Genomic DNA, 143,745 nt, shown 5'->3' with positions numbered 1-143,745 from the left:
TTCTATTGATTTCCCACATTCTTTGTTGATATTTAACATTGTTTACAATTTAATAATATTTAATTTATAAATACATGCACATTTTGTGTTTACTTGAAATTATTTATGTTTGTATTTACGGCTTACCGTAATTTGGCAAATGACACATTCTCACGTGCCGCAACATTTCTTTCCCTAATTAATTATTGTCTCGCACCAATGATTTGGACGTCGACGCGCCCCGCCAAGATCACTTAACTTTAGGACTGCCATACTTCGTGCGAGGTTCTCGCTTGGGCCTCGTGTTTTTGGCAGTGCTCTGAGTGCGCTTGGAAAACGTGGTGGCTTTGTGTTCAGTTGTGTTGTATTGGAACCTTGAAAGTCCCACTGTCGTAATCCAACGTTATTGTCTTTGCATATTTTATTAAACATGTTTTAGTTAAGGCCCTCTTCGGTGTGACCATCTCAACTTTGGCTTTAGCGTCAAGCCGTTAGTGCAGGGTGACCTGGTATATACCAAGTTAGGGGCGTTGATCCCGCTATAATAGTGGTTAGGGTTGGGCAAGCTTACTATATTTAATAAAAGATAACCTCCTTTCCCAAAAATCTTAGGCCATTTTCGGGATCACCCAACTAATTTCGGTTACAAAAGTAGTAACTAAATAATCTTATTTACGATGCCAACTTTTTGACCGAAAAAAGACCGAAACCTAATCGAACATTCGACTTGGGCGGTTTCTCTATCCGTCCAATTGACAGAAATAACAAATAATTTTCGCGACAGCTTTGTAGTTTCCTGATTTCGCCGCTGCCATCTAGCTTACTCAGCAAAACTGCAGCTGCAAGATAAGCGATAAGCGTCAGGTAATCGACATCGTTGCTTAAAACACCGGGAACAGATTCTGAAGGACTGAAGTTGCACAATGTCAATAATGCACTAAAGTTGGTAACTGTAGAAGGCATAAATTCAATGAACATCGATCTAATGTTCGTGACGAACTATTACGTGTTTGGCGGGTCGAAACAATACAACATTAAACGTTTTTATCCATTTTTTACTCATTTTACATTTTTAAAATGCAAAACAGGTTTATACGTTGCATTTAGTGCAGTTAACCACCAGCGTCCCAGTCGGAATGTAACTTTCCGATTGTTAGCGCATAAAACTCCAATCCTTGTTACGTCACAATTGGCGAATACAGGGATTAAAACCTCGCGGCTTTGAGATAACGACTCCCTGTTATTATGTAGCGGTAAACTAAACGATTTGGGCCTATTTAATTTACGCACAACCTTTTGAAAAGGGGGGTCCGGACCCCCCAAAATAAGGCTTTTATTGCTCTTAACGATGTTTGGCGAGGCGCAAGCGAGAGTAAATGTTTTACGATATTTCAATCTGAAACTTCAACTTTACCGTTTTAGCAAATATTGGCCGACCTAAGTTGCTACCATAAACCTCCAAAGAAGTGGTTGCTGGTAACAAAGAATCTTAGCAAATCCTGGAAGTTAGTGTGAAGGTCGACCGAGCTTAACAGTAAAGAAAATAATCCGAGCTAAACAGCAAGAAATATTATTATGCTAAATCCGAAGAAGATCTGCCCTAATGCTTGTCTTTATTTTGTCCCTGGATTGGGAGGAAACAATCCAGATGATTTTATAGAGCCTTTTAAAAGAATAAGAGACAACATTTTTGGCGTGAGCTTCAAATCAAGTAAGGCACAGATATTGAAAAATCGCTGCCAATATGGAATATACACAGACGTGGAATTGACGACTGAGATTAAAACACTTACAAAGGTTCACCCGCACTGTGGAAAGTACGTTAGTCTGGTGTGGTTTTGCCATAGTTACGGGGCGACTATGGTTTGTCAAGCTTACAAGGAACTAAAAGATGATTTAAACCCCGAAGAGTATCTTCCAATCTTCAACAAATCAGCAATTATTTGCATTGGTGGGGCTTCATGTGCAGCGGAATCACTGGCAACGGTAAGAGTCAATTGCGTTTTGCAGCTAAACTACGGTTACCAGACGTCAGGAAATTCAAGGATATGTTCGTAAAATCTGTATTCGGAAATATTTTTCTAAAACCCTTTTAGCATTTTCCTGTGGGACACTAACGGTTTTAATTTTAATTGTTTTCTGTACGGTTTTGATGCACGATGTTGCCTACATGTATTTATATGCATAAAAGCGAAACAACTGACCAGCTTGAATTGAAAGGCAATTAGGTGAATTTTTGCATCTTGAAAGCCAACAAAACCCTGTTAAAGAGACCGATTCGTCCTAATACTGTCAATCACTATAAAATTGTCAAAGATTTTTATTCAAACCGTCAGGAAAACTAGGGAAAACGATGGATTAATTTTCATTCATGTTGATCTACACATGCAACTTAATCATGCTCACAAGTAAACTAAACCCACAACGTTTTGATTATCATGTCGATGTGACTCGACTAAGTGTTTCGATTTTATTTAACCGTCCGAGTGTTTTTTTTTAAGGTTGTCTTAAACGTTGAATTTGAGAACGATGACGTCGCCCGGACTGGGAGAGTTTTATACGGGAGTGAAAAGGGTAGGTTACAACAAATTGGTCCACTAAAGGATGGAATTTGTACGTGCTGCAGCGGAAGTAAACGGACACCGAAATATACAAGAAGTAGGGGTATTTCATCTGGAGTTTCGTCTACTTCTTCTTCGATGCCTTCTTCCTCTGCTTTATCTGGCTCTGCAGTTGATGGTCCAGTCTTTTCTGCAACTGGAAACAACTTTTCTTTGTTTGCTTGTTGCACAAATTTTAACTTTTGTGGCGAATTGTACTGTTGTACGTGTTGTCCGAAAATCACTTGCTGTCCTTGTTGTCAGGAAAGATGCTGCCGCTGTTGTTGTAAATCAAATTGTGGATCGGTTGATAGATCCACGGTTTACGAGGCGAGGTTTACTACAGTAACAGCAGAACCACAAAGCGTTTTACATCGGGTAGCTACCGTTGTATCGACTGCGAGCACTTTTTTTGTTCCTCGGGATAACGAAAGTACTGCTCATTATATTGACGAATACATTTTATGCGACAACTGGAAAACGGTTGTTAAGTCGCTTTTGCCGCGACCGAAAAGTAAAACATGCAAAACTCACTTTAAATGATCTTTTGTTTCACACTGTAAAAGCCCAATGGACAACTTGTTTTTCTACACTGTAGGCTTTTAAGTCGCGGTTTCTATAACAGATGTATATTTTAGTGATTTCTTGTTAGTGCTTTTGTGAATTTTAGGACTTCGGGGATAACATCACTGTTCGTATACCTTCCTTCTGTTTATGCATTGTTGTTCATCAGTAGAAATCGCTTATTGGTAATTATTGTGTAAAGGTTTTAATGCTGGCATTATATTACATGTAATCAGTTGCCGCGCGTGTCTAATATATTTTATTTATTTAAATTGATCAATTATTAAATTATTTACTTTGTTTAAGTAGTTAAAACTCTTGCTTTTGTAACGAAAGTTGGCAATAGCTGTATACAGAAGCAATTTTTAACTACCGTCAGAGCATTTTTACGTAGCATTGTCTTCGCTAAAAGTCTGCCGGTTATTTTTATTCCAGTACCAAGTAGTTTTACACGCTGCAAAATCCAAAACACCAAGGGGCAGTAAAGAGCTGCACTGGTTACTTTAACCAAGACAATTACTACGGATCAAAGTGATATTTTTCCAAGTAATTTAGGACCTCTGCTACCGACTAAAAGTGCAATTCACAAAATCAAGGTTGTTTATCCAAGTGGCTTTTAATGAATACACTTCAAGCGGTTTACAATAAATTTTGAGTCGATTTATTTAACTATTGCTCAAAAACAATTTAAGTTGTCAAACGGCTGCACAAATGTGTTTTCAAATATGACAGCATCACTACAAACTGCAAGAACCGGTAAATTATGTACAACATGATACAATACACCAGATGGGAGATTTTTACGGCATCTGTTACGTATACATTTCTTTGTTTATATTTCGCCCCAATGCGTGTTAAAGTTACCCTCGTTAAGAAACTCCGCTGCAGACATTGAGTTTTTGTAAAGCTATACTAAGAATGTGTTTCGCAGACGCTTTGACTCAGTGGAAGGAGTCCTTTTAGTTTGATACGCCACTTTTTGCATGCCATATACTCTTGGATCAAATGTGCCTTTTCGTTTTTGAAACTTGAAGATGAAATATGTTTGGAGCTGGCAGATAACCCACAAGAAAGGCCAGTGCTGACCTCCTTTTCGGCTCCTTTCATTTCAGGTGACCGTGAACCACCGCAACATTCGCACAATTTGTTTTTGTACGGACCGATTCCGAACACGTCTGCGTTATTTCTGTTGCCGACCAGGTGAGAGGAAGCTTGCGCAAAATCATCGTTTTTATACTCGACGTTAAAGACAACCTAAGACAAAAAGAGTGTTTACAGGAGGGTTAACTTGATACACGGCCAAAAAAATCTCTAGTTTTATTTATCTGCCGTGTTTAATACCCTAAAACACTGCTGTAAGCGGGCCCGAAATTAGAGCCAGGGGAGGGCAAATCACATCGCCGTTCGATAAACGGTATTTCAGAACAAAAATCATCTGACTGTCCTACTCATTCTTGCCAATCCCAAAGTAACATAAAAATACAATAAACACAATATTAACTATTACTGAAATATGTGGTATGTTGGCAAACGATTTATAACGGAAATGGGATTTACATAAACAAACCTTATCAGATGTAACAACAGATACAGTGAAGATATTACATAATGACTTTTTGACACATCCACCAATGACGTAATAATAGGTGCGTTTAACGGGTTGGATACCAACGACGTCTTTAATTTATGTGCCATGAATAAGTTAGTTTCTGTATAACACTGTGTGAATGTTTATCGTTTTTTATTTTGAGTTGCGGATTTTCCGACCTTATGCGTTTTTCTTTTTTCCAAGCGGGGTCACGTGCCCCCGCTTGCCCACCTCTGCGGACACCCATTGCCGAAACTATAAGCCCGAAGCTCGTTTTTAAGAAGCCGTTTAGGCCCGAAAGTTTGTTTGACAGGCCTATAGCAAGCAGACATACGCAATGGACAATAATAGACAATGGCCTAAACAAGTTAAGGCTGTTGGGAATTAGGTAATGTTCAGCAAATAGCTACTTAGCTAGGAAGTTTATATTAAAAAAAAAAACTGACACAGAATGCAAATTTAGGCCCGATTTAAGCCCGTTTGTTAAAAAGAAACAAAGCCCGAACCCGAATCGAAAAGACTTACAACTCTACCCTAAAAACCTGACAGTTTATAATAGCGAATTAAAATTTGTTTAAAGAAAAATACATAAACTTAAATAGTAAATTGTTATTACCTTTGCCAAATCCTTTTCTGCCAACGAAACTCCGCCAATGCAAATGATGGCAGAACTCTTACAAATCCGATCGAAGTGTTGTGTACCTTGTAGCTCCACATAGGCATTACGGACCATCTCAGCTCCATGACTGTGGCAGAACCAAACCATACTGATATGTTTACAATGATGATGATCCAAAGCGGTCTTTATGATGTTTGGTGTCAAATTTTTGTCTTGAGACAAAAGCCAGCTATTGTTGGCAAAAATTCTGGATTTAGGCTCAAACTGAAGAGTAAATATGGATTCGTTGAGTTGCTTCAAAACGTTTTCGTACAGAAAAGCACTGACCCCTCCCAAGCCAGCCACGTAAAACACACTGGCATTTTTACACAGTTCCGACATACTGCTGCTGTACAAGCACTGTAACAAAAACAGAATTGAAGTCAACACTCATTGGAAGTTTAAACTGCATTATTGTAGTTTATGACAATTTCGTGACTTAGAATACTTTTTAACTCGTTAAAATATTCTAGTTTTAACCTCAAATTTGAAGCCCAAGTACAGTATCGTTCATTGAATTTGTTCCATTTCTTTTCTATTTTTGAAGCCATTTCCTTTGGATGTCATTTTGTTACCGCTCAAAATACGCTTGCACATTTTGGCTCAATTTTGTTTGCTCAAGTATCAATAACTTAGCCTAGTTTGATCGCTACATCGACTGCTAGAATACGAAACTGCAAGCACCTGTTACTCTATAATCAATTCCACTTCGTTTTATTTTTATTTACTCAAAGTTTTATTTCTGTAAAAATCTACAGTGACTCTAGCCTAGTAAGCCATGCTTGTGTGTATCACTCACATCATGGCAGTTCAACAAATACTTAGACTCGGTGTACTAACCAGCGACGTTGACTTTGTCGTAGAGTTTTTTTTTTTTTCAGCGACCAAAGTCGTAACGTCTTTTTTCTGACGCAACCAAGTGAACCGATGTGTTGATTCGTGATCGTAACATGTTAGAAACACTCAACCGGGAGCAGGTGAATAACTTCATGTTTTCTCATTTGCGCAGTGAAGCTGTTATTGCTGATAGAGAAGAAATGTTTAGTCAGACTGAAGTCAAAAAAACGAAAGCGACAACAACAAGAGTAATTGAACCTTTTAAACGACACAAAAATTCCTAACAAAATTGTTTTCACTAAACTATATCTATTTGTATTTTTCAGCTTAATGTCTTTGGCATTTTGAACCTCGTGTAAAAAGATTTTTGTTGTACAGTTCTTTATTAACCTGTTGATAGCTAATTGGATCTAATTAGGCTCGCGAAAGAACGTGTTTGGTGTGCACCAACATATTTGTACTGCCGATGTTCGGAACATGTCCAAGCATCTATGTCCAAACGCGAGTATATATTTTGTTCCTGGATTGGGCGGAACTGACTCTTCTTTTTTCAGTCCTCATTTTACCCACATCGTCGACACGATATTTGGTCTGGAGTTTAAACCGACTGTAATGGCAATTTTAAACAACAACTGCCGTTTTGGATTAAAGTCAGACAATTCGCTAAAGAATGAGATAAAGGCAATTTGCAATGTTCACAAAACCTGTCCTATTCGAGTGAGCTTGGTATGGTTTTGTCATAGCCATGGCGCCAAAATGGTTTGTGAAGCATATGCGGAGATTGATAGAGCTTCCACAAATTTCGAAATATTGAGAGTCAGTTCGGCGATTATATGCATTGGAGGAGTTTTTACTGCAACTGAATCTTTGGCCCAGGTAATATCAATTTTTGGACGATTTATAAGCAAAGATGTTTTTACATAAGCAGGTCAGAGTTGTAAACGGGCCTAAAATTGGAGCCCGAACCCAGCCCGAACCCGAAAGTGCCTAGCCTCAGAAAATACCAAGACAACAAACACAATATACAATTGGTCTCGAACAAGGCGTTTTAGGGCTGTTTGACATTAGGTTAGGCCCAGTAACTGGCTATTTAGCTAGTTAATTTTTTTTTTAAAGTACTGACACAAAGCGTAAAGTCAGGCCCGAATCAAGCCCGTTTTTTAGAAAAAAAACTTAAGCCCGAAACCGGCCCAAAAGCCCGGCCCGACTTACAACTCTGAAGTAGGTAGTCAAGTAATTGGTAAATAGATAAATTGATTACTTTAGGTTTGCCTCAACATGGAATATCAAAACGATACGTATGCGAGAGGTGCCTCGTATATGATTGGAGAGCGTGAAGGCAACATTTTCCACATCGGTCCAATCGAAAACGGGTATTGTCTGTGTTGCAATAACAAGTCCATGAAACCAGAGCAACGAAACGAATCGTACGGAGAAACTGCTCAAGGATTTTCAGTTGGTTTCAAAAGCGCATTTGGATCCAAAAACCATAGATCAACCGACCAGTCTGCTGGGAAGGCCCATTATATATGGGAGTATCTTGCATGCAAAAATTGGCGAAAAAAGTACAAGAACTGCTGCCACTTTCGAAGACAAGAATATGCGACATCCATTACCGCGAACCTTGTTTTTTTCCGTCGCCAAAACACGTTGGATCATCGAACTTTTATGTTTAAATTTTGCATGTCGTAATGTAATATAACTGAGCGTTTATAAAGTGGGGGCCACGAAGCAAAACGGAACCAAGAGCGCCATTCTAAAACTAGCATCATTGTTGTACGTTCTCGCCTGTGGTCCAACCGTCCTATTTTTCCGGCTGCAATTCCCTTTTGTGGTTTGCTCCTGGTGGCGACGATTCGCACCAATGCGAAACACAGCGTAACAGTCAAGCTGAAGAAACCCGTTTCTTTTTGCAGAAAATCTCGTGGGTCAAGTGACGACCCAAAACTTGCTTTGTATCCCGATGTTTGTGCCGCGGTGAACTCGCAGGAGCAGGAACTAAGCCGCAGTATTTTGTTGCGAAGCAACGATGTGAATAACGAGAGCCGATGCGTTAAGCTGAATGATATTTCTGCGTCAACGCTCAATGTTAGGAGCGCTGTGTAGCAAATAAAAAGTGGCAGGTCATAATGTGTTTTTGCAAATTTGTACTAATTGTCATCATGTGCTTGTAAGTGCTTGTGGATTTGGGGGTTAATCTCTGAGTGGTTCGATACCAAGGCAAGTCTATCGTTCGTTAAGTTTTACAGGATGACTGCCAGTAAGTTGTGTAAGAATTTTAAAACCGTCGTAATTTTGGGACTTGGTGGATATGAAGAAATTGACGCAAGACCTGATGCACGAAGATTGCGAGAAACTATTTTTGGATTAGATTACGAATCGAATCAGCTTCAAATTGTAACAAACAAGAGTAACTTGGTTGGTGCGTTTCGGGGAACTTCTGCTGATGAAGACCTTAGCACATCTATTAAATCACTGATTAAAACGCTATTGGATCAGACTTGCGACAAAATTAGTTTGGTATTTTTTGCTCACAGTCATGGGGCAAAAATGCTTGTAGAAAACATCAATGAGATTAACAAGGACATTTCACAAGAAGACGCAGAGAAAATCCGAAACAAAATGGCGGTCGTCACTTTAGGTGGAGTGACGTTCGCTGAACCTAATCTTGCAAAGGTAAAAGCAAATCCATCTGTCACGCTCATTTATTAAACCCCTTTTCGTGTTCGGATTAAACTATAGTTTTGATAAAATAAGCCTGTTTGATTCTCCAAGTTTCTTACCATCACTCTACAGTACTTTTTATTATTTAGGTCGTGCTGAATGTGGATTGTGAAAACGACCTTCGATCCAAAACAGTAGCCACGATTGGTATGGGGACACACAATGAACAATGTCTCAAAATTGGACCGGTCAAAAATAGGCAATGTGAATGTTGTAAAAGACATGATGAAAATATTGAAGAATATATTGTTGAACCTCAATCAATAGGATATACTTTGGTGAAAATTTTTCGAAAAATTCCTCGTGCTTTTGGCATGTTCTCTGCATCAGCCAAACTCGAAGGACATTTTATCAACGAATATCTCGCCTGTCGAAAATGGAGAATAATGTTAAGACGAGAACTAGATGTTGGTTTGGGTAATAATTGCTCGTGTATAAGGGAAGATATTTATAATGACTTTAAAGTTATGACCAGAGGAGGTTTTAATGAAGTGAACGTGATCATGTTTAAAGTAGTGATGCACCGAAGTTTTTGGCCGAATATGCCGTTTTGTCGATGTTTCAATTTCGGCCCAAACATTTAAAAAATCGGCCGAAACAGACTTCTTTGGCGCATAAATTTAATGCCTCAACTTTTAATGCCGCTAAATTAAAACACTAAAAATTAACATAATGTAATTTAATTATGTATGGTTGCCTATTTGTTGTTATGTTTTTATTGATTTTTTTAACGTTTGTGTGTGGTTGCAGGTTTGTTTAACATGTTTCTGTAAAAACAAATGTTATTTTATACAAGAGTACAAAGTTCATAAGTTAATCTTAGAAACATGTCAACTTGCCCAAATGCTCATGTGTATTTTGTGCCAGGATTTGGGGGTAGCAACCCTTCACACATCAGGGACACCCTTAATATTATAAGGGAAACGGTCGTTTCTCTGGACTTTGAACCGGGCATTGAAGAAATACTCCCAAATAACTGCATTTATGGATTAAAAACTGACATGAAATTAAAAGAAAAAATTAAAGGCGTGGCACGTAACCACATACAATGTGGCAAAATCAGTTTAATCTGGTTTTCCCACAGTTATGGTGCAAAGATGATTTGCGATACGTACACAGAGCTCAAACAAAATCTTGCAGCAGAACGTTTCAAAATTATTAGAAACTGTTCAGCTATTATTTGCTTAGGTGGTGCTTCACTGGCAAATAACGATTTGGCACAAGTACGTTGTTTATTGATAGAAAGATATAGTCCGTCAAGGTTTGAAATAACAAAACTACATTTCATTTTAGGTTGCGTTGAATGCTGAATGACAACGTGGCCAGGGGAGGGTCAACTTTAATAGGAAAAAGAGACGAACAGACCCTCCTAGAAATTGGGCCATACAAAAATGGCGCTTGTCAATGCTGTAACCGTAAACGAGTTGACGTGGAGCCTGAAATGAAAACAGCAAGCAGAAATGCAAAAGATATCTTATCTGGCTTAGCCCTCCCATTCCTGAGTAGCCCAAGATCATTTCTTTTTATGTCCACCTCGTTGGGAGAAAGGGAGGAAGAAGAAGCTCATTTAATGAAAGATTATCTTTCGTGTCGGAGTTGGAGATTTGAATTAAAGAAGAAACTAGGAATGGAGAGTTCAAATTCCTGCAAAACACATTCTCAATAAGTTTTGGTTAGGTTGAACATTTGGTTTTTGAAAATTTACTGTTTTCTCGCACTTGCAATGACCTTGCCACATCGTCATTATAAAACAAATCTATCAATTTTCGGTTATGCATTGTAATTATGGTTCACTTTTGATATGCCTTGCTTCACTTTTTTATTCCTGTGCTACCTATAATGACTATTTAAGTCTTAAAGTAACCTGCCTGTTTTGGTGATGACTCACAGAACCTGAACATATTCATCGATCATCGATTTTTTCCAACGACCATGCCAACATTTTTTGAAACAACCAGAAACATAAACCAACTTATACGCGTCTATTTGCTAAAATCGAAAGTTCTAAACAAAATATACTTTTTTCTTACTTTTGATAGCCTATGTATATTAGTAGCGTCGGCATAGGAAAGATGTGCATATAACTTTTACATCAATAAGATGGTATTGCTATCATGAAATTTTGTATTATAAATTTGAACGTAATTAATATTTTTGACTAATGTGTTATAAATGTGTTGCGAGGAATCTAACTTTTAATTACCACACTGTTTTATCACTCTTTGTTGTCACGATATGCTATTGAATTCTTTTTCTTTTCACTTTTTTGTTTCTGCGGTTTTCCCTTCTGTCATGCGCTTGTTGGTTTCCATTACCAACACTTTTATTTTATTGTTTTGGTTACTCGTTTCTGTTTCGAATGCAATTTCACTGCGCTGGCTTGGCATTTCTTGATTATGCAGACCAACACCTTTTCCTTCGGCACCTTTCGCAATCAACCTTGCGTAATTGATTTTCCCGATTTTTTAACAAAAGAGCTGGGTCATTGTAGGCGAGCAGTAGTGTTTGATCGATGCTTGAGTGACGTGGTCTGTTTGCGCAAATGTAACTTTGGGTGTGTCGTTTTTATCGATTTATCAAGTGTAACTTTCGCCTAATATTTTAACTTGTGTCTCAACTTCGAGCTTGCTTTAACCAATAGTACAAAAGTTTAGAAGTGCCTTCCTGCCTCTGATTTATGAAAACCGTACGGGTAGAAAGCGTTTTTTTATCGATTATAACTGCTAGCCGTTGGAGCAGCTGCCTTAACCTTATAACAGCGCTGGAATGCTTTAGTCAGTTAAAATATTGCGTGTGTGCGATAAAAACGTAACTAAAAAGGACTTGAATAAAAGAAAAGGCAGTTTATTTGGACGTTTATTCTTTTTGGACACTTACAATAATTTAGGAGTGATATTAAAAATTTGTTTTTTATTCACGCACCACAAAATGTCCATCCAGATTTGACAGTGGTTGCGTGTCTTTTGGTCCGAGTTACAGTTTTTTTGAAATTTAACCTTTTACTTGTGATAAAACGCAGTGTTTGGTGTGTCGTACCATTTCTCTTCGTTTGCTGCAGATGACAAGTATATTTTTAGTTTTTAAAATGAATATAACATTAAAGAATTTTATGAGCAACTTATTGCAAAACTTTTAAAGTGGTCCTCGGAAAAAAACACATAACACATTAGCGGCGCATTTTGTTTACATAAAAATCTCGCTAGTGGGCAGTAATGTACGAATTTTCGTTTACAGTTCTCAATGTGGCCACCGTTTTTGCCAAATCGTTGTTGTAATTTCCTCTCACTTGTTGATGGCTATTAGTGTAACCAATTCGAACCAATTCGACTATTCTATTGTGTTATATATTTGAATACAGATATTGGCCTGTTGTAAGGTTATGAATGTTCACGTGTGTTAGATCGTAGTGCAAAGTTGTCTGTTTTCTTCTCAGTTTCCCGTTTTTCCACAACGTGAAATTGCATTGCTACTAGACAAGAGAAAAAAAGTGTAATGAGCGCGTACGCACATCGTTATTTGCTTTGTTTTATTGCACAACATCACTCTTGTTTATTTAGTTTCCTTTTTATTGTTTAAATCTATTTTGTCTTATTTGTGCACTTGCAATAGTTAATGTTTAGTTTGGTTCGTTACTTTATCTTCACTGTCGTGTTTCTATTGATTTCCCACATTCTTTGTTGATGTTTTACATTGTTTTCACCTAGTAATATTCAATTTATTATTACATGCACTTTTTATCTTTACTTAAAATTATGTAAGTTTGTATTTGCGCTACATTTCCTTTCCTAATCAATTATTGTCTCGCATTAATGATTTGGACGTCGACGTGTCGCGCTTGCACATTGTAATTGGCCGCCAAGATCACGTGAATTTAGGACTCCAATGCTTCGTGCGAGATTTGTGACAGTTCTCGCTTGGGCCTCGGGTTGTTTGCAGTGTTCTGAGTGCGGTTGAAAAACGTGGTAGCGTTGTGTACGGTTGTGTTGTATTGGAACCTTGAAAATCGCTCTGTCGTAATCCAACGACATTGTCTTTGCATATTTTATTAAACGCGTTTTAGTTGAAGCCCTCTTCGGTGTGACCATCTCAACTTTGGCTTTAGCGGAAAGCCGTTAGTGCAGGGTGACCTGATATCTACCAAGTTAGGGGCTTTGATTCCGCTATAAGAGTGGGTAGGATTGGGTAAGCTTACTTTATTTAGTAAAAGATAACCATCTCAACTTTCCCAACAATCCTAGGCCATATTTAATTTGGTTACAAAAGTGGTAACTAAATAATTTCATTTACGATGCCAACTTTTAGTCGACCGTTTAAATACCGTTTTTAGTCGACCGTTTAAATACCGAATAGTCGACCGTTTAAATACCGTTTTTGTACTCTGTTCGCGTTAATGAATCAAAACGACGGTCTTGGGTTTTGTGTGATTGGGCTCGAAGCACCGTAACATGCCTGAAACCTTGGTATCCCTTACTATACGCACAACAAAATGTGGACGACACAAGTATTGACCATCCTCTATTGCTACCATAAATCCTTTTGAGACAATTGATGCGTAGCAAAATATTTTACAGTGATGAGCAAAGTGTACCCTAAAATATTTTCTGCCATTGTTTTGAATATTTTTAAGACAACTCTTATAAAAGAAAAGTACTTCTACTGTGCGAGACAACACAGTAACAAATTTGCTTTCTGTACACTCTATACAAGTACAATAATTACGACCTGAACATTGACTGTACATTACGGTTTGTAAATTTTGGTTTGCAATGTCTATGCTTGCTTTCATGCAAACCATGAAATAAGCATTTTGTCTAATGATTTCTAACTGCATAATCAATGATATAGAAAACCTCAAAGCGTATTACTTTGTATTTTGTATTGGTCCATAAACTAGACGCAGATTATTTTCCTGACAGTGTTGTTTAAATCTAAAACACCAAACAGCGGTAAAGAGCTACATTGGTTACTGTCACAAATATGACATCAGTGCAGACAAGGTTTTGCCACCTACCATGTTTTGCGTAATTACTACACCATGGCCGTCTACAAGTGCAATTCAATAAATAAACAACATTGTTTAAATCGTTGTATTGGGAATATACGTGTTTGCGATAGAACGAAAGGAAATACAAACAGAAGCAAAACGACACATTATCAGGCAAAGAATTTATGCATATATAACCGTCTACACCGGCACAATACCACAGATTGCAAGAGCCAGCATACCATATACATCATGATACAATACATCAGATATTCCCGAAAGAAACAATAGCCCATACGTTTTGGAATCAAACTAAACAATTATAACGGGTCCATGAACAAAGTCGAAACAAAAAACAACTTTTTTTGTCTAAAGAAAAATGATAAAGGCTATCTTATACATCTTATACTTCACTTTTTGTAGAACTAATCAGATTTCGATTTGCATACGCTTTGGCTCAGCGGGAGAAGCTTATTTACCATAATACGCCACTTTTTGCATGCCATATATTCTTTGATCACATGCGCCTTTTCGTAGTCGAAACTTGATGCTGAACTCTGCTTGGAGCTGGCAGACAATCCACAAAAAAGCCCAGTGCTGATTTGCGTTTCGGCTTCTTCCATTTCAGGGGATCGTGAACCATCGCAACATCCACACACTTTGTTTTTGTACGGACCGATTTTAAACACTTCAGCCTTATTTCTTTTACCGACCAGATGGGAGCCAGCTTGTGAGTAATCATCATTCTTATACTCGACGTTAAAGACAACCTAAATACGAATTGAGGCTTTAAATAAGAGAAGTGCAAACTTAACGAAGTCCACATTAAAAAAAATAATTCTATTTAACTGCAGTATACCCTCCAAGACATTTCAAATAAGCTTAAAAAAGTTGTTTAAAAAATATTTATGTAATATTTTTTAATGTTTTTTAAAGGAAAATTAAGTTTCAATACGCTTGAGACATTATTACCCCAAATTGTACTTTAATAAAATAAGTTTTCTTAAAAATTTCTTGTTGTATGTTCAATCAATGTTAAGTAGTCAATTGCTATAACCTTTGCCAAATCCTTTTTTGCCAACGATACTCCGCCAATGCAAATGATGGCAGAACTGTTCCAAATCCGGTCAAATTGTTCTGTTTCTTTGAGTTCCTTGTAAGCATCGCAGACCATCTTTGCTCCATGACTGTGGCAGAACCAAACCATGCTGATATGTTTACAATGATGATGATCCAAAGCCGTCTTGATAATGTTTGGTGTCAAATTTTTGTCTTGAGACAAAAGCCAGCTATTGTTGGCAAATATTTTGGTCTTTGGTTCAAAATATAACCCAAATATAGATTCGATGAGATCCTTTAAAACTCTTTGGTAATCAGAAGCACTAATCCCCCCTAAGCCAGCCACGTAAAACACACTGGCATTTTTACACAGTTCCGACATACTAATGCTGTGCCAACAACAGTGCTTAGCGGTACCTTAAAAGTAGCCTATAAAAAAATGTCTAAAAACTAGTGGTTAAAAAACGCATTTTTTTATAACCAAACCTTAACTTTTAGACACGGTCCACGTGACTTTCTTACAAACTTTTAAAACACTACAAACACTAGCAAATTGCGGAAGAGCAATTATCTATGGCTTTGCACAACGAAAACTTGTCATTGTAAAGCAAGAGGCTTTTTTACGTCACGGACACCGTTCTGTTTCATTTTAGTAGTCATATCCACTACACGTAGGCTGGGTTTTCAATTAACTTTCAGAGTATTAAACGTAAAATCAACGAACGGACTTGCTGATGTTCAATTCGTGATCATTTTAACATAAAAATACGTTTTTTGTGTGCTTATTTTTGTTTAAAGTAAGTTAGTTTAACTGATTAATAAGTTCCTTCCAGGTGTATATTAACGTTTATTGTTCACCCAATAGTCTCCGGTATTGTTAAAACATGTCCACGTCTATCTGCCTAAATGCCAGCATCTATTTTGTACCTGGACTGGGAGGAACTGACCCATCGTTTTTTACTCCTTATTTTACTCAAATCGTGGAAACTATATTTGGCCTGGAGTATAAACCCGCTGTAATGAAAATTTTGAAGAACAAATGCCGTTACGGATTAAAGTCGGACAACTTGCTAAAGAATGAGATAAAAGCAATTTGTACAAATCACAAGTCTTGTGTTAATCAAGTGAATTTGGTATGGTTTTGCCATAGCTATGGCGCAAAAATACTTCGTGAAGCTTATGAGGAGCTGAAAGCCACATCAATGGACTACGAAATTTTAAGGGTTAGTACGGCAACAATTTGCATTGGAGGTGTTTCCATGACAACTGAATCTTTTGCCCAGGTAAATCATAGCAGATTTATAAAATTTCTTCAGTTATTTAACTGCGATTGGTAAATCAACTTGAAATAACCTCTATTTTAAAATAATAGGAATTTAAAAACATATTATTGTTGGTATTATTAGCTTGTTAATCTTATTTTAGAGTACAGTTTTAAATCCAAACTACTTTACTACAAAATCGACGTACCAACAAAAACAACTCAATGCTTTAGGTTTGTCTAAACGTGGAGTACAAAAACGACCAGATTGCTCGAGGTGGCTCAGTTGTGCTCGGTAAACGAGAAGAAAATGTTTTTAGAATCGGTCCACTTCGTAACGGATTATGTCTATGTTGCAAAAACGACGACATAACACCTGAGCAGCGAAACACTAAAATATCCATGGATGCAAAAGCTGTAGGGTTTTCAAGTGGTTTGTTTAAATCCACAGGCTCTATGTCGACTAAACTCCCAACCTCTCGTAAACACCAAGATATTGAAAATTCACATTATATTACGGGGTATCTTGAATGTAAAAAGTGGCGAAAAAAAGTACAAGAGCTGCTACCACTCTCCAATAATGCAGTTTGTAAAATACTTCATGGGGAACTTTTAGAAAAACCCGTCGGATTTTCCATCTTTTATGCATGACGGTTGTGTAAAAGTTTTTTCGAGAAATTCTTGTTGTAACCCAGAACGGCAATGTTAATCAAATCGTGTTTTAAATCAGACTTACCCCGTGTTTCCTTTTGCTATTTTGTCATGACTCCTACACAAAAACTGACTTCCATTGCAAGTGGGTGCAAACTGTCAGGCTTCCTAAAATGATAAACTGCAGCTGTGTAGGCGCTTGTGGTAATAGCGTAATGTGGTGTTACTGTTAAAACAATGCCATCTTTTTTTGGCGTCTGTTTTTAAAGTTATGATTTATAAAAACAAAAATGGGTCTTGGGAATTATGTGCTTACACATGCAAGTTAGTTATTCTAAAGTACACATACGTATATCAACATCACCAGGAATACAACTTGGAACTTACTTTTCACCTGGTAATTTTTTTAATTTGTTTACCCACCTCATCTCTTTTTGCGGTTAATGTTAAATCCCCACGACCAGAAAATGGCAGAACATCTAATGCTATGCTTCTATTCTTGTTACAAAATGTATTTTTTGCTCTTTCGCCATTTTTAAACTTTTATACTGTAGATCCTAATACTCTTAGGCCGTTTTGTCTTGTAATTTGCATGGCATACGCAAAAAGCATTGTGACGAATATGTATACAAACAACAACGTTATTAACAGAATGTCAACCTTACTGGAATAATTGTATTTCAACGTTTGTGTATCAGCGGTTCTTGACCTTTTTTTGTCCACGCACCCCTAAGGTGTTTGTCGGGCACTTCACGCCCCCCTGAAACAGGCAAAAAACGACAGTTTTTTTGAACACATGCAGTAATGGAACTACCAGAAGTTTGTTGTAAACCAGGGATCACCTAGTTACGGCCCGGGGGCGTTAAAGATTGTGCAAACATTCATAATACATTTTAGTAATAATTTTACCTGGCACAAGATTACAAGGCATAAGTACATCCAAATACAGTTCGTTACGTCACAGGCAAAAGCAAAGAATAGTAATTGTGTGCGAACAATTGCCTGTGTAGTTCTTTGTGGTAGAATAAACGTGCATTAGTTGGTATGTGACACTTCTATATTTTTCATAATTTTACAATTCAAGCGGCACAATCTGAATACAAATAAGATTGTGGGAAGACATGAACCATTTGCGGTCTGCGGCTCTCGAGCGTGATTGTTAAACTTATCAGGCCTGTAGTTAAAAAAATTGGTGAACCCTGTTTTAAGCTGACAAACTAAAAACTTTGCCACGTATGTCATTACTCAAAATTTGTGTTACGCCATAAGGTATTGCATCATCAATACACTACACTTGCAAAATTAACGTTAATTTAACTTTTGGCTCACGCCCCCCTAGAGGGACGTGCCCCCCTGGTTAAGAACCACTGGTCTATAGGCTTATGTCAACATGTGTCTGGCTTCGTGTTGACTTTGGCAAATATAGATTTTTTTTTCCACGCTTATTAATAATTACTCAAGTGTTATGTTACCTGATATCCGGAGTGTAGTTTGCTTGCATCTGTTACGTCGCAACCTGTGTGTCATGAAAGTTGCAGTTATATTTACTTTGGTGGTTAAGTTGTACAAAATGACTGCTAATAAGTTGTGCAGAAATTTTAAAACCGTCGTAATTTTGGGACTTGGTGGATATGATGAGATTGACGCAAGACCTGATGCCCGAAGATTGCGAGAAACTATTTTTGGATTGGATTACGAATCGAATCAGCTTCAAATTTTAAAAAACAACAGCAGTTTGTTTGCTGCGTTTGGAGGAACTTCAGCTGATGAAGACCTAAGCAAGTCTATTAGGTCATTGATTACTTCGCTTATCAGTCAACACTGCGACAAAATCAGTCTGATATTTTTCGCTCACAGTCATGGAGCTAAAATGCTCGTAGAAAACATCGCAAAAATTAAAACGAACTTTTCTGAAGAAGACGCCGAGAAAATCCAAAACAAGATGGCGGTCGTCACACTTGGGGGGTTAGCGTTTGCCGATCCTGATATGGCAAAGGTAAAATGCAGTTACTGAGTTGCTTCGTTTTTTACCTATCAAATCCAAAATATTTCACTACACAACAAATATGCACTAACCTTAGACTGATATAGCCCCCTATAGAAACGTACTTGTTTGCTGTAATCATCACTGGTATTGTAGTAATATGCAGCAAGTACTCCCCCGTCACCAGTGTTGTGCTAAACATCATGTAGTAAGTAGTGATGTACCGAATCGGCTAAATTTCGATTCGGCCGAAACCGAATATTCGGCGGTTTTGCCGAATAAATTCGGCCGAATCAACCGAATCATTTATGACGTCACGCGAAGTCGTACGCTACGGGTTTGACATGAAAAAATGTTTATCTACCAGGCAATTAGTGCAGAATAGTTCTGTTTCGTCCTCATTTAAGTTCTGTGAGGTTCACAATTGCCTCAAGAATGATTGGCAACCTGCCAATGAATTACTAATTTTTTTGACTACAGTGGGAAAAACGACAATGTGTTGAAAAAGGTAAAAATCGACGCGATTTTCGTTATGTTTGGGCTTGTGAAAGATTGCGTGGAGCTTAATAAGCCGCAAAGACACTCTTTACGCTTCAAATTTGTGTTCGTAAAAGATTCGGTTTCGGCCGGATCGCAACAAATAATTCGGCCGAAACCGAATCTTTGCACAAATGAGCGATTCGGCCGAATAAATTCGGCAAACCGAATATTCGGTACATCTCTACTAGTAAGTATTATATTTCTTGTTACTTAGGTTGTCCTCAATATTGATTGCAAAAATGACTATCGATCAAAAACAAGGAATATTATTGGAATGGAGGGTGATAACAAACCCTTCAAAATTGGTCCGATCGAAAACGGCCAATGTAAGTGTTGTAATATACAGAATGTAGAAATGGGAATCTCACAAGAATTGACACGTGAAGCAAAATGGTGGGAAAATATACCAAGAAAGTTCGTTGCAGTTTTCCACAACTGTTTTGAAGGACATTTTCTTTGTGACTATCTCGTCTGTCGAAGTTGGAGGTTAAAACTGAGACAAGAGCTAGGTGTCGGATTAACTGAAACTTGTACGTGTAGTAGTGTAAAGACAAATGCTTGATGTCATTAATATTTGTTGTTTTGTCACAAACTTAGGTATACATTTTCTTGGTTGGTAGAATTTTATATTGGCGTTGATGTATAATTTTTGCCGTGTGTTGTAACATTAAACAAGCATTTAACTATTGGAGAGGATTAACAAAATTTCAACGAAATACGTAAACATAGACAAAACATATTAACAGAATTTTTAGCTCTTCCGGCAGTACTGCCGGAAGAGCTAAAAATTCTGTTAATACGTTATGCCTGGCAGCAACAGTGTATTCATAGACAAAACATAACACAGTAGATGCAATAAAAACAATCTACTGTTTCTGTTTTGTATCGAATTTCACAGTATATTACATCATGGCTAAATTTCGCAAAAAAATTGCAAAGTTTTTTTCAAACTGTTGCACAATCATTTTTACAAAGATAAAGAAGTTCTCCAAATTTTGATTCGTAATTGCCTACATGTCATGTATTTTTGCTGTTTGCACCTAATTGTAATCTGCATAGCGGAAAATACAAACGAAATACATGTGCTCGTTCTAGTGTCGTTCGCTTGAGGGAATTCGGAGCCAAGACAACAATCGCACTGTTTTTGTTGGGGACCAATAATAACCACCGCTTTCCAATTCCCTTTCATCAACAATGTATCTGCCAGTTCGTAGACGTATCGTTTTGATATTCGCAGTTTAACGCAATCTAAAATAGCAAATGTGTGTTTAAATGCTGTTGTAGCAAGCATTTTCAAAAGAAAACGTACCCTTGCAAACCTGTTTTCTGCCAACCTAATGCATACAATACGCACAATATCAGAACCATTGTTTTGGGTTTAAAATTGGATAAAAATGGTTTCCTTTAGTTTCCTCAAAAAAATTATTGTAAAGAGAATCACTTAGTGCCCCAAACCCGACCACGCAAAACACACTGCCACTTTTACACAGTTTGGGCTTGTTTTACTTGTAGATAGTTATCCGTATTGCAGAAAAATCATCGTGCACAACACACTTAGATTTTCCGATCCTATAAAGAATGAACATAAGCATCAGAGCTGAACTAGAAAAATATTCGCGGCACTGCCTAACATCCTTTTGCGTCTCGGGCACGAAAAGTCGTTTCCTCTATACACGTAGGCTATTCCATTTATGTTACTCATTATAGAGCGTAAAATCAAAAGCTGGGATACTTTTAAGTTTTAGTTTAAAAAGAAGAATTCATATTCTCCGATCCTTGAAATATCAATGTAAAATTACACTCCAAGGATTGAAATAATGCGTTAATGATATGTAGTAGATTCGTGAGGATGTTGTTGTGGCGGATAATTTTTGACGTTGCTGGCCCTGAGTGTTTACAAAAGGTCGTTAAGTTGTGGTTGCCACAACCACTGAGTCTTGATACGAAAGCGTTATTTCAAAGCAGACTTTACTGCCTCGTGTTTTTCATAGGCATTTCATTATGGCTCCTACATACAACGGATACCCAATAAATGTGGGTGTAAACTGCCAGGCTCCCTAAAATATATCAGGGAAATAATAAACTGTGCAGTCGCTTGTTTACGACTAATGTAAAATTCATTACAAACGGCTCTGTGCGAGCAATCAATTTTAATGTAAACCAAGTTTAATTGGGGAAACAATTTACAAGACAAGTTAATTTGTCCAAAGTGTGTGTTTTTAAACCTAGAAAGTGCGTAAACGTCAGTGTGTACGTGATAGTGACAAACACTCATTTCGGGTTTGTGAGCGTGGATTTGTTTTAATAATTTAACTCGCTTTTTCAAAATTGAATTAAGTTTACGTGTGTTTCCCCTACCTCTTTTAAACTATTAGTATGCATAAACTGATCGTCAATAAATCCTTTGCAATACGTGATTTTGGTTTCAAAATAAAACAAACTTTAAGTATTTGGTTATCAGGCCACGAATGTTATTGCGATTTGCACCAATCGTTTGATGTTATTGTCGCTGTATGTAAAACTGCGTGACATCTTAAAAGCGCTTTTGCTTTACTTATTGGATCCTGTTCCATCTCTCTATTAAGTCAGCGCTCTCGAGCGCTACCACCTGTCCGTTTATTAAAACAAACATTTTTCTTGGCTTTGTAAATTTTGTACAGTCTACTCACTGAATGAAAACAGCCGGATACAAAGTTCTAAAATTATTTTCAATTATAACTTAATGTTTTCAGCAGCTAAACCTTATGTCAGTTGGTGTTATGTATTTATATCTTTCTTCGATATTCATTTACTTTAACAGAAAACAGTTACTTTGTTGCTAACACACAAATACTGGTCATCCTCATTTAGGCATCATTGGTGTAATGAGCGAGTACGCACATTGCTATTCTCTTGGTTTCATTGTACACCATCACTGTTTTCTATTTTGTTTCCCCTCTTTTTTTGTATGTTTCCACCTATTACAGACCAAACCTATTTTGTTTTATTTCTGCACTTAAAATAGTTAATGTTTCGTAAGGTGCGTTACTTTATTTTAGCGTATGTATTTCTATTGATTTTCTTCCTACTCTTTGTTTATGTTGTTTAGTTCGTTATTACACGCACACTTTGTCCACAATTAACAATAATTATGTTTATATTTGCGTTTCACCTTTTTTTTATAATGATACTCTCAAACCCACCGCTACGTTTGCTTCCCTAATTATTTACTGTATCAAAACTTGTTTAGCACCTTGTTCGGTGTGACCATCTCACCTTCGGCTCTAGCTAGAAGAGTCAGCAGGGAAATTTTAGGGTTGGATAAACTTACAATATTCATTCACCGTTAACCACTTTGCCTTTCCCAATAATCCTAGACCCATTTCGGGATCACCTAACTAATTTACGTTAGTTCAGTGAGTTGTCACTATACGTTATTAAATTCATTTTCTTTTCAGTTTCTGTGTTACTTTCGGTTTCCTTTCTGCCTTGCACTTGTTGATTACCACTATTTTGTTGTTTTTATTTACTTCTGTTTCGCACGCAACCACTGAGTCTGCTTGGCATTCCACCCCGTTGTCTTGACTGTTCAGAACAACACCTTTTCCTTCGGCACCTTTTGCAATCAACCTTACGAAATTGATTTTCTCTTTTCCTTCCGGCGATCTCCTAACAAGAGAGCTGGGTCATTTGGCGAACACTTGTGTCGCTCAGTACTTGAGTAGCGTGGTGTGTTAATTTGTCTTCAGTTCTTTAAAAATTTATTAAATGCAACTTGTGCCTAGTTTTGTGACTCATATCTTACCTTTTTTGCTTTTACTTGCAGTACAAAAGTTTAGAATTGCTTATTACCCTCTGAATTTGTAAAAACAGTAAGGGTAGAGCATGATGTATTCATTGTTTTTTAACTTCCGGCTGTTGAAGCAGCTCCCTAAACCGTAGGTTCATAATTAGCAGCGCCAAAAGTGCATCGGTGAGATAAAATACTTACTAACTTAATGAACTTGAGAGACACAAACTTAACTAAAATGAACTAAAATGAAAAAGAAAGAAAAGCAGTGTATTTGGGCGTTTATTTTTTAGTGTTGAAAGACAAATACTTGACATTTGAAATTCGAAACTAGCCTACGGTTTTCTTGTTTATGCAACATAGCAATACAAAAAACATCTATACCGATTTAGCAATGGTTACGTGTCTTATTTTTTTTTTGTATTACTTTAGAATTTTTATTTATTTAATTCTTCACGTCTACAAGAACGTTTCTTTTCTTTTGGTTAAAAATACCATTTTTTGCTCAGTTTGCTGCAAATTTATTTTTTATTTTTAGTCATCAAAATGATTTAAAACTGTAAAATACTAATCGAAAAATGAAACTAAAGCATTCGCTAGTGGACAGTAAAGTGCCGCAATTTCTTTACAGTTTTGCAAACGGTCATTTTGTACAGTTTTACGGTTTTGTACAGTTTGGAAAGTTCTAAAAGGGTTGACTGGCCATGCAATTGTTATTGTTCTTTTCCCTGACTTCCTAATAAATATCAGTGTTATTAATATAGTCATATATCTTTTGATTCGGTATAACGCCTTCAATAGGCTATGTCTTTTTACTATGATGTCTTTTTTGTAATAGCCAAATCGACCACTTCACTCTGTTCCAAGTTTTTTATTTGTTTGTTTGGCCGGTGTAGCCTAAAGTTGTGAATTTTTCTGTGTGTTTGACCGTAACCGGTTTATACTTGTGGAGTTGTGTGCTTTGATTTAACCACAGTTTTCCGTGTTTTCAGAACAAGAAATTCAAATGGCATTGCTACAAGACAATTAAAACAAAATATGTTAGTTTTTGAACATTCGAAACGAATTAAATACACCCTAGCGGAATAGCTGCAGGTTTGGCAGCCGATTAGGAATTGACAAAAGTATGCCGTTGACAACACACCTAAAAACAAAACCCCAGTTGACGCTTAATTTGTCGTCGATATGTACTTGTGATAAAACTTAACATGTTTTTTTGACCTTTGACTACCTTTGTCAATTTCAATCAACTTTTTTGGAAATTAGTCCACTTTTTCCTTAATTGATTAAATGTTGCCCAACAAATTGCGCAGACATGTCTTGCTGTGTGAACGATCCTGCGAATTTAATACAACCGTGGGCAAACAAAGCACGAATCTTTTCATGAACATTTCTGCGTTGACCTTTCACTTTTGTGTTTATACTCTCTTCGCGTTAATGAATCAAACGACGGTGTTGGGTTTTGTGTGATTGGGCTCGAAACACCGTAACATGCTTTGCGGAAAATGAGGAACCTGAGTATCCAATTACTTAAATTCAAGTATTCAAGTAGAATTCATGGGTAGTAGAGTATTCTGCAGTTGGGAGCAAAAGCTGACCGTCAGTTTAAACCGAAACGAATATGTCAATGCCAACACCCAATAAGATATGTCCGAATGCTTGTCTTTATTATGTCCCAGGATTGGGAGGAAACAATCCAGATGATTTTGCACAGCCGTTCAAAAGTATAAGAGACCACATTTTCGGTGTTGACTTTAAATCAAGTAAGACAAAAGTATTGAAAAATCGCTGTAAGTTTGGACTAAATACAGAAGTTGAATTGAAGGCTGAGATTAAAACACTTACTGAAGTGCATCCGAACTGTGAAAAGTACGTCAGTCTGGTTTGGTTTTGTCATAGTCACGGGCAAGCATGGTGTGCCAAGCGTACGAGGAACTAAAAGATGAGTTACATCCCGAAAATTTTCTTTTAATCTTTAATAAATCTGCAATTATTTGCATCGGCGGATCTTCGCTTGCTAAAGAATTGATCGCTAAGGTAAATGAAGCAAGTGCTAATTAATCCATTTAAATGGTTGAAAAAAGGTGTCACAATCACTGGAATGCATTTTACCTTCGTGAACATAATTTCACAACACAAATATATGCAAAGGAAATTATATGAACTTGATTTAGATTACGTGTTTTGTGATTCTGCATAGTTGCATTTTTGTGTTTTAGGTCGTTTTGAATGTTAAGTTCGAAAACGATTACGTGGCGGAGGCCGCATCTCATGTTTATGGTGCCCGCGAAGGAAAGTTACAACTGATTGGTCCTCTAAATGATGGATCGTGCATGTGTTGCGACGGAAGAAAAACAGCAATGAAAAGCCAAACGAGTGGTGTCTCAAATATTGCTCATTTTTCTTCAATTTCTTCTTCTTCGGAGAGTGGCCTTTCTCGCTCTTCAGTAAATGGTCAGAATGGAAAGAATTTTTCAGTGCTCACTTGTTGCGGAACTTGCTCCCTCTGTGGAGAACTGAACTGTTGTGCGTGTAAATGCTGCGAATGTTGCCAAAGAATTAAATGCCGTGGGAAACCCTGTTGTGGGTCAAGTGATAAACCTGAGAACCCCGAATTAAATTTAACAACAATAACAGAGCAGCCCCAAAGTGTTACCACGAGGACGACAACTGGGATAAAAGAAGGGGCGAAATATTACTTAGATAAAAATCACGCCCATTATATCTGCGATTACATTTTATGTAACAACTGGAAAATTGTTGTTAGGTCACTTTTACCACGACCAAAACGACAAACATGTAAAATGCACTGTAAATGACTTTGCTCTTTTTTGTATTTGACATGACAATAGGAGATATATGAAAAGCATCAATTCTAGCGCTGAAATTTGGCCACAAGTATGTTTTCAACATGTGGTTTTCATTTTTCTCAGCGTCAATTTAAAAAATCATCATTTTATCGATTTTGTACAAAAATAACTTCGGCAGCATTTAAGTGCCAACTATATGTTTTACTGGGGGAAAGTAGGACTTTGCTTTGACCTGTTGTTGAGTTACAAATTTGCCGATGCGTTCTATTACAATCACGTTGTATCGCATGTTTATCTCTTCCAACCTCAGGATATAGCTATGGTTTCTGACGCTTTTCGAATTAACAAAAGGAAACTTAACCTCTCAAACGTAATGAAGCATGATGTTGAGCAGGCGGTGTCTAGGTTTGGCAGATTACAAATAAGATTACTTTTTACAACAACTTTGGCTAGGTTTGGCAGATTACAAATGGGATTACTTTCTAGGTTTGGCAGATTACAAATAAGATTACTTTTTACAACAACTTTGGCTAGGTTTGGCAGATTACAAATGGGATGTTTCTAAAATTTTATTTTTTAAATAATGTGCCAAATCATGACAGGTTGTTATAAGTGGGATGTAATAGAGGCCCATACCGAAAATACTAGCTCATTCCAAAACTGATTAACAAAACCCCGAATGTTTGATTTACCACAAAAATAGGCCTGAGGATGCTGGAATCCGGCATAAACCCGAACTCGACCCGACTGACAACTCTAGTTTAAACTTATCACCAACGCAAAACTTTATATTTGATTGTATACTCCTCAATTCACGCACTTCTGAAATATCCATGCAGACCGTTCGCCCCGGTTTTGGAAACCGCTGCTTTATACTGGTTTTGATAGGTTGGTGGTTTTGTTGTGCCTGTTTTGCCTTATACGCAGTCGCAACACATGTTTTTATTTCCCCAATTGACCACTCTCAATCGTCACTACATGCCCATTCGGCCTTCCTAAAAATCAAACATAAATACGCTTTTTGCTTTTTCATTACATAATATTCGTATACTATCCAATGAAAAGATAAAATGCTGTTTTTTACTACATTGAAAAAAAAAACGCGACGAGCCGCCAATACCAATAACACAACGGCCCCGCCAATGTAAAATGGACCGAAGGTAAAAGCAGTAAATCTAACACATCTGAGTACGACCAGATCAGTTGTCTGTTTGTTGATGATAGAAAACTTGGGGTGGCTACATGGGGTTTTCAAAAAATAATTTCTCAATTATAAAACCTCGGCTTCCAACTTCCGCATTGGATCACTCGTTCAACCCTGTAAACATGTGGATTAATAAATCTCCCGCATATCAAGTTACGTAACCGCCAGTACAGGCCCTTTGCAAAGAGAAGGTTTTGTTTTGTTATGCCGTGACAATCCACGCGGGATTTTGCCTAAATGTGATCACCATTATTTACACAAGTGTCCATGATTAAGTGCAAATTTAAATGCACTGTAGCAGTTTTTACAATTTTGTACCTAATAAAAACTCATTTTTTGGACCTTCGTCATTTGTTCATAATTAAATTCATTTGATTTGATATGTCTGATGCCCCACTAAACGATGCCTTCAATACCAGTGGATTGTTTCAAATACCTTATTTTTCCTAGCAAAGAAAATATTAATATAATGTAAATACCTAAATATCAAATAATGTGCTTTGCATTAATATTTGCAGAACTGCTTAATTACCCATTTTTAGATCTGCATCTTGACATATAAAATAGTTGTGCACCAAGTAAGGGTTCAACGACAAATCACCAAAAAGAACATCGTCCGGCAGAAAACATTTTCGTGACAAAATGTTTATTGTTTATCAGTAAAAGGCAAGCAAAATAAAAAGTAACATGGTTAAAACATGTTTACGATTAATACTCAGACATTCGAATTAAAAATACCCCAACCGACCCCTGTGGGAAGAATAGTAAACAATAGGCGAAAATTAAATTCGAGAAAAGTAAAACTAAGTTTAGATGTAAAACATGATGGTATCCTTACATGAATGAAAAACCCTATACCCTCGTCTGATTTCCACCGTTGATCGGAAGCAGAAATTGAGAGTCAGGCCAACGCGGAAACAAGTAACAAAATACACGTTTATTTGTTTCCATAACGGTCCTCGTATTGAGTTTCCTGGCATCGTTCTCACGGCAACAAATTTTAACTTTACTTTTAATAAAATTCGTCACTGTGAGAACCATGGGTGAAAAAAACCACATCTGCGTTACAGTACCTATTAGTGACACAAAAGGGTGGATCATTTTGATTCTTGTTTGCATGGGACGAAAACTCACTTTTTTCTTGATTACTAATGAATGAGACAACAGAGATGTTTGTTATTTTTTAATGAGAGGGGCGAAGCTTTGTGACAAAATTAAAAGGTTCGAACTAATGTTACTTAGTCCATAATAAAACCGTACACAGGCGAGACTTGGTCCATCAAACTACGGATCGCGGAAATGTTGCTCTATGTGCTGCAAGTTGCCTGACCAAGTTTTGTTTTAAGGTCAGGAAAGTTAAAAGGCACTTAAGACCCAATTTAAATAAGTTATACAGTATGACTGCTAGTAAGTTGTGTAGAAATTTTAAAACTGTTGTAATTTTGGGACTTGGTGGATATGAAGAGATAGACGCAAGACCTGATGCCCGGAGATTGCGAGAAACTATTTTTGGATTAGATTACGAATCTGATCGCCTTCACATTTTACAAAACAACAGCAGTTTGGTTGGTGCGTTTAGAGGAACTTCAGCTGATGAAGAACTTAGCAAATCTATCAAATCACTGATTAAAACGCTATTGAACCAGCCCTGCGACAAAATTGGTTTGGTGTTCTTTGCTCACAGTCATGGGGCTATAATGCTCGTGGAAAGCATTCATGATATTAAAAAGAACATTTCTGAGGAAGACGCAGAAAAAATCCGAGACAAAATGGCGGTCGTCACTTTGGGTGGAGTGACCTTTGCCGAGACCAATATTGCAAAGGTAAAAAAGTTTTGGTACGATGTCTATATTTTGAAACATGTTTTTCATGTATCGAATTTTAAACCTATAGTGTAGATACGTAATGGAGATGCACTTGTTTATAACTGTTTTCTGTACCACGACTGTACAATACTTTTTAGTTTTTTAGGTCGTACTTAATGTGGATTGTGAAAACGAATTCCAATCAAAAACAGCAGCCTCAATCGGCATAGGGACACACAATAAACAATGTTACAAAATAGGACCGATTAAACACGGCCACTGTGAATGTTGTAGCAGCTGCAACATGTACATAGAATAACCGATAGTTGAAGCAGGATCAATAAGAAAAGTTTTGCAGATGAAGTGTTTTAGATGTTTTAATACGTCCGCGGATTTACCGAAGCTCCCGAAGAAGCTCCCGAAGCTCGCTAAAAAATGTTTAACTCTACTGAAATGAATCTAACAGCTAAATCATTTGTTTAATCTGATTAGCAGAAAGTCATGTCTCGTATAACCTTTGAATAAATACAGACCGGCGTTTTACAAAATAAAACTGTAGTTGGTTTGCTTGTGTTTTCATTATTAAACAAGAACAAAAAATATTACTCACATTTTATCAGTTGTATTTATTTTATTCGCACACCACTATCAACTAAAATTTACAGTGCATACACATCAGATTACAATACAAGCAAATACCAACACAACGTACGACGCAGTAAACATACTTCTTGAATATCAACTACACAATATCACTAGAAAATATTTACAAGAATCCTACAACATTAACATTAAAATTCATCCACTAAACAAAGAGAGGAAGTTTTTAATAAAATTCGCGACGGTCGCGGTTCAACTTTAGGTTACCTATTAAACAGATTCAGCACAGAAAGCAATTGTTAACCATTTACTCTACCACGACCAACCACATTCAACGTTACAAACCTACCCAATAAATGTGGGTAGAGCTGCTAATACAAAAACTCACAGCACCACATTTTCTAATTTCCGGTAGGTGGGGGAAATATTTTGAATGCACTTTGTGTAAAAAATCCTGACGTTTGGGGCTATTAAGGTTAATCTGAGGTTTCATAAGAATAGTTGCAATAAAATTAATCTAAAAACCCAGTCCTTCATGTTAAATTTAGTTCCCAACCCTATCCCAGTAGTACTACTTTTTAATAACTGCGCTTTTAACGCTATCTATTGGTATTTAGCGAGCAACGTGTGCTGTGAGTTCCTGCGTCAGTAGCTTTACCATGAACGTGACAAGGACGAAACAAGTGATTGGCAAATTCTAGTAAAAAAAAGTTTCCTGGTCCAGTTTGTTTTGCCGCTTTTACGAGTTACTTCTCAATTTGAAATAACATTCTACTACAACTAAACATTATCACGCGCTATAAACAGCTAATTGTGCACAGGAGGCCTCATCAATTTTAATGGAATTTTACGAATCTATTTGGAACGAATTTAACAATCAACTTCACATATTGGAAGAAGCTCATATACCTTTTCACGCCAATTCCTGCATGTCAGGTATTCGTCGATAAAATGAGCCCTTTCGTTTCTGAACGAAGGAGACGAGAAGTGCTTTAAAGCGGCAGCTGGAACACAAGACATATTAGCCGTTTCGTTTTCTTTTGTTTCGTTCAGCAGCTGAGGTTTATTGTCGCCATCGCAACATTTGCACTCTTTGTTACTGTAGGGACCAATTGAAAACATCGGTTTTACATTTTTCGTTTTTCCATCTTCTTTTTCAGTAACGTAATATCTGCCGCTTTTCGAAAAATCGTCGTTTTTATATTCCACATTTAACACAACCTGAAAATACAAATTAAAACTAAAAATGATTATGCATAAGTTATAATTTTTGTTAATTACCTTAGCCAAACTCTCATCTGCTAACATAAGACCGCCAATCGTAATAATGGCCGAACTGTTGCGAATCCGGTCAAAATCCTGGGTCTCTTCACTCCCTTGCAACTCTTTGTAAACATCGCAGACCATCTTTGCTCCATTACTGTGGCAGAACCAAACCATGCTGATGTGTTTACAATGCTTATGATCCCTTACGGTGTTTATAATTTCTGCTAACAACTCTTTATCTTTTTTAGTCAAACTGCCACGGTTGGGAAATACTTTAGGTTTATTTTTGGGTTTAAATTTAAATCCAAAGATCTCGACCAGTTGTCTTAAAGCATCTTTGTAATCAGCAGGATTTGAACCCCCTATTCCGGCCACATAAAACACACTGGCATTTTTACACAGTTTCGACATACTATATTGCTGCACGGGAAAAAGGAAAAAAAGGTAAAAAACATCTTACGAAGTCGTTTTCTATGGTCATTTTTTCTACCACATGAAATACACTTGCACATTTCAAGATATTTATGTTTACCCAAGTCTTCATAAGCCAACCTACTTTGGTAGACAAATTAACTGCTAAAAAACTAAGCTAGGACTGTTATCAAACAATTTATTTTTACATACACTATGCACGGTTTTAAATAATCTGAGCAAAACAGTCCGAACCAATGTTTGTGTATGAAACATGCAGAATATTTATTTGGTTGTTTGAAGTTTAAAATTAATCAAAAAATCATCAAAGAATTTTGGCACACATTTTTATGAAATAAAGATCAAAAAAGGGCTGTGTCATGTGTTTCCAACCTTACAGACCCATTTCCCAAAATGTTGGAAAAAACATCACAACTTATTGTAGATTCCAAAATGCGTTATGCCCAATTATAATAAAGGGTCAAGCAAGTGATAAAAATGTTTGGCCAGCATTCAAGTATTGAACATTAGGCTATGAAAATAAAGTAAAAACAAACATTAGCCCTAGATTAAACTACAAGCACAGGTTTTTCCAATGCTATTGTTCAGTTCTGTCTCTTTTCATTTTCTTAGCCACGGATTTCTCTTTTTTCACAAATGCAGCCCAACAAATACACGACTAATGAAAACTAGGGTTGTCGACACGTCTTTACAATTGAACCATTAAACCAGTATGATAAAAACAATAGATTGTGAAATGCATGAACCGGCCCCAAATTAACTCCATATCCAGTCCCAACTGTCTTATTCGCTTTCTATTAAATGTTTCAAACATAAAACCGCTGCTTGTTGCGCGGGTTAGTTACAGCGTACCAGACGGGCCGTAAAACCATTTGTCGTTTTTGTAAGCTTTACTTCAATGGGAAAAATGACACACCCAAAACCTTGGAACAAAAGGCAACGCGAAGATAAAGGGAGAAAGTCATAGTATTTTGTTGGGAGACAACGCGGTGAATAAACCGTGAACCAAAGTATAAAGCGCATTGATTTTCCCAGTAAACATGAGTGTTAGAAGCCAGTGCCGTAGGCAGATGAAAGGTTTGGAAGGGGCAAAAATAAACTGGTGGCCAACAATACTGTTGTCTGAAAGTTTTTCTACCAAACATCGTTTAATTTACTTTTACTTAAGCTTTCTTTTTCTTTTTTTATGTCTGCATGAATGTAAATATATGTACAGATCTAGGCTTACAACTTGGTGTCACTAGCAATTTTGTGTATTTTTTATGTTCCTTTGAACGTTTAGTCATGATACAAATTGGTCTAATTTTTAGTAATTAGTGAAAATATTCTATTGCTCTTTGGTTATAATTGTAATTGTGCTATATACCTTGCTTCACTTTTCGATATCTGTGCTACCTAAAACGACTGTTTAAATGTTATAGTAAGCTGCTTGTTGTGGGTGTTGACTCACAGAACCGGAACATATTCAATGATCATATTTTTTTCCAACGACTTTGTGGACAACTTTTACAATATTGAGATGGAATTGTTATCATGAACTTTTGTATAAATTTTAACCAAGTTATAGTTTGACAATTGTAGCGACAAATGTGTTGCAAGGAATTTAACTTTGATTTACTACACTGTTTTTATTACTCTTTACGATATTTCATTGAGCTCCGTTTCTTTCCACTTTTTTTGTTTCTGTGGTTTCCCTTCTGAAATGCGATTGCTGTTTTACTTTGCCACCATTTTAATTTTATTGTTTTGTTTACTCGCTTCTGTTTCGAATGCAGCCACTGCGCCGGCTTGGCATTCCTTGATTATACAGCCCAACACCTTTTCCTACGGCACCTTTTCTACCTAGCGTAATTGATTTTCTCGCAAATTTCCCCAAGGGAACTTCCTAACAAAAGAGTTGGGTCATTGTGGGCCAGCAGGAGTGTTGGTCAGTGCTTGAGTAACGTTGTTGTCTGTTTGTGCTTCTTATGTACTTTTGGGAGTCTCGTTTTTATCGATTTATCAAGTGTAACTTTTGCCCAGTATTTTACCGTGTGTGTCAACTTTCAGCTTGCTTTTACGGATAGTACAAAAGTTTAGAATTGCTTTTGTGACTCTGAATTATGAAAAACGTAAGGGTAAAATGCGTCTCTTCATTGATTTTAAGTGCTAGCCGTTGGAGCGGTTGCCTTAACCATATAACAGTGCTGAAATGCTTTAGTCAGATAAAATATTGCGTGTATGCGACAAAAACTTAACTAAAAAGAACTTGAAATTTAACCTTTTGAAAGGACTTTTAATTTAACCTTTTACCTGTCATAAAGCACAGTTTTTGGTGTGTCGTACCATTGTCGTACCTTAGTTTGCTGCAGATAACAATATTTTAGTCATTGAAATAAGAATTTTATGAGCAACGTTTTACAAAACTTGCAAAGTGGTCATTAAAAAACGCTTAGCGGCGCACATAAAAGACACTAGCGGCGCATTTTGTTTAACTAAAAAACTCGCTAGTGGGCAGCAAAGTACGACAAATTGTTTACAGTCCTCTATGTGGCCACGGTTTTTAGAGGGTTAATTGAAATATGTTGTTGTACTTTCATCTAATTTGTTGATGACTATCAGTGTTACCAGTTGGAACCAATTCGACTACTCCAATCTGTTCTTATTGGCCTGTTGTCAGGTTATGAATTTTCACGTGAGTTGGATCGTAGTGCAAAGCTATACGTTTTGATTTCCGCTCAGTTTTCCGTGGGGGAAGTAAAATGGCAATGCTACTAGACAAGAGTAACAAAGTGCAATGAGCGCGTACGCACATTTTTATTTTTTTGTCGTATTGCACAACATCACTGTTGTTGATTCAGTTCCCTTTTTTATTGGGTAATCCTATTTTGTCTTAATTGTGCATCTGTAATAGGTAATGCTTACTTTGGTTTGGTACTTTTTCTTCACTCGTGTGTTTCTATTGATTTCCCACATTCTTTGTTGATATTTAACATTGTTATTACCTAGTAGTATTTAATTTATTAATGCATGCACAATTTGTCTTTACTTAAAATTATGTATGTTGGTATTGGCGGTTCATCTTACTTCGGTAAATGACACATTCTTACGTACTGCTACATATCTTTTCCTAATCAATGATTGTCTCGCATTAGCGATTTGGACGTCAACGCGTCGCGCGTGCTAATTGGAATTGGCGCCAAGATCACGTGACAGGACTGCCATGCTGCGTGCGAGGTTTGTGGCGGTCCTCGCTTGGCTCTCGTTGTTTGCAGTGCTCTGAATGCGGATGAAAAACGTGGTAGCGTTGTGTTCGGTTGTGTTGTGTTGGAACCTTGAAAGTCGCTCTGTCGTAGTCCAACGTTATTGTCTTTGCATATTTTATTAAACGTGTTTTAGCTGAGACCTTCTTCGGTGTGACCGTCTTAACTTTGACTTTAGCGGTAAGCCGTTAGTGCTGGGCGACCTGGTATCTTCCAAGTTAGGGGCTTTGATTTCGCTATAATTGTGGACAGGGTTGGGTAAGCCTACTGTATTTAGTAAAAGATAACCGCCTTTCCCAAAAATCTTAGGCTATTTTCGGGATCACCCAACTAATTTCGGTTACAAAAGTAGTAACTAAATATTCTTATTTACGATGCCAACTTTTTGAGTAACCTACCGTTTAAATACCGTTAAACGTTTTTACTCTATTGTAACTTATTTGTAATAAGTCTTTTTTCTTAGTTGAATAAAGATTGTTCAACTACCTACACGGATATTTTAATAAACATTTCTGCGTTGACCTTTTACTTTTATTATTCTACTCCATTGAGTTTTGTATGAAGAGGCCCGAAGTACAGCGCACGCCTTGTGGAATATGAGGAACCTGTGTATCCAAATACAAAACGCATAACAAAATATGGGCGATTTTGTCATGAAGTATTGGCCATCCTCTCTTGCTACCATAAACATTTTCAGGACAATTGATGGGTAACAGAGTATTCTACAGTAGGGAGCATAGTGTACCCTAGAATATTCTCTGCCATTGTTTTGGATTTTTTTTCTGAATATTTTTATTTTTATGAACTTTTAAAAGAAAAGTTCTAAAGCGTGCGACTTTTTTTCGCGAGGTAGCACGGAAATAAATTTGCTTTCTGTACACCAAGTACAATAATTACTCTACGAACATTATTACGGTTTTAATTTTTTTTGGGGGGCAATGTTTATCATTGCGTTAAAGCAAACTAGGAAAATAGTATTTTGTCTAATGATCTCTAACTGCACAATCAATAGTATCGAAAACCTCGAAGCGTATTACTTTGTATTTTTTATTGGTCCATAAACTAGACGCAGATTATTTTCTAGACAGTGTTGCTTAAATCTAAAACACCAAACGGCGGTAAAGAACTGCACTGGTTACTGTCTTAAATACGACATCAGTGCAGACAAGGCTTTGCCACCTAACAATTTTCGCGAAATTACTAGACCGTGGCCGTCTACAAGTGCAATTCAATAAATTAAAAACATTGTTTAAAATTTTGTATCAGGAATGTACGTGTTTGCGATAGAACAAAAGCATATACAAGCAGAAGCAAACTATACAGCGGCACAAAAGCAGACAAAAATCGTATCTGGTCCATATGTAAACGCACACACGTACTGACTGTCACCACTACATTAAAAACATTTGCAAGGGATGTTTATAACTTTATAAGCTTAAATACATTGCCACCTAACTATTTCGCGTACTAGACCGTGGCCGTGTACAAGCGAAATTTAAAGCATAAACAAAATTGTCAACTCGTTTTGTCAGGATATAAATGTTTGCGATAGAACGAATGCAAAGGTAAGCAGAAGCAAACATACAATGCGGCACAAAAGCAAACAAAAATCGTATTTGGTCCATATGTATGCGCATACACGTACTGACAACAATACCACAAATTGCGAGAGCCAGCAAACTATATACAACATGATAAAATACACAAGAGATTTTCAGGATAAACAATATAGTCAATACATTTTTGTTACCAAAGTAATCCACCAAAATTGAACACAGTCAACACAAAAGCTATTGGTATAAAGTAAACCATTTTAGTGTCTAAGGAAATTTATGAATGCTTGCTTCGATACACAAGAATTAAGACTTGAGTTTTCGAAAAACTAAGCGGTTTCACAGCTTTGACTCAGCGGGAGAAGCATATTTACCATAATACGCCACTTTTTGCATGCCATATAAGTTATTCTTTAATCACATGTGCCTTTTCGTTTCCGAATCTTGAAGCTGAAATATGTTTAGAACTTGCAATAAGCCCACTAGAAATGCCAAGCACGACGTTTGTTTCGGCTTTTTTTATTTGGGGGATTTGTGAACCTTTGCAACATTTGCACGCCTTGTTTTCGTACGGACCGATGTTTAACACCTCTGCGTCATCTCTGTTGCCTACCAGATGAGAGCTAGCTTTAGAAAATTCATCGTTTTGATACTCGACGTTAAGGGTAACCTAAATACAAAAAATCCATTTAAATGTGTCGCATTTAAAAATATACAATTTTTTTTGGCTGCATATGGATTTTAAATGACCGTATAAACTTAAAATAGTTAATATTTCAAATGGACGACAAAAATGTTTTTTCAACAACAAAAAAACATATTTTTGTGGAAATTCCGTGTTCTGTGAACGATTTACCAGAAGCGCATTTATTTACAAGATAAACATCTCAGTTTTAGCTTCAACAACAATAAATCATGCAAAACATAGTAATAGACTACATGCACAACAAGTTCTGTTCTTCTAAGCCAGGGGTTCTTAACCTGGGGTGCACGCACCCCCAAGGGGTGCGAGAACTGTTCCTAGGGGGTGCGGGGATGCTGAATCATTAAGGTTGGTTAGGTCTATTCTATTTAAGCATTTACAGAAGGGGGAGCGAAAATTGGTTATTGGTTTGAAACGGGGTGCGAAAATTGGTTGGTGATTTGAAAGGGGTGCAGCAAGGAAAAAAGGTTAAGAACCATAAGCTTTATCGCCGGTTTGTTTGTTACCTTTGCCAATGTTTTCACCGCCAACGAAACGCCGCCGATACAAAATGATGGCGAAACTTTTGTAAATCCTGTCAAATCCCTGTGTGCCTTGTAGCTCTTTGTATGCATCGCAGACCATTTTTGCTCCATGACTGTGACAGAACCAAACTATGCTGATATGTTGGCAATGACGATGATCCAGAGCGATTTTTTTAATTTTTGCAATCAAAGCCTTATCGCTGGGCGTAACATGACAGCTATTGTTTGGAAGTACTTTTGTTTTAGGTTCAAAATGTAGAACAAATATGGATTCGGTGAGATGCTTTAATATGTGCGTGTAATCAGAAGCACTGCTCCCTCCTAAGCCAGCCACGAACAACACAATGGCTTTTTTACACAGTTCCGGTATACTTCTACTGTGCTAAGGCAAGACAATAATATAACAAATCTTGTTGCTTACAAAAAATACATTTGCTGCAAAACAAATTGGGTCAGTTAATCAACCTGCAACGAAGCGAAATGCCTAAATTAAAGTGGTACGCGGTACCAGGGAAGGCGTCATGGTATAAGCCAATATTTAATGTTCAAAGTGCTAGGTGGCTGAATAAATAGTTTTCGTGCATGTTGCTGTTTTTTTTTTTGTTGTTGTTTTTTGTGACAAGACCGAAACTGGGTAAAGTATACTATTTGGTTAAGTCAGGGGTGCACAACCTTTTTGCTAAGACGACCGCATCGCAGATTCTTATTTCACCAACGGCCGCCAATTACCTGCTTGTTTTTGTTTTTAAATTTATCATGTGAAAATAGGCTTGTCCCACACATACATAAACCATTTAATGGCGTTCAAAAAGCCCGGATAATTTACAACTTGATCCACAGATTGAGCTAAACAGTCTGACGACCAGTCTGAGTTATTTATGACGTCATAATCTATATTGTGACGCAAGAGGTGACTGCTTATTTGCATTGTTTGCACACAATAGGCGTATATAAAGTGTGATGCACAGGGTCACTAGGCTGGTAATATTCTTTACAGTCTTACAAAATCTATTTAATGCAGTTTGAAAGTCAAAATATTTAGCAAAAGAGGTTTTTACGTCACGGCCGCCAGTGCATATATTTTAATAAACATGTTCACGGCCGTACAAAATCGTCTACTCGGCCGCATGCGGCCGTACGGCCGCAGGTTGTGCACCCCTGGGTTAAGTAATATAATACAAAATGGCCAGCGAAATGTGCGAGAATTCAATCCACTAAAATATCTAAAAGTGAGATTTTTAAGTGTGTCTCGAAACGTAGCTTTCATTTATTGTTTCAGGAAGGCTTGCTGTCGAGGCGCGGTCGTGATTACTATCATACATTACAGCTTCCAAAATGGCCGAGCGGTTAGCGCAATCTCCTTGCGTTTACTAGTTGTAATCCTGTCTCCACCACTTGTGTCATCCGAAGCAAGTCAAAAACATAAACAGAAAATGGTTCAGCGGACTTGCAAAGTAACCAGACAGCTCAACGGCGAACTCATTGTGGCCATAACATATTCATGCGTTGCCAATACCATCCAGTTTGGTGACGGTTACCGACTCTCGATCTATAGAACCTGGGTAACTTTGTGCACTGGTATCAGTTGAGTCCTTTATTGTAAAATTAGGAATATTGGGAACTCAGAATGTAAGTTGAATACGCATCAGTGTAATTCACGCGAAACTAGATAATTCTGTGAAATTCCACGCCCTTATCTTGGGTGAGCTTTGCCCTCAAGTCAAGTGACAAACCTACATCGAACCTATAATGCTTACGCCTTTTCCCCCCGGGTGCACGCGGTACTGGGGTCAAAGTAAGCAAATATTTGATGCTACGCTAAATGACCAAATAAAAAAGGATTTGTCCATGGTGGTGTGTGTGTGCGTAATTGCTGGTTGTGTGTGTGTGTGTTTGTGTAAGACAGTAAAGCCCACTGATTTTGTTTCTCTTTGGGGTAGACTAAAACTGAATCAAGTCTCTCGTTTGATTTGACTGTAAATGTTCATGATGACAGCGAGTAAGTTATGTAGAAATTTTAAAACCGTGGTAATTTTGGGACTTGGTGGATTTGAAGAGATTGACGCAAGACCTGATGCCCGGAGATTGCGAGAAACAATTTTTGGATTAGATTACAAATCGGATCAGCTTCAAATTTTAACAAACAAGAGTAACCTGGTTGGTGCATTTCGGGGAACTTCGGCTGATGAAGATCTTAGCAATTCTATCAAATTATTGCTTTGTTCGCTCTTGGATCAGCCTTGCGACAAAATTGGTATCGTGTTTTTCGCCCACAGCCATGGGGCTAAAATGCTCGTAAAAAACATCAAAAAGACAAAAAAAGAGATTTCGGAAGACGAGGCTGAAAAAATCCAAAACAAAATGGCTATCGTTACTCTAGGTCAGTGGTTCTCAAACTTTTTATGCATGCGGCACATTAAAGAACTAAAATATGTTGTCGTGGCACACTTTGCAGGTAAACATAACAAAAGTTGTTTAAAAATGGTAATTTTCAACCTAATCGTGATGGGTAAGGATGCTTTCAATTAACAAATAACAAAAATATGAGCTTTGAAACGTTGTCATACACACCAGTCTTTCATCCTGAAGTCTTAAAACACCAGGAAATGTTTGCACTTTAAAACAAGAAGATTTCGCGGCACACTTGGAAACCTCACACGGCACACTATAGTGTGCCGCGGCACACAGTTTGAGAATCACTGCTCTAGGTGGAGTGACGTTTGCTGAACCCAGCCTTGCTAAGGTAAAAGCGTATTCCACCAATAAACCAATATATATAAAAAATATTTGTTATTTTATTTGAAACTACATGTGATGCATGGAAATGTAGTTTTTTTTTTGGATTTCTGCTTTACCACAGTAAAATTTTATTGTTTGTGTTTCAGGTTGTCCTTAATGTAGAGTGTAAAAATGACATTAGATCCAAATCAGCAGCATTCGTTGGTATGGGAAAACACAAAAATTACCCTTTTGTAGAAATTGGACCGGTTATAAATAGCCTATGTGAATGTTGTCGCGATGCGGTTGCACAAGAACAGACCGCTGAACCCGAAGTTCAACAAACAGAGCAGTCTTGGCTGGACAATGTGCGGAACGTTAGGAAAGGTTTTGGCATGGTTGCACACGCAATCAAGCCTGGTGGGCACTTTATCGGTGACTATTTATCCTGTCGAACCTGGAGAATTAAATTGAAACAGAAACTAGATGTCGGTTTAGGTGACAACTGTTCTTGAGGGGCAAAATACATTGAAAATATTTCAACCGAAGTGTAATATCATTTGTGATGTTGTTATATTAATTTATTTGTATATTTGGTACACTATCAAATAGTTTTGGTGTATTGCAATTATTTTGTAGCAAATGGTATTAATGTTCTAATTTGTCAAACTAAAAAAAAACTTTCTTGTCTTATAAGTTACATAGGTATTTACAGTTGCTATTCTCTGCTATAATGACAACTTGTCCAAAAGCTCATCTTTATTATGTTCCGGGATTGGGAGGCAACGACTTTTTAGTTTTTAAAGGAAACTTCAAAACCATAAAAGAAACTGTTTTTGGTCTTGAGTTTAATCCAGGGGTTGAAGAAATTTTGCCAAATAGATGCCATTTCGGATTGAATCCTGACAAGAGATTAAAAGAAAAAATTAAAAATGTTTGCACAAATCACAAGCAATGTGGCAAAATTAGTTTGTTCTGGTTTTGCCACAGTTATGGTGCAAAGATGGTTTGTGATTCGTACATAGAGATGAAACAAAATCTACCAACAGGACATTTCGAAGCAATCCGAAATTGTTCAGCTATTATTTGCATGGGTGGTGTTGCACTTGCAACTGATGATTTAGCGCAAGTATGGTATATATGACAGTAAATGTGTTTTATAAAGTATTAATTTGTGATCCATCAATATTACAATTATGAAAACTACTCTGTATTTCAGGTGGTATTCAATGTTGAGTTCAAAAATGACAACGTGGCAGTTGGAGGGTCCAACCTTTACGGACAAAGGTGCGGACGGACTGTCTTTCGAATCGGACCATACAAATCTGACTCTTGTGAATGCTGTGATTCAAATCAAGCGATAATCCCTGAATTCAAAACTATAAACAAAAAAATGGGTCGAGTTGTCAGGGGCTTAGCATCTATCAGCGTTGAGATCTCGTCCCAGTCTTCAGAAAAGAGCGCATCAAGTTCTTCATCCAGTTCAACTAGCAGAGAAACAGCTCATTACGTCAACAATTATGTTTATTGCCGTAAATACTTTTATGCTTTCTACGTTTTTGCCTGAACTATTCGCTTTTTGTTGCAGCCTAATTACGACGTGTATTGTAACTTTACTTTTGTGCTTTGTAACTATGTGCATACGTTTATCACGTATACGCTTTGGTTTAAATTGTTTCTTTTTTCCGACGTCACTGCTCTCGAGCGCCACCACACAGGTGTTTTTCTAACCTTTTTTTGATTTTGCAAATATGATTCGGTCGCACACTGAATTCAAACCAGAGTTGCAAGTCGGGCCGGGCTTTTCGGGCCGGGTTCGGGCCGGGTTCGGGCCGGGTTCGGGCCGGGTTCGGGCCGGGTTCGGGCTTAGGTATTTGTGAGAAAACGGGCTTAAAACGGGCCTGACTTTACGTTCCGTGTCCGCCATTTAAAAAAACAAAATAAAATCACTCAGCTAAGAAACTCTGGCTTTGACCTAATGCCCACTCTACTCTAAAACGTATTGTTTACCCCATGGTCTACTATTGATCATTGTGTTTGTTGTCTATCTCTTTTTTATTTCTTATCCTGTCAATCAAAATTTCGGGCCTAAACGGGCTTCGCAAAAACGTTTCGGGTTCGGGCCGGGCTTCGGGCTTCGGGCTTCGGGCTCATACTTTCGGGTTCGGGCCGGGTTCGGGCTCAGATTTCGGGCCCGCTTGCAACTCTGATTCAAACAATGAGATAAAGTTTTTAACCCTTTCCCCACTTATGAATATGCGCTTTTTAATGTTGAAGACACGTATATAACTGAAAATATATATTTTTTGAATACATTCTGGTTTGCTCAATTATATATGTGCTTGTAAATGGTAATGAGTGCGGTTTTAGGCAATGTGCAATGTGTGTAAACTCAAATATTTTAAATGTATTAACGTGTACGTGTTGACTTGTTTTCAAATGTAAACCAAAGATTTTTTAAAAAATTTCAAGTTGTTTCACAATTACAATAATCAGATTTAAATAGTGTTGTGTACGAACACAAAGTCAGTCAGATAAATCGACTAAAAGGAAAAGCAGTCAAAGGTGGACTTTAATTTTCTTCTTCCCCATGCAAGATTGGGGTGCGACATCCGACATTTCGGTTTCGACCCCAGTTAAGTGTCCTGTGGTTCGTATTGAATCTACAGTTTAATGAAACCTAGCCATCCATGTACAATTGTACATGAATTTGGAAAGTATGTCCTTCGGTGAATTACGTGATTGGTTTGCTGGTTTAAAGTTAGTTAGAGGTTTATCTTTATTTATGTTTGATGAGTGTTTAGTTATGTATTTTACGTATTCTTATAACATTGCAACAGACACAGGTTCGACTAATGCTCTTCATTCCTGCCTATCACTAATTCTCACTTTTCATATTTTAAAGTTGCAACGCAATTTTAATTGGCCACGATTTTTCTCCGGAAATAAAATAAATTTAGCTCGATTGTGGCATGAAATTTAATAAATTAAAATACGACTATTGTGTAATGTGGGTTTTTAGTTTTTGTTGTTAAAAGTAGCTTCTAATGAAACTTGTTTCTGTTTTGGTTCTAAAAATGATAGTGATGAACCAAAATCCCGGTTTGACAAACTTTTTCGGGCAAATTAGCTATGTTCACGAAGGTTCAGCCTTTAAATAACTAAATTTTTGAAGCAAATTTTTTTTTAGGGCTAACTAAAATTTTTGAAGCATTATTCTTTTGTGACGACCAAAGTAACTACAAAAACACAAAACAGTTAACCTGTCAGCTAAAACATATGTGATTATATCAAAAGCGAAGAGGAATAAAAATTAATGTCTACCCGCCAATACTTTAAAAAAATTACTTTAAAATTCAAAAAACGAATATAGATTTACTGTTTCAAAGTTACTAACGTCGTGCTCCTGTTGTTTAAAATCAGGCTCAAACAGGGCTTGCTTTATTTAGACTAAAGTTTTTCACGATATCACATCAAATACGACTGTAGTAATACTTCATGCTCCTCGCGGTCCCTGCGAAATTGCTTTACCGACCCCTAAACCTCCGACCCATTTGGAGAACCGAGGCAAGGTTTGCAATAAAAAGGCCAAGTAGAAGTGAACAAGGTATTTTATCATTTTAGGCCTTCATTTTCTGGGAGGCCAAAAATCATTTTTCTTTATGTCCAATTTGATAGGATTAAAAAAGGAGGAGGAAAAGGCTTAAGTTTAATACTGGGTTGTTGGAAATCGATAGGTTTGCAAAGCCTATTTTTTCGCCTCTTGAAGAACGTTTGTTTGCATATTTGTACTGCTGCAATGACCTTTGCCACATCGTCATTAAAAAAATATTCTATTGTTTTTGGTTTACGCTTGGTAATAACGCTAGGTATGCTTTGCTTTACTTTTTTCAATGTGTCGAACCTAGGATGCTCTCGGGGACGAATCCCGATAAAGTTTTTTTTTATCTGTATGTAAGTCAGGCGATTGCTTGTTTCGATGATGACTCACAGAATCAAACACATTCACCAATCAATGATTTTTTCCACGTAAAATTAAACGCGTCTTTTGACTAATGGTAAATGCGTTGTGAGCTATGTTAATTCTATTTACTGCACTGTTTTTGTAACTGTTTGTTGTAATTTTGCGTTTCGCTTGTTGGTTATCATAACCTTCACATTCATTTTTTATTTATTTACTCACATCTGCTTTGAACGCAACCACTTCGTCGCCACCTTTTGCAATCATCCTCACGTAATGGATTTTCCCTTTTCCTCCAGGCGATCTCCTAACAAGAGAGTTGGATCATTGTCGGCAAGCAGTTTTGTTTGGTCGGTGCTTGAGTAACGTGCATGGTCTGTTTGTGCAAACTTCTTATGTAACTTCGAGTGTCAATTGGTTTTTGATTATTATCGATTTTTTGTAACTCATATCTTACCTTTACAGCTTGCTCTTACTCGTAGTACAAAGGTTTATTTGCTTATTCGCTTCTGCATTTGTCAAAATAGTAAGGGTGGAGCATATGATGTATTCATTGTTTTTAACTTCCAGCTGGTGGTGCAGCGCCCTAAACTATCGGTTCCGAAATAGCAACGCTACAAGTACATTGGTAAGATATATTACTTACTAACTGAATGTACCTGTGCGATACCAACTTAATTAAAATAAGCTCGAAGAAAGAAAAAAACAGTTTATTTGTACGTTTTTATTTATTTATTTTTTATTGCAAAAAACATCTGTCCCGATTTAGCAACAGTTACGTGTATTATGTCCTGTATTACTTTAGATTTTATTTATTTATTTAATCCTTTGTTTTGGTTAAAAATACCATTTTACTCAGTTTGCTGCAAACAAACAAAATATTTTTGGTCTTCAAAATGATTTAAGTTTTAAATAATTGTATGCCCAGCTTATTACCAAAACTGTAAAATACTAATCGAAAAAAGCACATAACACTTAGAAGGCGCATTTTGCTAATTTTTTTAACAAAAGCACTCGCTAGTGAGCAGTAAAGTGCCGCAATTTCTTTACAGTTTTGCAAGTGGTCATTTTGTGCAGTTTTACGTACACATACACAGGTTTTTTTTAAAGGTTTGGTTTGGGTGACCGCTAAGTAGTTTTAAGAGACCGCAAGTGTTTCATTTAAATACAAAAATTTTCTACTGTAGTTGCAAGTCCAAATTTTGGGAAACCGCTGGAGAAATTCGGTCCCACAAAACACCTTTAAAAAAACACTGCATTTATATATCACTGACATTTCTTGCTGTGTGAACGATCCTGCGAACTTAATACAACTATGCGTAGGCGAACAAACCAAGAATCTTTTAATAAACATTTCTGCGTTGACCTTTCACTTTTATGTTTGTGCTGGTTTTCCGTTAGTGAATCAAACGGCGGTGTTCGGTTTCGTGCGTTTGGCCTCGAAGCACCGCAACATACCGTGTGAAAAATAAGTAACCTGAGTATCCAATTACGCACAACAAAGTTTGAACGACATTGTAGCTAAGATTGACCGTCCTTTATTGCTGCGATAAATCATTTTAAGACAATTTATATGCAGTAGAGTATTCTATACAGTTGGGTGCATAACCAGATCTTCAGTTTAAAGAGAAAGGAATATGTCAATGCCAACACCTAATAAGATATGTCCGAATGCGTGTCTTTATTATGTCCCTGGGTTGGGAGGAATCAATCCAGATGATTTTGCAGAGCCGTTCAAAGTTATTAGAGATAGCATTTTTGGCGGTGACTTCAAGTCAAGTGAGACAAAAGTATTGAAAAATCGCTGTCAGTATGCATTGAAAACAGACGTTGAATTGAAAACTGAGATTAAAACACTTACTAAAATGCATCCAAACTGTAAAAAGTACGTCAGTCTGGTTTGGTTTTGTCATAGTCACGGGGCAAGTATGGTCTGCCAAGCTTACGAAGAACTAAAAAATGAGTTACATCCCGAAGAGTTTCTGTCAATCTTTAACAAATCTGCAATTATTTGTATCGGCGGCTCTTCTCTCGCTAAAGAATCGTTTGTTAAGGTGAATGGAGCACTTATTTTTTTAAACAGTTAAAGCGGCGTTGCATTGAATAAAATGCACTTTACCCGAGATTTTTTTACAACGCCTAAAATTGCACCATGTAATTGATATGAGCTGAATTCAGATTAAACAGGTTTATTGATTCGATTTTATTCTTTGTTTTTTTTCTTGCAGGTTGTTTTAAACGTTGAGTTTGAGAACGATCCTGTGGCGAAGGGCGCATCTAGTGTATATGGCGCCCGCGAAGGAAAGTTACAACTGATTGGCCCTCTAAAAGATGGATCTTGCATGTGTTGCGACGGAAGAAAAGCAGCAATAAAAAATCAACAGGGTGGTGTTTCTAATATTAACTTTTCTTCAATTTCTTCTTCTACTCAGAGTGGGCTTTCTCGCTCTTCAGTAAATGGCCAGAATGGAAAGAATGTATCATTGCTCACTTGTTGCGGAACTTGCTCCCTTTGCGGAGAACTCAACTGTTGTGCGTGTAAATGCTGCGCATGTTGCCAAAGAATTAAATGCTGTGAGAAATCCTGTTTTGGGTCCCGTGGTAAACCAAAAAACAACGAAATAGAATTTACCACAATAACAGAGCAGCCCCAAAGTATTACCACGAGGGCGACTACTGTGGTAAAAAGTGCGATGAAGTATTTCTTACCCCAAGAAAATGAAAACCCCGCCCATTACATCGACGACTACATTTTATGCAACAACTGGAAAATAGTTGTTAGGTCGCTTTTGCCGCGACCGAAAAGAAAGACATGTAAAATACATTGTAAATGATCCAGCTTTTGATTGTATTCATTGTGACACTCAAAAAATAAGTAGATTGAACTGGTTATCTTTCGGTACCAAACAGTAAACCAGGAATAAAATATACCTTTTTTTCTTTCATTTATTAAGCAGATGTATGTATTGAAATCACATGTTTTAGGAGACAATATTGTCTGTTGCCTAAAAGTACAGCAGTGTTTTGCGTATGTGGTCAATTGAAATTGACTTCTAACACCGGTAAATTTGACTACCATGTTTTAATTTTTATGTCTAAATGTCTTTACTGGTCTGTTGTCAAGTTTGGAATTTGCGTGGGTTTTGTGCTCACACAATTGATTTCATTCTAATTCAGCTTCTCGTATATTCAAAACATTTCCAGTTGTGGGAAAGTTTCCGCCCAATACAAATATGAAGGATGGAACAAAAAAACGTATGTTTTGTGTTTACCTTTCTTTTCATGCTCTCACGGTTCATGACAATGGCGTCGAAGTTTTCTTTTGTATTAACGTCTTCGTTTACTGTCGAAACATATTTGTTCTTGGTCGATAATAAAAAAGCAGGAACCCGCGCACAGTTACTTAAACTCTTGAAAGCAAGTGTTGGATGAACAACAGTTCAAGAACATCTCTTAATTCTTGTCTTTAAATCTTGTGCTTAAACGACTTGCTGAAACTATGTCCGTGTCGAAACCCAATAAGATTTGTCCAAATGCCTGTTTGTATTTTGTTCCTGGATTGGGAGGAAACAATCCAGATGATTTTGTAGAGCCTTTTAAAGGCATTAGAGAAAGCATTTTCGGCGGCGACTTCAAATCAAGTGAGGCAAAGGTCTTGAAAAATCGCTGTCAGCATGGAATATACACAGATGTGGAATTAACAACTGAGATTAAAACGCTTACTAAAGTACATCCGAACTGTGAAAAGTACGTCAGTCTGGTGTGGTTTTGCCATAGTTACGGGGCAAGTATGGTGTGCCAAGCTTACAAGGAACTAAAAGATGAGTTGCTTCCTGAAGAATATCTTTCAGTCTTTAATAAATCTGCAATTATTTGTATTGGTGGGTCTTCTGTCGCAGCTGAATCACTAGCAAAGGTAAAAATAGTTATTGAGTTCATAGTAAATGGTTAATAAAAAATAAACAAGTTGTGGTAAGATGGCAATAAAAGTTGATTGCACGATGGCATTACGAGTATTTTAGTAACTTACATTTCCTTTTTAGGATCTTTATGTTTGCTATGTCATTGCATAAATTGTTAATTCTTTCTAGGTTGTCTTAAACGTTGTATTTGAAAATGACAGCGTTGCAAAGATGGGGAGAAATATATACGGAGACCAAAAGGGTAAGTTACAACAGATTGGTCCACTAATAGATGGATCATGCACGTGCTGCGACGGCAGTAAATGACCACGAAAAACCACGCGAAAGAGTGTTTCATCCCAAGTTGGGTTTTCTTCAATGCCTTCTTCCTCGTTCAGTGGCCTGTCCCACTCTTCAGTGAATAATCAGAATGCAAAAACATTTTCTTTGCTCACTTGTTGCGGAACTTGCTCCCTTTGTGGAGAACTGTACTGTTGTATGTGTTGTCCTAAAACAGTGTGGTCCAACTTCGGTTTGTTGCGGGCCATTCAAAATCGTTAACTTACTACGCGGGCCAAGGTTTAAATTTTTGCAAGAAAAACTTTTTTCTGGGTCAAACTCTAGGGTAACTATACACCTTTTTTATCTGTAGATAAGTTTATTTTTATACTTTATAGTTATATACTAAGTAAAAGCTGTCAAAAACATTCAGTTTCCACTTTAGCGCAAAAATGCCCCCGAACGGTTTATAGAAGCAGAACCCTTTATTACATAACAATGCCTTGTCATGCGTCACAATAGGAAATTTTGCAATATTTAGTGTGTGTTAATCCTCACATTTTAAAAACATTGAATTATTGAAAACAAAACTTATAGTTGTCATTAAAATGTTGGGACATTCGCGGGCCAACAAAATTATCTCGCGGGCCACAATTGGCCCGCGGGCCTGCAGTTGGACCACGCTGTCCTAAAATATCGTCTTGTTGTGGGTCGGGTGGTACACCAGAGAACAATAAACCGAAAATTGTCACTGTAACAGAGCAACCGCAAGGTTTTTTAACAAGAGGGAGCAATCTTGTTTCGGCTGGGTTGAGTTATTTTTTCCCCCAAAATAACGAAACTACTGCTCACTATATTAGCGATTACATTTTATGCAACGACTGGAAAACAGTTGTTAAATCGCTTTTACCACGACCAAAATCCCAAACATGCAAAACACATTTTAAATAACTTCTCTTGTACAATTTTGTGAATATAGTCCATGACCAAACAATTTCTAGACAAGTTATTATATATTATGGTAGTATAATAGTATGTTTACTAATTTTTATTTGTGACATCTGCATGTGCGTGTTTGTAATTTCTTGTATCATATTTCAGTTTGTACAAGTATGACTGTAGAAAATAAATAGAAGTCTTAAACAGAAAGAAGTACTTTCTAAACAGACATCGTACACGTCTTTAATTCTCTTATACTGGGGAGAGCTACGAAAACTAAAAATAAAAAAATAATCGAAATAGAGTGTTTCGGATTAACCTTGAGATTACAAGGTAAACAACAAAAATTATAGTGTAAACTACGTTACAAAAAACGACCAGTTTTTTTGTAGTTGCCGTTTGATTTTTTTATTTGATTTATTTTGCTAGATAGATTGCATAAAAATCCCATAATGCCTTATCGATTCAACAACGTCCTTAACACCGTAATTTAAAGCAAACCACAAAAAACTAGGGAGGTAAATAGTTACATTCGTACATGCTACCGAGACAATTATTAACACTAACAAGGTTGCAAATGTGCTAAATGGTACCCTACTTTATTAGATTAAAATAGTTTGTTACTAAATAAAACATGTGCCTAAATATAAGTCTGAAAAGGCAAGCAAATCGCGGCGAGGCAAGCAAATAAAAGAATGGAATGATCATCATACATTAAATTTTGACAACTGTGGTGAAATTCGCCGCTGTGGAGCAAACTCAATACAAACTAGGTGGAACAAATTGGGAACTCTGTTGTTCAACGAGCATCCATGGTTTGTCATGACTCTTGGCGTGTTATTAAAATAGGTTTACCAATCAAAAGAAACTAGAAACCAGTGTATCCAGTTACTCATTACACAACCACGCAACACAAAGGAGGCAAGATTGGCCAAACAGCTTTGTGCTGTGCGCAAGTTCTGTATGTACGTGAATGAGCAAATAAATTCTGTTGAAATCTAAGAAGAATAATTGAGGCAAAATTTTTGTTTTGATGGATACAAAATGTCTGGCAGCAAGATGTGTAGGAATTTAAAACTATCGTACATTTTGAAACTGCCCTTATCCAATGACTATAAGACTGCGAAAAAAGTTTTTAAAATCAGCTGTTCTTGGTAACTTACATGTCGTTTATTATACGTAAGGCGGCCATATCTGGCCTGTCAAACATTGAGAATAATGCTAAAACAAGTACTTGATTACAGTTTAAATTAAACTTGGTCCTTTATGGGAATAGATAAAGAGAATGTAACAACTAATGTTTGATGTGTATTTTGCATTTCTGTTTAAATGGTAAATATATAGTGGCGTATAATTGTGTCTTTTAGCAAGTGACTATTTTAGTGAGTTTATTTTTAATTTATTTAAGCATTTTGATCAATCCAAACATTTCTTCTTTGCAATACAAAGGCATAGAGTGCTAATACTCCTAAAATTATGACAACTTGCTCAAATGCCCATCTGTATTTTGTGGCTGGATTGGGCGGCAAAAATCCATTAAACTTCATCGAAAGCTTAAAAAATATAAAAGAAACTGTTTTTGATCCTTACATTGAACCGGGTGTTGAGAAGTTTTGCGAAACACCTGTGTATCTGCATTTGGCTCTGATAATCAGTTGAAAAATGAAATCAAAGCTATCGCTCTGGATCACAAACAGTGTGGCGAAATCAGTTTAATCTGGTTTTGCCACAGTCATGGTGCAAAGATGGTTTGTGATTCGTACAAAGAGCTCAAACAAAATCTGATGCCAGCAGTAAAATTCGAAGACATTCGAAGAAGTTCAGCTATCATTTGCATTGGTGGTGTTTCACTGGCAACCGAAGATTTAGCGCAAGTATGTTATGCATTATAGAAAAAATATTGAAAGTTATATTATAATTTGCATTATAATTATAATTATATTATCATTTTAAATTAAACATATTTTATTCGAGTCTGGCGTGCTTTCATTTGTGCAGAAATTTCACCAACTTTTAAACATTATCGGGTTTTCTTTAAAAAGGCGGGTTAGGCTCCAACTACAAGTCCGCTTATAACTTTGTTCCATTGGCTAAAAACAGCATTCTTTTTTAGGTTGTACTTAATGTTGAGTTTAGGAATGACCGTATCGCACAAGCAACGTCCAGCGTAATAGGAGAAAGATTTGGACCCGTCTTCGAAATTGGACCGTACATAAATGGCCACTGTTCTTGTTGCCGTCCAGGTCAATTCCTTCCAGCTATAATCTTTAGAATAGCTCACTTTATCAACGAGTATCTTAAGTGTCAGAAGTGGATAAATGAGCTTAAAAGTAAACTATCAGTGGAAAACTTTGGTGACTGCTCAACACATTCTCCGAGAAAATATTCTGTCTGTTACAATTTTTATGCAAGTAGATGGAATCAGTGGTGAATTTGATACCAATTTTTGCACTGCGGAACCACCGTGTCCGTTTGTGTTTTAATTTTTTGCAACTTGATTATAAATACTGTTAGTGTAAGATTTCTTGCCTTTGGTGGCTCCAAGCTGTTATGTACGTGCACCAGGAATATCGTCTTGGCATTGCTATTTGACGCAACAATGACTCCGTGCCTTCAAATCCATTGTGGTGCAATTACCTTGTGTGGGACCGCATGGTTGCGTTACCCAGAGACTAGTGTTACGGATAATATTACTAATTTCTTTATTGCACTGTTTTGTCACTATATGTTGGTCGTTCCCCATAATATTATTTATTGGTTTAGTGCACAGTTTGGTTAAAGTTTTTTGTTGCTTCGTCACCATACGCTATTCATTTCCAAATTGTTGCGAATAATATTACCTTTATTTATTTATTCACTATGTTCTTAAGTGCAACTTTAGCCCAATTTTGTTGTCTAAAACTGTGCGTATTTTAGCTTTTATGACAAAAACAAAAGCCAGATTTGCTTATTCGTCTTTGTGTTTGCGAAAGCATCAAGGGTAGGGTGCGGTCTATTTATTGGTTTTAACGGCTATAGCCGTTAAAGCAGCGTCCTGAACCATAGACGCAGAAAAAATAGCGCTACGATATCGCCCCATGTATGTCATTGCTAAGCGAACAGTTTGCAGTCTCTGCTTAGTAGTTTCTGATCTGCCTTTTGTATTGACCACATGGAAGTGAGTTGTGCCAGATAACTAACGGTTATCTGCTTTTATTCGTAAAAAATAGAAGAATTTACTTCAAATGTGCAAACCATTGACCAGTGTCAAAGCTTGAGCTGTAGCTAAGTAAAATTGGACCTATGTGTACTTTGCGTTGAGCGTTGTATTATCGCCACCCGGATTATTTACCGGTAAGTTAGTGTGCCTTAGTCCCATTTTGCATACTTTGCTTGTCTGCCTGTTTATGCCATAACAATTACAGTGGACAAGATTCGATCGCATCGATCTATGTGATCTGTGCGACAAGGTGGCTCGGCTGCACTGCTGTACGCCGGTATGTTATAATGCAGTGGCCGGTGTCCTGGTGCGTTTTATGTATTTTACTGACTGCGATATTTACGATTTTTACAGTGCAAAAGCAATCTGTGATTACCAACTGGGTAGTCAAAAGGCTTGGAACGGTCAAAGTTTGATACGTTATTTGTTTCTTTACTGTAAATGTGTTTGTCGCTGTTACTCCGGCTTTTTTTATGTCGTTTTATTTGCAGAAAACCGCGTTTCTAGCGCGCGTCATTTAACTTGATAAAAATTTTGTTGCTCGCACAGGCAGTTTTTTCCAAGCTCTGCACTAAAGGTGCGACGCTACAGTTACACTTGGTACTTACCTGTCACCATTATTGTGGTTGTAGCTGACGTGTTCGGCATGCGTAAAGCGAGATTGTTGTGGCCCACAAGTGCTAGGCGAACCGTCATACTTATTACCTTTCCTGGACATCCAAATTTATTTATTTTTCAATCTAAATGCTCTTTAGCGCCACCAACCGCTTCTGCTACCTTTGCAGAAGTTTTTGTTGTTTTAATAGGTTGTTATGTGGGCTGTAAAGTTACGGCTCGGATTTTTTTACCACCAACTGGCAATTACTGTCAAAGGAAAACCTTTTTTCGTGTGTTGCTACAAATACAAATTCTTTTAACTGTTTTCATTGCTATTGTACGATACACGTCACAGGAAATGTATTGCTTGGTTGTATGACTTTCAAGCAGGGTCATGTGCAAAATTTTTTTTCGTCCGCCGAAAGTACTTTTTAATTCGGACGAAAAGATTAGGACTTGAGGTTATTTTTAGTTTTGGGTTGAGTTTGACCCCAAATGTTTGGCCCGCTTTCCACTCTGGTTATAAACACATACATCTCCATTTAGAATTGTGTCGAAACGTTTAGCGGTAACATTTATTGTTACTGTTGCTTGCATGCTAGGTGAAAATACAGTATCGAAAGTAGAATATTTCTCCTGGCCCCCCAAAAGCCCTTATTTTAGTATTCGCATTATATTTCCTAATGAAATTCGAACTCAACCGTAGACATGTCTTTTAAGTTTAAATCCGTATTATTATTTTTTGATTTGGCTTAAAATTAGTCAAACTATACTCGGCTTAAACTCGTTGGCTTGTGATAGGCCGTATTTCATCAGGGCAAAATATATCCCAAAAAGAAAACTCTACATTTTAGCCTTCTTTTCTCCTAAGACTTTTAACGAAGGGTCGCAAGCATATTAGATGACATGGAGTTCGTTGGATTCTTTATGGAAAAAGTGCAAATGCAGACATATACATTTTTGTTGAGACCTAGGTAAAAAAATCAGTGGACCCTAAACACAAATCAACGATTTGAAAACTACTTTGTCACCGAAAATTTGATATCTAATTGCACAAATTATTTGGTTTCATACCAGTAGTCGCTGGTTACATTTTTAAATTAATTAAGAAACACTTTTACAGGATCAATGGAAACAAGAGTAAAATAAGTAATTCTCCTCGACTAAAGGGCGATGCGTCACACCACACACATGAGCCTCTGATGAATGAACAGCTTCTTCCTGTGGCCCATTGAGTCCTCAAGCCGCAGAACTGCAGCCTGCTTGTGATTTTTGGCGACAGGATGCCCTGAGCATTGTGGCGAAACAGTGTGCTTTATAGGCGGTTCTCAAATTCGCTCGTAGTACTTAATTTAGTTTTAAGGAGTGTAGTTTGAGTAGTAGTGCATGTGACTGCTGCTGTAAAAGTACAGGCATTTATGTTGAAGTAATCATTGTTGAGGTAGATTTTATTGCATTCTGTCACAATTTCGTGCAGCATGTTTTGCCAGCAGTAATAGGCAAATTAAAAGGAATTAACTACAAAATCACTTGTTTTAGGAAGCATTTGAATAGCGATTGGTTGAGAAACAAACAGCAACTAAAATGGTTTGTTAGGCTCGTTATAAAGAGTAAAATGGTTTTGGATGCTAATCAGACAGTCATTGCTGGATCAGGTTTCAGTCCGACGAATTCAGCCACGTTTCAGCAAGCTGGTCGCGGTGTTTTGTTTTCCACCACTGTCGCATTTACTGGGAACCTAACAACTAACTTCACTGGTGATGCTGTAATACTTAACTGTGATGTGTGGTCGGAACCTTCTCGAATTGTTCTTCAGGTTAGATAGCTTTTCAATACGGCAAAATTACACAAAATTAAAATTTAGCTTTGAATTGTTTCAAACCAAGTAACTTTTTGCAACATTCACATTACCCATCTTAAATTGATTAGCTTAGTTTTGAAAAAAGCCACTAGTGGCCCCAACTTAACCATTTCCTAACGCTTTGACATGCATACGTTCATGTTACGTTTCTTTCTTGAAACAAATAAACGGGATTGATTGATTAGAGGGCAAAATTTCACCAAGATACAAAGCATGTTAACTGAAGTCAACGACAATGTGTCAGTAACATTTCAAACAGTGCACACTGTGAACACGCACATAGGGACGAACCATGATAACGATGTTTTTAATTAATCACCAAACAGCACACTATTCCGAAATGTTTTGGGAGTAAAAATAGTTTTACAAATATTCGACCCAGTCGTATAGTTCTTATCACAGCAATGTAGTAAATAAGTAAGTTTGTCGGGCACAATCTGGCTAAGTTTCATACATCGTAAAATGTTATCGTTTAGTGCATATAGCGTTACTCATGGCGCTTTGCCGGATAAGCCAGTCGTTTTCTTTTTTTGCATTATAGAGGATGTCCTGTATTACCCTTTACGTACAAGAACCCCAACTTTTCGTTAAGACATCTAACCCTGCGTAGGCGTAAACAACATAAGCAATAGATTGAACAGTGCAGCAAAATTTTATGTCACACACTTGCTTCGACCTTTGGAACGGATCTTGTTTATAACGCCACCAGCGTCTTTGCTAACCTGCTGATGTTCTTATCCATAATAAAATTCGAAACCGAGTAGATAACAAATTTAACTTTTTCAGACACATTAGTCGTGTGGTAGAAATTTAGGCAACTTGCTTGTTTCTGATTTTTTTATCATTTTGGGCTTGAATTTTGCGAGACAGTGTTGTTTAACATGCACTTAAGATGAATAAATCGTTTTTGTGTTTTAAGTAATCTTTCCTTTTTTACCTCAGGTTATCCTACTGCTCATGCTGTTCGTCAACATCGCTGCCTCGGTTATCGTTTTCAGCATATCAACCAATGTCAGAGGAAAGCACGTTTCGTTTCTTTTCGGCTGCGTTCGGACCTTGAACTTGCTTGATATTCTGCAGGTAAACCAATACTATTTGCAGTTTTTAAAGCAAACGGTTGCCGTTATTGTTGAACGTTCTTGATCAAATGTTTCGTTTTCTTTCGGCTGCGTTAAGGACCTAATTTTACCCTTTAAAGCAGGAGTGTGCAATCTGCGGCTTGTTGATTCAAGGTTGTGTGGCCGGCAGAGTCGCTTGGATTTCAAATGTACTGACAAACGAGTCCAACTATTATATATTTTTAAACAGATTAATGTGCCCGCTGCTATTTTTCTGCTACCTGCTAATATGTAGTTAGAATCATATGTTAATTTTACTTGTAGTTGAGCATATTTGGTATGCAACGAAGGAAAATCACTTTGTGTTATATAAATGCGGCCCGCGATATGATCTTGGGAATTGTATTTGTCCCCACAATGACAAAGGTTGCACACCCCTGCTGTAAAGCAAGCGCAAGGCCTGTACGATGATAATTTGTTTAAACATGGTAGAGTATAATTTGGTTCTGATACAATTGTAACAAACAAATTTGGGCAAATTAAACTTGGTCAATTGTGTCTGAAAGCTACTCACTTCTTAATTTTGATTCTATTTTTTAGTCTACATGCTCTAATTTCTAGTGTAAAAAATAAGTTATCCTGTTATAGCGCACGTCACATCCAGGCCGGTTTAAAGTTTAAATAAGGACTACGTGATCTAAGCGGTGCGTCAAGTGCACTATAAAAGGTTGACGTCCAGGAAGCAAAATTATGAATGGGTTAATTTTTTAGTACCGGATAATATCGAGACAGGGTAGGTTGGAATGGAACTCTAGAATAGCTTGAAGGTTTCATAGGCCATCTTGCGCCTTCACTGACGCAGATTTATATAGTATTCACAAAACACTCAAACAGCGTCATATGAACTACTTTTTTAATCTGTAAACGAGTGTCTTTTAATCTCGAGCGAAGTGAGTCCGTCAAAAGTTTTGACACACATAAATATTTATCATCTTTATTTCGTTTCCTGGCTCCATATTTACATTAAACTCGTAATTGATGTCGCTGACGCAAAAATCGACCCAACAGAATAAGAAACCCTATCCAACATGTTTTTTCCTATGTTAGAAAAAATATTTTTTGTTAATGTTTTTTCTATGCAGTGCGTCGTCCTGTTTTTGTTCCCAATGTTTATGCCGGGAGATTGTGCACCAAACCGGATTTTGTGCAACTTCAGTGGTTACCTGTTTGCCACCAGTACCTTGTTTTCTCCTCTGGTAGCAATCATTATGGCCATTGATCGAGCGGTAGCTGTTTACTTCCATGTCTGGTACAAAGGCCATCCCTACCTTAAGGTATGTGTCATACAACGTATTTTTACATTGCAAATACGGCCCTTATCTTTATACCCACCCATTATAAAGTTTTAGCCTAGCCGTGGTGATAATTTCTTTATAAACACAAAGTTTTACAATGCTGCAACCTGAAAGTCGATGGGTTAGCTTACTTCTAAATTAAGGCTGCAAAATGACATACTAGGCCTACTTAAAGGCAGGATTGCCAATTTAAAGTTTAGTCTTGTGAACATACAAATTCAAAGAGACACATACTTTTCTATCACCTACTTTCTTCTTGCAAGAGAAATTTGCGACAGATGTTTCTTTTATTACAAGACAAATACGTTTTCAGTCAAAAAAGTGTATAGCGTGTAGTCTACCACTGAGTGTATGAAAATTTACAAAACCATGCCTAGGATTTTATTTTCTCGTAACTACTCTTGTACACGCATCCTTTGATTGTACCGCTTAGAGTTTGATTGAGTGCGATGTAATCACCGTGTTAATTTTATCGCAATAATAATTTCATAGGGTTCGGCACATGGCGAAACTTCAAATGCTGTAAAAGTGTATAATTTTGAATTACGATGCGAGTAATTGCAGTGAACCCTCTCTAAATATTTTGTACTGTCACAACTTTTGCCACCCAACAATTAGGGGCCGCAAATTTTTTAAAACAACCCTTGCCAGTTTACTTGTTATATCAAAACGATAATGGCATAGCGTGCCACCTTTATTGTGTGTAATTGGTTTGTACCAACTGATTTGAACAGCAATTAGAGGGCAGACATATGGAGTCGTATTTGTACTCTGCGTTTTTGGTACCATGTGAAATTACAACAAAGTGAAAACAAGGGATGTAATAGTTTTAGTTCTGTGAAACTGTGCTTAGCCCCTGTCCTAAATACTGTTACTTGAAAATAATGCACTGTTACATTTTTTACGCAGACGAAGTATGCGGTACTTGCAGTAACGCTTGGTACTTTTGGATTTTACTTTACACTTCCGTTTTACACAACCTTTGGGAACTACGTGGCTGTACCATGGCTAGATGTGTGTTCCTTTGAATGGGGTATAGAATACCGAGCGTTTAATCTGCTACTTACATTGGTGAACACAATTCTTCTACTGATTTTGCTTGCGGCTAACATTGCAATTGTAGTTAAGGTAGGTTGAAAACTAGCATTTTGATGCCTTTTAACCGTTGCTAAACAATAGAATGACCATGTTTTTGCATGCTTTTATCAAGTACATTTTTCCAGTAATGTAGCTTATTCTTAGCCCAAAATGCTTGGAAAACCGGCTTGTTTCGGTATAGCGCCTTTATTAGACCTGGCTCTCTATGATGGCTTTTATTTTTGTGTTTTGAGCCCGAAAACTAACAGGCGTGCTTCAAAGCAATGAAAACTTTTGGTTGCAGATACTTTAAGCAAGAAATTACCAGATTAAGTGCAATTTACAGATACGCAAGCGACAAACCCAAATGAAAAAAATGAGAAGTTTGCACGAGAAGTCAAAACGGTCGTCTGTCAGAAAATCTATTATCAAAAAGTAAGCATTGTCACTATATGTACCCCTCATTTGCTTTGTGTTCATGACAATGTTTGTGGCATTTATGCAGGGACTTAGCTACACACATGAAAATAATATGGGAAAAAAAAATTCTTAAAGGTAATGCGATGAAACAACTAAAACGACTATTCGATGACAAATTTTGTTATTTTTAAACAAAAATACTGTATCCGCAACATGTTATTTTTCTCGGGTGTATAGGTATAGGTTTTTGAAACGAATCCGGTTATTCGCATGTTAAATTTACCAAGCTGCTAATGCAATTACAACCATTTTTGTCTTACCAAAAGATCATTTGCGAAACATTTTGTTCTAAAAAAAAATTATTTCAACATATAATACCCTTTGCATTCACTATCCCGATGCAACTGCGAAATATACGTTTTCTTTTGTTAAAAATGCTCATTTTCAGATTGCACAAGAGCGCTGATGACATCCTAGACATGTCAGCGGCCGAGGAAACTCCAACCTCACTCCAACCCGCCATCACCCCGTCACCCTCAGTCTTTCGAAAAAGAATGTCCAAGTCTCGACCCCCACCCCTTAACATCCCCAAAATCGACAAGGACAGCGCGAGTGAGGTCACAAACAGTCTTTCGTCCAAACCGCGCACAAATAGCGGCAGATTTGGCCGTAATACCCCCACACCCACTACGACCCTAACCCCACCTATTACACCTTTACCCCGAGCAAAGACGAGTTCCGGAAGTGGGCGTAGACCCCAGGCCAGCACGCCCCAAACGGCCACCAGTCGATTACTTACCCCACCCGCTCTGGACCCCCTAAACCCGCGACCTCCTTCACCCCTCATTTTTCGAAATACAAACAATGAGTGGCCGACACCTAAGAAACAAAAGCGACTTTCGACAGGTAAAATTATGTATGCGATAATTTTTATGCAGACTTTACTTAGAGGAGTGAGTGTACTCGATTGTACTACATTCGTATTTTTTGTTTTCTTATTTGAAAATATACCTAATGTTTAGTTGGTAAGAAAACACTTTATCGAACAAACCTATATCGAACGACAAATGTTTTCTTAACGTGCGTCGCTTGTGGCATTATGTGCAGCGTTATGAAACGTACATTTAATAATGAATGCTTTAAACTTTTGAAATGGTTTTTGAAATTTTTGTCTTTTCAAAAAGATTTTAGCAAATTACAAAATAGTCAGATCTTTTTTGATAAATTTACATTTTATTTAAAAAGGCCATCGTAATTTCAAAACTTACTTTACAGCATTTTTCTTTTCGCTTTAGCCTCTCGTCCCCGTTCCCTCGTAAGAAGCTCCAGTGCCGACAACATCCTGCAGACAGTTTTTCCAGCTGTGTCAGTCAGTAAACCACAGACGCCCACCTTACTGCGTCAAGTACTCGGTCACCCAGGAGGTAAACAAACAATATTATGCATGCTTTGGACTAAACGATTCAAAGTTAAATTCAATGCATGGAAAAAAATAAGTCACTGCTTGTATGTAAATGACTATTATGGCATTGTTGTGCGCCATAAGTTTATTGATGGCCGCTACAGCACTGCAGCAAAGTTTTAATTTCCAGTATCGAAATACTAGTGATGGTGCACGTGCATCATCATGTAAACGATCCAACGATATACTCGCAATCCATTCACAAGACCGGTTACTTTTACATTAAACTTTAAAAAGAAACAGTACGTGTGCTGTGATAAAATACATAAGTTCCGTCTGAGAAATATGCAGTGAAAAAAACTCTACTTGCAGTTTAACCGATAATATTGCAGTTGTCAGAAGAGGATATTACTATATTCATGTTGAACTGCGATAAATCACGGTGTCCTTGTTGTTTCAGTGAAACATGCCGACAATGACTCCGGGAGATTTTCGGCTTGTACCCGATCAAGTGACGAGGTACGTGTTTGTGACGTTGACCGTAGTGAACTAGTCGACGATCAACTTTTGCAAGTAAATTCAAGCCAGAGGAAACCTTTTTATTCAATCTCTATCTTTTAACCATCGCCGGTGTATTAGCTGGATTCAAAATTGCGCAAAATGTCCTGATGTGATCTGAATATCATTTATCTTTTCGAGGAAAAGAACCTTTTTTTACTAGTTTCTGGTCAAAATACTAAGTTAATAAGTCGCAAGACGGTGGCCGCATTGGCTTGTATCTTGTGGGCGCAGGATGTGCACTAAGCTTATAACGAAGCTTTTGCCGCGATACTAGCCATTAGCCTCCATTTAATTATATTACATGTGCACAAACCCTGTATACATATGCAAACGGGTTTTTGGGGATAGTGCGTTATTGGCTTTAAGTTGAAGGTTTGTATTTAAAATACAGTTTTTTTCTTGAAGCGGTAACAAAAAATGTTTTGCCTGGGAATTTATTGTAGTGGCATATATACTGGTGCGTATAAAAGCAGACTTAACAGGCAATAAAAAACCACACATTACCTGTTTGCACAACATACAGAAATTGTACACAAATCGACACGAAAAAATCCTATACAATGCCACTGCACCTTAGACACAGTAGCCAGTACCAAGTTGGCCATCAGTAACCCTTTCCGTGCTTACTTACATGGGCATCCGGCCTCTAAGTTACAAGTCTCCCTAACGATAACAGGAAAATGCGTCATCGCTATCATCGTGAAACCATTTGCCGCATCCTCATGACGTCATGCTAGGGCGCCACAGGTTGACGGTCATAGAGATGTCAAACACTGATAACATGTAAAAAAATCTATCACTTGATTCATACATTCACATCTGCTAACATTCACAGTTAACGTTATTATGATTTGCTTCATGAGACATTTTTGGCGATTTTTTGATTTTTTTAAATTTTGTTCGCACTTTGCATGAAGAATTTGCATATTAACATGAAATATCTTAGTTTTTCGCAAATTGATAAAACAGAAAAAGTTTTTGCCAAAATCAAAGTCGAATACATTGACGCATTACGACCACCAATTGTTTAAATTTTAATTATCAGCCTATGTAGACAATTTCATCATAACGCCATGTTTTAAGTTAACTATAGTTGCTCAACTGGCCATAAGTGAATTATACATTTAGTACATTAACCAAACAGATTAAATCAGTCAGTTTGTTGCTTAGTTGATATAACTTTAATGAACCGTATGACAGTAGAAACAAGTTTATATAAAATTCATGAACACATTAGGTCATTCGTCATTGATGTTTGGATTAGATACTTGCTGTCATGGCCAAATATGAATATATATCCTCTCAATTTAACGTCGGATGACTTAATATTTACATGAACTTGAATCAAATACATTCACAAACAGTGTCATTATTTATTTTCAATTCATCTTATGCCCACATTGACTTTTCAGAGTGACGCGTCGAAACGTCGCTTCTTCCATTCTTCAACATCGTCATTCTTTCCTTTTCCTTTCAACGCGCGCGGCTCAACCAGGCGATCTTCCGAAAAGCGCAAGAAACACCGCATGGTGCGCAAGAGCGCCAGCCGCATTACCAAGATGACCACAGCCATCTGCATGGTCTTTGTCGTTCTTTACCTACCGTTTCTGGTAAGCAATGAAATGTTGTCGTTTTGTGTTCTATTTGTAACAGGACAAGACATACCTGACCAAGGGAGCAAAAAGGGAAGGAATTGTTCCTTAATGTCACACTGAATTTTGCCGATTTGTTGTGAAAAAATCATGACGTTTTCTATGTCTATTGGGCCCAATTGGATTTATCGCAAAACAAACTATAATGAGTGAATTTAAAACAAAAGCGTCTTCTCAGTTTCAGACTTCTGGTGTATATATATATAAAGTTACTTAACAATGGTAAGTTGTAATAAGCTATTAACCACACATCTAGCAAATATGCAATATAATAACTTACATTGACGTGTAAAATTTAAATATCAAATAGAAACTGCAACTCAACTTGAAAACAGTTTCCTCGAAACGGATTCTTATTTGGCACCAATTTAGAAAACTTTCACGAATTTTTTTTTTAGATTCGAAAACTAATACAAGTGATTCCATCCACCTACAACGCTATTTACGTACCTGAAGCCATAGAGATCATAACTCTCTTTGGTCCATTCCTTTCTCCGCTGTTCAACCCAATAGTGTACGTTTTTTTCAACCCCCACTACAGAGAGAACTGCAAACAGCGTTACAGGTAAGCAACATTGATTTCCAACTATAGGATTGTAATAGCAGTTGTAAAGTTGCCGATAGTTTTGTAATTGGCTGTAGCAGTGAAGACAATAATGTCTGTGAGGAGATTTAAAACAGTTAAGCATTGGATCTAGAGACAGTTTGCTTTTTTCTTCGTCGGCGAAAACAATCTTTTATTGTCGGATTTTTTAAGAAAAACTCCAGTATAACGGAGTGAATTTAAAATTTGTTTTTAGCGTTGGTCAGTCCAATGTAAGCGAGCAAACCGTACACAAGCAGAATTAAGAGTATGTTGAAAAGTTTTTGTTTTTCACAGTAAACTAAAGTTATAAGTACCAGCGAATTCTGATTATGATAGAGCAACAGACAGATGTGCAAAATGAAGTGGAATTAAATCTAGTAGATTCTGTTTAAAAGATTGTCCTTAAGTCAAGTTTTTCAGACATACACTTGGAACTATTTTCAGGCAGGTGATTTTGTGAGTTTAATAGCTAGATTCTCCAGTTTGAAACACAGAGAGGTGACAGTTGAAACACATTCTTCAGAAACTTTAAACGGAATATTTGTTTCAAACGGAGCAGTACAGAGCAGCAGGAGCCTTGCCTGGTAAGTTACCGTGCAATCAGATTCACATTTTATTAACTTTATATTGAATTGGCAGAAAACTACGGGCCAAGTGTCCTTGTGTAAAGAAGACCCGACGTCTCTTCAGTACCTCTACCTTCCACATCTCGACTCCTGTTGGATCAATCCGCAGGAAACCGAAGACCAAAATGCCGTCGGCCGAACTTCCAAGCTCTAATCCCCGGACCGAGATGCCGCTGTCGAGTCAGGCTGATGACGTTTTCGAGGAAGAACGAAAGCTTTCACCTGACCCCGTGACAAAGCCACTGATGCGTATCCAATCGGAAGACGTCTTGTAGGTGAAAGTTCCTATTTTTATTGCATTTGAAAAGTTCGTTTTTACGCTTAAATCGTGTTTGTTTTACTTAAAAGTTCAAACATATGAGCTTGGGGCTGCATTTCTCTTTGTACTGTACATTAAATAATATGCAGAAAGTTGCAATCATGCAAAAAAAACAATAAAAAAATCCAAACATACTTTGCCGCCTTACTGTCTCATCAGATTGTATGTTTAAATGCCATCGGTACTTTGGTACTTTGTTCCTTGCTTACATATCTTGTTTAAGTTAGTTTGTTTGGGCTGTATGGCTGTGATTTGTGTTTTTTCTGTGATTACAAAATTAGTTTTTGCTTCATCAACATCAACTGTCTATTCGTCACTTTATGCAAGTTATGACGCCACCAATTTGTGTTTTCGTTTCCCTTTTCTCCTTAGTGTAAATGAAAACCTGCTCGGTTCTGTCACAAGTGATACTTCACACTTACATTGACAACAGCAACTAACTGCAATTGCATTACAAATCATTTATTTACAAGATTTCTGGCAGTTTTGACGAGCATCGCACCAGACAATGACTACATACACAATTAGGATATATGACCAAATATCAAATCGTTCATGCTGTACATCCGAATTTAGCAAAAAAATGTGTCTAGTATTGAAAGCATATTTTTTATCATCAACTTGATACATGGAAGCAGCTACACTAGTATTCTATCTAGTGGAAGTCGACTGTCGAAATTATGACTTCGCTATAGATTTTTATGCAGGTTATTTCACCGAGCTGTTTGCGGCGGTGGTTATAGTCGAATAAATGCACGCCGTCAACGCTCACCCGGAAATGTTTCAAATTCACAGAGATCTCGATCTGAAACGTAGAACAATTTGCTGAATCAAAATTGAAAACGGGCCCAAATTTTAGGCCCTAACCAAAAATGTTTTTGTGTCTTTGAAATGTCAGCATATCGAATGAACCAATTGGGCAAACAGTCCAACCAATATCTACATCTAAAACAAACTAAAAATGAAAATCCAGTCCAATTTGTACCGCGGTTCTAAATAGTTCTGGTTTGATGCAAGCCCTAGGTAAGTCATGCTTTAAGCTGCCTCTTTTGAAACACACAGATTTGATGCAAGCCCTGTAAGTCTTGCTTTAAGCTGCCTCTTTTGAAACACACAGATTTGATGCAAGCCCTGTAAGTCATGCTTTAAGCTGCCTCTTTTGAAACACACAGATTTGATGCAAGCCCTGTAAGTCTTGCTTTAAGCTGCCTCTTTTGAAACACACAGATTTGATGCAAGCCCTAGGTAAGTCATGCTATAAGCTGCCTATTTTGAAACACACAGATTTGATGCAAGCCCTGTAAGTCTTGCTTTAAGCTGCCTATTTTGAAACACACAGATTTGATGCAAGCCCTGTAAGTCTTGCTTTAAGCTGCCTCTTTTGAAACACACAGATTTGATGCAAGCTCTAGGTAAGTCTTGCTTTAAGCTGCCTCTTTTGAAACACACAGATTTGATGCAAGCCCTAGGTAAGTCTTGCTTTAAGCTGCCTATTTTGAAACACACAGATTTGATGCAAGCCCTGTAAGTCTTGCTTTAAGCTGCCTCTTTTGAAACTCACAGATTTGATGCAAGCCCTGTAAGTCTTGCTTTAAGCTGCCTGTTTTGAATCTCTAGGTTTTATGCATGCCCAGGTCCAAATGTGTTTACACATTTTGGAATAGTTTAAAATGCAAAAAGTGCTTGGTTTGGCTGCCTGTTACGCCAAAGGTCGGTAGCTCTCATCCCATTAGATCAGGTCTTTTTTCTGGACGAGAAGCATGTACAAGTTGATTATGGTGACCTGTTTAGCTTGTCATTCTTTATCAAAAGAATATTTTTATCTTTTGGTAAGGTTTCCAGTTTTTGTAAAAAAATATTTTGTGTTCCGGTGAGCTTCAAACCAGAGTTGTAAGTCGGGTCGGGTTCGGGCTTAGGTTTAGGAAACGCCTTAGTGACTACATGTAAAAAACGCATTATTCACATTTAAAAGTATGTTCAGTTTCTCGCCCATGTACGCCCATGTTGTAACATTACACCCAAACAAAATTGTAATCAAAAAATGTCAAAATATGTTTTTTTATAAATACCATGGGCCAACAGTCAAGAATGCAAGATATGTTGCTTGTAGTCACTATTGGATGTTATTTAGTGTTAAGTGACCGTTTGTAAAGCACTGCAATAGCCTATATAAATTTAATCCAAAGTAACCTCATTTAGAGCGCAATAACGTGTCCGAGAAGGCTATAATTCTAAACTAAAACATTTTTCCTGCTGTTTTAAACGTCCCTTTTATCCCACCACCTTAACAAATTAAACAACAAACAAACCCAACCGTTATTAAATTTACTGATATGGCAAATTGTTGTGTCGTGTGTTATCAGAACGATTGTGATACATTGGCGACTGAGTCAAAAGCCTGTGAAAAGCTACTTTTGGCAAAAGATTGGCCAAAAACAGGCCAGGCGCGTATAATTGTTTTTTAGTCAACGACCGACAGAGTCAAACTGTCGGAGCACCGAGAGTGCACTTAGCATCGGTTGTAAATATCGATACAGTATCGGGCCAACCCTAGTTTCTATTTTGCATTTGAATTACTTAGTATCCTATTACGTTGGTTTTACACGTGTTGCAAACATAGTGATTTGCAAAATTGGTTTTTGCTTGGTCATCTCGTACTCTCTGAACGCTAGTTCCGCCTGTTATTGGATTCCCTTTTTTTCTTAGTGACTATATTACCATAAAAGGGTAAAACTTTACAATGGCAAACAGAGACTATTGACACTGCTTGACGACTGCATTTCGACAAATCATTTATTTACAAGTTTCCTTGCAGTTTGGACGAGCGTTTCACCAGACTACACATATATGTCCAGGTTTCCAGTCAGTTATGCTGTTAGAGCGCAGTACATGTCAATTTATCAAAAGTCCAAAACATCAGATATCAAAACACGCAAACATTATTTTCATCCAAGACCAGGGCACATGGAAGCAGTCACACTAGTATGCCATCTAGCGGAAGTCGATGGAAGCAATTCTGACGTCGCCACTTGTTTTTATGCAGTTCATTTGAATGAGAGGTTTACGACGATGGACGTAGTCGAATAAATGCACGCTGTTTACGGTCACCCGGAAATGTTGCAAATTCACAGATATCTCAATCTGAAATACAAAACAGTTTTTTAATGAAATTGAAAACGTGACCAATTATAGACCCGAAACGTTTTTTAGGAGCTAGAAATTGCAATTTGTCGAAATGCGTATACACATTGATAAAGTAATTAACTAGGATATAAATCCATAACTGAGATCAGCCCTGAAACATCGATGCAGACAAGGGATCGCCGCATACTCGTATAGAAATCGATGCTTCAGGCGTGATCCCAATTATGGATTCATACCTTAACTGATTGTTGATCGATTTGGCGATCTCCTGCTACGAAGCTGACATATACAACATACGAGCTAGGTAACTTTGCTTGTGTCTCGACTTTCGACGGGTTCACCACTGAGCCGGTGTAGCTCGGCTGCTAGCGCCAGTCCCGATAAACTAGATTTTTCTAGCCTACGCCTTGCCACATGGTAAATGCTTGGTGACCGGCTGATTCTGTGTGACGCCTTCAATAGACCTGGCTTACTATGATATGATTGCCCTTTTCATTCAGCGAGGTTGCCATTCTTTGTCAAGAAGTATATTGTTTTTCGGTGAGGTTCGAAGACCTCAACCTTTCTCTACAATCTACATGACTTTTGTAATAAATACTTATCATACAAAAAACGCAATAAACAACATACGTGGAAAGGTTGGTTGGCAACGAACGGGAAAGCTCTTGTCAACTGTCGCTCCTCTTTTCCCCAAGCATTCGAAAAAAGACTGTTCCTGACCACTGCGACTTCGGGAAATCTTGACGACATGTGGAAGTAAATGTCACCTGTCGCATTTTCGAGATTGATGATAAATCTGTAAAACAAAATTGGTTGTCAAAGCGAGTTACTGACGTGTCGTTTTCTAAATGTATGACCTAATCGGTTTGAAAAGGATTTACTAAAGCATTTCTCCAATGCGTTGTTGTTCACTACTTCTTACCTCCTGCTACTAGTAAGTAATGGAGTTCCAGATATAGCCACAGTGTGATCTCTGATGTTAGGAAAGGGAAATGTAATCGGGACCCCAATCGGCTAAAAACAGGAATACTTTTTACTTTATAAATAAAAGTGCAATTTGTGTGATCGTTTTTCCCTAAAGCTAAAAAAAATTTGGTATGTTCTCCACATGTAGTTTTGCACATAAATGCATTTTCTTAAGCAACCTTAGACAAAAGATAAGAAACTAGAAAAAATTAAATAAACCGCTCTTGGGCAACTTTCCAAGATATGGCAAGTAATATTTATTTTTGTGGTGTTGCGGAAAATGTCGTTTTGGTACAAGAAATAACATGATTTGGTATTGGAATACACATAGCGTATTGATCATAGTATGGTCACTTAATCAGTCTTGTCGAAACACGTGTTTACCGGGTTTACATGGTGATTACTAGGAACAGCAGGTGGAGGAGCCGTAGGTACGACCTAAACAGAAAAACAAACATTGTGTAAAGTGAAAGTGGTGGCAATAAACCATGAAACTGTAAAAAATAAGCATATGTTTTACGTTTATGTCACGTTGGTTAATTCTGATCTATAGATTTTAGAATAGGAGTTTAGTTTTCGTTATTTTTTGAAAAACTCCAAAGGTTTTAACTTCCAGCCACGGCAGAGTTGTTAGTCGGACCAGGCTTTTCAGATCGGATTTGGGTTTGTTTTTTTAACAAACTTAATTTGGGCCTAACTTCACATTTTTTAACAAACTTAATTTGGGCCTAACTTCACATTCTGTGTCAGTAATTTTTTTAATAACATTTACCCATAGCTAGGGATGCCATCGACATGGATCCCAAAATAAGGATAACTGAAAAATGTAATTTTTATATAAAACGAAACAAATGTTTTTGAACAAACTTTACATTTATACGAGCCATGACACATCACATGGCATCGTTTTTGCCAGCAACTCCTTGCAAGTAAAAAATACTTTGTGCATCTCACAACAGCTCAGGTCTAGGCTTACTTCTACTGGATACAAGGATTTGACGACTTGTAATTGTTAAAAATCAGACAAAATAAGGGCTCAAGTCAAAAACAAGGACATTCCTACAAATAAGGACAATATTTTTAACACTTTTTTTAAACACTTAAACAAGGATAAATTGTAGAAATAAGGACGGTATGGCAACCCTGCCTATAGCCAAGTAGCTAGTTGCTGGATAAGCTAATGTTTAACAGCCCTGAAACTTAATATTCATGCCATCATACTTTCGGGCTTTAAACGAGCTTCTTAAAAACGATTCGGCTTCGGGCTGGGGTTACTTTCGGGTTGGGTCCCGCTTTAACTCTGAGCCAACGTGTCAAGATATAAAAATGCTTTGCCTGGCTTCCCAAGATGTGAAGATGAGCATGTTATGCAAGAAATGTAGTTTAACAAATTATTCATTAACAATAAAACAGTTTGTAGCAAATACGGGCGTTTGGTAAGCAAGGTTGCCAATTTTTTTAAACATGACTTACAGACTCAAATCCATACTGTATTTGAGCAACTTGCACCTTGCCCCAGACTCTCATGTTTTTGATTTGATTGTAAGGCACACGGTGGTAAAACTCAGCGTAGTGTTTTGCGTTCACGGCAATCTGAACGAAAATGGTCGTCGTAATTTAGTTGCCAAACTACCTAAATCTAGTATGTTGTGTGGACCTTGTAGGTATCATAGAAGTTTATAAACAAACAACTTTTAACGATGGCAATTTTAAAAAAAGTGGTTAAGGTTTAAAAATCGCTTAACGTGCATAAATAAGCAATACATTCACATTTTCGAGTTATCAAAAAACGTAATTGCTATAATTTATAATGACAAGCTTTAAAAATCGAATAAAAACGTTTCGTCGTTATAACAACGAAAATCAGAAGCAGAAGAAAAAAAATCAGAAGAAAAGAACTAGAAAAAAGTCAAATTGGAAACACTTAATTTGAGTAAAGTACAACGAAAACGATTTTATTTCACAATTAATTTATGACCAATTTTTGAACGTTTTTTAATTACCAAATCGTGTAAAAAACAAAATCGTGTGAAGACAAGGACACAAACTTACCTTAAATCTGTCATGCTGTAGCAAAAACATCAGCGTAAAACCTTGATTGCGCTGTAACGGGAACGGACCGTTGCCACCTCGCTCCTCCGTTTGCCACGCTCCTCTGATTCGACTATTCTTAATGGTCACATGCTGCCCGAAACGGAATGCAAAGTGAAATGCGATGTCTGCTTTCTCGCCTGGTCCCATATGAAATGAAACTCCAAACCTGGAAAAAATTGAAATAAAGTTTATATTCTTGCATAGGACGTGGAATCAAATCCGTATACGTCGTCTGTTTTTTATATGGCTTAAAAAATGTTTTTACCTACTGTTTCATTCCACTATTCGTAAACATTTGGCTTGAGACCAATCGTCCAGTTTGTTAAAAACAAAATCAATAAGAATAAAATTAAAAGAGTTTTTTGCAGGTTTTACTCAGCACCGTGGTTTGTTTGCAAAGTTGCTACCAATTGACATGGTCCACCGGTTGATAAACACTGCTGTTTGTCCAAGCGCGTTCGCCTCAAGGCGGAAAATACGTATGTATATCGTTAAAACGTTGTAAAATGCGAGCACACACCAGCACAAACAAGATTTTTTGTGGCGAGGGTCATAAAAGTAACCTAGGTGAAACACAAAGGCATAACTGCTATTTACCATTTGAAGGTAACGTAGGGTTTTCGGGTATAACTTATAACCAAAGTGGAGAAACATAGCATAAAATTAAGCAAAATCACCAAAAGAACATTGGTTCTACTCAACTGAAAGAAAGGGTGAATATACTGCCCATACTGCTATCATATACCACTAGAAATAATGACATGGCCGTTAACAAGTTTAGTAGGAATGAGAATCCAAAAGGACGAAGAGCGTGTGGTCGATGTGGTCGCTTGGGTCATGAAGAATTCAACTGCTTTGTCAAAAGTGCTACGTGTTACAAGTGTGGAAGGATAGGTCACATTGCAGAAACTTGCAGAAACCGAAGCAAGAAGAAATTTAACTTCATTACTTCCGAAGATCAACAGGTGCCTGTAAAATGTTGTTTAAATTCCATTCGTGTAACAGAAAATGACAATATAGTGATTCGACCATTAATTAATGGTAAACCCGTCGTAATGGAGTTAGATACTGGGTCTGCACTGTCTATAAGGTCCGAGACTGATTACAAAAATTTGTTTAAAGGCTCTACACTTGAACCAACAAGCATTGTTTTGAAAACTTATTCAAATAAGAGAATCATTCCACTGGGGTTTCTGCCAGTTACAGTGGAATACCGATCTACTCATTTACACTTGAAACTTTATGTTGTGGGAATAAATGGTCCGACGTTGTTTGGTCGTGAGTGGTTGCGTGCCTTTTGTAAATCTGGAAGTCATGAAAGTTTTAGTTGTTTGAAGTTTGATGTAACTAAATGCCCGCTGGTTACAGAGTTTCTAGAGGTGTTTGATGACAAATTAGGAATGTTAAAAGGAATCAAAGGAAAGTTGTATCTCAAATCTAACTCAAAACCTGTTTTCTGCAAGGCAAGATCACTTCCATACGCCATAAAGCAAAAGGTTGAAACTGAATTAGAGAGGCTGACATCTGAAGGCATTTTGGAACCCGTTCCTTACAGTGAGTGGGCAACCCCTATCGTACCAGTGTTGAAGAAGGATGAATCAGTAAGATTGTGTGGAGATTTTAAAGCAACCTTAAATCCAGTCCTAAACATAGAGCAATATCCCTTGCCTAAAGTAACTGATATATTTGCCACGTTGGCTGGAGGAAATTGTTTTACAAAACTGGATTTAAAAAATGCGTATTTGCAAATGACCATGGAAGACGATTGTAAACATTTTCTTACCATTAATACCCACAGAGGACTTTTTCGTTACAACCGCCTAGTTTTTGGGGTAGCTTCAGCCCCAGCATTGTGGTAAAAGGCTATGGATCAAGTACTGCAAGGTTTGAAAGGGGTACAATGTTTATTAGACGATATGATAATCACTGGAGCAACCGATGTAGAACATACAGAAAATCTTAGGAATGTTCTCAAGCGACTGTCGGAGTATGGCTTGAAAGTCAATCCGAACAAGTGCGAGTTTTTTAAGAATCGAATCGAATTTTGTGGTCATGTGGTGGATAAAGAGGGATTGCATAAATCGCACGATAAAATTAGGGCAGTGACAAGTTGTCCAACCCCACAGAACGTGTCCCAGCTACGTTCGTTTCTTGGCTTAGTTAATTATTATCTTTGATTTTTGCCCAATCTGTCAACCCTTTTACATCCGTTATGTGAACTTTTAGAGAAAGGTCATAAATGGAACTGGTCCTTGGAATGCGCTCAGTCATTTGACAAAGCTCGTAAACTTATGGCTTCTGATAAGGTTCTTACACATTGTGATGTAAATTTGCCAATTAGGTTAGCATGTGTAACATCACCGTACGGCATTGGAGCAGTTATGTCTCATGTAATGCCGGAAGGCTGTGAACGACCTATTGCATACATTTCGAGATCTCTGTCGAAGTCCGAGAAAAACTATTCGCAAATTGATAAAGAAGCTTTAGCTATTGTGTGGGCTGTACAAAAGTTTCACATTTACTTGTTTGGTCGACATTTTAAGCTGGTGACAGATCATGAACCTCTTACTTCTATATTTCATCCAAAAAGAAGCATTCCTGTAATGTCGGCACAGCGTTTGCAACGTTATGCTTTAATTTTGTCCGCTCATAATTATTCCATAGAATACCGCAGTACAACTCAACATGGCAATGCTGATGGTTTATCTAGATTACCACAAGGCTCAACTGAAACTTCGTGCGATGCTGCGAGCAGTTTTTATTTCAAGCAGATTGACTTTTTGCCTGTAACGGCTGATGAGATTGCTAAACACACACGCTCGGACAAGATTTTGTCACGGGTGTTTGCTTGTGTGACATCGGGCAATTGGGTGCGGGAAAGTGCCATCATGGCGTATTATTATCGAAGAAACGAGTTGTCTACATATTACGGATGTTTAGTGTGGGGACCCAGGGTGATTATTCCAGAAAGTTTAAAGTCTTCTATATTGCAGGAATTACACAACGGACACCTGGGTGTTGTGAAAATGAAACAAATCGCTCGAAACTATGTCTGGTGGCCAAACCTCGATAAACACATCGAGGAATTGTCTAAAAACTGTTCGGGGTGCTTATAAAACAGAAACGCACCAGCCATCGTAAAATATCACCCACGGCAAACCTGTGTTAAACCTTGGCAACGCATTCACTTAGATTTTGCAGGTCCTGTGGAAAATCACATGTCTTCGGTGATCGTGGATGCCTATTCCAAGTGGCCAGAAGTAATCCCGATGCGTTCCACCACGGCGGCTGCAACCATAGACGAACTTCGCAACGTTTTCTCAAGGAACGGTATTCCTGAAAAAATTGTTTCAGACAACGGTCTTCAATTTATTTCACAGGAGTTCGAGACGTTTACAATCTATGGCAAACGATCCTGGAAACCTAAAAAGCAAACTTTCAAGATTTTTGTTGTCCTATCGCAAAGCTCCTCATGCATTGTTAGGGGAGTCCCCCGCCAAGCTGTTCCTCAAGCGCAATTTGAGAACACGGCTAGATCTGGTTCAACCCGCGGGAGAAGAAAGAGTTGAGAAGTGTATAGAAAAGCAAATCGACAAGCACCACAGGCAGCCACCACGAACATTTAAAGTTGATCAAAACATGGCAACCTTGGATTATCGTGCTCGAAGTAAACGTTAGGCAATTGGCGTTATAGAAAAAGTTCTCGGGCCCCTGACTTATCTTGTCTGTGTAGACTGCAAATTTAATTGGAAGCGTCACACTAATCAGTTTATTGACATGTCGGAAAATAATGTTCGTTGCAATGTGAAATGTAATTCGCCGTGTTTTGATGATTTTGTTTTTGATAATCGTTCCAACCTTTCAAACGACTTTAATGCTTTTGATAGCCGTTCCAGTGTGTCGAACGATTCTTATGCTCGTTATCCCAACTCGACAACCGCCGACCAGATATGGCTTTGAGAATTAGGATTTGTTTGTAGGGAGGAGTGTTATATATTTGTGTTTATTCATGCGTGTCTTGTATCACCAAGTGTGTTCGCTTAAGCGTAACGACCGCTTTATAAGCGCGAGCTTTGCCCTTGAGGTCATTACAAGTATTTTGCACGAGGTGTGCGTGTTGTGTCGTTGATGACTTGAGGGTAAATACATTACAATGACAACCAACGTCAAAATAACAAGAACAAAGATAATAACTTGCGCTTAAAGAATAAGGCGTCCGTGTCTTTATCCATTTGCCAAGGCGAGCTTTATGATTTTGGTAACGGTTATAAGCGTAACAACACTTCAATCGAAATACCAACTGGTTGTCCGGTGTGCCGAAATGACAACAGGTAGGTAAAAACTATGATGCCAGCATACTTTTGTATTAATTGCTAGGACTTTTGCAGTCATTTTACGAAAGTTCGTTTAATCAGCATAAACTTGGACATTAAACATTGCAGAGTGGCTGATGAAAAATTGTGCTACCTCATTTTAATAATCCCTAATCTAAAAAATCTATACGCAAAATAAACCCATACAAAATTCAAATCTTAAAAAATATAACAACCAGCCAGTAAAACACTTCACAAACCGAAGATAAGAACAAAGCAACTTGCCTAGGTCCGTTACCGCTGGTTCCATGAATAGTGATCATCAAACCAGGCTGGAAGTTCTGAATTGGGGCTTGGTAGGGAATAGCCTGCAACGTATTAATGCCTTTCGAGATTATCATTGGAAAAAAATCGCAATATTTTTTGTTTATTGTGACTTAGAATGTAATTTATAACCTGGCATAATTTGTACATTTGCCAAAACTGTTCGGAACAGTATATTTCCAATCATTAAGATTTTTAACACTGTTTACAAAATACAAAAGTTATTTGATTTGTCAAGATTGTGTTTTAAGCACAAAAAGAGTTAAAAAAATAAGTTCACACAAAGTTGGCAAGATGTGTTTGTACTATACTCACCGGATTGTATACTGTGGGCTGCATAATGCCTTGCTGATAAAGTAAATAACACGACTGGTATTACGGCGCCTAAACGCAAGTCTACACAAAACAAGTTAAAACAGATGTATGAACCATTTGGCGAAACAAATTAAATGCCTTTTACTCTTTTCACGTTAATATCCAGACATTGCCTTTTTGCAATACTTAGCGTCATAACCTAACGAATCGCAGAAACTATACCTTTTATTTTAACGACTACTTTTAATTTTATGAAGGTTTAAACTTAAGAGGTCCAAATTACACTACGTTCTCCTGTAATCTTATTGTGTTAAAACGCCCAAATTATACAGGTCAGCAGCAGCAGACATTTAAATCTGCCTTCGAATCTCACCTATGATACGTGGTGCTATACCTGTGCAGTCAGTTTAACTGCGCTAACGTGGGTAAAATTAAATATTAAGCTGTACCAGGCGGTGTCTACGCACACAAGCGATATTAGGTCGGTTTCAGCAACTAGCACCCTCGCTAGTCAAATTTAACAAAAAATACTGACACAGAGTGTAAAATCGGACCCGTTTTTTAAAGAAACGTAAGCCCGAACACGCCCCGAATTACAACTCTGTTCCGCAGGTTATCCAGTGAGATCAGGCAAACAAAAAATAGCGTTTGCAGTAATTTTGTAATCCGTTGTTTTGTGAAAATACGTTTTAACAGCCCAAACCCTAAACAATAAACGTTGTGGCTTCTGAACTTAAAAACTTTACAAGCCGAAGCGAGAACTAATCCGTTTTTAAAATGAATTATCAAAAATATAGCAACGAACTATCAAACTAATAAAAACTTGCTTAGGTCCGTTGCCACTGGTTCCCTTAATTATAATCATCACGCCAGGCTTGAGGTTCTCGATTGGGCCTTGGTAGGGAATATCCTGCAACATATATATTTTTTGGGGATTACAGGAAACGAAAAGTAGCAATAATATGTAGTTTTATATGTTATGTTTAGGATCTAAACCAGGGGTGGTAAACCTACCTACTACTGCAGGCTGCATGAATTGCACAACATTTTGGGCGGGTAAAAGGTTTTCCACCCCTGATCTAAACCCCCACATTATTTGTACGTCTGCCATAACTGTTTGGAATAGTGCATTTCATATTACTTGGGTTTTTACATTGCTTATACAATACCTGGTCCCGAACCGTAAAAAAGATCAAAATATTTTCCACATACATAATTGTCCCGCTAAGCAATCTATCAAGACCAATACTTTTTTTTCCAAATTCTTTTTTTATCGTACGAATTGCTAGTTAGATGTTTTTTCCTGTACTTACCGGGTTGCATACTGTTGGCTGAATGATGCCTTACTGATATTGCAAATAAATCTCTTGGTCGCCTACACGTAGATCTAAAAAAAATTAAAACATATGCATTCTCAAGTCAAGTCAAGTCAAATTTTATTTGCATAGTCACTTCATCATTACAGTTCCATTGTTGAACGGATACGTAAACAGCAAGGACACCGAAAAAACCGTAGGTTATCGAGTCAAGTGTCCTGTTATTTGAATTGTGGTTGAATTCCGTTTTGGGTATGTCCTGCCGTAGGATCGCAACCGACCGCACGAACCTGGCGGGGTACGTCCGGTTGCATAAGACGGTGTTTGAACCCGCAGGTTCATTCTATCATTTAAAAAATAATAATGCTGGCCTTTTGGCGACTTTTGATCTGCTTCGCTATTTCGTTTTCGGTGCCACTGTGAGTAAAATAAAATACTATGCTTACGGAACCGGCTTGTCCTGGTATAATGTCTTCAATACACCTGTCGAACCAATAAATACTTGTGAGTGTAGCATGAACGGTGAAATACGATCCGCACGAATGCTTCAGAAATGTTCCCACGTGCGTGCGCCTGACGAGGCTTTTTATGAGATATGTTTTATACCGGGGTGGTCCAAACCCATGGCATGTGGCCCGCCGGTTACGTTTGTGCGGCCCGCGAACTTCTGCATGTAATCATCGAATCAGTTGCAGTACAGCCCTAAATAATACGCTCACCATCAAATAACCATAAGTACCGTCGCGTAGGGGCAAGAGGGGGCACTTATTTTTCATCTTTACAGACCACGAGTCTTGAGACAATGGCAAAGGAAAAACTGTCAAAATATAATTAAAAAGTTTGAGAACCACGAATCTAAATTGTATACGCTCAGATTTATACGTTGACAAATTTAAGTGAAATTCGCATTGTAAAGGAAGTAAGAGTGGTTTGTATGAGGCGCCGTTTGTAAAAATAATTTTCATTCCGATTTAGCTAAATCAGAATAGGAATAACATTTTCATTTCGATTTAATTATCAGAACAGGGAAGGACTTTCCCATTCCGATATAGATAAATCAGAACGGAATGACAGTTTGACTGCGATTCAGCAAAATTGGAATAAAAATTTCCGTTCCGATTTAATTAAATCAGTAAACGAAGATTTTATTGGACAATTGTTACTTCAGGCATTTGATATTTTTTATACCCCTAACATATATAATTCAAGCCTGAACCCCGAAGCAATAATCGTTCCTAAGAAGCCCGAATGAGCTCGAAAGGTTGATTGACAACCGTTCTTTAAACAGACATTCACAATGGACAAAAATAGACAAAGTTTAAAACAACATGTTACGGGGCTGTGAGCATTAGGTTTAGTTTAACAACTGGCTACGATACCTGATACTTTAGTGACTACATGTAAAAAAGCATTATTCACATTTAAAAGTATGTTCAGTTTCTCGCTCGTGCTTGTCCATGTTGTAACAGGACACCCAAACAAAGCTGTAATCAAAAATGTTAAATTATTTTTTATTTCAATTCATTGGTCAAGATTGCAAGGTATGTTGCTTGTAGTCACTATTGGATGTTGTTGTCTATTTTACCATTCGAAAGCAGTGTTAAGTGACCGTTTCAGTAACGTGTCTGAGTATAGGCTATATTTCCCAACTGAATCATTTTTACTGCTGTTTTAAACGTCCCTTTTATCCCATCACCATAACAAATTAAACAACAAACAAACCCAACCGTTGTTAAATTTATTGATATGACAAATTGTTTTGTCGCATGTTTTCAGAGACGAACAACAAACGAAATAGATTGTGATACTTCGGCGACCGAGTCATAAAGTCTTTGAAAAGTTACTTTTTGCAAAGGATTGGCCAAAAACAGACCAAGCACGTATATTCGTTTTAAACCAACGACTGACAGAGTCAAACTACCGGTAGAGTACCGAGACTGCACATAGCATCGGTTATAGGTATCGATGCAGTATGTTCAGGCCAACCCTGGTTTATATTTTGCATTTGAAGTACTAAGCATCTGTTATTGGATTCTCTTTTTTTCTTAGTGCCTATTTTACCACACATGGGTAAAACTTTACAATGGCAAACAGAGACTATTGACACTGCTTGACGACTGCATTTCGACAAATCATTTATTTACAAGTTTCCTTGTAGTTTGGACGAGCGTTTCACCAGACTACACATATATGTCCAGGTTTCCAGTCAGTTATGCTGTACATGTCAATTTATCAAAACTCCAAAACATCAGATATCAAAACACGCAAACATTATTTTTATCCAAGACCAGGGCACATGGAAGCAGTCACACTAGTATGCCATCTAGCGGAAGTCGATGGAAGCAATTCTGACGTCGCCACTTGTTTTTATGCAGTTCATTTGAATGAGAGGTTTACGACGATGGACGTAGTCAAATAAATGCACGCCGTTTACGGTCACCCGGAAGTGTTGCAAATTTACTGATATCTCAATCTGAAATACAAAACAGTTTGCTGAATCAAAATTAACAACAGGACCCAATGTACAACCCGAAACCTAAATGCGTTTGATGGACTAGAAATTACAGTTCGTCGGAAAAAACGATTTGGCTCACGGGCTTACAAAGGTACATGCAATTACGGATACGACCACTGTATAGGCAACAAATCAGTTAACACCTCCTGCACATACACATTCGTGAACGGAGCGTTATCTCGCAACAGTTGCAGAGTTGGATTTTTGGCCTGAATACACGCAACCGCGCAACTGCCAATTTTAAAGAAGGTAAAATGAGCCATTCCTGAGTAGTTGGCTCCTCTTTAATCTTAAATTATAATAATTTAACACCAGCCCTTGAAGTCAGATTGTTATTCAAATCCAGTTTAAACCGGCTTTACCCTGCTAATTTGTATGTAGAGATCCAAGTATATTTACACATTCCTTCATGGTTTAAAATGCTAACAAGTAAACAGCTACACCGTCAGTTACTCTACAAATCGATGGTTCTAATCCTACAATATCAAGTTTACCAAAAAGGTAGGTTTATCTACCGGTTAAGGTACCATTCTTTGTCAAAAGTATCTCGTCCTTTTTGTGCATGCCTTTTCTAATAAACATTTATAATGCAAAAAAGCAATAAATAACATACGTGGAATGGTTGGTTGGCAACGAACGGGAAAGCTCTTGTCAACTGTCGCTCCTCTTTTCCCCAAGCGTTGGAAAAAAGACTGTTTCTGACCACTGCGACTTCGGGAAATCTTGACGACATGTGGAAGTAAATGTCACCTGTCGCATTTTCGAGATTGATGATGAATCTGTAAAACAAAATTGGTTGTCAAAGCGAGTTACTGACGTGTCGTATTCTAAATGTATGCCCAACCGGTTTGAAAAAGATTTACTAAAGCATTTCTCCAATGTGCAGTTTAGAGCAAGCATCAAGTTTAAGTTTTGAACTCTTTTTTGAAGTTTAAATTAAGCTAAAATCGTAAGTTTGATCAACGAGCCGGTTTAAATTTCTACAGGATGTGATATTGTTGTAATAAAAAAATCTGATTAAGAAAGTAAATTTACAAAACCAAAGAGGGAGAATTAGAATCCCGAACTGAATCTCTCCTGATTTTTTACCAAAAACTTCAGCCTAAAAGCTAGACCGACTTAAAAATTATCCTCTGGGCAAGTCCGTCAAAGCAATAAACATATGTCTGTATGACCTACCCGGACAAGTTAAGTTTACTACTTCTTACCTCCTGCTACTAGTAAGTAATGGAGTTCCAGATATAGCCACAGTGTGATCTCTGATGTTAGGAAACGGAAATGTAATCGGTACCCCAATCGGCTAAAAACAGCAATGCTCTTTAATGTATGTACAGGAGTTCAATTTGTGTGATCTCTTTTCCCTAAAGCTAAAAGATGTTGCGCCTTATTGTCCGCATTAACTTTTGCGTACATGCTGCACTTTCTCAAGAAACTCTAAAAATAGGAAAAAAATTAGCTTTTTAACAACTTCCCAACAATAGTTTATAGTCATTGAAGTAATAATTAATCATTCTAGCGCTGCTATTGAAAAAGCCGGTTTGGTGCAAGAAATAACACGATTTGGTATTGGAATGCACATAGCGTATATAAAATATGTAGTATAACCACGAAATCAGCTTCACCGTATCACAATGTGTTTACCGGGTTAACGTGGTGATTACTAGGCACAGCAGGTGGAGGAGCCGTAGGTACGACCTAAACAGAAAAACAAACATTGTGTAAAGTGAAAGTGGTGGCAATAAACCATGAAACTGTAAAAAATAGGCATATGTTTTACGTTTATGTCACGTTGGTTAATTCTGATCCGTAAATTTCAGAAGAGGAGTTTAGATTTCGTTATTTTTTGAAAAACTCCAAAGGTTTTAACTTCCAAGCCACGGAAGAGTTGTTAGTCGGACCAGGATTTTTGGCCCTAACTTCACATTCTGTGTCAGTAATTTTTTTAATAACATTTACCAATAGCCAGAGATGCCATCGACATGGATCCCAAAATAAGGATAACTGAAAAATGTAATTTTTATATAAAACGAAACAAATGTTTTTTGAACAAACTTTACATTTATACGAGCCATGACACACCACATGTCATCATTTTTGCCAGCAACTCCTTGCAAGTAAAAAATACTTTGTGCATCTCACAACAGCTCAGGTCTAGGCTTACTTCTACTTGATACAAGGATTTGACGACTTGTAATTGTTAAAATTAAGTCAAAATAAGAACTCAAATCAAAAACAAGGACATTCCTACAAATAAGGACAACACTTTTTTTAAACACTTAAAATAAGGATAAATCGTAGAAATAAGGACGGTATGGCAACCCGGCCTATAGCCAAGTAGCTAGTGGCTGGATGAGCTAATGTTTAACAGCCCTGAAACTTAATGTTCATGCCATCATACTTTCGGGCTTTAAACGAGCTTCTTAAAAACGATTTGGCTTCGGGCTGGTGTTACTTTCGGGTTGGGTCCCGCTTTAACTCTGAGCCAACGTGTCAAGATATAAAAATGCTTTGCCTGGCTTCCCAAGATGTGAAGATGAGCATGTTATACAAGAAATGTAGTTTAACAAATTATTCATTAACAATAAAACAGTTTGTAGCAAATACGGGCGTTTGGTAAGCAAGGTTGCCAATTTTTTTAAACATAACTTACAGACTCAAATCCATACTGTATTTGAGCAACTTGCACCTTGCCCCAGACTCTCATGTTTTTGATCTGATGGTAAGGTACACGGTGGTAAAACTCAGCGTAGTGTTTTGCGTTCACGGCAACCTGAACAAAAATGGTCGCTGTAATGTAGTTGCTAAACTACCTAAATCTAGTATGTTGTGTGGAACTTGTAGGTATCATAAATTAAAAAAAAAAAAAAAAAAAAAAACTTTTTTTAACAAAAAGCTATAAACAATAGTAATTTTGAAAAAAGGGTGTTTAAGGTTTAGCGTACATATATAAACAATACACTCACATTTTCGAATCACAAACAATGTAATTCCTGTAATTTGTGATGACAAGCTTAAAAAATCACACAAAACGTTTCGTCTTTATGACAGTAAATTTACAAACACGTAAAAGGACTGGAAAAAAGGCCAAATTGAAAACACTTAATTTGAGTAAAGTACAATGAAAACGTTTTATTACAATTTTTGAACGTTTAATTTTAAATTTCTTGAAAAAAATGAAACACAAAGCGTGTGAAGACAAGGACACTCACTAACCTTAAATCTGTCGTGCTGCAGCAAAAACATCAGCTGAAAACCTTGATTGTGCTGCAACGGGAACGGATTATTAGGATCCCGCTCCTCCGTTTGCCACGCTCCTTTGATCCGACTATTCTTAACGGTCAACTGCTGATCGAACCGGAACGCAAAGTGAAATGCCATGTCAGCATTTTCGCCTGGTCCTGTGTGAAATGAAACTCCAAATCTGGAAAAATTGAAATAAAGTTTATATTCTTACATAGGACGCGGAAACCGTAGATGTCGCCTGTTTTTACATGGATTAAAATGTTTTTTAAATCTTACCCCTATTATCTTGAAAACTTATTGCTTTAGTGAATACCTACTTTTTAATTCCACTATTTGGAAAATTTGACTTAAAATATGACCAAAAATTTAAACATTGGGCATGATCCACCGGTTGGTAAACACTGCTGCTAGTCTTATCGCGTTAGCCACAAGGCGTATGTGGATCGTGAAACCATTGTAAATGCGAGAACAAACAAGATTTGCTGTGGCGAGGGTCATAAAAGTAACCTAGGTGAAACACAAGGGCATAACTGCTATTAACCATTTGAAGGTATCGTAAGGTTTTCGGGTATAACTTGTAACCAAAGTTGAGAAACACAACATAAAGTTAAACGATATCATCAAATCAACATTCGTTCTACTTAACTGAAAGGTTAATGAATACTGCACAAACTGCTAACATTACCGCAGTATTAGGCCTGGTATACATTGAGCAGATCTGGCGTTACTGATAAACGAACGTGGGCGTTGTGTTATAAACGTAAGTTATATGAAGCCTAAAATGAAAGTAGTTATAACAGTAATCCAAATTGACTATTTCGAAGTTTTGAAAATGTATTTTATAACTTAATTCTTCAATACCTAAATAGGTGATTTGCGCACCACTAGCAGACGTTCGTGCATTTTTTTAGTAATCTGGTTTTTGGAATTAATATACTAGGGGTTAAAATAATAAAAACGTCTTGTGTAAATTATAAATTCTGCCTTAACAGTTCGTGAGATTTTTAACATTAAAGTAAGCGGAGTGTATTAGTAAGCTGAGTGTAGGCAACTTGCTAAAACCACTCTATATGGGGTAGCCCCAGTTTTCTAACAAACAAACATAAAAAGTCGGTCTGTATAAGTTGGAACTTTTGAACGTTTTGATCTGAAAATGTGGAAAATATAAATGGAAAAAATAACCTTTGTTTGAAACAACAATGCTTAACACGCAACAAACTTAAACATGGCAAACCTCCATCCAAGGCACAATGGATAAAGGTAACATTTGAAGTCAGAAAAAATTCTTCACAACTTTCATTTGTTTGCGCCATCTGCGTTGACAAACATGCTGAAGTGAATGCTAATATTAGCTCTTGTTGGGAAATGGTAGACAGTACACGATTAGGAATTATATTGTGCACATTATAAATTCTGCCATAACAGTGCGTGAGATTCTAAACATTAAAGTAAGTGGAGTCTACCCAACTTGTTAAAAAAAACTAAAACTACTACGCTACAATCTATAAACAAATAACAATTATCACACGGTGCAGCCCTGGGTTTCTAACAAACAAACATAAAAATCGGTCTGTATTGTTAGAGCTTATTATCGTTTTTGTTCTAAAACTGAGGAAAACATAAATAGAAAAAGTTAACAAACTAAACCTTTGTTTGAAAAATGGAAAAAATGCAACTTTCATTTGTCTGCCCGGTCCGCGTTGACAAATATGTTGAAGTGAATGCTAATATTAGCTCTTGTTGGGAAATGGTAGACAGTACACGATTAAAGGACGCAAAATTGGCAAACACTTGTTACTGGGGGTAAAACATTTAAAACAGTGGCTTAGTTAACTATATAATATATGAAACCATTTATTTTTAAACTAATTTAATTCATTTGAAATAGACAGGCGTACAAAATGTTTAACGGTACACAAAGCGCGAAGAGCTGGTACGTAAGTATATGAACCAATACCGCTTTATTCCACCAAAAGTAACAGCTCTTTGATACGACGAAAAACTGATTAGGGTGCATTGCTATAAACAGGAAGTACTAAGTATACCTCTAAAGCACATAACAGACCGGTCTACACAAGCGTTAATGTATTCTTTAAACCATACAAATTTAGTGTTGCATATCTTTTACCGTCTGAGGCCAGACGAAGTGATAGAGATTTTTATTTGAACAGCATGTTTGACTGTACCTGTGAGAAATTGAAATTTTTCGGGCGTTTGATCTTTTGTGACAGGTAGGTATTGTCCGGAAAAAAAAACAGCCATGACGGTGAATTGTTGGCTATGGATATGGAGCATCCGCGTTAAGGAACTAATGCTTAAATAGGGGCTTTTCAACGCAAAAATATTAGACATTTAATTACAACACATTATAATCGTTATTTCGACAAACGTGTAACTGCTATACTTTGACCTTCTGACAAATTTATGATAGCAATGACAACCAATGTCCAAATAAAACAAGCAAAAAAATAACTTGCGTTTTAACAATAAGGCGTTCGTGTTTTTATCTGTTTGCAAAGGCGAGGTTTATTATTTTTGTAACGGTTGACTTATAAAGCGTAACAACGCTTCAATCGAAACACCCACAGGTTACCCGGTGTGCAGAAATGAGAACAGGTACGTAAAAACCATGGTGCCAGCATACTTTTGTATTATTTGCTAGGCCTTTCGCAGTAATGTTACGAAGGTTCGTTTAAATAGCAGAAACATGGACATTAAACATAGCAGAGTGGCAAATGAAAACGCGTTCTACATGTTTTTTTATTAATTCCTAAATCCAAAACGCTGATACGAAAACTAAACCTGTCTAAAATTCAAATCATTAAAAATATAACAATCAGTCACTAAAACACCCCACAAACCGAAGATAACAACAACACAACTTGCCTTGGTCCGTTACCACTGGTTCCATGAATAGTGATCATCAAACCAGGCTGGAGGTTCTGAATTGGCGCTTGGTAGGGAATAGCCTGCAATGTATTAATGGTCTTTGAGATCACTAGAATAAGTGGCAACATTTTTAGTGATTTTATTGTGACTTAAAAAGTGACATAAAGATTTCCCAACAGTTGCTGTTACAGTAGGCTTATATTTTACATTACATAGCGTAAAAAAGAATTAAACATTTGCAACGTTCAGTACTGTTCTGCTGAGCAATCTATCAAGTCTAATATACCAATCAATACTTTTAGTGTTGCCAAACGTCGGTTTTGTTTATACGAAATGCTAACAGTATTCAGTATACTCACCGGATTGTATACAGTGGGCTGCATGATGTCTTGCTGAGTATTACTTTGTCACCTAATTGCAAGTCTACATAAAACAAATTTAAAAGATCTATTATAATCTTAATATATTAAAACGCAGCTGACATTTAAATATGCCTTCCTGTCTCATCTACGATAGGCCTACTTGCTGCTAAACCTGTGCGGACAGTTTAACGGTACCAGCGTGGGTAAAATTAAATATTAAGCTGTACTAGGCGGCGCCTACGCACACAAGCGACAACAGCCTGTCAGGACCTCGCCTAAATCAAAAGACATATCTATCCTGTTTGAGTCTCTGGGTATTTCCACAATGCGTATAGGAGACCAGCTTGATTTGGTATAATGTCTTCAATAGGCCTTTCGCACTATGATTTACATATGAGTGTATCATGTACGGCTTCCTGTGATCCGCATGAATGCTTGAGAAACTTTGCCATGGTCGTGTAACTGTAACCAACAAGGCTTTATTGAGGTGCATCCTCCAAAACGCTCGAATAAACACTTCGACATAGTTGAATCATTTTCGTAGAAATTCTACATACGTAAGAACTCAGAACAGAAAAAGTTTGCTATAGATGGCGCAAAGAGCATTTGAGAATATTTGATAGCAATATTGTGTGAAAATGCCGACCGTAAAGGTTTGAAATGAAATTTTACAAGAAACAGCAATAGATCCAACCTATAAACGTAATTGCTAACACTGCATTTATTCCAATCTTACTGTTAATTTTAACTGTGCTCTTTACCCCATCTATTGGTATTTATCAAACTTAGTCTGTTGTGAGTTCTTATGTCATTAGCTTTACTGATCGAATTGTAAACGACGTGAGAGTGGTTTATTGCAACTATTCACAAAACGTAGCTTGAGTTGTTTGTGTGTCTCTATTTGGGACTTTCCGTTTTGTTTCAGAAAAAATGACCTACAAATTTAAATGAAACCATGCTGATTCATCGCAACGCAGTTTTGCGTCAAATTTTCGGCCGCGAATTAGGATACAGGTAGGGTAAATTTCACATAATGTATATAAAGCCTTAACTTAAAAATTTGAAGCAACGGTGGCACAGATTACCTAAATATGTTTGACTTTATTGTCAGTTCTTGTCCCAAAAACTTTACATTGAAACAAAATTCTCTGCTACATTAAAAGGAAGCTTTTTTGTTATGTCCAAACAAATGTAATGTTAATTACCCACAGTTTCTTAGATTGTAAAGTCAAAACCTGTTTGATTTTTTATCGAACATAGGTTATTTGAAACACTAACTTATATGCCAGTTACCCCGAGGGCAAATTGTATCACTATAGGCTATATGAGCACTAGACTACCGTGTGTGTACAGCCAAAATCGGTCAAGTTTTGCTTGGTCATTCAGTTTGCAACGTGTCCTATCTGAAATTCTAATAGGTCATATGGCTTCGTAACGCGTTTCTCGAAATAAAAAAACAAGCGAAAGTTGGCGCAATTAAACGTTTGTCATAATGACTAAGCGACTGTTCGTGTAAAAACAAAGTTTCTATGACGGAAATACCCAGATTTCTTGATTCTTACGACACAGAAGTTTTTCTATGCTTTTCCGAAACCTTACAAAAACCAGTTTTTCTGCTCATTATGACCACAAAGTTTTGAAATTACCTGTAAAAAAACCCACGAGTTTAGTATAAAAACCGAGTAGCTATGACAAGGAATCATTCATCGTCCTTTCATCTACCTTCGAAGATCCATCTTTCAAGTCAAGTTTGAAGATATTTCATCATGAACTCAACAATAGTCGTTGTGTGTCTGGTTCTCTCTATGATGACTATCGCCTCTGCAAATCCTAGGCAACTACGTAAGTTAAAACAACATTTTTTACAATTTTTAGACAAAGTTAATTCATTGCTCATTTTATTTGTCGTTTGCACTCAGTGGGAACATAATTCGGTTCATGACTGCAAATTTTTTTCACAAATTGAAAGTAGTTGCCACATCAAGCAAACTGTTTGGTATTTTCGCCATTCTGAAACGAAATACAAAAGAACGTTAGGGGCAATTTGCCTACAAATCGTAACTCTAACCCGGCCAAACTTTTGAAACACATCACTTGTATTTAATTTTCTATTAATTAAGAAGTTTTCTTTGTGATCCACTTTTTTGCAGTTGCCTAATTTCGTTTGCTAGCGAAAAAGCATGAACTAAGCTAATTAAGGCCCAAAGTTTGAAGGGTAGTTTGTTTGTCGGCTTCTTGTGAACATTCAGCCATAGCCTCAGTTCTTTAAAATAAACTGATACCGCATAAGCTAAACACAATTTCTGAATATTACCGATGCTAGGTTTGTCCGTTTTTTCCCTTTTATTTACTGCCCTTTGTAGACGCGGGTATATTTCTACGTTTTAGCCAAAACACTTGATTCAAATAGGCTCCGGGCTTAAATTGTCCGGTTCGGACGGGGTAAGGCACCGCAAGTTGTACAATGCTAACCACTGGGTATATTCTATGACTTAAGCTTACAAACGTGAACTTCATGAAAAACTGGCAGGCTAGCCTACATGGAAAATAAAATATAACTCTATGTTGCAGAGTGCCAGGCGAGCTTCGTGTTTAGCGAGAACGTGTGTTGCATTCCGATGTGTCCGCCTCCTGTACAGACCGAACCCAGCTGCCCAGTGAAAGATTGCTCCCCAGGTTGTACCTGTCCTGCTGGTTTTGCTGTTAACTGGAACGGAATTTGTGTCCCACTGAAGCTTTGTCCCCAACTGAGAGGTACGTTAATGTCTAAAAATAACTTCCTTTTGGTCACTGAAATATAAAGTAAATTTGTTGCATTTCAGGTTAGAAGAGCCTTTCACGATGAGCATTTCCCAATGGGTGAAAATTTAAATGTGTGTGTTGAACTTATCGCTTTCTTCTGTTATTATCAATAAACCAAAATCTCGCGAGTATGTTTTTAATTTATTGTACAACAGAATTAAGTTTACTTTTAATTTTGGGGAATTTCTTCAAAAAAATTGGGCTTTTCAAACTGTCTAAAAATGCTTCTATAATTGACAAAACCAGACCATTAAAACAACATTTGCTCACAACACAGTTTAGCGGTGGTTGTTAAGGACCACATAGCAACGCAACATTTCTTAATCGGATGAGTTTAGCGTATAACTCATTTTTTTTTAAAATCGCTTTAAAAATATAGTTTATGTTTTGTAGTGTTACGCACAAAAGTAAATAGCTTAGTGTTTAAAAACGGGCAACAAGTAAAATTTTAACACCAACAAAAAGAAAAAAACAACATTTGTTTAAAAAAACTGCAGCAATCGAAATTACGATCATTGGATATCACTTAAAATCGCGGGTTCTGTATTCCCTAAGCTTAAGATCAATAAGAGAGTAAGCAGTTTAACAGAATGTTTTATTGCAGTAGATATGTAGTATATTTAAGTATGTTTCTATTGCCCGGCGTTATCAAGAAGATTGGGAAAAGCTTAGTTGTATCCTATTATTCTTAGTTTAAATAGATAGTTGGAGGAACTAGCTCCAAAATTAATTAAATTATAGGCATTAAATTATTATAAGTGATTATTCGTTTCTAACCTTTAATACAACAGCTATAAAGCGAGGTCATGGCCCAAGATACGGATGTGAAATTGCTAATCACACAGCACACAGAAAAGGGAAAATTAAGTTTGCGTGAAGGAACAAAAGATGCATTTCACAATGCAATTAAAGTAAGCTATTGTGCAGTATACATCTTACAATAAATGTTATGCCAGTCTGCACAGTATGGCAGCTGCACATGCAAGTTGTTTTTGAAAAAAAATTTGCGCACAAACTTTTTTGATTCAAGTATTGTTTCATAAATTTAACATTAAGTACTGCCTGTTTATCACTTGCATTTATAAATGATCTTGCACACACACGAGGCAAATTGACATAAATGAAATATAAAAAGGCATTTTAATACCTGTATTATACATTTACGTAAATAAAATTCAACATTCTTGCTTTATAAAATAGGCTATTGCTGCCTGGCATAATGTATAACCAAGTATTGCTCATCCAGCAGTTTTATTGTAAACAATCGATGTTTCGATGTCCTATACAAGACGTCTTCATCAGGATAATGACATAACTTGCAGGTCGTCGATTGTTTACAATAAAACTGCTGGATGAGCAATACTTGGTTATTCTTGCTCTATATCTGTGTTGCACTGAAATTGCCAATGTTATTTTAAATACCTTTTTCAGGAATTTGTTCTTGCATACAAGAATGCCTTGTTTCTCAATGAGGACCGGGCCACTGAGCATTCCTGTTTGTTTAACATTGGATCTGCTTATGTGGCAGCAGGTTACTATGATCGAGGGGTGGATGTCTTAAAATCTGTCGACCAACTGATCAAACAAAGAAGTAAGAATGCACTGCATTTATATAATAAGTGTTGCCATGGGCAGATTTTTTGATGCATTTAGGTGTATATATTTTCTTTTTTATTTAGGTTGAACTGTATTGAAGCATACATTCATGTACTCCTGAAAATAAAATGTACAAAACCTGTTGTTTTGCAGATGTTGCAAGCGCTTCTCCCAGTCAGGGTGACATATTGTTTAACATTGGGTTTGCTTATGATCAGATGAAAAAAGATGACATTGCTCTGTCATACTATGAAAAGGCACAACATGAATACAAGTAAGACATAATGTTACCAAGAAAAATCAAGGAAAAATTATTGCTCTGGTAATAGAATACCATGAAAGTTTCTCATGAAAAGATTTTAATAGATGCTTGCAACTTGATAAATGTGTGTTGCTATGTTTTTTTTTGACTAACTGAATAAATCATAGATATGCTGTATAACCAAAAAATGTTTGGGTAAAATGCAGCTTCTATATATTTTTACCAACATATTTGATGGTAAGGCACATGTGTTGCCTTAAAAATATGTTTTTGTCATGTTTAGACCAAATTTTAATTTACTTGCCTTGACTCTTTATAAATCTAATTTTAGTTCACAAGCACCAACCCCATTAATGTGTGAAACATTGTTGAACATGGGAAAAGTTTATGAGCGGAAAGGTGAAACACTGCAAGCAAGGGCCTGCTATTCCAAGGCTACAACATTGTACAATGAAATGAATAAGTTTCCACAAGCATGTGAAACCCTTCTCGCTCAGGTAGTAACTTCTGGTTGGAAAGTATATGTTTTTGCCATTTGCATATGATTAATTGCACAGCGATTGTGAAATGTAATGTATCACTTTGTTCACTTAAATGCAAAATTCATTTATTGTACGAAAAAAAGCTATGACACATTGGCTTTATAACTTACCGGATTCTATTGCAATGTCGGGGCTGTTTCTCCACTAAACGTGTTTACATAATATGTTAATTTTTCATAGGCTGATCTGTTAATCTCAGCATCTCCAGTTGTGACTTATGAATGTTCAGAAGTGTTGGCACAGTGCCAGAAACAGGCCTTAAAAATTGATGATGAATTAGGACAAGGTAACTTTGTCTGCAACATCTAAGTTACTTATTTCATGTCCTTCCTACAAACAACTTTTATTCCATATTCACATTTTTGTTTAAAATAGTTTTGTTTTTTGTTAAAATTTTAATGTTTCTGGGTCATATCAATGATTTAATACATAATAATGCCAACAAAACTCTAATTCAGCTCACAACTGTGGCAATAACTATGAAACATAAATGCAAAATAAGCAACGTAAAAACAACAAGTATTTTTTCTGATTTTTTTTTACAAAATTGCCAATTTTTACAAAAGTTAAGTATAAACAAATTCTTTGTTGTCATTCCACAGCAAACATCTTTTACAAAATGGCCTTGAAATACACACTGGTGTCAGATTATGAAAATTCTCTCTATTGCTTTGAACAAGCAGAGGGTCTGTGCAGAAACAAAGACAAGGCACTGTATGCAAGTGTGTGTCAGAACCTTGGTGCCATCCACAATCGCCTTCAGGATTATCTATTGGCAATCCAATATCATAGAAAGTCAGTAAAAGTGCATGGTAAGTTGCTTGGTTGCTTCACTGAATTGTTAAAATACCTTTTGAAGCTTAAAACTTGTGTGGGATATCATTCATACCAGGCCATACAAGATTTGCTTTGGGAAATATTGGTTTTGCTAGGAACCTATTTATTTAGGGGTTTTTAACACAATGATTGTTGTTATTTGGTTGGGGGCCTGCTGGTAGCACAATGGGTACATAAACACTGGCAAAAGCAGTAATACAATAAATCATGTTGGTGCCTACATCTACTTCCATTTATTGTGGCATTAAAAAGGATTAATATCAATGCCAAGTTAGCTACAGACAGAGCACACTGCAGACTGTTTGGGCCAAAGCAAATTGCTTTTGCACTGGTATTTGACACAGAGCCCACACCACTTCAAGTGGCTGCTGTAAATACAGTTTTACCACAGTTTATACCCAGTTGTGGCATCCACAAGCTAAGATGATGCTTCACTTTGCACTCTGTTACTAAAAACCAAAATTGCCAAGTGATTACAGCAACTGATTTTGCTTGTTTATGTTTGTTATCTTAACACAGGGGAACTTGGAAATCGTAATGCTCAGGGCCAGTGCTTTTGCAACCAAGCATTTGCCGAAATTCAACTCAAGTACTTTGAAGACGCCGAAATGAGTTATATGCACGCCAAGCAAGCGTTCCGTGACTGCGGTAAGGTTACTTTGTGACGTCACTGTTCTATGATGACGTAATGCTATTGTATGACTCACAGACAACATGTACGGCCGGTGGCACGTCTACGAAAGTCTCGCAGGGCTTAGTGTTGTGAGAGGGGATTTTCCTAAAGCGATAGAGCACTACAAACGAGCGATCAAGCACCAAGCTAATTCAAAGGTTCGAATTTTACATTTGTTGATGTTTTACGGTTCCATGGTTTAAACATTTAGCATCAGTAGAACACCACTTTACCTGTGACAACCTAAAGCCTGACTGTGGGTCTTCACAAATTCAAAGAAACATATATTTTAACGAACTTATTTTTTGGACACCCAATTAGGAAGCAAATTTCTTCATTGACACTACTGACGAAATGAAAGTTCCAACATTGTTAACATCCAGTAACATACGTCAGGTCTGTTAAAGGCATAATACCGAATCAAACCGCTCTTCCGAGCATTCCCATATGGCAGTAGTTCTCAAACTGTGCGTCGCGACGCCCTGGTGCGTCGTTTCAATTTTCCAAGGGCGTCGCAAAATAGTTCCGTTTCCTGGCTTTTGGTGGTTGTTTTAATAAACGCAACTTTAATAATAAGCTTCCTCATTAACTTTTATTTGCTGGTGCGTCACAAGTCCAGAAATTTTGTCCCGAGGCGTCGCAACAAAAAAAAGTTTGAGAACCACTGCCATATGGCAAGGCACAGACAAGAAAAATTTAGGTTGCGGTGGGATTCGAACCCACGACTTGAGCCAAGAGTGTCATGAAACTCTTTTCTGTGCAGGAGTTAAAGTCAGACGCGCAGGATCGTCTTATTGATAAACTGGTGTTCGCCATTGATCAATATCATCGAGCAAACAGAGCAAGGAAGGCAGCTCTCGATCCGTAAGTTGGCCGGATTTGTTTCTCCACAGTCTTGATGTTTCGTTTTTTGTGGTGTAACAAATTACCCTTGCATTATTTTATTCGTGTTATTCCTTTAAAACCTGGTGCATTTTGTATGTAAGCTGTTGTTGCCAGGCATAATATCAACTATATAGAGAGAGCTTTTGGCAATTGTATTTTGTTACCTACGTTTCGATGTAAAATATTATTCTGCATGTTGTTGCCGAAATAATTTCTAAAGGAGAAAATGACCCTTTTCACCTCAAACTCGAGCTGAGATATTTATGCGGGCCCGCAAAAACTTAACACCTGCACAGTGACCCCCTTAAAAATTAAAACCAATATTTTGAAATGGAGTGTATCACCAAAGGGGGTGGCAATGCGAAAAAGTTCGAGAACCACTGGATTAATTATCTAATTTTGTACTGGCTCATATAATGGGTTGTGTTGGCATGCGGATTAAATTTACCACGAAATATCCTCATCTGCAGTAGAATACTGCTTGTGGGATTTGGCTCCGTTAGTGGCTTGATTTTACTATAACTTTAAAACGTAAACCATCTGCCCTAACGTAGGTACAATAGGCTTTGGTAACGTTGTAGCTGCAGCGCGTGTATAATACATTTACCACTTGTGCTCTGTACGAATACAGGAATACATTATTTATATTTCAGAACTTACGAAAACCCTGCTGCGATCACCAACGCACGGCAGGAAGAAGAATCTCCTAAAACGACAGACTTCCCGATCGCATCGACTACTGAAGTTGATGGGTAAGAATTTGTCGCCGAAAAAAATTGAATAATTTCGGCCAAACGTGAAACACTTTTTCCAATGCAAAATTGCAGTTTCTTACGTTTGCTTATGACCCAGTAGCAAACCGTAACGACCCATTGTTTCAGAGTTGTTAATCGGTCTGGGATTTTTTCTGTTTCGGGCCTGACTTTACAGTTTACACAATAGGCTTAATATATTTGTTTCAACAACTTTAGGGCCTAATTCGGACTTTATTTATAAAATATCGGGTTCATGCTGATTTAAGGGCTTGTATTTCAGAGACGTTTAAAACTTTACGTTGTTTGACCGTCCTTGTCGTTATGTATTACCCTAAACTACTTCGGGTGTGGTGGAAAAAATACGATCTCATGCACTGTCTTACAGCCCGTCCGAACCATCATCGAAAGTATACAAAGGAGGTAGGAGGGACTTTCCCGATGAAGAGCAGGGTTGGAAACCCCCTCAAGTGGCCAGGGGTTTATCTTCAGTCACCGATCGGTCGTTTGGAAGCAACAGCAGCAGATCATTCAGGGTCAGTCAGTAAAAAAAATTCTGGGGCAAATGATGAATTTTGCTGCATAGATTAATCTGGATAATCGCATACTGGTTAATCATTCATTCTGTTTTATTGCATCATCGTCACGAAAAGCCATTTGTTAGCAAAAATTGGTTAATCGCATACTCTAGTTTGTTGCAGCAAAGATTTTCATGTTGAATATGCGTTTAACCGAATTCGTGCACTGTTTACTAATTCTTAACATTAGTGAATGTTTTGACGGATGTAATGCATTCGTAATTTGAGCAACTTGAGTTGTATACAACAGCACCAAACAAAAAGATAATTAAACAGGAAAATAGTGAAAAATATTTAGACGTTTCGTACAACATATGCTATACATCAGCGGGTTGATTTTCACAAACTTGGTTTATTTCTGTACAATTTACTCAAAGCTAGCAATACAATGACCATATTTTAGATATACTAGCGAGGAGTTAAACTTTGAATATTTTGATCGAAAATTTGTGATTAAAATTAAGAAGTTTGTGTAAATTAAACTTTGTGTATTTTTGCAGAAAAAAGAGAGTGGTATAAGTACAGTGTCTTGGAAGTTGCACGCTAATGCAAGTGACAGCGATTCATCTATAGAAGATTTGACTCGACCACCATCAAGGTAAATACATCCTGGTAACTCTATTGACAGCACTTGGATTTACGATAAACAATAATGATAAACTACAAAGAAATTGTACATAGTAATACCACAAATCTTAAGGATGCGTTCTAGAGGCCTTAATGTTTTGATGCAAAATTTGATGTAAAGTCTGTCCAAATTTTTTTAGACCTCAACTAACTAACTTAGATTGCATCTTCTCGTTCATTGAAGTTTAGAAATGTACAAAAACCTTTACGTAGTCATAAAAATTACCTAAAGTCCAATATTAGAAATCATTATACATTATAAGTGCACATTAAAAACGGAAAATCTACTAACACCATAACTCACGTCAGCCGCACATTTAGGTAATTCAAAAACTTCCCATCCCTACCCCTATTTAGCCGCTAAATAAATAATTCAGCTCCTGCGCCACCTATCGAAAATTAGCTAAATGTGCTGCTGACGTGAGTTAAGCAGTGGTTCTCAACCTTTTAAACTTTCGGACCGGTAAACGTTCAAACAAATTTTGCGGACCGGCGGACTTTCTAAATCAACCGAAAATGTAATTACGACAAAAATATGCGATTCAAAAGAAGTATGAAAAATTCAATTTAATGAGAAGTTTGCTGCTGTCTGTTTGATATCATACGTGTTAAACGCGGTTCTAACTGCCTTCAACATTTTGCATTATGCAATTGAGATAAAAAATTGTAATATATTTGGCTGATCGGCACCGGTCCGCGTACCGGCGGTTGAGAACCACTGAGTTGGAGTGTAAGTACCTCTACCGTTAAAAACAACGAAATCTATTAAACTTGTTTTTTGTTAAGACGATTGTCGATGTATAAATAAATTAGGAATGTTAGTGCTACCGTAATAGTGATTTTGATGTGTTTTTTTGATTAAATGTTTCAGCGCTTATATACGAAAAAGAAATAGAAGACGTCGAGATCAAGGTAATCTTGCAACGATCAAACCTAAAATGACCACACAATTGTCATTTCTTGAAGAAGAGGGAAGCAGTTTTCCGAAAGGTTGAAACACACCTATAATAATCAATTACTATCAAATCAGTTATATATTTTTCTTTTTTGTATGTTTTTGTTGGACTTTAATCAGGCGTAAAGGTTGAAACATACCAATAATTTAATCAATTAATATCCAATCCATTTTTGAGCTATTTTGTTGGGTTTTAACTAAGCGTCAAGTATCTATTTCAGCGTTTGCCTATAAATAACGTTCCTCGGGGCTTACAAACTTTTAACAAATGCATGCTTCACCTATAACGTTTTAACAATTCGTTTTAGAAGAAAAAAAAAATTATCGACATCGCTCCAAACTAAAAGATCTGATTAGTTTAACTCCAACACCCTAATTCGAAAAAAACTAAATTAAAACACTTAGCAGACTTCAAATAAAAACAGGCGGAGCTTAAAATAATTAAAACATAAAAATTGAAAAAAAAATTGCCAGTTTTTAGGATTTTTAAAAATTGCACTAATTTTGGAGAATTTTGTTGTGTTATGCTATAGATTTAATTGTTTGTTATGCAGACGAATCTGACACCCCTCGATCACATAAAAGCGACACGGACTATGCAAATCACTACAGGTAAAATGGTTTCGTTAAAACACTTTAATTCATGTTTTGGTTTTGTCAGGTTCATATCCTTATAACGACTACATGTTTGCTTTGATTAAATCAGTTCATCAATAGTTTTTCGCAATTGGTAGACAGATTATGTTTTTTACAATAAAAATAGTGTAGAAATAGCATAAATGATAGTTTAGGCGGGTTTCGATTAAGTTATAGGTGTATATTATGATAAAATCATTGGAACACTATACGGTTCTGTTCATAAGTTTAATGATGAAAATCAGGGCCCACATATACGTAAAAAACGACATCCTTTTTTTCAAACGTTTCGGCAAATGCTCATGGCATCATCAGCATATGGTCTTCATTTCACTGATATAAAGGCATGAGCATTTTCCAAAACGTTTGAAAATAAAGCATGCCGCTTTTTACGTCTATTTAGGCTGTTATTTTCATCATTAAAATTATAAAATCAGTTTTTATCTGAAAAAAGAATCGCGACATTGGCTTTTGTTAAAAACTGTTGAACCATTTAGTGTATACTGATACGCTGGCCCTAAATCCTTTGAAGAATTCTAGAAACATAATTGTGTGTAATTTGGTGTCTTTAGGGAACAATTAAAATCCGTGGATCAATTAAGGGAAAGTCGTGACAGCTCATCCGGTCATAGTTCGTCGGATGAGGCGAAGATTCCTAAAGGTTTGTAGAGCATGTAATGAAGTAAAAAAAGTACAATTCAAAATTTTGTTGTCACCTAAAATATCCTTAAACACCGTTAATTATTAAATAATAGGTTTAGAAAAGGAGCATAAAAACTGCATTTTTGCTTGTTTGTTTCAAATTAAATGCGAAAGTGTTGCAACTTACCATATATGCATGATATAACCAAAAGTTATTCAAGATAATGTTTATACCGGTTCAGGTAAAGTCTTGCAACCGAAAGTCCAATACTCGATTAAATTGGTGTATCTGTAAAGCACGGATTTTTGCAGAAAAATGCGAAATAGATTTTTTCACTTTTCAGAAGTCGGAGAAGTCCCTAAGTCGATGCCACGTGCAGCGCCACCCAAACCGCCTCGATCGAACCTAAGCGGAAGCCCTGATCGCCCTGGAACCGCCGGTGGGTCGTCCGATCGCGCTAAGAAGAGCCTGAGGTTCCAAGAAGAATCAGGGGGATCCCCAAACGGTAGGGTGTTGAAACAACTGATAATATGAGAATCGGAATCTTAGGCGAATTAAAATGTTTTCTGTTTCCGAATTCAATACATGTTCCTTTACTGTTGTTTTTATCATTTGTTTATGACTGGATTAGTTTTGACCATAATTGAGGAAGTGTGGTGCAGATTGTTAATTTTTTTAGCGAAACCACCATGCCTGCCCAAAACAACTAATTACTTTCAATTATCAATTTAGTCTAATTGCCCAAACTGACCCATAAATAATTTGAGTCTGAAATAAACTACAGCTTTAAAATGCAGTATACCTATATTCCAATACCTAAAAAAAAATGTTTGTACAGTGAAAAGACACCACGAAAAATAAACCACACATTGTTTGTTGAGGGAACTATAACAACATTATTGGTTTGATTTGAGCAGATTCAACTCATCTCTACGCAAGCGTGAAATCACGGAACTCCCAGGAAATTACAAGGCCGATAGCGTCGCCTGTGGCCAACACTGCTGATTTGTATGACGAACCTCCAAGAGAAGACGTAAGCTTGATCTACTACGTGAATTTGACTTTTTGTTAGTACCCGTGTTGTAAGTCTGGCCGCGCTTTTAGGGGCGGGTTTGGGCTTAAGTTCAAATAAAACGGGCTTGACTCGGGCCTTACTTTACTATCAGCCTTATTTTTGCCACAGTTTTATCAACGTTCAAGCCCAATACGGGCTTAATTTTAAAAAAATGTTCGTGGAAGCTTTGTGCCACGCCAAAAACCTGCTTGTACAGGTAAACTTAGTTTGTTTAAAGTTAGTATCATCTGTCCTTTCAACGCAATGACTCTCAGAGTTTATTACATTGTGACCACATTGGAAGATTTTCCAACACTATACGCCACCTCGCGATCGTGAATGCTGTTAACAAACAAAATGGAATTGTCCAGAATGTTATGTTGACAGTCAGGCGTTTTGCTGAGCACCTAACAGTTAAAACTGATGTTATTGCTCACACCAACGTCAATTTTCACGCTTTTTGTTCATTTTTATGAAATAATAGACAGACAACAATCTCACAGGGGTGTATTGTCGCAAATGCTTTCATCACAAAACATTCAAAGTCAAACTGTCACGTTAGTGGTTGTGCCAAAACGAAAATCATGCACGAAATTCCAAGTTATACCGATAATTTATCGGTATAAATCGGCGATAAAATTATCTCGAGTTTGCGTGAATGTTCGTCGCCTCACATATGCTTGATGAATCTTGGGGCTTATTGAGTAGGGCGATTAAACAGGGTCAAATGTTTGTTAAAATCCGGTATAAAATCTATGTCAATAAACCTCGAAAGAATTTTTTTGCGTCATAAAATTTATTCGGATTTAATATTTAACCGATCCACAATAGGCCTTTACTTTTGTGTACTTTTTGTGTCGTTACCTTTTATTCTTTATGGATGACGGCTGCTGGCGTCTTTTTATGGTTTCAGTCTAGTAAAGTTTATTTGTTTTATTTTTTGGAACTGTATTAAGGTCACCGATACACCAAGTGAGGCCGAGGCTCCACCGCTATATGCAACATACACAGCTCAGCCAAAAAACGAAGCTACACCGACACCAGTCCAGTAAGTATTCACACATCCAACTTACATTTACCTAAACTTTAATGTTCTAAATGCCCTTATCGCTTTTTCAGTTTCGCCTAAATCAGCACAGTCAGTTTTAACTCTTTTACAGTAAATTTACATTTATTCAAATTTAAACGCTTGATCCTGCCGACAGAAGCGAGATGACCGATGGCCCACAAGAAGTCGGCCGACAGTCGAGCGATGACCTTCCTTCTCTACCACGCCGTTCACCCAAGAAGACCAAAGGATCGAAGGCTTGTATTGTGATGTAACAAATGCCTTATTATTGCCCTAATATGGTAGTTGCCCTGGCATGTACCTATTACATGAAAAGTGGCAACTCATATTTAGTAGGTTTGCAGTAGCTTTACGTATCGGTTTGTGATATCCGTCCAAAATGTACGACTTCTGGCGTCATAATGAGGTAGATGACGTCACTCTGGTTTTTCAATCGTTTGTTTCTTTTTCTTCACAGTTTAAGATGGATTTTAGAATCTTGTATTGTATTCACTGTGTTTGCATTTTTTACTGTGTTTTAAAGTAGTTCCGTAGCATGTAGTATGTTAGGTTTTCATTTCTATTTTCGTATTGTTGTAGAAAAGAATGCACTTTACCTTATTGTGCGTCCTTTTCTTTTTTCTTTCAAATTTTAATTATCTTTGACTTGGCGTTTAGGAAAATCAGTTTTTTATGTTTTACTATGCCTTGTCAAGATTTTTTTCCGTTTAAAGAAAATAAAAAAGTCCCTTTGGTCTGCACATTTCTTACAACCTGATGTGTAAACAAATTCACTTTATATTCGCCAAGCCCCCCACGCTGTCATACCAATTCGCACTCTAAGGCTTAAAAAACGCCAGGAGCTTACACGAGGCTGACGCTCTACCAAGAACTACACAGGCTCAATGGCAAGCCTGCCGAAACTCTAACTACAAGCACCGTTGCTTGCCCAAGGTGCTGTAGGCTACATGTCAGCTTCGTAGCAGAGGATCGTCAATTCGATTCGAATTTCGACCCTTGATCATTCTGTTTATCTCGGCAAATCAAGATTCAATTTCAAAAGACATTGATTTCTGTGTAGTTTAATTATCTCGTTTAATTATATCACGAATACAAAGTTACATGATACAATTGCGACGGAATATAGGCACAGGCGAATTGTCTTAGATAATGCCACGGTAGCTGCTGTGATGGGGGTAATTTTCGTTTCATTCTACGGTTTTCGAGGCTAAAACTTTGAAACATGATCAGAACAAATTTGAATACTGGATGTCAATCATTCTGTCAGGTGTATGGGTCATATAATGGAAAAAATGTAAGTTTTAAAGGCAAATGTCTATTTTGTAATGTCAATTGGATGAACTGTTTTTTAATTTGATGCTCATGAAATTATAAACAACTTTGTTTTGCTTATTTAACGGCGACACAATGTCACGCAGCTTGGTTCAACATCAGATACAGTTATCCACGCGCCTATGCTGGGCGCAGATCTTCCAGGCCCAGTTGAAACTGCTATTGCCATATTGTTGCTTCCTCTAGGTGTAGGGTGACCACCATGCCATTGCACATAAATATCTCCTCCGGTTGAGCTGTGGGCAGTTTCAGTCTATAAACAGCAGAAAGGTTGTTTTGTTACTTTTACGCGGAGTTAAATTGACATCTGGATACAAATTGGTATCATTTGACATGTGTTTGCCTTGCAATGATTAAACTGCAACTACATGTTAGGTCGGGATTTTCGAAACGGGCTTGGTCCGGACTTGAACTTTCAGGTTTGGGACGATCACTTACGCAGCTCTGAACTAATTTAGCAGAGGAGACATAATAGTTCTCATTTCACCTTACGTTGCCGCTAGTTGCACACTCACTTTATCTACACCCTTTAGGTTGTGCAACCAAGATTGCTTGTAAAATACATTGGGCTTGCTGCCAAAGTAGCCTACTACAGGTTTACGCCTTAAAGTAAGAGTACACTTACCTCAAAGTCGTAAGTTGATGCCAGCCACACATCGACGAAATCGTATGACGGTTGATCAAGGTACAACAGCCAGGTACGCTGAATGTACTTGTATATCAGGTGGTACATTTCTTCCGATTCAATATCGACCAATGTTCCGCCAGAAAGAGAGCAAGTTTGTGAGGCAGCTGCCTTTCCGTCGTTGACGAAAGAGCTAAATCTCTTTGGTAACCAATAGCAATGTCCGTTGTAAACGATGCCAGAGCAGTTGAACTTTTCTGCAGACAAAAAGCGTTTAAAAGTTGAGATACCTGAAATGTCATGCAGTCTATGATGAGATATTTAATATCATTCAAAATTTTTTTGTAAATATATTTCCGGGCTTACTATTTACCAGGGCAGCCGATTTAAAACCTCTCAAGCTTTTAGCGCATTAACAAACTAAGTTTGTTCCGTGGCACAATTGAAGTCAAGTCTTTGAAAATGGTGACTATAGTCGTCAAGTCTTTGAAAATGGTGACTATAGAGCAGTGGTTCCCAAACTATGGTACGCGTACCACTAGTGGTACGCGAAGGTCTCCAAAGTGGTACGCGAACAACTTATTAAGTTCTCACCAAACGATCGCAAATGATCTTCTAGTGATTATCGTAATTATTTTAATTTACACAAGTTACGTAGAGCGTGAAATTTCATACTATATTCCCTACTAAATTCTAATTTCTTGATGTATTGACGCATTGAACTGTAAAGCAGGGTTTCTTTGTGACGAAATAGGTTTATTATGACGTAATGAATCTGTTATTACGACGTAACAAATCCTTAAAGTCAGTTTTTGTAATAAGCTACTAGTTGTGTTGACCAGGGCTGCCAAAGCTTGGGTTTTGCCCCAAGATCTTGGGTTTTTACTTGACGTCTTGGGTTCTTGGGTTTTATTTTGAAAATTATAGCAATTCTTGGGTTTTGAGTCTTATTGATGAAATAGATATATGTAAGAACTATTTTAACGAGAAAAGTTTTTCGGGTAGCTGCACTGTTTGGGCCATTTTATCATCTCTTTTATTTTCTCTCTATTCTAGACCTTAATTCTTTCTAGATAAGTATACAGTGAAAGCAATCGTTACACTCAAAAATGCAAATAGATCAATGTTCGTTAAACATAAAAACTGCGAACCATCAAAGAAGTTTTAAAGCTTTTAAATATACTGTAGACATTACTAATTTTATGAAAAAGAAAACAGATGATGATCATCAAACAGCCAAGAGTGAACTGGCGATTGCTGCATATTTTATTGAACATAATATTCCCTTTGCTTGCATTGACCATTTCCTACCAAAAGTTTGTAAAGTTGCATTTCCGGACTGTAAATTGTCAAATATTTGTCAATGAAACGAGTAAATTTCCTAATTAATTGCATTTCTAACCACATTTTGCATTCTTGGGTTTTCATTTAAATTCTTGGGTTATTTTGCTGTGAGTCTTGGGTTTTGTTGAAGTTCTCATTGGCAGCCCTGGTGTTGACAGTAGCACTGTAGCGAGGGCGGTAAAAGTTTGACTACTTTTTGTTTGATATTTACGAGCCTTTGGTTACTAAAGGCTAAAGTTACTAAGGTAAAGTTAGTTGGTAAAGTTTAGTAACATGTCAAAACGAAAGTATAGCCCCGATTATATAAAGTACGGGTTCATAGCTATCGAGCACAGAGGAGAGTTACTGCCGCAGTGTGTAGTATGCATGAAGACTCTTGCTAATGCAGCAATGAAACCCAGTCTGCTCAAACGCCATCTGGAGACAAATCATGCTAGCAACAAGGACCGAGATGCCAGTTACTTTCAGCGACTTGGCGAGAATGTTAAGCGGCAACGATTGGACAAAACTGGCACTATTTACCAGAGGAAAAGGGGCATTGTTAAAGCGTCGTATGAAGTCTTCCTCCTGGTGGCTAAAAACATGAAGGCGCATACAATTGCAGAGTCTCTCATAATGCCAGCGGCGAAGATCTTGGTTAGGCAAGTGATCGGAGAGGAAGCGGTTGCAAAGCTTGATAGTGTGGCCCTATCTAACAACACTGTGAAGAATCGAATAGAGGAGATGTCAGTCGATATCGCTGACCAAGTAATTGCAGGAGTTAAATCCTCAAAGTTTGGGTTTTCAATTCAACTGGACGAGTCAACGGACGTAACCAACTGCTGTCAGTTACTTGTTTATGTTCGTTTTACGCAAGATCATTCTGTCAAGACGGAGCTACTTATGAGCCAGGATCTTCCCAGTACAACAAGAGGAAAGGATATTTTTAACATTGTTAACGATTTTTTCAGACTGAATAAACTGGACTGGGGAAAGTTGTTTGGATGCACAACAGACGGGGCTCCGTCTATGCTTGGCCGAAAATCGGGGTTTACGGCCCATGTAAAAGCTGTGGCTCCCCACACCGTTATTGTGCATTGCTTCATTCATAGATTTGCCCTTTGCGCTAAGGTGCTCCCTCCCAATATGTTATCATGCTTGCAGCGAGTTATCAAGATCGTAAATTTTGTTAAGTCGTCAGCCCTGAATACTCGGTTGTTCAAGCGTCTCTGTGAAGATTTAAGCTCCGATCACACTTATCTTCTCTACTATACGGAAGTGCGCTGGCTCTCCCGAGGTAATGCAACAAGGCGTCTGTTCGAACTGCGCGATGAACTGCTTCAATTTTGCAAGGAGAAGAATCACGATTTTCAAACAGATTTGGAGAGTGAAGAATTTATTTTGAGGTTGGCCTACTTAGCAGATATTTTTGAAGTCCTAAACAACTTTAACCTGTGGTTGCAAGGGCCCAACCGCACTGTAACATAATTCATCTCAAAGCTTAGAGCGTTTGTTCGGAAGCTGGACCTCTGGATTAAGAATGTTGAGAACAAAAGCTACGGAATGTTCAAAGTCACGGATACACTGTAAATCGTAAAGGTGTAAACGACCACCCATACAGGTGGTTCAAAATTTCCACCAAAAGGTGGGAAGTTTTCTTAATATCCCAAGGGTAGAAACAAACCGATCTTCCCAAGCGGGTGTTTTTATACATTTTCACCCAATTTTATGCTGGATTTTACTAGGTGGAATTGCAAAAATTTCACCCGTAAGTAATGAAAACGGCCTCGTAATCTGGGTGTATTTCCACCTTTCCACCCTAACATGCCATATCTTTTGGGAGGAAAACACCAATTCCACCATTGTCAAAACAATGTTCTCACCCTAAAACAACACTTCAAATTATTAACGAACACATCTTGTATTACCTTAACAAGCAAGTTAAAATGATGCACTGTAGATACTTAAACAATTTAACATGAACAATTCAAATGTAGCACTGTAAACCCAGTTTTCAAGTCATAAAACTTTTACAGCAAAGAAAGATACACACATATTTTTATGGCAGACAAAATCTAAGTCTTGGTAGCATTACAATGAGTTTATAATGCGCAGTACAGGTAAAGGTATTTTTACTCCAGATAAATTTAGAATATAGCCACACACAAATGCCATGGTTTTACAACATTGAGGAGGTATGACAACATCAAATACCCAATATGAGGCAATCAAAGTTGCAAATGCTGTAATAAGGTCACCCTCAACACAAATTTCTGTTCCGTCAATGTGAACAAGAGTTGACGAAGGTGCTACAGTAACAAGTGGATATGGCCAATGGACATTCTACAAAAGTATCTTTTTCAGTTTGCAGATTTAAGTGACCATGTCAATTTACAATACCTTACCTCATCAAAAACAAAAAAACTCCTTATTTTCTCTTGGAAAACTGCTGGTAAAAACAAGATCCATGAATTCTTCATTTCTACAGACACAAAAAAAGATATTAAAATATTTATTTTCTAAAATAATACCCACCAAACCTATGTTTTTTGCTAACATGTGCCACATACTACATTCATTTTTAAACTAACCTAAAATAGCATCATTGACTTGTCCTTCCCACTTAATTTTTGCTTTGATTTTTTTAAACTCATCTGCATGCAACTTTTTCATGTTAATCCCTGATACCTGTTCCATCTCCTCTAAAATCTAGAATATAAAGTATTTTAAATCCCCACTGTTTCTTTATAGAAAGCTAAAATCAATGAATAAAATTGGCATCAAAGAACTAAATATGCACACCCATTTTGATGATTTTAAAGGTTGGTACGTCTCAAGTAGGTCTTTAGCTGTTCCTTTAAAATTTCGACGAAACTCGTAAGTTCTTTTTAGTCTATCCCTTATTGTTTCCTCACAAGGTTCTCGCTTGCTTGGTTCTTTTTGAAGCTGATCTACAAGGATATTTGTGCCAAAATCATCAGGCTGTGTCATATTTGCCTGCAATATAAAATTAGTGTTTCAGATATCCCCACTACTCTCAAAAATCAAGTATTTACATCAGTTTTTCTTTTTTTGCTACAGTCCTCATTTACCACAACAGACTTGTTGCTCCTCACATGACCATTCTTTCGCTTCATAACTTCTCGATAACTGTTATTGGTAAACTGTCTGCGCCAGTTTGTAAACTTGGTTCTCAACATTTTCACCCATGTTGTCTACAAATAAAGTAAATGTAAAACAGCTTTATACAAATCCTTTTCAGAAAGCAAAAAAAACATACAAAGTAACAGCCAGTATTTGAGAATCGATCCCTCAGTATCGGGTATTCAGCAATTAGTGACTGACACACTTCTTGATATTGATACGGCATTGGATATCTGTCAATGGTATTTGTTAACTCAACAAAAAATACAGCATTAAACTTATTCTTACAAAGTATACTTGACCATGTCTTCAAAAATTATGGCCACAATCCTTCTCCTAAGTTTTTCCCCAATGTGTGCTGTGACTCCCTCCTCAACACTTCTGATTTCTGAAAAAATATGTGCCGGTAGCTCCGGAACTTTATATATCATCGGCCAACTTCTGGTGTCTTCACTTGATGAGGTAGAAGGCAACTCTTCTTTTAACTCAACTGTGTCTGATTCTGGTATGGTTGAAGTAAAGCTATTCTCCTGTTCTATATGTTGAAGCTGTTCCACATCTTTAATTATTACTTTAAGTTTGCCTGTGGTAGGAGCTTCTTGAAGCGTGTCGAAATCAACCCAGTCACTAAACTGTTCGACATAAGACTGAAGTTTAAAATCACTTATACCAAACACATTGACAATCTCCTCATAAAGGTCACTGAGGCATTTTACAGTGACAAGTTGCTTTGTCTGGTTATGTGTCACATGAAATGTATATGACATTTTGCTGAATATCTGAAAAACACAAATGTGGTAAACCTACAAACAATGCAGGTACTTTAATTTAATGTAACTGTTGTAAAGTATAAGCATAAAAGGGACCAGCAAGCTCACTGCCAAGTTTTACCACCTGCCAAAACTTGCATAATAAATGAACACAGTATGCATGAAGCTGTTTGTTCACAAATAGGTCATAAATATTGCCAACTAAAAACCAAGCATGTTTAAATGACCAACCAAATTTCACTTTAAAAAAACAGGATTATCATCGACAACATTATTCACAAACATGTCACTAATTCTGTAGTGGCAGCAATCAAAATACAAATCCATGCCACCATAAGAAAAAACATCTCCAAAAATTGAAAAACAAAAATAACTAATGCAGTAGGTAACATACTAATGTCCAACTTATGACAATTATGTGTTTTTCCATAAATCATAGTTTCGTATTGTAAACAACAAATATTGTAATGTTTCCCGGCACTTAAGAAATCTTCAGTAGTAACACTGCATAGCTGCACGGGGCATTGGAACTTGTCAATAAAAACAATTCAAACACAGTAAACACAAACTGTTTTGTTTTTAAGAAACTTCTGATCAAACTTCTTACTGTCTAACTGCACAGCATTACCTGATTAACACAGATAAACACAGGCTACAAACTCAAACGCATGCTTTTCGCAACAACGTGGATTACAAAATACAAACGCGCATGCGCAGTAGTTGACCTTTGGGGTGGTGGCGGCATTTTTTTCCAACGCCTTTTACAAAACTACTAAATAAAAAAACAGTAAACAACAATCAAACAAGTTGATTTTCGCACAAAATGTAATTTAAGTAGGCTACGCCCGGTAAGAAACATTGTTGACCACGAAACTGGCACAACGGGGGGAAAACCCATATTCCACCTTTAATGTAAAGGCAAAAGGGTTAAAATATGCCCGTAAAGGCACATGTAAAAAATACAACCCACGTAAAAGGGTGGAAAAAAATCCACCCAACACAAATCCACCTTTAGCATTTACAGTGTACCTTCAAAAACAAACCTAACGACGAAATTTCCAAAGAAATTGTCTGTCATCTTTCACAACTCAAGACTGAATTGATGCATTACTTCCCGGACTTTGCATGCTGTGCTTACTCCGCGAACCCGTTCTTCGTTGATCCAGCCGATGTGCCTGTGGAACCGGGGAACAAGAGGAGCTAATAGACATTCAAGCTGATGAGACAGCAAAAGCGAAGCACAAGGAATGTTTCCTCTAAACTTCTGGCTGAGTATGGTGTCATCGTATCCTACGCTAGCCAGTCACGCTGTTCCCCAGTTACGTGGGAGTGCGAGCAGGGGTTCTCTGCTATGATGACTATTAAATCGAAGAAACGGAACCGTCTTGTTGCGCCTGGACATGACTTTCGATGCGCTGTCAGCAAAGTGATTCCTCGCATTGACCAACTGGTCGAAAAAAAATACAACTTCATCCGTCTCATTAAAATTGTCTTGTGGTTTTGTTAATTTTGACTTGAGGGTTTTAATTATCTCATTCAATGGTGTTCATTAAACATTTTGCCTATCATTTTTTATTTGTGAATTCTGGAGTTTTCTAATAATTATAGTAGGTGGTACGAGAACGCTGCATGAACAAAAAAATGGTACGCGAGTAGATAAAGTTTGGGAACCACTGCTATAGAGGGCGCGAGACCCCATCACTGCTAACTTGTTTAAATGAGGTTCAAATAGGTACGTTCTATGTAGTCAGCACAAATGTGCACTTCAACACCACCCCATATGCTTGTCCAAATTACAAGGTAGACACCAATCGTCAACATAACTTTCACGACTTATACTGCAATCAATGTCACCCTTGATATTACTAATCTATACCAAACAACGGGAACAACTGTGGTACAAGAAATAGGAACATCAAAAAGAGATCTCGCTACAATTCGCGCATGTACCGACGTAACAATCATAAAACTTGTTGCATAGAGTTGCACTTCTAACAAATTAAACTCTATATTCGGCAATCAGCATCAACAATTTTCAGTTTCAAAACAATTTTAAAAGTACATATTTGACCCTGTAATTTTTAACCGAATAATTGTGGCCCCCTGGACTCTTTTTTTATTGCGATAACTAAGACACGAAGAAAGACAGATACATGAAAGTACAACAGAACAAACAGACAAACGCTAAGTAAGCTTTTTAACGGCATTCAGAGGCCAGAGCACTTTACCAAGCACTCTGCACGTTTTTTTCTTTTAGTAGCAATAATTAGTTCGGACTGTTTCGTCATTTTTAATGCGTTAATAAATCTGTTCACAGTAGGTTTGTTTTGTGCATATTTACATTGGTATATTACAAACCGGGCACATAGAAATATACAATTTAACAAAGGTGTAACAGAACTGTACGAGTGGGTTCCAAATAAACATAACGCTACATTCGGTTTAATATTCAGTAATAGTTTGCGAGAGATCCAAGAAGTAACATTTTCCCAATATAGGGCGACAACTTTGCAAGTGTAAAACAAATGAAAAATGGTTTCAGGGAAACTTTCACAGAAAACGCACTTTTCTGAAGTTACTATGCCAAAATTGTATAGTTTATTATTTGTTATTACCGCTCTTAAGTTTAATTTGATTTGAAACGCCCTTAATTTTGTTTCTAAGGTACAGTTATACGTGTTCCTGTACACCTCCCTCCAGTTGGGCTTTTCTGTACTAATCCCTATGTCGGTTTCCCATTTTTTCTGTTCTTGTGTTGGCGGTTCTGATGTGTGGTCTTTTACGAAGTTGTAAGTTTCTTTAACTGTGCCGCGCAGGGCTATGGTATGCAACCAAGTTGGTTTAGTTTCAGTGGGTACTCTGTTGGTTTGTCGGTCATATATATCCCAATTGTCTGGAATTGCGGCGACTAATTTGATAAAATAGGTTAAATCTTGATTTGTTGGCTGAAAGTTAAATTTGAGGGCAAGTTCGTCGTATGTAAAGTAATCACCATCATGTCCGTTTCTGGAGGGGGGTCATGTAGCGGCCTCTCTCACTTCCGTTATCGTGTGCCTTCATACTACAGCGAACCGGACAGATTGCCTTCTTTCTCTGACTCTCGTCTTATGCGTCGTATTCGCTCATTGTGTTATTCTATGACAATGTACCTCGAATAATCACCTCGCTACATTTCACTCTAAAAAAACTTCATTCATTTTTGTGAATCTTTTGAAAGATACAAGTCTTTTTCAATCTTTCACGGCGTCGTTATGTGAAGTTTTCATTCACGGTACCGAAATTGCGAGAAAAAAGTTTTTTATTGGGTGCGAGATTCCCTTTTTTCCTACTATGAATTTGCGCGCCAATTGTAGAGAAATGAGAAGGCGCTCCGATTGGCCAGTTAGTTGGTGAGGTCATAATTGAATTATGGCTAACAATGCATTCCAACCTTACGAACTCCCCTCGCTCAAAAGTTGCCCAGCATGCCTTAGTATCTGGCCGCCATTATATCGCGTAAAGTGCGCGAATATGCTGCTAAACGTTATTCGGAATTGAAATAGGCTATTGCTGCCAGGCATAAAGTTTAACCGAGTGTTGCTCTTCCAGCAGTTTTATTGTAAAAAAACTCAGTAATTCGGTACTGTTGGTGTTATAGTCGGTAAAATGAGAATGGTTACATCTAAGTGGATGCGATATAAAGATAATGAAAGAAAAGGGAATTTCCTCACTGGATATCACGGGCTTGTTATTGATATCAAACGAAAAGAGCCCAATTGACATGGCAATTGAACTAGAGATGAAAAGTAAGATACTTTTATTTTATTTAAGTTTTGGGGTGACACTAAAACGCTGAATGGGCGGGACGGGCGGAATGGAGGGCGGGACGTCGTGAAAACCGCTAAATATCGGGTTAAATTGCTGACGGTTGGAGCTATTAAGGTTGGGATAAGGTTTTATAATAGAAAATCATTAAAAAAAATTCCACCGAACACTACATTCCGCGCCCGAAACGTCCCGCCATCTCCCGCCATAGCATTTTTGCCTAATGTCAGGAAATAGTTGAATAAGTTTTAGGCAGGGACATTTTTTGATTCATATACTATTATAAAACCTCAACCTAACCCTAATAGCACTAACCGTCAGCAATTTACCCGATATTGAGCGGTTTCCGCGACGTCCCGCCCATTCAGCGTTTTAGTGTCACCCAAGTTTTGGCACTAGTGTTCTGTGTGTATTGATAATATATGTCTAACATTATTTCTACCTGTTTTAAACGTTGATTTAGCAATGATGGAAATGGGTTATGAAAACATGTACAAAATAAGCACTGCGATAAACTTTAGCAAAAAATGTTGATTTGTGCATTGTTATAACAATATGCGTTGTGGGTTTGTGACAAACTATTGTTTGAAATAAGGAAGCATTTAGCATAGGGTTGCCATATTTTATGATACACAATCCCTGACAAAGTTTATCTCAGTTGCGTTAATCCAGTGGTTCTCAAACTTTTTCGTTATTTTCTCTAAACGGTCTCTTTGCCATTATTTCGAGGGTTTGTGGTCCTTAAGCCTGAATGTGTTTTTCAGAAAAAGGAAAATTGATTGCAGGATTTTAGCTAGTTATGTAAAATTCTGCATATCAATGATCCAAATCTGACATTACAGACAAGACAAAAACATTACCATTGTACGCGAGCAATTGCATTTTTGTCAGTAGGCATGCAATAAAGCTTATTGTTTGGCAATGGAGACGGTCGATTCTCAATTTCACTTTGATTTAAACTTATTTAGTTGCACAAACTGACGCTAAATTAGAATATAGAATTACATCCAGCTTTTTGCGGTCCCCGCAAAATTGCCTCACGGAGCCCTAAAGGACCGCGGGCCCCAGTTTGAGAACCGTTGGGTTCACCTTTTTTGCGATCCAATTACTTCTGTTGCGGAATAAATTTAGAATATTCGGAAGTCACACGGACAGCGACACGGCAAAACGTTAGATACGATACTCTGATCCTTGTTAATTAACTTTCTGCGTAAGCTTCTGTTTAGTTAAGTTTATTAGGCTAAGCTTACTACTCTCACTATCCTTGAAACAATAAGCACATATATTACGGGTCGCCAACCTTTGCCACTCTAAAAACTGTTCGGACCAATTTTAAATTGTCACAGAAAAACAGCAACACTGGGAGCCGCCTTTTTAAATTTGCAATAAAATGCCACTGTAAAAACGTTTTTATATCTCACGACATTCGACTTTTTGTTGTTAGTTAATTCCTTGCCTATTAGATACACAATTAAAGCAAATGAAACTTCCCACGTTCCCACGTAGCATTGAATGCTGTGTTTTCTTGAGACGCGGATTTTTATTTCTGTATTTAACGCGTATTGTTAGACAACTATGGTAACAAACAGGTATTGTTACGCACGCACACACACTGCAAAACGAAACAGTAACCTTGTGCGTTAACCTGCGCGCCGCCAGTGAACCTCTTTACGTTTCATTCGTTTTCATAGAGACGCGGTTGTAGCTAACTACTAGAAATTTTCTCCGTTGGCACATTAATTTCATAGTATATCTATATTTTTTTCTTAAATTCCAGACTTTTAAGTACATTTTAACATTTCTCCCTGACGCAGATTTAAACACTAAATTCCCTGACATGTCAGGGAAAATCCTGACGTATGGCAACCCTAATTTAGCACTAACCAACTGCTAATATTTTGCTTTTACAGAGAATCTATCAGCATTATACCTGTTCAAGTGCCATCCTAAACATGAAACGGAGAGATGATATTTTTCTGTGATTTGTTTTGGTATCGTTGGGCCAAAGGTTTAACGAGTTCTTTCTTAATTTGGAATCACCAGTGACATTTGGCCAGAAGGGTCAGACTTGTTGTGTGCATTTGAAAAAATGTTTGCTTCCTTTTGAAGTGCACTGTTTCAAGTTTTAACACAATGTGCTGTGATCACTGCCTCTCTGATGTGTCAGTGTACACGTGGTGTGATTTATGCATTTCGTTTCACAATAAAATGACACCACTGAAGATTTCGGTATTTAAAAGATTTTTCATGTGAGATTTCAACTATTCTAATCATTCAAAAATCTCAATAAAACAGATCATTCAAAAAAAGATTAAAAACTGCTGAATTCAATCTTTCCATTCTTTCCAAAAAAATGAATCAAGTGAATTATTCAAATCGGTTCAATCTTTGAAAGGTTGGCAGGAAATTTCATTCAAACTTCATTCATTTTTTTAGAGTGTAGGAATTAACTTTCCTATTACCGGCTCGCCAAAAAAACTGTTAGAATTAAACTTCGCAGGACCATACTAAACATTTGGTCAGGGAGAGGATTAACGCTAATTGGGCGGGTTTGCATTTTAAAAAGTTTAATTATTCCCACCTTGACCTACAAAGTCAATGTTGTACCTATCGAATTACCAGAAGCATTCGTCAAAAACCTTAAAAGAATTTTTTTTAAGTTCATTTGGAACTCAAAATGGGAAAAAGTAAAAAGAGCAAAGCTCTGTTGTAATATTGAGGATGGGGGAATCAATATGTTTGACCTGGACGCATATCTGGTGTCATTATAAGTTACATAGAACTCGTTTCCCATGACACGTATGTAGCTGGGGATGGGATGTTTTTCCAAATCGACTTTGTTCATCGTAGCGATTCTCATTCCTGAGAAGAGACCCTCTTTATCTTTTCTGTGTGTAATTTTTTTTTACCGCACCGTATTGCTCTTCCAGGTTTTTTACTATCAATTCGTTAGGAAAGGGTATAGGCACCCATCCAATTCCGATATTAATGACATCACTTTCGTAGAGTCTCGAGTTTTGAACATATGTAACTTCCATCAATCTTTTATTAAGCTCTACAACATTTTCCCTTGTTGTACATGTAACATCCACAAGGGTCCCCTTCATTTCCGCTATTCCAACAATTTTTGTAAGCGAAAAATTTATTTCTTTCATTAAATTCCATAACTCATCTCTTTTCAGCTGTCTAGAGGCCTTGAAACTCAAACAATTAGGCCTTTTTAGTGCACTCTTTGCACTCTCAGTTGCCGCTTGCGCATAACTAGGCTGCTTGCTCATGACTCCTTTCTCCACGAGCGCCAGACGGGAATCTGGCCCCCTGGACTCTCATGGGCGCCGGTACGTCGCACCGGCTGCACCCCCTCTTGTGGGGCCTGTAGCGAAGACTTCGCGGCATATTTACACGGCGCGACAGTTTAAATGAAGTGTAATAAACGTTAACATTTGTTTGTATTGTAACAATAATATCATCATATTAATCGTGCAAGTGATTTGAGTAAATTTTATCCAGTTTAAGGTGATTTTTGCCCAGCACACTTTTCTATGTTGTATTCCGGCGTGACATGAACTCCAACCAGTATGTTTAAGAAAACAAAGTCTAGCATTTATGTATCTTAACATCGACAGTTAGGCTTCAGTTGATTTGTAGCCTACCATTTAATTACAAATTCAGTAAAATATTAAAGATTCACATTTAAAAGACTGTTTCTGTCCCTTCCTTTGCTTATTCTTATTTTTACATTTTAAACATACATACCTCTGAAGTGAGGGGCGTTCACTGGTCGACAAACCATCAAATCATCTCGTTCACTTTTGCTAAATCTGCGATTAGCATGAATTGAAACAAATAGGGCTAAGAAGACACCAAACAAAACCTGTGCGAACATCGACATCGTGTAAGTTTTCCGGCAATGCAGCAATGGAAATGCCACACTGCCTGAAAGGTGGACGTATAAAATAAGCAAGCAGAGCTACGTCACAAGCTTCGTAAAGTTTGAGTCGTCCTTGTTTGAACACAGTTTAGTGGTAATAAAATTGCGATTTCGCAACTTAGTCCTATTGACTTGCACTCATTTGACCAGTTTTTCACAAGGTGATGCTGACACTGTCGCTTTTTATATGCTGTCACGGCGGTCAATAGGGGCTGTCACGGCGGTCAAAATCTTGTGTTTCATGTTTTCGGTTATGCTTTTTCGAAGTAATCATGTTTTCATGTCTTGCTCAACGATTTTTGCAACGTGTGCTTGTGACGAGATCTGTAGATTTCGATTTACTGACACGGGGTCATTTTAAGTTGCAAATCTTATATTTGTTGTTTTCGGTCATGCTTTTTCGAAGCAATCATGGTTTAATCATGGGGTGACCATCAAATAAGTTTTATTGTGTTTGCAAAATTTTGTTGCTCGCATCCAAACTGGTTTTCATGTCGCTCATAAAAATCGTTTCTATTACGAATACTCAAATATTATCCCGTTTGAGGGCACTTAAACGAGTAAAGTTGAGTTTATCTTGCTAGAAAAAAGATCAAAGGCTAACGTGCAAAAACGTTGCATCAGACCCCGAAACGTTTTTTTACTGAGGTGGGTTTTATAAAACGGTTACCTTGTCCATTATTCGACAGATGTATTTGTTTATTCTTTCACCCGCTGTTTTTACATTGTAGCATTTTGTTGTCAGCTGACTTTTTAGGTGTGGGTTATTATCCTGCAACTGTGCAGTTCTGTTGGTGGAGCGTTGAACGTTCACTTATGAATTTTCCGATGTCCACTATCACCGAGGCTTAAGGTAGAGCTACTAACACCATTCCTTACGGTAGACCCACATTTGGTTAATTTTCGATAGGTGGCGTAAAGAGCTGAATTATTTTTTTCAGCGGCTAACGAAGGGTTGGGTTAGGAAACCAGATTTTAAAAATTTTCGCTTCCGCATTAAGTTCTTTTAATTGTTTTATTGAAAATTTTATTGAAAGATTCTCATTCCTGAGAAGAGACCCTCTATCTTTTCTCTGTGTAATTTTTTTTTACCGCACCGTATTGCTCTTCCAGGTTTTTTACTATCAATTCGTTAGGAAAGGGTATAGGCACCCATCCAATTCCGATATTAATGACATCACTTTCGTAGAGTCTCGAGTTTTGAACATATGTAACTTCCATCAATCTTTTATTAAGCTCTACAACATTTTCCCTTGTTGTACATGTAACATCCACAAGGGTCCCCTTCATTTCCGCTATTCCAACAATTTTTGTAAGCGAAAAATTTATTTCTTTCATTAAATTCCATAACTCATCTCTTTTCAGCTGTCTAGAGGCCTTGAAACTCAAACAATTAGGCCTTTTTAGTGCACTCTTTGCACTCTCAGTTGCCGCTTGCGCATAACTAGGCTGCTTGCTCATGACTCCTTTCTCCACGAGCGCCAGACGGGAATCTGGCCCCCTGGACTCTCATGGGCGCCGGTACGTCGCACCGGCTGCACCCCCTCTTGTGGGGCCTGTAGCGAAGACTTCGCGGCATATTTACACGGCGCGACAGTTTAAATGAAGTGTAATAAACGTTAACATTTGTTTGTATTGTAACAACAATATCATCATATTAATCGTGCAAGTGATTTGAGTAAATTTTATCCAGTTTAAGGTGATTTTTGCCCAGCACACTTTTCTATGTTGTATTCCGGCGTGACATGAACTCCAACCAGTATGTTTAAGAAAACAAAGTCTAGCATTTATGTATCTTAACATCGACAGTTAGGCTTCAGTTGATTTGTAGCCTACCATTTAATTACAAATTCAGTAAAATATTAAAGATTCACATTTAAAAGACTGTTTCTGTCCCTTCCTTTGCTTATTCTTATTTTTACATTTTAAACATACATACCTCTGAAGTGAGGGGCGTTCACTGGTCGACAAACCATCAAATCATCTCGTTCACTTTTGCTAAATCTGCGATTAGCATGAATTGAAACAAATAGGGCTAAGAAGACACCAAACAAAACCTGTGCGAACATCGACATCGTGTAAGTTTTCCGGCAATGCAGCAATGGAAATGCCACACTGCCTGAAAGGTGGACGTATAAAATAAGCAAGCAGAGCTACGTCACAAGCTTCGTAAAGTTTGAGTCGTCCTTGTTTGAACACAGTTTAGTGGTAATAAAATTGCGATTTCGCAACTTAGTCCTATTGACTTGCACTCATTTGACCAGTTTTTCACAAGGTGATGCTGACACTGTCGCTTTTTATATGCTGTCACGGCGGTCAATAGGTTGCCAATCTTGTGTTTCATGTTTTCGGTTATGCTTTTTCGAAGTAATCATGTTTTCATGTCTTGCTCAACGATTTTTGCAACGTGTGCTTGTGACGAGATCTGTAGATTTCGATTTGCTGACACGGGGTCATTTTAAGTTGCAAATCTTATATTTGTTGTTTTCGGTCATGCTTTTTCGAAGCAATCATGGTTTAATCATGGGGTGACCATCAAATAAGTTTTATTGTGTTTGCCAAATTTTGTTGTTCGCATCCAAACTAGTTTTCATGTCGCTCATAAAAATCGTTTCTATTACGAATACTCAAATATTATCCCGTTTGAGGGCACTTAAACGAGTAAAGTTGAGTTTATCTCGCTAGAAAAAAGATCAAAGGCTAACGTGCAAAAACGTTGCATCAGACCCCGAAACGTTTTTTTACTGAGGTGGGTTTTATAAAACGGTTCCCTTGTCCATTATTCGACAGATGTATTTGTTTATTCTTTCCACCGCTGTTTTTACATTGTAGCATTTTGTTGTCAGCTGACTTTTTAGGTGTGGGTTATTATCCTGCAACTGTGCAGTTCTGTTGGTGGAGCGTTGAACGTTCACTTACGAATTTTCCGATGTCCACTATCACCGAGGCTTAAGGTAGAGCTACTAACACCATTCCTTACGGTAGACCCACATTTGGTTAATTTTCGATAGGTGGCGTAAAGAGCTGAATTATTTTTTTCAGCGGCTAACGAAGGGTTGGGTTAGGAAACCAGATTTTAAAAAATTTCGCTTCAGTACTAAGTTCTTTTAATTGTTTGATTGAATTTTAAATGCTAATACCTTACCCAGACGCTAATAGCCCTAACCGTGAGCATTTTAGAGATAAAACGTTTTAAATGTGAAAATTGCTCTTTGCGCCACTTTTCGAAAATTAGCTAAATGAGGGTCTACCGTGAGGTATGCTGCTAGTAACTTTTCCTGCAAAAAAAGAGTTCATGCAACTCTTCACTGGTGTCAACTTTCTCCCCGTTGGTGTTTGTTCATGTCGTAAATTCGAATCCCACCACAGACTATCACTAAATTTTACTAGTCTGTGCCTTGTCGTTTATGAGGCCTGCTTGTTTTGGCCTTTCATAGGCGTGGCGTGTTATGATTTGTACTATAGGTGTCCCGTGATGCTTTTGCACTGATCCCAGCAGTACCCAATACTGTGCCTGTGTGCTATTTGCATATATGTCTTCTTAGAAACATCTTCGAAATATATCATTTACATAATACTGTTTAAATACAATTGGTACTGTTAGTTGATGCGAATATAACATCAAGCAGTTAAAATGCAAACACTGAACGCTATAAAACAGAACAGAGAAGTATTCTTATAAAGAACACATCAAACTGTAAATAAGCGCACAGGACATGGGGGACCATTTCTGTAGACTTTATGCTTGCATTTTGTGCCAATGGTCCAATTGCCACCTATCTCCAAAAATGGTCCGATTTCCTCTGTTTTTTATTGTGGAGGAGGATGAGGCGGTGGTTGCTCTGGATCTGGAGGTGGTGGCGGCGTCGGCGATGGAGGCGACTGTGGCGGTAAGGCGGGTGGAACCGGCGGTGGTGGTGGCGGCGTCGGCCCTGTCGGTGCCATTGTTGGCGACGGCGACGGCGGCGGTGGTGGTGGTGGCGTCGGCGGTGTTGATGACATCAGGCACAGTTACCCATCTTTGTACAGCGTTTTGTTAACAAGCTAATTGTCTTACACCTAATACTCTGTAGATTTTGATTGCAGGTTTTTAGAGAACCGGTTTTGGTAAGTCTCCTAATTGGACCTAACCTGTGAAAATGCTCCTCCAAGGTTAGTTTTTAAAACAGCAATGCGCAAAAACAGATACCTAATAAATAATAACGAAATCAAAGTCAGCCCATAGTTAACACAAAATATAATTGACACACAAATACTTGTATGAAAATCTTCTGTAGCACTCCTTACATTTTTCCTAAACGGTAGGTAATGCCGTCTCTTTCCTAAAAAAGGAAAAACATACACCGAAACATAAAAACGTGTAACCCCTGCGAAACGAAAAGAACGAAAAGAAAACGCCGCGAGCTGGCAGTATAGAGCAAAAATAATAATATTGATACGAGCAGGAAATACGTTGCGATACATGAAGTACATATAGTACATGTATTTATACGTATATATGAGATATACGTATATATAGAAACTGGATTAAAGAAGATTCTACCACGCAACTGACATGTTGGGATATTACCAACTTCAACGTTGAAAGCAAGTTTGAATTTGAGAAGAAACTCTTCGTTGTTTTGACTTTTAATCCATACATTCTTGTCCGTGTAACCTGGGTATTCTCTTGCCTTATTATTGCCCTAATATGGTAGCTGCCCTGACATGTACCTATTCTTACATGAAAAGTGGTCATATTTAGTGAGTTTGCAGTAGCTTTACGTAACGATTTGTGATATCCGTCGAAAGTATACGGCTTATGGCGTCATAATCAAGTAGATAACGTCATTCTAGTTTTACAATCTTTCGTTTTTAGTTCGCTTCACATTTTTTTAAAAGATTGATTTTGAAATATTGTGTTGTATTCACTGTGTTTGCATTTTTACCGTGTTTTGTAATAGTTTAGTAGCATTTAGTACATTAGGTTTTCATTTATATTTTCGTATTATTGCAGAAAAGAATGCCCCTTTACCCGATTGTAAATCACAGTACGCCAGGTGTGCCGTGATGAATTTATGTTCATCTTTACCCTATTGTGCGGCCTTTTTTTCTTTCAAGTTTTAACAATCTTTGACTTGAGTTTGAAGAAAATCAGGTTTTTATGTTCGAACAATACCCTGTCAATTTTTTTCCGTTTAAAGAAAAATAAAAAAGTCAAGTTTATCTGCACACCTCTCACAACTTGATGCGTAAACAAATCAACTTTATATTCGCCAAGCCCTCCAAATTGAAGGTGTCATACCAAGTCTAAGACTGAAACCAGAAGAATAAAGCATTCGTTGGGTTTCAAAAAACGACAGGAGCTTATCCTGGGCTGGCGCTCTACCAAGAACTACACAGGCTCTGTGCCAAGCCCGCCGAATCACTAGCACCGTTGCTTGCCCAAAGTGCTGCACATGTCAGCTTCGTAGTAGAGGATCGCCAGTTTGACCGTTGATCATTCTGTTCATATCGGCAAATCAAGATTCAGGGCATTGATTTCTGTGTAGTTTAATTGTCTCGTGACGAATACGAAGTTACATGATACAATTGCGACGGTATATAGGTACTGGCTAATTTTCTTAGATAATGCCACAGTAACTGTTGTGAAGGGCGTAAATTTTGGCAACTTACGGTTTTCGAGTCTAAAACTTTGAAACATAATCAGGATAAATGTGAATACTGGATGCCAATCGGTCTGTCAGGTGTGTGGTCATATAATGGAAAAATGTAAGTTTTAAAAGCAAATGTCGATTTTGTAATGTCAATTGAATGAACTGTTTTTTAATTTGATGCTCATGAAATTATAAACAACTTTGTTTTGCTTATTTAACGGCGACACAATGTCACGCAGCTTGGTTCAACATCAGATGTAGTTATCCACGCGCCTATGCTGGGCGCAGATCTTCCAGGCCCAGTTGAAACTGCTATTGCCATATTGTTGCTTCCTCTAGGTGTAGGGTGACCACCATGCCATTGCACATAAATATCTCCTCCGGTTGAGCTGTGGGCAGTTTCAGTCTATAAACAGCAGAAAGGTTGTTTTGTTACTTTTACGCGGAGTTAAATTGACATCTGGATACAAATTGGTATCATTTGACATGTGTTTGCCTTGCAATGATTAAACTGCAACTACATGTTAGGTCAGGATTTTCGAAACGGGCTTGGTCCGGACTTGAACTTTCAGGTTTGGGACGATCACTTACGCAGCTCTGAACTAATTTAGCAGAGGAGACATAATAGTTCTCATTTCACCTTACGTTGCCGCTAGTTGCACACTCACTTTATCTACACCCTTTAGGTTGTGCAACCAAGATTGCTTGTAAAATACATTGGGCTTGCTGCCAAAGTAGCCTACTACAGGTTTACGCCTTAAAGTAAGAGTACACTTACCTCAAAGTCGTAAGTTGATGCCAGCCACACATCGACGAAATCGTATGACGGTTGATCAAGGTACAACAGCCAGGTACGCTGAATGTACTTGTATATCAGGTGGTACATTTCTTCCGATTCAATATCGACCAATGTTCCGCCAGAAAGAGAGCAAGTTTGTGAGGCAGCTGCCTTTCCTTCGTTGACGATAGAGCTAAATCTCTTTGGTAACCAATAGCAATGTCCCTTGTAAACGATGCCAGAGCAGTTGAACTTTTCTGTAGACGAAAAGTGTTTAAAAGGTGTGGTACGTTACATCTCATGCAGTCTTAATATCTTTCAGGTTTTACTCAAAAATATATTACCCGGGCTTAATATTTTCCAGGGCAGCGGCTTTCAAACTTCTCAAGCTTGTGGCGCATTAAGAAACTAAGTTTTATTTTGCGAAGATTTCGCGAATATCACACAGTTTGAGAATTACTGATTTAATGATTTACACGCCGCGGTAGTTTAAATGAAGTGTGATAAAGATTGACAGTTGTTGCTTTTGTAACAACAATATTAGAAATTATATTAATCAGACAAGTGATTTAGAATTGTTTCTGTCAAAATTAGAATGATTTTTGCCCAGCACAGTTTTCTATGTTGTACACCGGCGTGACATGAACTCCAATCGGTATGTTTAAGAAAACAAAGTCTAGCGTTTGTTTATCTCAACATTAACAGTTAGGCTTCAGTTAATTTGTAGCCTACCATTTAATTTGAAATTTAAGTTGTATATTACAGATTCACATTTAAAAGACTGTTTCTGTCCCTATGTATAGGGCTATTAGTGCATATGCTTATTCTTATTTAACATTTTAAACATACACACCTCTGAAGTGAGGGACGTTCACTGGTCGACAAACCATCAAATCATCTCGTTCACTTTTGCTAATTCTGCGAGTAGCATGAATTGTAACGAAAAGGGCTAAGAAGACACCAAACAAAACCTGGGCGTACATCGACATCGTATAAGTTTTTCGGCAATGCAGCTGAGGAATGACACACTGCTTTAAAGGTGGACGGATTATATAACCAAGCAGAGCTACGTCACAAGCTTCGTAAAGACCGAGTCTTCTTTGTTTGAAGACAGTTCAGTGGTAATAAAAATGCGTTTTCGCAACTTAGTTCTAGTGACTTGCAATCATTTGACCATTTTTTTCACAAGCTTCTGCAGACACTGTCGCTTTTGATTTGCTGACCCGGGGTCATTTGATGGCCAATCTTGTATTTCACGTTTTCAGTCATGCTTTTTCGAAGTAATCATGGTTTCATGTCTTGCTCAACAAATCTTAAGATTTTGCACTGTGTGCTTGTGACGAGACCTGACGATTTTGATTTGCTGACACGGGATCATTTTTAGTTGCAGTTCTTATATTTAATGTTTTCGGTCATGCTTTTTCGAAGTAATCATGGTTTCATGTCTGCTCAAATATTTTGCAGCGTGTGCTGAGTTTTGCTGACCAAGGCAGTTCTACCTCCTCAAAGACCAAATAAAGTTTTATTATGTTTGCAAAAATTTTGTTGATCGTATCCAGACTGGTTTTCATGTCGCTCATAAAAATCGTTTTTACTACGAACACTTAAATATTATCTTGTTTGAAGGCTCTCCAACGGGTAGAGTTGAGTTTATCTCGCTAGAGAAAAGACCAAAAGCCATAGTGCAAAAACGTTACTCCAGAACCCGAAACGCTTTTTTACTGTGGTGGGTGTTATAAAACGGTTCCCGTGTAACCATTACACGTCAGATGTGTTTATTCTTTCACCCTTGTTATTACATTGTAGCATTGTGTTGTCGGCTGACTTTTTAGGTATTGATTATTATTATCCCGCAAAAGGATTTTTAGCCTGTGCAGTTCTGTTGGTGGAGCGTTGAACGTTCACTTATGAATTTTCCGCTGTCCACCATCAACCAGGCTTGAGGTAAAGCTACTAACACCATACCTCACGGTAGGCCCACATTTAGTTAATTTTCGATAGGTGGCGTAAAGAGCTGAATTATTTATTTAGCGGCTAAAGAGGGGTGGGGTTAGGAAACAAGTTTTTGAAAATTTTACGTTAGTAACTCAATTCTTTTTCTAGTTCTATGGCGGTGGCGGTGGCGGTGGCGGTGGCGGTGGCGGTGGCGGTGTTAAAGACATCAGACACAGTTACCTATCTCTGCACAACGTTTAATTTTCAAGCTCATTGTCTTATACCTAATACCCTTTGAAATTTGATTGCAGGTTAAGGCAACCGTTTTTTGGGAAAGTCTCCAAATTGGACCTACTCTGTAAAAGTGTACCTCTAAGATCAGTTTTTTAAACAAAATAGCAATGTACAAAAACAGATACCCAAAAGCACAACAATCAGACACTTGGTCCAAATCATTACAAAACATGGTTAGTTGAATCATTTTTCCTTTTTTACGAGTGTTCGCATACGGCGTGTCTGATTTGTTTCGTCAAGGCGAATCACCTGTAGATCTTTATTCTTTTCAGGCCAATTTGCTAAATTGATTTATTTGGTTAAAATTAAATTTAAGTTTTTAAATTTGGGCATGTACTTTACGGTTTAGGCCTGCTCATACAAATTGTTCTCATGATCAAAGTATCAGGCCTTGAACTATAAGCTTGGTAAACTTCTCAGATCAACATTTAAAAGCAAACACTTTCTAAACAGCGCAATTTGCGGCGGTTTCTGTTTTTGGCTTTCTGTATCTACATGGATTGTGCAGAAAACCTGCTCAGTAGACCGTTTAAAACCGTCACGTCTGCTTGGCCAAACCTTGCTCAAGACCCATAACGCTTGGCATTGATTTGATCTTACCAAAAGCCGTTGTTGTAGCATTCCTTCGTACACTCCCACATTCCGAGATACGGTTAACAATTCTTCCGCCGTGCAATGTGACTGAAAAATGGTGTTTCCAGGAATATACTTCAACAGTACAAACGGAAACGTCGACGTTGTGCCATCTTCACAGTCTGTAGACAATAAATTAAACATTACCGCCCGAAAGTTTTTAAAATAAATGCAATTATATCTACTCTTTAAAACAGTGGTCGGCAACCGCCGTTCCGCGGCCCGGTACCGGTCCGCGAGGGGTTCGTTACCGGGGCGTATAACTTTTCAGGTTAAATGCTATGAAACATTTTGCCCATATATCCCGGGGATGATAAACTAATTTAAGCGTTTTTATTCCTAAATATTTGTAGTTTTTTGAAGACCGGTCCGCGATAAAATTTTAGTTTTATAAACGGTCCGCAGTGCAAAAAAGGTTGCTTTAAAACATTGTTTAAAGTTTTTTTATTATTTCAGTTTGTACCCATTTGAAGTGTTTGGTAAGTTTCTCCGGTTAGCGTGCGGATTGGATATGGAACTTGAAAACCGCCATCATGTAGATGTTCCATCACTGAGGTCAGCATGTCCTCTACAACAAAAGAGTTAAAAAATAATCAGAAACTGGATGAAAGAAGATTCTACATGTTCGGAGTCATATTACCAACTACAACGTTGAAAGCAAGTTTGAATTTGGAAAGAAACTCCTCGTTGTTTTGACTTATAATCCATACATTCTTGTCCCTGTAACCTGGGTATTCTTTTATTTTCGCCACTTGCAAATTATACGAAGAGCTTGCTACTTTTTGTACAAGTTTTAACGTTATTCTTGGTACGGACATTCTGTTTTTTGCCTTAGACTTGCTTAGTGTTGAATGTCCGGGCGGTTCCTGCAGGAAGATGTAAATCTTAAAACAGTCGTAAGTGTAATGTCATAGCAGACTACAAGAATCAGCCTATGTAACATGATGGCCACAAACTTTTGTTGCTCGCATCCAAACTGGTTTTCATGTCGCTCATAAAAATCTTTTTTATTACGAATACCCAAATATTATCCCGTTTGAGGGCACTAAAATGAGAAGAGTTGAGTTTATGCCGCCAGAAAAAAGATGAAAGGCTACAGTGCAAAAACGTTACGTCTTTTTTTACTGTGGTGGGTATTGTGACCCGTAAACCGGTTCCCTTGTAACGATTAAGCGACAGATGTGTTTGTTTAGTCTTTCCACCCCGGTTATGCGTTGTAACATTTTTTTGTCGGCTGACATTTAGGTATGGGTTATAATTCTACAAAATTATTTTAGCATGTGCAATTCTGTTGGTGGGCCGTTGAACGATCACTTATGAATTTTTGTGATGTCCACCATCACCGAGGCTTAAACCCTCCTAACAGTTCATCCAACTCTTCGCTGATATCAACTTTCTCCCCGTTGGTGGAGTGTTTGTTCCTGTCGTAAATTCGAATCCCACCACAGAATATCACTAAAGTTTATTAGTCTGTGCCTTGTCGTTTATCACAGTAGTTCTCAAACTGTGCGTCGCGACGCTGGTGCGTCGTTTCAATTTTCCAAGGGCGTCGCAGAATAGTTCCGTTTCGTGGCTTTTTGTTGTATCGATAAACACAACTTTAATAATAAGTTTTCTCATTAACTTTTTTTTGCTGGTGCGTCGCGAGACCAGAAAACTATTCCAGAGGCGTCGCAACAAAAAAAAGTTTGAGAACCACTGGTTTATGAGACCGACTTGACTTGGCCTTTCATAGGCGTGGCGTGCTATGATTTATGCATGGCTGTCCCGTGATGGTTTTGAACTGATCCCAGCAGTGGCCAATATGTGCTATATGCATATATGTGTACTTTGAAACATCTACGGATTACATCGTTTAGATAATACTGTTTAAACACAATTGGTACTGTTACTAGGTTCAAAAGTAATAGTAAGTAGGTAGAAAACAATTATTAAACGCTACACAATAGAATAAGCATAGGCTACGTTGAATATTTATCTGTAAATATGCACAGGTGGCTTGGGGGACCATTTCTGTAGACTTTACGCTTGTATGTTGTGCCAATGGTCCAATTGCCACCGTTCTCAAAAAATGGTCCGATTTCCTCTGTTTTATTGTGGTGTAGACGGTGGCGGTGGTTGCTCTGGATCTGGAGGTTGTGGCGGCGGCGGCGGCGGCGGCGGCGATGGAGGCGACTGTGGCGGTAAGGCGGGTGGGACCGACGGCGGTGGTGGCGGCGTCGGCCCTGTCGGTGCCGTTGGTGGCGGTGGCGGCGGCGGCGGTGGCGGGGGTGGCGTTGTTGATGACATCAGGCACAGTTAGCTATCTCTGCACAACGTTTAATTATCAAGCCAATTGTCTTATACCTAAAACCCTGCAGATTTTGATCGCAGGTTTTTAGGAGACGGTATTTGGAAAGTCTCTTTTTGGACTTAAACATGTAAATATATGCCTCTATTATTAGTTTTTGAAACAACAATGCGCAAAAACAGATACTCAATAAATAATAACAATTTAAAGTCAGCCCATAGGTAACACAAAGTATACTGGACACACAAAATACTTGTATGAAAATCTTCTTTAGCAATCCTTACATGTTTCCTGAACAAACAAAATTAACTTGCTATATATCTCAAAACAGGCTGTCTCCAACAACTATTGCATCCCTTCTACTAATAAAATACAACACATCGATGAATGAAAAACGCATTAGTTCCGGTTGAGACAGTTTACATCTTCTTCTTGGTAACCAATTTAAAGATAAATGTTTATGTTTAATTGCAATACTGCTGACGCAATGATGTGGGGTTGGTACAAATAGCAAAACAAACATGAATATAACATTTGTATAATATGAGTTAACTATTTACTGCAGTTTAAATTATGGGTTGTGGAATTTTATTAAAAAACTTTTAGCGCTGCCATTGTCCAGAAGGTGGCAGTAATGAGAATAACGTATGATAAGATATATACGGAACTTATCCTGCTGTTGATGCATAGTGAGGTTCTTACTCGAGTGTGGCCACATTTTTGCGGCATGGTTTCTGTCGTAAATCCCGCGTGTTTGTTTCAATCGTATGAAGTTTCTTTGTTTTTGCAGAAGAAAATAAGTGAGTCGATACCAGGCTTTCCTTATTTGACACAAATCAAACACCGTAAAACGTACTAACTAAAGCATCTTCATCTCAGTAAAACACCGGCACAAGACATGTAGTAACAGTTGTGCTATATCCGTTACGAGGAGAGCATAGTTTTCACAAAATCCACCCTTCCTATATTGTTCATTAGTTCAATCACTTTCGGACATTTCGACGACTGGCCACTTACATAGTTCAGGTCACACTCACTATTTGTGGCTATAAGTTCTCTTCCCTTGACGTACGAAGTCGCCAAACGGGCAACTATTCCCATAAACAACACATCAAGCTCATCATCCGTTAGAGGAAAGGCTTGTAAATAGCCTATCAACGCCTCCTTCGCGACACCAAGTGGACATGCGTTGGAAGAAACCGCTTGCGTCATCATATAGGCTATACCGACAGCCATATCGAATACAATATATCCGTGGCGGGCATCTCCAAAGTCAATAACTCCCAGATCAGAAAGAAGCTGTTCCTCACTAAGATGACTTGTAGTGGCTGTTGTGCGATCAAGCAAAAGAATATTGGTGTCACTGTAGTCTCCGTGGACGTGGGCTGTAAAAATGGGATTTACTTAAGTTTATTTCGCTTCGTACAGAAAATAGCTACACAGTTTAACGATTTTTCATCTGTGAGACGCAAGGTTTCCAGCAAGTAAGCCGGCCCGGATTTCGGGTTCGGGCTTAGTTTTTATTTTAACAAGCGGGTTTGATGTAGACCTGACTTCGCATTCTGTGTCCGCGATTTTTTTAAATATAAATTACCTAGCTTAGTTGCTAGTTGCTGGACTTAACCTAATGCCTTACAGTACTAAAAAGTTTTGTTTAAACTGTTGTCTATTATTGTCAATTATGATTCCAGGGCCCCCTCGACTGGTGTCACTAACGTCCCAACGTTGCGCAGCTATTTTTACCGTTGCGTGGCTATTTCCGGCTTGGTGATTGTTTCAGTGCAATTGTGTCGCTATGTGGTCGTTCACCAAGCAAAATAAATCTAACTCAACAAAAATGCATGTCTTTTTGTAATAGGCCTGTAAATCAAACTTTAGGGCCTATAAACGAGCTTTTAAAACTCTGGGTTTAGGCCGGGTTTTGGACTTACAGTTTCGTGTTCGGGTCGGGTCCGAGCTCGAACTTCGGAGCCACTTACAACTCCCTTCCGGTATCGCTCATCGGTTTCAAATCGTAAACTTACCTTTACGCAGTTTGGCAAGTTTTGGAGTAACCTGGAATTCAAATTGGTCAATGAATTTCGCGATAATGGATCGAAGTTGCAAATCATCGACGAAACACAGCGTTTCTCGGAGGTCAGGAAAGTTCTCCGGGTACCAGACCGCCAATTCCTTGAGCTGTGCGCGTTTGCCAGGACACGTCTGAAGCAGAATTGTACATCGGGTCACGCATTTCAGGTCATTTTGGGTTTTGGTCAGTCTTATAGGGTTTTAAATAAAACTGGTCAGAAACGGGTCTTTATTACCAACTTTGCTACACAAGTATCGTGTGTATTTTTCCTTTTTACACGGGTGTTCACAAATGGCGTGTCTGATTTGTTTCTTCAAGCCGAATAACCTGTAGGTCTTTTTTCTTTACAGGCAAATTACATAAATTGATTTATTTGGTTAACATTAAAATCAGGTTTTTAAATACTCCGGCATGTACTTTAGGGTTCGGACCCGCTTATACAAATCTGTTCTTATGACCAAAGTATCAGGCTTGAACTATAGGCTTGGCAAACTTCTCAGATCAACAGTTGAAATCAAACACATTTTAAACAGCGTTTTTTTTACGGCGATAAATTGCATGACTGCTTTTAGCATTCTGCATCTACAAGGATTGTGCGCAGAAAACCTGCTTAGTAGACCGTTTAACACCACCACGTCTGCTTGTTCAAACCTTGCTCAAGACCCATAACGCTTGACATTCTTTGAATCCTACCAAAAGCCGTTGTTGTAGCATTCCTCCGTACACTCCCACATTCCGAGATACGGTTAACAATTCTTCCGCCGTGCAATGTGACTGAAAAATGGTATTTCCAGGAATATACTTCAACAGTACAAACGGAAACGTCGACGTTGTGCCATCTTCACAGTCTGTAGACAATAAATTACACACTACCGCCCGAAAGTTTTGGATAAAATTGTAATTATATCTACTCATTGAAACATGTTGTTCACATTTTTTTTTAGTTTGTACCCATTTCAAGTGTTTGGTGAGTTTCTCCGCTTTGCGTGCGGATTGGATACGGAACTCGAAAACCGCCTTGATGTAGATGCTCCATCACTGAGGTCAGCATGTCCTCTACAACAAAAGAGTTGAAAAATAATTAAAAACTGGATGAAAAAAGATTCTACCACGCAACTGACATGTTCGGAGTCATATTACCAACTTCAACGTCGAATGCAAGTTTGAATTTGAGAAGAAACTCCTCGTCGTTTTGGCTTTTAATCCATACATTCTTGTCCATGTAACCTGGGTATTCTTTTATTTTCGCCACTTGCAAATTATACGAAGAGCTTGCTACTTTTTGTACAATTTTTAACGTTACTCTTGGTACGGCCATTGTATTTTTTTGCTTTAAACTTGCTTAGTGTTGAATGTCATGGCCGTTCCTGTAGAAAGATGTAAGTCCTAAAATAGTCTGTAGAAATCGTATCCCTGCCACACAAGGTTAGAGCTAGGGAGTAACAAATATTCGGTTCGCTAAATTTATACGGCCAAATCATCCATTTTCGTCAGGAAGATTCGGTTTGGGTCAAACAATTAGTTGCAGTTCGGCTGAAACTGAATCTTTTACAAACAAAAAAGAGTGTGTGATACCTTATTTCAAGCCTAAAACATGTCCTTTCTGCTTAATAAGGTACCACATACTCTTTCAAACCATGTCTTAACAAAAATCGCGTGAATCATTATCATTTGTAAAACATTATCGTATTTACCACTCCAGACAAAAAGTCAGTAATTATTTGACAATCATGGCCGAGGCAACTCAAAACCCCACAGATATAAAATGATAATGAAACACAACTATTCGGCCTAATTTGTTCGCCAAAACTGCTGAATATTCGGTTTCGACCGAACTAAAACTAAGCTGATCCGGTGTATTTGTTGTGGATACGCATCACTACCAACACCTACGGTACAAAAATCTAAGGCCATATTAGGTTTCCTACAGTCGTGTTTTCCTAAAGTTTGACCACTTTTAGTCACGTATGAAAAAAATTACGTTACGCTGCTAAAATTACAGTTTTGCCCCTTTGTTTGGCGATTTCTATAAACAACACGGCTTCGTTACTGAATATTTGCGTACAGTTTAAGTTTGCTTAACTGAGTATTGACCCATGCTTTACTAATTCAGCTCTTCAGTCGGTTAAAGTCATTTCATCGCAAACTAACTTATTGCAATGAATGTTACATATAAATAATGATTCATAGCTAGCTACACCAATGGGGGCTGAAGTTGCTTAAAATAGCGACTGTAAAACAAAACCTATTAAAAAGGTAACGACCCTTAGGGTAGACAATTCCGAAAACACTCCGAATCTGACTCCTTGAATAAACAAACAAATTGCTGGTTAACTAAACCTATACGACGCCGAGCACTACAGTTAAGTTCCCAAGTCTTTATTTCGACAGAACATGTCGCACAACGGCGCCACATGCGGTTTGAGCACACAACACAAATACTGTGATCTAATATTCTATGTACTGTACTATGCACCGGTTTAAGTTTAAAAAACGCTTGACTTGCATAGCGTTCAGTTCACAATGTTAACGTGGTCCGCAATTATATTTTAGTTGATTTTAGAAACGTTGACGTTGGCGGCGTTGACGTTGAGGTTTGAGACGTTGCTTCTCGGTAACAAGCAAAGGAACGATATTATAATAGCCTTAAGCCAGTATATGACCGGTGCAGTATTTGGCAAAACTAGTTTTGTTCCATTAGTAACCGGTCAAGCTTTGTATAGAAAAAAAGACAAGGTAATTTGACAGGGACTATTAAAATACGTCACTATGCAAATAAAAGTGTAAGTTTGAGGTCCAAAATCCGATACAGGTCCATTACTGACTATTTGCGTACAAGCCTAGCTTGCTTAACTGTTTAATTCTGAGTGTTGATATCATGGTTTGCTAATTCAGCTCTTTAGTCGGTTGAAGTGATTACATCCAAAACTAACTTAGTGCAATCAATGTTACAATTAAAACACAATTCAAAACTAACTCCTTTATACCAATGTGGGCTACGCCTACACCTGCTTAAAATATCGACTGTAAAGCAAAACCTATTGAAAGGAATCAAAACACGAGCAGAGGAAGTTGATTCCAATTAAAATGCCTGTACGATGCAATGTGTAATCCAGCCGCATGCATCAACGCATGCTGCGCATAGCCGTTTTTCAGAAAAAAAAGGCAACTACGTTCTGTCAAAAGTTGAAATTACAGTAAACATGTCTACTAACTGCTTTACCGTGGTACTTCTATTTGATTTTTCGGCACTGTGCAGCACAGCCTGGTAATACTATTGAACCTAACTTTTTGCAACGGACTTGCACTATTGCAATAGTCTGCAGCAACAATGGAAACAAAAGAATTGTTAGTTTCCTGTAGCAGTTCAAGTCATCTTTATGTGACTCCGCGCTCGACCGTGACCGAACTTATTTACCATATTTTTAGCTTCTGCAAGCGCCTGTCAAGCTTTTGTAATGCTGTAGCACTAATTGTTTTTTAACAAAATTGTTATGGTCTACAAAAAGATTTTGAAATATTGTGCAACTTTTCATTACTGTACAGTTTTATACAGCAATGTTATGTATAAATAAACTCGAATTAACAATTTGGACCTCTTTTGACTGTATATAACCCTTTCGGTACTTAAATAACTTTCTGATCGACATTGTTCTGTTGTGTCTCACACATGTTGTTGCAGCATTTTTGTAGTTCGACAGGCTTTGCCAAACACGTAAATTAGATTCGCTAGGATGGCCACGCTACTTATATTCGTCGGTGAAGTCTTGGTCAAACCCGTGGAAACCTTACAACACTGCTGTACTTCTGGTGTCCGAAATGGTTGATATCCAGTTTTCGTTGTCGAGTTATGAACTAATCTAACAGAGGGCGCTAATTTAAAAATCTGCAAAATAACGTTAACCTGCCGTACTGAAAAACTTGGTTGCCAAACTACACAAACAGATATGCTATCATTTGACATCATAGCAGTCAGCACCAAATTGCGTTGATTTGTTTACTATGCACTATTAAAGAATTCACGAGAATGCACAAAAATATTGGATGAATTCAGCGTAAAAAGCGACACGCTGTATTCATCTAAGAAGACGGTCGTGTTATGATCAGTGAATAGATTATGATGCATAAAATACTAGTTAAACCACTTTTAGTACAACTTGAGCATATGGATATATTGCTGTAGTTATAGTGCAAGTTACGAATGTTTGAAAACAATTAACGATCAACCAAGGCAGCGATCGACACAAAACAGGGTTGGTACCAGGTCGCGCAAAACAATAATGCATTTTCGCCTACTTTGGACAAAACTTGAGGTAGGCCTACAAATGTTTGTGGTAATTTAGGTTTAACTAATTGACATCGGTTGGTCCGGATCTTACACTAAACCAGTCAATTTTTTCACGTCCAAACGTGTCCGGATTAACCGAGGTTTACCGTACTACAATTTGATTTACGTATTGCAGTCGCTGGCGTAGTCCAGCAGTTGTACGTTTAGTTTCGCCTAAAAGGTATATATCAGTGCTCAAAATGCAAAGAACCGCGGCCTTAACTAAAAGCATCCAATTGGATCCGCAAATCGATGCTCAACCTAAGCAATTTAGTGGCGCAAAAACATAATCACAAGAAAATAATATAATTTGCACTTTGTACCATGATGGTAAATTGCTACAGCCAATAAAACGAACTAAATTTATCACCTAAAAACGCTATGTTTGAGTTTTTAACTTACATACAACATATGCTGAGAACACCGTGTATTCTTTTTTCGGGGGCCAACTTTATGCGCTGGATTCGTTAATTTACTTTGTAACCCACATGTTTTTAACTTTTGCCTCTCCGAGTGAAGTTAAAATCTCTAACAATTCGCATGATTTTGACGATTGACACATAATATAATCCTCATCGGGGTCTGTTGCTATTGACAACAAGCGTATTGACATCAAATATGATGATGTTAACCTGGCAATAACTCCCCAAAATACCACGTCCCATTCGTCTTCATTCAATGGGAATTTTTCTACAAAACCTCGTAGTATCTCTCCGGCTACAAAAATTGGATCGGCCCCTGCATATGCTGCTTGAGACATCATGTAAGCAATACATGTCGTAAGAGAGAACACAATGTAGCCATAGTGGAAATATTCGAAGTCTAAGATTCCAATTTTAGCAAGGAGTTGTTCATCTGTGAGGTATTGGCTGCTCGCTTGAATACGGTCGACGATTACAATGTTTGTGTTGCTGTAATCTCCGTGCACAAACGCTATAAGAAAGTGGTATAGTTTGTTTTAATCGAAAAAATACTATATTTGTTTTAAGGTTATAGTACACTAGGCCTATACTGAGGACTTAGGATTTGACGATCATTAATCGGTTAAACACAAAATCAACATCGGGATCAGCCCTGAAGCGTTCATACAGACCCGTTATCTGGGCACACTCTTTTATAAATCAAAACTCATTGTTCAAAAAGTTACTTGATTTTGTTGCGAACCACACTTTAAAAGGAACGCCATACGTCCAATTTGATTTAAAAATTGATTTAAAAAACCAAAAAAATATTGAAAAAATCTAAACAACACGCTTTTATTTATAACTTTTTATTTATTTCAATAAAGCAGGCGCATTGCAGTCTTACAGAAAAAAAACTGACCTTGGCGCAATTTCGGTAATTTTGGAGTTACTGCTTGTTCAAATCGGTCAATCAATTTACACAGTTTTGATCGAAGCGCTTCGTTCTCAACGAAGCCGTGAAATTCACGAACAATGGGAAAATTCTCGGTATACCAAACTTGGAAGTCAGATCTCCGTATGCGTTTCTTGCTGTTCAACGTCTGTCAGTAAAACACTCAAATAGTTGAGATATTTGGTATCTAAATTGTTTTTTGTTAACTCTATTGTATGTTTCTCGTTAGCAATTTCCAAACAATGTCCAAAACACAAGTTTTGTCCCAAACTAGGAATGATCAATTGGGTGAATTGAATTGCAATATACCATCTATAAAAAGCTCAGTCGCACCACCAATGGTACGCGTTTTACAGCACGTTTCACGTTCCAACATATTTGTGGTTTGTGCCAGCTGCTTTGAGTAGTGGTTGGAAAGTAGGCAGATTCGTATTTGTAGGTTTCAAAATGGCAAACCCTATGCAGTCATGTTTTGAGGTTAGAACTCCCTGCTTTTACGGTTTGACATAACATTACTAAAACACGATTTGGCAGACAGGTTTGTTTACTATTCCAGCTAACTTTTCTACCAGGCACATAGCCTACGGTTCGTTTCTATCCAACGCTTGTTCCATAGACAGACTCTGCTAAAAAATGGTCAGAATGTGGTGCTTTTCAACTTTTCATAAAGGTTAATACTTTTCTCAACTTAAAGTTCAGTACTCTCTTTTTCCCTAAATTTCTTACAAGGCGTTATATGTATGAGGAAGACAAATAAAAATAAAAAAATAAGTCATCCAGTAAACGCAACTATATACACACTATTCATTAAGTCGAAGTATTAATAATTATACCGTATATTAATATTTTTGCATATTGTCTGGTTTCTAATTGGCACAAAGCATTTCATAATTGTGACGTAAAACAAGTGTGATAAATAGACCAAATCTTATGCATACAATGGAATACAATAGAATATCATACCATGAGCCGGTTTTGCATTAGTCCGCCAAACGCGCCGACGTTTCGAGAAATTATGTGCAGTTCGTCGGCATTAAAACCAGCATCGAACACAGTTTTGCCAGGAATGAACGGTGTTAAATGTACAGGATAACAGAATTGTGAATCTTCGTGGTTACCTGGGCAAAGATGTTGTACAGCAGTTAGCATGTTTCGTATAAACAATCAAAAATAGGGAAAAAACGGACTTGAACGCAAATTACAAAAGACTGAAACTCGACCCGAACCCAATTTTAACAAAAACATTTACCGAATTAAGCCCTAAAGTTGTGCGAATGTGCGAATTCATCAAGTGCGAATTCATCCCGTATTATTTATTCAAGTCAAAGTATGAACTCTGAACCCAAACCCGATTTGAAAGGCGCGGATCGAAAAACTCTGTGCTCGTACATCTGTTTTGGGTATGCATGGCGTTTGATAATATCCGTCAAACAGCGGCAGTCATTTGTCTGCAACGCCCCTATTGCATGACACTTACAGTCCTTTCTTTTACTCCATGCTTATGATTTGTCAATCGTTTCCTTCCTTTCATTGACTAACGATGGCAAAACTTCAGTTCTACTACATTTCATGCACATATTGATGCCGTGTGTTTGTGTTACATGTGTCGGCCTGATTATTCCAAATAATGAACACATTGCGTATAGTTTCCCAGTCAATACTTTATAAAAGTGCTTAATTGTTCAGCTTCCGACCCATTGAAAAGGTGCTTTGGGCTGACTAACAAGGCAAAATGGTGCCAGCATGGTTGGATGCGTAAAAAGGGTTAGGTTACCAAAAAAAAAATGGGAAAAACAAATACATACTGAATTCGCATTTTCCTCGTGGTTCGCCAGTAACAGTTAAAATTGGAAAAGGTACTTGAAATCCAGCGGTTTGAAAATGCTTTAGACCTTCGTCAATCATTTCCTCTGAAAAGCAATGTATTTGCGGAGTATATTAAGAATGAAACCTTCCTATTGCTTTCGTATGATCCGCTTTCAAGCTGCTTTTAACAATTTCCTTTGTAATGTTAGTGTTTATTTACAGTTTAAATATCCACTTTGAACATATATTCAGGTATAGTCTGCTGTTCTTTTATGCAAACCCTTTTTGAGGCAAAATGACTGCAACAGACACTCACCGACACAACACGTTATTTCACAAGAAAATTTTGTCATGTATTATTTAGTTGTAAATTATTTATCGATTTGCTAATATAACATTTAGCCTATATAGGGCTTCCCAAACATTTTACCTTACGACCCTATACAGTTTAACAATTTTTCCCCGACCTCAAGTAGAAGATAAACAATATCATTAACACATTAAACTTATCAGGGCAAACTTCTTGTGGTTTACTGCTATGTGCATGCGCTAATTTCGAAGTTTGTTAAGCCAAAAAATATATTCAGCATCAAATTGCGTATTGAAAGTTAAAAAGACTACTATAATGTATTAAATTAATGAACCACCGATCCCAAAAACTTTGACCCGACCACAAGTTTAGAAACTCGAAAATTGCTTTGGACTGATTTTAATATGCAACTTCATACATTTTGCTATTTGGTCTATTTCACAAACAGAATATTAGTAAATTTGAATGAGCCGTGGTCGTAATATAGCAGCATTGCACCAAACATGCTTCTCCCCTTTACAAACCGCAAGTTTTTCATTGAATTTGTGAGGCCCTCCTTTAACTTGGCTTTACCATGTTTCCCTAGAGGTTTTTCGATCTAGACTGCGATATAACTTAGCACATTACTTAACACATACATTGTGACACGGTAGAAAATACAAATCCAACTGGCGATTGTGTTAATTCGTGTTTGCAACATTATGCTGCAGTTTATCTCTTTAACTGACTATAACGGTATTTCCGAAAGGTTTTAATAGCCGTAATGAGAAACAACTATACAAGTTATATAGTGGTTGTACAAACTTACCTAACTGCTGATTGAACGTTTGAATTTTGATCCTCAAAACGTATTCCTTTCCGTTTGAACACTTCAGCAAAAGATTCTTGTCAATATATCCACCCAAGGGTTTCATTTCATTAACGTCCAGCCCATAAGTCTTTGCAATATTGCTAACAAGTTCAAACGTAACATGGCGATCCTCCATTGCTGACTGAAAACAGACTTACTCATAGGACAATGTTGTGCAGTTATGCGTGCAACACGTAGCACCCCTCGGGCAGCGTTTTTCAAATTCCTACCACCGGTCAGATTATTTTTTACCAACAAGCTCACCTACCGTAAACATATATTTTTTACTACCGATGCCTTGAAGGAAAAAGGCGACTATACTGACTTCTCGGGTATAGAATACACTATACATTTAACCATTTAACTCAGTCGTTCTCGACTTGTGATACGCGTGCTACTAGTGGCACGCAAAGAGTATAGCTTTTTGCTGTACTCAATTTAAGTCACATCAAAAATTGCGACTTAACTGACCCAACTGATCAGCTCTGGTTTTGGGCCAAACTCGTAAGTCGTGCCTTGGACACTATTTTGGACTTGCTAACCTTGCTGGTTTTAAAGAGATACTAGCTCAGGGGTGCACAACCTTTTCGCTACGAGTAGCCTACGACAGCCGCATCACAGATCCCTATTTCACCAACAGCCGCCAAATACCTGTTTGCTTTTGTTTCAAAATTACTGATGGTTTGGCTTGTTTTTGTTTCAAATTAGTTATATCATACATATAACCTATCATCTAAAAGCGCCTAAAATGCCCAGATTAATTTCGAACTTGATGCACAGATTGAGCTGCACAGATTTCACAAATACTGTTTAGGGCAGTTTGAAAATCAAAATATTTCACAAAAGAGTTTTATTTACGTCACGGCAGCCAGTACATATATTTTTATAAACATGTTCACGGCCCTATAAACTCGTCAAACAGGGTTTAGGTGGCACGCATCGATATAAAAAGTCATCAGGTGGTAAGTGATCTGTATAATGTTGAGAACCACTGATTTAACTGCACCATCGCATATAAGCGTCCATCCAATTGTAATTGTCAGATAATTTGCATGCAAATTAAAGGCTGCGAGCCGCTGGTCGTTTCAAGAATTTTTTCTGAAAAAAGTGTTTTCCTTCCGTTTGGTTAGTAATAGGCTACCATTTAACCACAAATATCACGATATGTAAATTTCGCAGTTTTGTTGTGTTCGCTGCGTGTTTGGGCTGCGACACGCCTGCTCGATTTTATTTTTTGTTACAAAACTACCGAATCTTTTACACACGTTTGCATGCAGAAATAAATAATCTTAAAAACTTTTCAAGTTTACGCTAAATGAAACATGTAGCTTTTAAGTCAATTTTGATTAGTGTTTTCATACAAGACCTACAGTATAAACTTTTTAATGGGGTAGATTAAAAAGCAGAAAAAGCAACAATAGCATTCGTAATGAATTTCTGTTCAACTTTGGCACGAAACCATGTTTCTTTTTTGTCCCTACCTGACTTTAGAAAACTAATTGAAACTAAATGAACAGAATGACAAATTTTGTTTGCAATTTCTTGCACTGAGTAAAAACCTGTTAACTGAAGATGGATTGCATATTATATTATGAAAGAGGATCAAAATGTTAGTTGGTAATGATTTTATCTCAATTCTTGAAAATCGGTTTTAAAGACATATGTTTTGAGCCAAAATGCTTGTTGTGTGTGCATACTTTAATCTTGATCAAAAATGGAATGGTCCACGCTTTTATTTTTGCTGGGCCAGTGGTCCATGGCCTGAAACGAGTTGAGAACTATTGTATTAAAGCCTCAGAAAAGACCAAGACAACCAACATAATAAGACAATTGGTCTTAAACAAGACGTTTTATGACTGTTTGACCATTAGGTCAGGTCCAGAAACTGGCTACTTAGCTAGTTTAATTGATTTAAAAATAAATATTGACACAAGGGTGAAGTCAAGCCCGTTTTTTTAAGAAACCCAAGCCCGAATCCGAACCTGGCTCGAAAAGCCCGGCCCGATTTATAACTCTGATGCGAAAACCTTTTATTTTTGCATGAATATCTGTAGCCACAAATTTCAGCCTAAACCTGTGGTTCCCAACCAGAGTGGGGAATTCCCGACTAGGTGGGATTTTTGGAATTTGTGTCACAACATTAATCTCTTACTGGTTGTCTGTGCTATGTGTTATTGCTGCATTTGCCGTATATGAGCTGAGAAAATTTCTGTTCTAAGAATTACCTTGAAAGGTTAATGTAAACGATATAGCAAACTAAATTTGCAGGGGCGGACGATTAGAATTGAATATCGACCAAAAAGGTGCACAGGACAAAAAAGGTTGGGAACCACACGATTTGTTTTCATTTCCGATGTTTATTAACAAAGCAGCAGCGTCGCCTTTCTTTCATATGTCACGTTATTTGAGCCTATCGGTCGATTGACATATTTATCTCTGTCACTTTTTGTGAAAACAACAGGCCCACGTGCAGTCGATATACAAATAAATTGGTCAAAAGCAATTGTCCTCTTCGAGAAGCGTTACAATTTAAACATTACGGGTGGTAAACAGCACAACAATGTTGCTGTTGTTAAAAGAGGTACAGGAACTGGCGCCCGCTTACGTGAGGTGAGGAGTCGCCATATGGTGTTACGTCGCCAACCACGTGATAAACAAGTTTAACGTTTGTGAACTAAATTATTAGAATACAGTTCTATCCTTAGGAACACTATACACGGACTTGAAAAGTAGTTTAATGTATATAGAATACATCGTTCAGACGTTTCGACAATCTCATGCACTGATGATGACAACAGAGATTGACAACATGCACTGATGATGACAACAGAGATTGTCGAAACGTCTAAACGATGTATTCTATATACACCACTGCCTTGGCAGTAATGTTTGTGATTAAAGTTCTATCCTTGTTTTAACTACCTCCACCGCAAGGACAAGGCCTGACTAATCAACCGAAAAAAAAAATACTTTCCCGCGCGTATAGTTTTACCAAACTTAGCCCTCGAGGCAATTTTTATAGGGGCGCCAAGAAATGATCTTTCTACAATCCCATTTGAAATTTGGTAATGCGACTGTTAAATTGTGCAGTGACAGGAAAACTTTCGTAAGCAATAGATTAATTTTTGAATGTTACAAAGTTATCAAAACGATTAGGCAAACCAAAAAATGTGGTCGCGGGCCGTAGTTTGGTGACCCTTGGTCTAGGGTCTAGGGCAGTGTTTCCCAACCTATGGGTCGCGAACCAAAGTTGGGTCGCCTGTAAATTCTGTCGGGTCGCCAGTTTTTGTGACAATAAGAGCATCTACGTTTTGTAGCGTTATTTTGTTATTTCCCAAGGCTATAAATTGTTTCCCAATAACAATTTCTCATAATGCTTTGAACCAGCTCTAAAGTTGGCGGAAAAACGAATAATTTTTGTTTGATGTTTTTTTATTTTTCAAACTGGTGTAGTAATTTTCGAAAAGCTTTCCTGATTTATAAACAAAAATACAACCCAAATAGTAAGAATGCATGTCCATGGTTCGCGAGAAGCCACAAAACAACATTTTGGTAAGTATTTGGGTCGCGACAAAAAAAGTTTGGGAACCACTGGTCTAGGGCTCTAGGTCTAGTAGGCCAAACGCCTGTGCGCTTTGTTGCGTAAAAATGTTTTTTTGTTAAAATAGTTACTAAACCAAAAATACATAAGTGTTAAACAGTTTTGTTCGTGTCGGTTGCTGATGTATACCAACACATACAACGCAAGGCAAAGTATGTAATTTGCGCTAGTGACGTCCGGACTGGACCCTATTATCTTTGCTCTTCCGCCTCCCCGCCGGTTTTGGCAAGTCGAACACATTTTTGTAGTGTGCAATGTGGTGTTACCGTGCATAAAAAGCAGCAGAAAAACCTAGCGATTAATTACGTTGTGTAAATGTCTTACATTGTCTACCTTAGGGTCAGCACACAAGCTTTAACGTAGTCCCGTCGTATATGTAACGCCAAGAAATATATCTGGTATTTTATGACGTCATGGCATACTGGAAAAAATATTTCACAAAAGAGTTTTATTTACGTCACGGCCGCCAGTACATATATTTTGATAAACATGTTCACGGACGCAGGTTGTGCACCCCTGTGCTAGCTTATAGTTAAGAAGAGTTATCCGGTCTGCCAGTACGTTTTCTTGGTCTACCCATTTAAACAGGGATTAGGTGGCACGCAGCGATGTAAAAAGTCTTTAGGTCAGGGGTGTCCAACCCGTGGCCCGCGGGCCACATGTGGCCCGCCGGAAGGTTTTGAGTGGCCCGCGTGGTATTTTTTGAAATGACTTATTGGCAACTTAATCGCCTACGTAATTTATAGCGAACTTTCATTCCGAAAAAATGACATTTATTGTTTGCTTTATTTCTTTGTTAATAGAGTAGTAATACACAACTGTTCAAGTTACTTTTGTTGCGTCACAATGCGCATTGTTACGCATCACAATTTCTACATTGTTACGTCACAATCTGACTCGTGCTTGAAGAGTCAGTCAGTATAATGTTTCTTGGTTCATTGAGATACATCTGGTATCAGAGACTCGCGCAAAACGCATTTAGCAGTAAAACATCTTCCGCACTCTGTAGTGATATAGATTATGCCAAACAGGAAACAAAAAGCAAGTAACGCTAACAGAACTTTCCAAGAAAGGTTGACATGTGACTTTAAATCCCCTGTAAGATCATTAATTTCTGACAGCCATATGAAAAAATCGTTGCGCATTGCTCCATCGTCCATCTCACCGAATATTGAGTTGAATTGAGTTGAGTTTATTTCGCCGGGCAAAATCGTGGCAGCACAGTTGCGCTAAAATATTCACCAGGCCGGAAATATTGCCAAACTTGTTAGAGAAAAACAGGGCCAAACTTCACATTGAAATGTCGACGTGTGGGAAAAACTTTGTTGACTTACCTATATCTTGGTGTGTTTATTGTTCTTATAACCGTAAACGAGGATAATACACATTTCTAAGATTAGAATTTTAGTGTGAGGATTTTAATTAGAAATTATAAGACAGCTATTTCGAAGATCCTAAATTAGCAGTAATTTAAGTGGCCCGCGCGATCATTCGTAAACCGCATGTGGCCCTTTGGCCGAAAAGGTTGGACACCCCTGCTTTAGGTGGTAAGTGATCATTATAAGGTGATTTAACTGCACCATCGCATATAATCAGCCATCCAATTGTAACTGTCACATGAGCATTCAGTCTGGTATAGCCCGCGCTGGTCGTGTCATGCAATTTTTCTGAAAAAAGTGTTTTCCTTCCGGTTGGTTAGTAGTAGCATTTAACCACAAATATTATGAAATGCAACTGTCGCAGTTTTGTTGTTTGGGTTGCTACATGCCTACCAGGGTCGGGTAACGAGTCCTATTAGTCGAGTCTCAAATTAAGTCAAGTCAGTAGGGGTTCGAGCCCAAGTCAAGTCAAAAGGGATTCGAGTCTCAAGTCAAGTCAAATGAGGTTCGAGTCACAAGTCAAGTCAAGCCATTAGCGGTTTGAGTCAAGGCATGTCCCAGTTTATGGAAGGAAAAGTAAAATGTTTGGATAGTTATTCTATTTTAATGGTTCATCTCGACTTTTTTTACCTTCAAACAGACACCATAAATAAACCCCATCAACTGCGTTCTTTTTTCAGATTAGGGGTCGTCCTTTTTTAGAGTAGTAATGTAACACTTAATTGACACTCATTGAATAGCGTGGACAAGACCGTCAAACCTTTCAAAGGAGTTTTTGAGAAAAAAAATTCATATTTTTACTGCATGCGCTAGGCTAGACTCTTGCGGCTAGAGCGTTTGCTTGCTGTAAGGCTTAAACCAATCAATATAAGTACAACGCTTGATGCCAGCGAAAGAAAGTTTTTGCATGTAACAGCGACTTGGTTAGCCTACGTTAAAAATGAAGCAAAAATAACCTAATTTGCATCGCACAGTAGGCTAAATTGCTGCTCTGTTAAAAACAACATCGAATCCTTTGCAACACACGCTTGCAGAAATCAAGTTACGCAAATGAAGCATGTAGCGTTTAAGTCAATTTTGGTCAATGTTTTGAGAACTACTGACCTATAGCATAAACTAACTAACCAGAAAGGCAAATAAAATAGATATTTTTACCAAAATTACCTGGTAAAGTTCTAAAGAGTTTTTTTTTACAACGAAAGAACAACAAAGCAACAACAATGACATAGTTTTTGCTACATTTCGTCGTTCGGTCTAAATTGAAAATCATCAACTTTGTCGTTGATAAATAAAAGAATTTTGTTCAGTTTTGTGTTTGCGTCTCCTATTGTGTACTAAATCGTTGCCATATATTTTCACATGCAAATCAGGGACGTCTATTTGTTATTCTGAAGACTTGTTTTTGTTTATTCCATTTAAATTCCATCTCTGTTTCGCCACGTTAGACTCGATTCTGCGAAAATAATATGAATAGAAGTATGGGACCACTGATCTCTATAAACACTGGATTGCGCTACTGGCCGTCACGGTTGAAGCAAATTGAAGCGTAATGGCGGCTGAAAAGGAAGCCCCAAAAATGCATTGCCGGCAATGGGGAGAGAGTGGAAAAATGACGATAATTTTTGTTTTAGGCATTTGTATAGCGATTTTTGCAGATATGATTTGTAGATTAATAGGACGCATGTATTCCAGTGTGTAATAACCTATAAATATGCGTAGATTGACTGTGATGTGTATTAGTGTAGGTGTACTGGATATACGTTATTAAGTTAGTGTTGAAATAAATCATCACTAAGTGGAAATAAATGTTTTATTATGCAATATAAGTGGTTTGCGAGCTTTTTTAAGTATTTTAGACATGAATCCAACAAGATGGCTACTTCCTTTACACAAGATGATTTAATTCTTTGTGTGACATTACCTTGTGCTAATCCAAACTGCTGTTTTTGACTGTTATCAAACTTCAGGAAATTCTGACCAACATGTGGAATAACGTTTTAATTAAAATCACAAAAAACTAAAATAATATTTCAACTATTTGACTTTTTTTTCTCGATTGAGTTTGGGTCTTTATTATCTTGCCATGGTGATATTATGAAATTTTGCAATTCCATTTTACATTTATGATAAAATTGTTTCCAAACATTTCAGACATAATAGGGTTTATATTTCTCCAATAAGCAACCTTTATTGTCTCTGGTAAAATTCCACTGGAATGTTTCAGTCTCCTCCCAAACCCTCAAGCTTTATGACACTGCAAGATTACAGTCCAGCCTTTTTCGACAACAAATACACTACAGAGGGATTGA

General features: G+C 37.6%; 9 protein-coding genes, 2 long non-coding RNA genes and 1 pseudogene across 15 annotated transcripts; 6 read left to right on the top strand and 6 right to left on the bottom strand.

The window, feature by feature from the left end:
- Window positions 1-54,475: 54,475 nt before the first annotated feature.
- Window positions 54,476-64,247, top strand: LOC145215083 (uncharacterized). The gene is made up of 11 exons (XM_080083732.1): window positions 54,476-54,748; window positions 55,736-55,873; window positions 56,994-57,185; window positions 58,116-58,334; window positions 58,630-58,718; window positions 59,152-59,609; window positions 59,999-60,127; window positions 60,566-60,624; window positions 62,079-62,276; window positions 62,717-62,883; window positions 63,544-64,247. Exons 1-11 carry the CDS (start codon window positions 54,548-54,550, stop codon window positions 63,803-63,805), a joined length of 2,112 nt encoding a protein of 703 aa, XP_079939858.1. The 5' UTR covers window positions 54,476-54,547; the 3' UTR covers window positions 63,806-64,247.
- A 2,371-nt stretch (window positions 64,248-66,618) lies between these two features.
- Window positions 66,619-69,534, bottom strand: LOC145214841 (galectin-5-like). Its single transcript, XM_080083445.1, has 5 exons — window positions 69,433-69,534; window positions 68,344-68,397; window positions 67,916-68,007; window positions 67,624-67,789; window positions 66,619-66,990 (listed from the first exon to the last, which is right to left on the bottom strand). The coding sequence occupies exons 1-5, from the start codon at window positions 69,484-69,486 to the stop codon at window positions 66,841-66,843; spliced, it is 516 nt and encodes a 171-aa protein (XP_079939571.1). The 5' UTR covers window positions 69,487-69,534; the 3' UTR covers window positions 66,619-66,840.
- Window positions 69,535-70,685: 1,151 nt separating this feature from the next.
- Window positions 70,686-73,943, top strand: LOC145213912 (uncharacterized). The gene is made up of 3 exons (XR_013856920.1): window positions 70,686-71,018; window positions 71,176-71,331; window positions 71,517-73,943. It is a non-coding gene; the product is annotated as an uncharacterized LOC145213912 (long non-coding RNA).
- A 4,101-nt stretch (window positions 73,944-78,044) lies between these two features.
- Window positions 78,045-82,369, bottom strand: LOC145214084 (galectin-5-like). Its single transcript, XM_080082535.1, has 6 exons — window positions 82,050-82,369; window positions 81,487-81,606; window positions 80,478-80,531; window positions 80,045-80,136; window positions 79,450-79,615; window positions 78,045-78,794 (listed from the first exon to the last, which is right to left on the bottom strand). Exons 1-6 carry the CDS (start codon window positions 82,212-82,214, stop codon window positions 78,645-78,647), a joined length of 747 nt encoding a protein of 248 aa, XP_079938661.1. The 5' UTR covers window positions 82,215-82,369; the 3' UTR covers window positions 78,045-78,644.
- Window positions 82,370-86,165: 3,796 nt separating this feature from the next.
- On the top strand, window positions 86,166-88,250 carry LOC145214607 (uncharacterized). The gene is made up of 3 exons (XR_013857081.1): window positions 86,166-87,172; window positions 87,902-88,084; window positions 88,153-88,250. It is a non-coding gene; the product is annotated as an uncharacterized LOC145214607 (long non-coding RNA).
- Window positions 88,251-88,672: 422 nt separating this feature from the next.
- Window positions 88,673-99,981, top strand: LOC145214003 (uncharacterized). Of its 4 annotated transcripts, none has more exons than XM_080082424.1 (19): window positions 88,673-89,043; window positions 89,564-89,723; window positions 89,882-90,002; window positions 90,322-90,487; window positions 90,713-90,818; window positions 91,135-91,344; window positions 91,889-92,017; window positions 92,079-92,200; window positions 92,806-92,906; window positions 93,581-93,679; window positions 94,068-94,215; window positions 94,758-94,855; window positions 95,756-95,796; window positions 96,394-96,451; window positions 97,048-97,136; window positions 97,462-97,623; window positions 98,036-98,151; window positions 99,129-99,220; window positions 99,378-99,981. In XM_080082424.1, the coding sequence occupies exons 1-19, from the start codon at window positions 88,939-88,941 to the stop codon at window positions 99,493-99,495; spliced, it is 2,241 nt and encodes a 746-aa protein (XP_079938550.1). In that variant the 5' UTR covers window positions 88,673-88,938; the 3' UTR covers window positions 99,496-99,981. The 4 variants fall into 4 exon arrangements, with proteins under 4 accessions (XP_079938550.1, XP_079938549.1, XP_079938551.1 ...); XM_080082423.1 differs by having other exon boundaries at window positions 88,674-89,043; window positions 95,756-95,874; XM_080082425.1 differs by having other exon boundaries at window positions 88,675-89,043; window positions 95,756-95,874; window positions 99,333-99,398.
- A 305-nt stretch (window positions 99,982-100,286) lies between these two features.
- Window positions 100,287-114,275, bottom strand: LOC145214004 (uncharacterized). Its single transcript, XM_080082428.1, has 3 exons — window positions 113,996-114,275; window positions 101,199-101,455; window positions 100,287-100,826 (listed from the first exon to the last, which is right to left on the bottom strand). Exons 1-3 carry the CDS (start codon window positions 114,129-114,131, stop codon window positions 100,635-100,637), a joined length of 585 nt encoding a protein of 194 aa, XP_079938554.1. The 5' UTR covers window positions 114,132-114,275; the 3' UTR covers window positions 100,287-100,634.
- LOC145215470 (zinc finger BED domain-containing protein 5-like) lies at window positions 102,816-104,009 on the top strand. The gene has a single exon (XM_080084169.1). It carries the CDS (start codon window positions 102,816-102,818, stop codon window positions 104,007-104,009), a length of 1,194 nt encoding a protein of 397 aa, XP_079940295.1.
- Window positions 102,816-107,920, top strand: LOC145215469 (zinc finger BED domain-containing protein 5-like; annotated as a pseudogene).
- Window positions 104,084-107,087, bottom strand: LOC145214882 (sterile alpha motif domain-containing protein 3-like). Of its 2 annotated transcripts, none has more exons than XM_080083493.1 (7): window positions 105,954-107,087; window positions 105,802-105,898; window positions 105,578-105,736; window positions 105,324-105,518; window positions 105,113-105,230; window positions 104,927-105,003; window positions 104,084-104,864 (listed from the first exon to the last, which is right to left on the bottom strand). In XM_080083493.1, the coding sequence occupies exons 1-7, from the start codon at window positions 106,430-106,432 to the stop codon at window positions 104,613-104,615; spliced, it is 1,377 nt and encodes a 458-aa protein (XP_079939619.1). In that variant the 5' UTR covers window positions 106,433-107,087; the 3' UTR covers window positions 104,084-104,612. The 2 variants fall into 2 exon arrangements, with proteins under 2 accessions (XP_079939619.1, XP_079939620.1); XM_080083494.1 differs by having other exon boundaries at window positions 105,614-105,736.
- A 12,042-nt stretch (window positions 114,276-126,317) lies between the features above and the next one.
- On the bottom strand, window positions 126,318-129,157 carry LOC145213219 (hydroxylysine kinase-like). Its single transcript, XM_080081452.1, has 5 exons — window positions 128,948-129,157; window positions 128,759-128,863; window positions 128,459-128,655; window positions 127,761-127,938; window positions 126,318-127,121 (listed from the first exon to the last, which is right to left on the bottom strand). The coding sequence occupies exons 1-5, from the start codon at window positions 129,123-129,125 to the stop codon at window positions 126,661-126,663; spliced, it is 1,119 nt and encodes a 372-aa protein (XP_079937578.1). The 5' UTR covers window positions 129,126-129,157; the 3' UTR covers window positions 126,318-126,660.
- A 2,633-nt stretch (window positions 129,158-131,790) lies between these two features.
- On the bottom strand, window positions 131,791-137,765 carry LOC145214772 (hydroxylysine kinase-like). Its single transcript, XM_080083373.1, has 5 exons — window positions 136,415-137,765; window positions 135,296-135,400; window positions 134,454-134,608; window positions 133,458-133,638; window positions 131,791-133,067 (listed from the first exon to the last, which is right to left on the bottom strand). Exons 1-5 carry the CDS (start codon window positions 136,590-136,592, stop codon window positions 132,607-132,609), a joined length of 1,080 nt encoding a protein of 359 aa, XP_079939499.1. The 5' UTR covers window positions 136,593-137,765; the 3' UTR covers window positions 131,791-132,606.
- Window positions 137,766-143,745: the final 5,980 nt, after the last annotated feature.

The sequence above is a fragment of the Phallusia mammillata genome, chromosome 2 (genome assembly GCF_965637545.1).
Source record: "Phallusia mammillata chromosome 2, kaPhaMamm4.hap1.1, whole genome shotgun sequence".
Taxonomy (NCBI): Eukaryota; Metazoa; Chordata; class Ascidiacea; order Phlebobranchia; family Ascidiidae; genus Phallusia; species Phallusia mammillata.
Note: the sequence above shows the minus strand (reverse complement) of the source record. Positions and strands in the feature narration are given on the sequence as shown.

Excerpts from the sequence above, each read along its gene's own strand:
- LOC145215470 (XM_080084169.1), top strand. The coding sequence starts at position 102,816 with ATGTCAAAACGAAAGTATAGCCCCGATTATATAAAGTACGGGTTCATA.
- LOC145214004 (XM_080082428.1), bottom strand. The coding sequence starts at position 114,131 with ATGTCGATGTTCGCACAGGTTTTGTTTGGTGTCTTCTTAGCCCTATTT. Across the intron at positions 101,456-113,995 it reads GAACGCCCCTCACTTCAGAG|AAAAGTTCAACTGCTCTGGC; the intron begins GTATGTATGTTT and ends TTTTGTCTGCAG. Across the intron at positions 100,827-101,198 it reads CATCAACTTACGACTTTGAG|ACTGAAACTGCCCACAGCTC; the intron begins GTAAGTGTACTC and ends TGCTGTTTATAG.
- LOC145214003 (XM_080082423.1), top strand. The coding sequence starts at position 88,939 with ATGGCCCAAGATACGGATGTGAAATTGCTAATCACACAGCACACAGAA. Across the intron at positions 89,724-89,881 it reads CCAACTGATCAAACAAAGAA|ATGTTGCAAGCGCTTCTCCC; the intron begins GTAAGAATGCAC and ends GTTGTTTTGCAG. Across the intron at positions 98,152-99,128 it reads ACGAACCTCCAAGAGAAGAC|GTCACCGATACACCAAGTGA; the intron begins GTAAGCTTGATC and ends AACTGTATTAAG.
- LOC145213219 (XM_080081452.1), bottom strand. The coding sequence starts at position 129,125 with ATGGCCGTACCAAGAGTAACGTTAAAAATTGTACAAAAAGTAGCAAGC. Across the intron at positions 127,939-128,458 it reads CGTTATGGGTCTTGAGCAAG|ACGTGTCCTGGCAAACGCGC; the intron begins GTTTGAACAAGC and ends ATTCTGCTTCAG. Across the intron at positions 127,122-127,760 it reads ACTTGCCAAACTGCGTAAAG|CCCACGTCCACGGAGACTAC; the intron begins GTAAGTTTACGA and ends CCATTTTTACAG.
- LOC145214882 (XM_080083493.1), bottom strand. The coding sequence starts at position 106,432 with ATGTCATATACATTTCATGTGACACATAACCAGACAAAGCAACTTGTC. Across the intron at positions 105,519-105,577 it reads GCAAAAAAAGAAAAACTGAT|GCAAATATGACACAGCCTGA; the intron begins GTAAATACTTGA and ends TTTATATTGCAG. Across the intron at positions 105,004-105,112 it reads AGTCAATGATGCTATTTTAG|AAATGAAGAATTCATGGATC; the intron begins GTTAGTTTAAAA and ends TTGTGTCTGTAG.
- LOC145214772 (XM_080083373.1), bottom strand. The coding sequence starts at position 136,592 with ATGGAGGATCGCCATGTTACGTTTGAACTTGTTAGCAATATTGCAAAG. Across the intron at positions 134,609-135,295 it reads ACGAGGAAAATGCGAATTCA|GTAACCACGAAGATTCACAA; the intron begins GTATGTATTTGT and ends ATCTTTGCCCAG. Across the intron at positions 133,068-133,457 it reads ATTACCGAAATTGCGCCAAG|CGTTTGTGCACGGAGATTAC; the intron begins GTCAGTTTTTTT and ends ACTTTCTTATAG.
- LOC145214084 (XM_080082535.1), bottom strand. The coding sequence starts at position 82,214 with ATGGCATTTCACTTTGCGTTCCGGTTCGATCAGCAGTTGACCGTTAAG. Across the intron at positions 80,532-81,486 it reads TACAGTATGGATTTGAGTCT|GTCGTACCTACGGCTCCTCC; the intron begins GTAAGTTATGTT and ends TTTTCTGTTTAG. Across the intron at positions 78,795-79,449 it reads TTGCCAACCAACCATTCCAC|ATTGAGATATCAGTAAATTT; the intron begins GTATGTTATTTA and ends TTTGTATTTCAG.
- LOC145215083 (XM_080083732.1), top strand. The coding sequence starts at position 54,548 with ATGGTTTTGGATGCTAATCAGACAGTCATTGCTGGATCAGGTTTCAGT. Across the intron at positions 58,335-58,629 it reads ACATTGCAATTGTAGTTAAG|ATACGCAAGCGACAAACCCA; the intron begins GTAGGTTGAAAA and ends TGCAATTTACAG. Across the intron at positions 60,128-60,565 it reads AGTACTCGGTCACCCAGGAG|TGAAACATGCCGACAATGAC; the intron begins GTAAACAAACAA and ends TTGTTGTTTCAG.
- LOC145214841 (XM_080083445.1), bottom strand. The coding sequence starts at position 69,486 with ATGAGAGTCTGGGGCAAGGTGCAAGTTGCTCAAATACAGTATGGATTT. Across the intron at positions 67,790-67,915 it reads TTACTTACTAGTAGCAGGAG|ATTTATCATCAATCTCGAAA; the intron begins GTAAGAAGTAGT and ends TTTGTTTTACAG. Across the intron at positions 66,991-67,623 it reads TTGCCAACCAACCTTTCCAC|ATTGAGATATCTGTGAATTT; the intron begins GTATGTTGTTTA and ends TTTGTATTTCAG.